Source organism: Cebidichthys violaceus, unplaced genomic scaffold, assembly GCF_023349555.1.
Source record: "Cebidichthys violaceus isolate CVI_PGR_0920_01 unplaced genomic scaffold, fCebVio1.0.p SCAF_21, whole genome shotgun sequence".
Taxonomy (NCBI): domain Eukaryota; kingdom Metazoa; phylum Chordata; class Actinopteri; order Perciformes; family Stichaeidae; genus Cebidichthys; species Cebidichthys violaceus.
Genome location: NW_027176384.1, coordinates 5781571 through 5925749, shown reverse-complemented (window position 1 = coordinate 5925749; position 144179 = coordinate 5781571). Strand labels below are relative to the sequence as shown.

General features: G+C 41.9%; 4 protein-coding genes and 1 long non-coding RNA gene across 9 annotated transcripts in view; 4 read left to right on the top strand and 1 right to left on the bottom strand.

Moving 5' to 3' along the window:
• Positions 1-12261: 12261 nt before the first annotated feature.
• On the bottom strand, positions 12262-34714 carry sult4a1 (sulfotransferase family 4A, member 1). The gene is made up of 7 exons (XM_068717058.1): positions 34375-34714; positions 28079-28209; positions 26400-26480; positions 25184-25310; positions 24952-25046; positions 22545-22683; positions 12262-16345 (listed from the first exon to the last, which is right to left on the bottom strand). Exons 1-7 carry the CDS (start codon positions 34541-34543, stop codon positions 16233-16235), a joined length of 855 nt encoding a protein of 284 aa, XP_068573159.1. The 5' UTR covers positions 34544-34714; the 3' UTR covers positions 12262-16232.
• Positions 34715-36327: 1613 nt separating this feature from the next.
• pnpla3 (patatin-like phospholipase domain containing 3) lies at positions 36328-48376 on the top strand. Its single transcript, XM_068717057.1, has 9 exons — positions 36328-36618; positions 37455-37687; positions 37761-37826; positions 40898-41107; positions 44687-44747; positions 44875-45051; positions 45150-45282; positions 45670-45777; positions 47091-48376. Exons 1-9 carry the CDS (start codon positions 36432-36434, stop codon positions 47329-47331), a joined length of 1416 nt encoding a protein of 471 aa, XP_068573158.1. The 5' UTR covers positions 36328-36431; the 3' UTR covers positions 47332-48376.
• A 2726-nt stretch (positions 48377-51102) lies between these two features.
• LOC137877264 (sorting nexin-4-like) lies at positions 51103-65012 on the top strand. 2 transcript variants are annotated; one of them, XM_068717055.1, is made up of 14 exons: positions 51103-51235; positions 51660-51784; positions 51971-52109; positions 52640-52789; positions 54414-54461; positions 54549-54604; positions 57146-57218; positions 57652-57713; positions 58256-58321; positions 58471-58560; positions 60660-60759; positions 60887-61032; positions 62213-62327; positions 62414-65012. In XM_068717055.1, the coding sequence occupies exons 1-14, from the start codon at positions 51134-51136 to the stop codon at positions 62459-62461; spliced, it is 1320 nt and encodes a 439-aa protein (XP_068573156.1). In that variant the 5' UTR covers positions 51103-51133; the 3' UTR covers positions 62462-65012. The 2 variants fall into 2 exon arrangements, with proteins under 2 accessions (XP_068573156.1, XP_068573157.1); XM_068717056.1 differs by lacking the exon at positions 51103-51235 and adding an exon at positions 51304-51397.
• An 864-nt stretch (positions 65013-65876) lies between these two features.
• On the top strand, positions 65877-126589 carry ttll12 (tubulin tyrosine ligase-like family, member 12). The gene is made up of 14 exons (XM_068717053.1): positions 65877-66362; positions 67069-67232; positions 70959-71157; positions 72094-72253; positions 94342-94475; positions 99243-99319; positions 102583-102699; positions 111825-112019; positions 112131-112242; positions 114927-115078; positions 115876-115957; positions 118335-118403; positions 125142-125280; positions 126187-126589. Exons 1-14 carry the CDS (start codon positions 66222-66224, stop codon positions 126336-126338), a joined length of 1893 nt encoding a protein of 630 aa, XP_068573154.1. The 5' UTR covers positions 65877-66221; the 3' UTR covers positions 126339-126589.
• A 6907-nt stretch (positions 126590-133496) lies between these two features.
• The window catches only part of LOC137877262 (uncharacterized), a 12015-nt gene continuing 1332 nt past the window's right edge, over positions 133497-144179 (top strand). Inside the window, exons 1-6 of one of the 4 annotated variants that reach the window (XR_011103521.1) lie at positions 133498-133738; positions 139165-139477; positions 139965-140492; positions 140880-143654; positions 143770-143832; positions 143984-144179. The exon at positions 143984-144179 is cut by the window's right edge and continues 1332 nt beyond it. This is a non-coding gene — a long non-coding RNA (uncharacterized lncRNA). Of the gene's footprint in view, positions 136293-139164; positions 140493-140879; positions 143655-143769; positions 143833-143983 lie in introns of all 4 variants that reach the window. The other 3 variants (XR_011103522.1, XR_011103519.1, XR_011103520.1) reach the window with 3 other exon arrangements.

The following is a 144179-nucleotide window of genomic DNA, read 5'->3' as shown; positions in this document are numbered from 1 at the left end:
GAGCTGTGCTACGCTAACCAAGGCAGCTACAGGACAGGACAAGCACAAGCTACGTGCTTTTGAAAACTTTTGGAGAAGCACAACTACATTTTCTATCACACACTCCCTCCAGGAAATACACAACACCTTAGTTCTTATTACTGACAGATTTATTCGTCAGTCAACACTGAGAGGGAAAATGAGTCCACTTGAAAACACATGAATTTTCAAAGTAGATCACTTAAACTTAACTTTAACTGTAACACTGCGTGGAGTATATAGACCGCGGCCGCTTCGCGCGTCTGCTTGTTGCTGTGCACCGGCTAATGTCTCCCCAGCGCAACAGGACGTAACAATAGTTCCTATCACATAAAAAAAAAAAAAATCCATATTCATAAAAACAAGTTGTACAAATAATATATAAACAACCATATTAAATGACATAAATAATATTTATGGCAGTTAATACTGCAGTTCATTTACCAAAGCTGCTGTTCACTGTTTTAATTTCCCATTTGATGTGAATTTTTCACACACCGTCGTAACCGAAACAACTGCTTTCACTCTTCAACAGGCAGCTAAATATATTGTTTGCCGCTATGGTCGGAGCTAGTTTTCTTAAGTGTATTAAGAGGGAACCATAATCATGGTTATAACACAATTAATAACCCACAACTAACTATCTTTAACAGGGCAAAAGACCACGACACAACAGTTTGTGCCACAAACAATTTGTAACACTAATAATTGTACATTTATAAAATTTCACCGGCAAACAGCATGCTGGGTACAGCTCGCTAGCTAGCCCGTTAGCTAGTCTGTTAACAGCTGGGAGAGGCTCTTTTCGCTACAGTAACATTACATTCAAGAACAGAAAAGAGCAATGCAGGGTGAACAAAGACAGACCGGAGATGCACTAATAGAGTCTGTGCCCAAGAGGAGCTGTGTCTGGTGTTTGGAAGCGTTTTGGTTTTAAAAAAATCCAACGTTTTGAGAGTTTGGAGCCACTGTTGCCGCTGGTGGTAACACAAGCAACTTACATCACCTCAGCAGAAAACGCAAGTTATTTTCATGTGTGTAATAGATGCAATCTGAAATGTACACCTTGAAAACTGCAAACCTATCTACGGCATGTTTTTATGTTTGGGTATTTTGGTTAGACACATAAGCAACGCTGATTAGACTGTAACATGTGTGGATTTGTTATAAATGTACGTTGGTACATAGAGAGTAAAAAGAAGCTGTACTTTGAGGGACATAGGACCCAGGGGAATGTAGGTGAAGGAAGCAGGAAGAGACGGAAGACGCGCCACACAAACAGCTGTTCACCGCAGCTAGCAGTGAACAGCTGTTTGTGTGGTGTGTCTTCTGCTGTTTGTGTCTGCTGGTTCTTGTGTTAAAGATGTCCGCTTAATAATTAAACGCACGATAAAATAATTTTCGCAGTTAATTAGTTAATGCGTTAACATGGAAATAAATACCGTGATATACCGTGAAACTGGTAGAATCTTAAAAAAATACTGCACTACTATCGTCCCCATTTACTTAAACTGCAGAGGGATTCTGTCACGGGAGTTCAGGATCTGGACCCAATAGCAACCACAGGACACAGAATACGGTACCAATATATTTATTTTCTACCGGCGAAGACAGGAATGCCTGTGTGGAGCGACGATGTGGTACCCGTGGTCCGACACCAGATAGCAGGCAAATCGACGGTGTGATTCCCGTGGATCGACACTGGAGGGCTGGCAAATCGACGGTGTGATATCCCATGGCTCGACACCGGAGGCAGGCAGATTGTCCGTTACTCTATACCAGTAGCAGAGAAGAGAGTGATTAGAATCCTCACTAGTCAATGGGAACTTACATAACTGCAGTAGACGGTACAGACTGACAACCCAGGCCTGCAAGACCAGGGTAGATATACCGCCAGGCGGTGATTAATGGGATCATGATCAAGTGTATCCAACTGCAGGTGGTAATGAGCCAGATTGTCCGCAGCTGTGCACCGATCAGGGGGGTGTGGCCATGGGAGGTGTCTGGAGGCAGGCCCGAGAAAACAAACACAGAGCACATGGCACACAATAACAAACGAGGGAATGACAGACACATGAGGAGAGGAGATCGGGAGGAAACAGAGATTAACACACAAAGGGTCAGACAGGGATCCTGACAGATTCACTTGTAAATCTGAAGGCCTCCAGGCAGATTTGTTTTACTTAGAGACAACATAGAGGTGAAATCTGATTGGATTAGAGCTCCGCTTAAAACAAGCTGCACTGGAAACAGAGCTGCAGGCTGGAAGCAGGGCAACTGAGGAAGACAGTAGCTGTGGAATGAGAAAATAAGCTAATGGAAAAAATAATTAGAATACATGTAGTGTATTTGTGAAAAATGATTAAATTATAAAATAGCTATAACTTAAGAGAAGGCTTTGCTGGCCCTGACGGCCCACCACTGATTACTACCTACCAGTGGTGGGCCGTCAGGGCCAGCAAAGCCTTCTCTGCTGGTCTAGACAGAATCACAAAGTTATAGCTATTTTATAATTTAATTATTTTTCATGAATACACTACATGTATTCTAAATATTTTTTCCCATTTGCTTATTATCTTATTGCACAGCTATTGTCTTCCTCAGTTGCCCTACTTCCAGCACTGCAGTGCTGCTTCGAGCACAACTTGTTTTAAGTAGAGCTTTTATCCAATCAGATTTCACCCCTATAGGTAAAAAAAAAATCTGCCTGGAGGCCTGCAGAATTGTACAGAATATGTCAGAGCCTTCTAACTGGCCTAGCCATACGTGATTGGTCAGTGGGCTAGCGTGACATGTTGGGCAGTGTTAATCCCAATATCTACTGCCTCTGTCAGCGAACATTTTTAGCCCTCAAACGCATTCAAACTTATTCAGGAAATAAAACTGGGGAGGCTCAACTGTCATCACTGGCATCCATGAATCAAGAAGGACTTCTTTCTGGAACTGAAACGCACGGATGTATTGTACAACCGTGTCATTGTAATCAAAGAAAGGAGGATGGTCTTTGTCTTTAAATAGTGAACAGCAGCTTTGGTAAGTGAACTGCTTTTGTTTTTACATCTGCAGTAGCTTTAACTGCCATAAATATTAATTATGTCATAATTTAACATACTTGTTTGTATATGTTGTGCTGGGACACATTTAGTCGTGGCACAGCAACAAGAAGACTTATATACTCCGCGCAAAGTGTGAACGTTAAGTTTAAGTTAGTGTTCAAGATCATCTTTGAAGATTTGTGTGTTTTCAAGTGGACTCATTTTCCCTCTCGGTGTTGAAAGACGAATAAATCCATCAGTAACAAGAACTAAGGTGTTGTATACTTCTTGGAGGGAGTGATAGGAGCGTTACTACTGTGTCAATTTGTTTTTATGATATGGTTAATATTGTTCCCTCTGATGTGAATAATATTTGAATGACCCGTGCTCTTGAGTGTGTGGCAGAATGCGTGTTTTAGCGCCGCAGTTTTGCTGAATTGAATTTGACTCTATTCATTGTCCGTTATTGACGCAGCATCCCGTCATGCGCATATTCATGTTCTGCACTCAGCAGTTAGTGTCACGGAGGGAACTCTGGATGAGGACTCGGACGCAGATGTTAAGGTTCAACTGACGATCTTTTAATTACAACAAAAAGACTCAGGAAAATCCCTGGAAACAAAGCCTCTTTTAGCGAGGCAGGAAAACAAACTCACAAAGCAGAACTAAAAAAACTCCGATTTAACTCAAAGGGCAGTAACGTAAAAACGGCAAAAGCCAAACCAAAAATCACTTCGCAAGGAAGGTAAAATGCTACAAATAAAAAAGCTCTGATTCTACTCAAAGAGCTGAATGATCAAAATGGCAAAAGGCAAAACAAGGTCGCTCTTACAGAAGAAACTAGAAACAAGAAACGAGAAACAAGAACGGGATAGACAATACTCAGGCTTGGACTTGCTGATATCATGAGGCGGGTGTGCAAGGCAAAAGGACATGACACACTGGCACAGGACAAGGGGAGACGCAGACTATAAGTACACATGAGGGAAGTGGGGGAGCAGGTGGAGACAATCAGGAATCAGGGAAGACAATCAGACTGGTGACACATGAGGAAGGGCAAGGAACCTGAAACGAGAGGAGAGTTAATTTCCAAAATAAAACAGGAAGTCACAAAACAAACGTGGAGACAGGACAAAAACCCAACTTGACATACAGGTGTGACAGTTAGTGTATTTGTAGGTGTTGAGATTCATTTTTACACAAAACAAATAATAACCTGTTGCTGTGGCGTCATAATGAGGTTATTAGGAGGTGGTTCAACTGTAGTAGGACAGCACTTAAGGCCCACACTGTAACAAATTGCTGTAAATTTACGGTGAATTTTCAACGGTATCTTACAGTATTTCATAATAACTGTAACATGCAGTTAAATGTTCATCCCTCGCATGTAAATTAACAGTTAATTCCGCAAATTAACAGTTAATGCCATCAATTAACAATAACAGCAGACTACCGTAATTTAACAGCATGATACAGTATTTTTTGTGAAAAGGAGGATATACACTTCTCTATGCAAGTTCAGTGAATCACAATCCATCTACATTGTACTGTCTATTGTAGGTTAATGTGTCTGTAATGACGATAGAATATTTTTATTATTCAAACTGGTTATTGCCTACAAGTCATTTTTGAGTGACAAGACGTGACTGACTGCTGCTCCTGAACATGACTTTGAACACAACAGCTTCTGTTCATCATTCTGAGCAGCAGCCATGTGGAGATCAACCGAGGAGCCGAGGTAACTTATGCTTATCATCTGAAATTCAGTCTCTAGTATTGTTTTGTCTTTATGATTATTGAACTGTTAACATCTCAGATAATGTTTCACTTGGTCTGTTTCATTACATCAGGTTGCTGATATTGGCGGAGCTAGATCTGTAACGTTAGCTAGCTATTGAACCGACTATAGGACAATTATCAAAAGGGAGAGGGGACCAGAAATCACCGACGTGTGCTCAAGGCGATGAACAGTTGAGGTAACGCTAACAGTAACGTTACGTGTGTGTTATCCCAGGAGCAACATTAAAACCAGATCAAACTCATTTTAATGTTGAACGTTAGTCAATTGTAGTCCATTGTCTGAGCTTCATTTCTTCACCTAACATAATCAGCTCATCACATAGGCTAGTCTGTTGTTTTAAACTGTATGGTATTGTTATATTAGACTTGCACTGATATGTTAACACATGTGAGGCACATGCAAACCCACAGTCGCACACCTAAAGCGTCTTTTAAGTGTTTATCCTGGATGTCATAGAACTTTCCAGAAGTTCAGAACATTGTGTTTCTTAATTTTTTATTTTCATCAGAGATTGAGAATACCAGCCAGACGCTGCAGTCAAGTCCTCTTTCAAGGTGTTCTCTCTCTTTATTGTTTTCATTCATGTGTGAGTTCATGCAGTTTAAATTAACTATAAATGTGTATAAGACTTGTTAACAAGCTAGACTGTGATGCAGTTCTATTACACTGTTCATGATACTATTTTAATTCAGCGTTTCACTCTTAATGCCATCTTAATTCAATGTTACACTGTTGATGCTAATGAGTATAGTTAAGCTGGTCATTAACGATTTTATTAGTTTTCTTCTAAACATGCAGTACATTGTGAGTTTTGTGATGTAATACAAATGCCCCTTTATTGTTTGTCTTGACAACATGTATTCACTAACAAGGACCACGCCATACAACGAAAATAGGTTTCGAGAGGTTTATTGCGAGAGGGGTGAAGGGGTCGAGGTAGAGGGATGAAAGGGTCGAGGTAGAGGGGTGAAGGGATGTGGGGTAGGGGTCGAGGTAGAGGGGTGAAGGGATGTGGGGTAGGGGTCGAGGTAGAGGGATGAAGGGGTCGAGGTAGAGGGATGTGGGGTAGGGGTCAAGGTAGAGGGATGAGGGGTAGGGGTTGAGGTAGAGGGATGAAGGGATGTGAGGTAGGGGTCAAGGGATGAAAAGGATGTAGGGTAGGGATGAAAGGGTGTAGGGAAGAAGAAGGGAGGAGGGTAGAGAGGGTTGTAGAAAGAAGGCTGGGGGAAGCTATGGTGGACCGTTGGTGTCTGCTGCCTGGCGGGAACGGAGGAATGGAGACTGTAGAGTGGGGGCCGTCTCTTGATGAGCTCTGGTGGTGCAGAGTCCCCAAAGATATCCCCAAAAAGATCACAGAATCAGGTGCCAGTGGGCATTTCTAATGTTGTTCGGATTGGAGCGGATGTAGGAGAGGTATGCGGGGGAAGACCAACGACCGAGAATCTTAATGATGTGGTTGGGAATTCCTTGGCTCGAGGCGGTGGATGCGGCGCTGATGCGAAAAGAATGGCCCGAGGTATTCCTGATCTGGCTAGTATGTGGCGGAAGTGGTGGTGAAACCATGACCACGTGGCCCCTTTGCCCGTCTCTGTGATAAACAGGGGATCTTGCGGAGAGGTTTGGCTGGCTGATCTCAAGGTTATGTAGTCACGGATTGGTTCATACGGATTTAGGAACGAGTCTAGTCGGGAGAGGTAGATGGGTTGAGGCGGACCGTGTTGGTTGGTCTTGCTGCATTTTAGGTGATAGATGACGGTGTCGGGAGGATGAATTGAGATGTCGGAAATGGTGGCATGTTGTAGCGGGTGGTGGTCGGAGATTGAGGCGGTGAACTCAGAGCAGCGAAAGAAGCCGAAGAAGGCCAGCAAGAACATGGACTCGAAAACTTTGTCCATGGAGGGAGACAAGTAGCCTGAGCGGAGTGTATGGATGCAGCGGGTGAGAAGGTCCAAGGCGAGAGGCAGACATTGAGGCATTGGGCGTGGTTCGGCTTTACGGAGACCTTTGAGTAGCATGCCTATGTGTGAGTGGGTAGCGGCTGGGCTCGGTGTTCCTAAGGACAGTTTAGTGAAAAAGTTAATTCCGCTTAAGTAAACCCGTATGGTGGAGGATTTTATTTTGAGGAGGGAATGAGTGAATGTGATGAAGTTTGTGAGGGTAAGGATGTCGAGTGACGGGAATGGAAGGCTGAAAGAGGCGTGGAAAGCTTTGAAGCGGTTCCATCCGGTGAGGTACTAAGAGAGTGTTTGGGGGGCGACGCTGTTGAGGATAGCGTCTTGGGAGGCGGAGATTAGGCGTTCCAGTTGGATCTTGCGGGAAAGTTTGAGCTTGGGCTTGAGTAGTCGCGAATGGGTTCGTACAGACTTGGGTATGAGTCTTTTCGGAGAGGTCGGTCGGCTGGAATGGACCATGTTGGTTGGTCTTGCAGCATTTGAGGCGATAGACGACTGTCGGGAGGATGGTCAGAGAGCGTTTGCTCTTATGTCGTGTGGAGTCAAAGAGGAAGTGAACGGGTTCGTTGTGCTTAAGTACTTGTGCCGGGGAAATGGGTTGTATCCGAGGCGTGGTCCCCGTTCCTGAACCAAGTTTATGAAACTAAATTTAAACTGCAACAATTATTTATTGAATGTCTATTGTTATTCTTTTATTTATTGGGAATTAAATGCAAAAGTATTGTGTTGTATTACTACCCTTTGTAAATAAACGTTAACATTCTGGCATATACCGTAATATCACGGTAAAACGGAGTTATCCTACTATCACATACCATAATCCAGTATACGGTAAGATACCGTAAAATGAATTACGGTAGTGTACCGTAATTCATTTAATTACAAGTAAATAACTGGCGTCCCTGCTGCCAGTAACTTACCGTTAATTTACGGTGAAATTGTTTAGAGTGCAGGTATAAAACACACGGCCCGCCACAAACACAAAGACATGTTAACAAGTGGTGCCATATACAGTACACAAAACAACATGGATGTGATGATGGTGATGAAATGCAAGAGGATGAAGATGATGGTGCATGGGGAGGGGGGGACATCACTCCTGCACTCATGCCCACTCCAAACTTTTCCAAACATTCCAGCACCAGCATCTGTGACGACGGAACATATAACGGCCTCTCCGTGGAGACGGAAAGAGTGGCTCGACGATGTGGCTGGCTGGCGTCAGGTGAGTTGAGCAGTAATTTTCAGGATGAGGTTGTTTGGGGAATACGCTAGGTGCAGTTCTCTGGAACGGGGCACACCTGGGAAATGCAGCTTTTTGTTCTGACCTTGTGCTGTTTTACTGTACACACACTCACACGCTTTCACACACACATACACGCACTCAACAGAAAATTGGTAAGGAGTTGGCACACACCCAAACACACAAAACTAGTTTCTGCAAAAACACCCACACATTCATTCAATCGAGCAGACAAACACTTGGCACACGTCACATACCTATTTTGGTGGCTCATAATCAAAGTACAGTCCCTGTTGCCCTGCCCTACATCCTTCCATGGTGTAATCCAGTGCAGCCGTCCCCGGTGGAGCTCCTGGCTTTGATTCTTATTATAGACACCACACTGTCCAATTATCACTGCTATCAGTGTAACACAAGGCACCCCCCCCCCCCCCCCCCCCCCCCGTGCTCTATATACCTGTGACGGTGGACAACCTGCAGTTGAGCGTGAGGCTGGAGGTGAGACGGAGGTCAGTGGCTGACGCCATGGAGGACGGGGGCCACAAGACATGTTGAGATGAAATCATCTGTCAATATCATCTTAGTATAAGATAATCATCTTAGGTTAAGGAAATAGATGGTAGCTCATGCTCTGCAGCGACGTCATAGGTGTGTGTGTGTGTGTGTGTGTGTGTGTGTGTGTGTGTGTGTGTGTGTGTGTGTGTGTGTGTGTGTGTGTGTGTGTTTCTGTGATGTCCTGGCTGTGAAAACAAATCTATAATAAATATAAATCTATCTAAACTTATTAACTCTGGTAAAAAAAAATACTTGAACAAATAAAGTTGTCGGGATGCAGTGTCAAACTACTGGAGTGTAATTGGAGTGTATGGATACATGCAGTGTGCTAAATACGGGAGGCCTCAGGGGGTCCGAGACCCATTGATTGACACTCCAGACCCCCTAAAAGCCTCAATAGTACAATTTTGGGGGGGGGGTCTCTAAAATCATAAGACAATGATTTGTCATGTGCAATTGTCACTAAAATGTCTGTTACAAGCTAACTAATGAAAACTAGAGGAGGACCCCCCAAATTTCCACTGGATACGTGGTATTTCGTCATGTATTTATTTCAGGATTTATTTCATAGGCATTTTTATTTATTTGTTAGTTTATTTAGTATTGAATGAAATGGTATTCCACATATTCTGACCATGGTTCAAGCTGCAATATTGCATTCAGAATTGTCCAAATTTCACAGGTGTGAGGGCTGTAGAGAAGGGGAGAAGTTCAAATAATTAAACCAAACACACTGCAAGATAACTTAACAGTGTATCTACAGTCTCCATCGCCACTGCTTTTCACCATTTTGAAAACTCAGTGGACACGGACAAATGTGGGTTCAGGTTATAGGCTTTAAATTGCAAAGTGTGTTGAGAGAGGTAGGATGCTGCAACGTCTAAGAGGATTCAACGTCAGTTCTAATCACTCTGAATAAACACAGGGAGAAAAGAAAGGCATTTAGTGAGGGAGGAGACAGGAGCTTGAGCTTCCATGATGCGGTGGATTTTCTGTCTTGTTCTCTGCATGAGTTCGGCTTTCTGTCGCACCGCCATCTTCTTCTTTAACATTGCATTCATCAGCTGTGATGATTAAACTCCAATTACTCAAGCAACTTTTTTCTTTTACAGGCCCAGCTATCGCACATTAATAAGTGATCAATATTCAATGCAAAAGGATCATGATGGATGAGACCAGATAGATAAATAAAGAACAGAAGAAGAGTGTGTTGGCACAAAGCGACTTCCATATCAAAATGTCACCAGAACAGCAGCTGCTACTCCTGGCGACAGTTCTTTTAAAGTAAACTTTCGACAACTCTCCACAAAGCACACTCACCCACACAGTGCTTTTAATGAATAGAACGGTGAGTGGGAGTGGTGGGAGATGGATGGAGGGGAGTGGGAGTGGGGTTGTGTATTTGGGGGGTGGGGGGGGTGGAAGACACAAAGTGCTGATATTATGGGAGGAAATCTGTGTGGGAAAGACAGGCAGTCAAACTGTCAGGCGTGAGCACTGAGACGGAACAAAGAGGAACAGTGGAGACGATTACAGTGCCGTAGCAGAGTGACAAGAGGCATCGTGCACACAGATGAAGACGAAGGGAGAGGGGGGAATTACGCCGGCCGTGCGTGGACCCCGAACACACCACACATGCACGCTAGACTGATCAATGCCAGAGAGGACGCACATCGCAATACAAGGCCTCAACACTCATTAGACCCCATGACGTCCACCATCACCCAGCTTTCTTCGCCCAGAGGAGTTTTTGTCTTAAAATGTATTCCTTTATTTTTGGCAAACATCTGCTGAGGAATGTACGGACTAAAACACAGAAAAGAATTAGTCAGCGGGCCGGATCAGGGGGAAACCGATGCCAGCCAACGCAACGGAGGTGCAAACAAATAACGTCTGCTTTAACAGCTGCCAGATTCAATTCTCCCTCTGACCAGTCTCCACAGCCACCGTGCATCATTTGTCAATGTCAGCTGTCTGGAAGAGATTATTTTTATATCTTCTACCGCCACCTTCTGGATGATGCCTCTCTTAGCAAATCAAACATTTGGAGGGAAAAAAATTGTGTTGCCCAGGTACAATCAGCTCAAACTGAAAGTGTTTCCCTTTAAGCCGCTGCACCACCCTGTCAAGCAGGGGAGGAACAAACGGCATGGAGATATTTACTTAAATGCAAAGATCTTTTAATATGTTAAAGGAACACTGTGTAGGATTCGGAGGCATCTAGCAGTGAGGTCGCAAATTGCTGCGACCTCAGCAAAGCAAATTGACTAAAGACAAAATGTGCCGACTCCTTAGAGCAATGCTGTGGTAGTGACACTTTGGTAGTGACACTGTGTTATCAACACTGCTGTAGCTTTCAATCCCAAGGTAGCCCCGCCCTAAAGCATATCCTGCTTTATGGTCTATTTCACTCCATAATTTACTGAATGAACATCATGCTGTGTTGAAGAAGACTTGAAACTAGTGATTGAAACCATAAACTGATGTTTCCAATGTTTACTGAGGGAATTAATCAAGTGAGAAGTATAGTCATTTTCTCATAGACTACTACAGTATATAGTTTTATTAATTAAACTATATGATTGGACTTCTTTTTGCAAAAAGAGAAGTTGCCCCCTGCTGGCTATTAGAAGGAATGCAGGTGTAAGTCACTTTCACATTGGCTTTACTTTTCAGAATCAGAGGTTTCCCCTTGGTACACCCACAATGAATTTGCGTCATTGCTTAGGGAGTGTGTTGTGGTAGTGCTGGTTAGCGTTTGAACCAGAGACTGAACCAGCAATCTCTCATCTTACTATGTGGACCCTGTCACCGACTCATCAAGCAGAATACCGTATGAAGCCAAATCCCATGTGGACTGGGAGGAAAGTTATTGTCCCTCTCACCTGGTTGAGGACAATGTTGAGCTGCTTCTGGCTGACAGACAACAGGCTCTTCAGGACTGCTCTGAACTACTCTCTGCTCACCAATCCTGAACAATCAGGGTCCCCTGCCATGAGAGCTGACTTGATGGTCACCGTGGATCAGAAGCTTCACCTGCTCCAGGGTCAGCTGCTGGCCTGGATGGACTGAGGGGGTCAGATGAGGATGAACTATCTAATATCACTTTGAAGCGAGGGAAACTAAAGATAGAGAGTTCCACAGGAGGGGGAAATATATATATAATTTTTGATTTGATTAGTTTAAAATGTATTACTAGTTAATACATTGTTTTACACTTGTACTCCCCATTTAAATATAATAAAAATATTTAATTTAACATTAAAAGACCCTTTAGTGTCAAAGTGAGAACATATCTCTATAAAGTGATCTAAATTGAAAACTGAATTTTTAGAAAGTGGCAACAAACTTTTCACTGTTCTACATTTACACACCATAACAATTCATGCAGACCCAACTGATAAAAATAAGTAGAAACAATTTGATTAATTAAAGATTATTAACCATATAATCTAATATTGAAAATGAAAAAGATGCAAAAACACAGAATGTATATTTCTCTTTTAAATGTTCCATGGCAAGACAGATATTTAATGACAATAACTCAAAAAACAGTGGTGGAAAGTAACTAAGTACATTTACTAAAGCACTATACTTAAAAGAACAAAACTTTAGCCACCGAAGAGTTGAAAGAAAGAGAACTCAGTCGTCAAGCAATGCCTGAAGACACAACTTTATTAATAAACCAGCAAGCAAAGCATGTAAAATACAACGTGAGGACACCCAGGAAACAGACAGGCATGTATTAAAAAAAGAATGGAAAAAAATATAAAAGTGGAGATGGGCAGATGAAGCCTTGCCAACAGTTGTAAACAGAGCGACAGAGAGAAGAAAGAACAATAAAAAAGAAAAGGAACGGTCAGCCGTAAAAGGGCGTGACGATTGTGTGCCGAGGTTGTTGTTTACGTCCACACAATGAAGACATTCACAAGTGTCTGGTAGAGCTGGGCCGGAAACTACTGTGGCAACAGGGTGCTGGACTGGTTTGTAAGGTTAAAAGTCTGACTCCAGTTGCTGCTGCTGTTTGTGACACTACAGCGAGCAGTAGAATACAAAACATAGTTAATGCTGGTTACAGGTTAATACTCCGCTCTCTCTCCTCTCCTGCAGCCACAACCTGACAACTCTGAGAAAACTGAGAGAAAGAGAGAGAGAAGGGACACCGTTCTTCCATCAGTGATAATACGTAGCATTGTTTGCGCAAGAAAAGTGTGTGTGGATTAACAAGCAGGCAAAGCGACCTACAGAAAGCAAAGTATGCATGCTACAAGATTAGATGCGTAATCAATTTGTATTCTTCCTGTCACTTTGCATGTGACAGGAAGAATGAAAAGTGTAGGGGAGACTGGGGTTAGTTGGCACACAACTTTTTTTTGGTCCTTTTTTTCTGGTCCATTTGAGGGCTTCAGGCTTAACAGGTTAAAGGTCACAGAAACAAACATGGAACATCAAAATGTTCGCCTTAATAAAAGTCACTAACTTTTTTGGTGAGGGTAACATTTCAGTTTTATAGTATTGAAAGTATAAAAGTGGCATGTGGTCTATACGTATTATTGTTATGGGTTGTATAGAGACATTGTTACTTCTAGTTAATAGACTCAGGAGTCAGCTACTACTATTTTGATATGAGATTTAACAGTCTGTGATGAGTGGTTGTAGCTGGCTAACATCATTTCATCACAAAGTTGGGTCATTCATTCATTCATTCAACATTCATCACACTGAATGTTGGTTGGTTTTAAAAAATGGGCAGCTGTTCTATTATGTTCATATTTTCTGAGAGCGAAAAATGTGCCAACTAACCCCGGACTCCCCCTAAATGGCGCCTCTTCATTCTAAAAGCTCACGTTGTGAGTGGTTTGTTTGCAATTTGATTGACCAAAAATACAAAATTAACTGAGGTGGATCCTGCATTGTAGACTAATCTTCTAGTTTAAGACTTAATTTTAGTGTATACTGAGCCAGAAAACATTGGGTCAGGGAGGTCAATAGGGGCCCAACAACAGAATTCCGCCCAGGTGCTCCCTAACGGCTGTATCTAGCCATAATGTTGACTTGACCTTTAGTCCACATTTTAGTACACAAAACATAGCACTCAAATTCATCACTAAACTTTAGCTGTCTTAATGGAGCTCTGTGTTGAAACACAGGAATTAATATTCTATGTCATTTTTTTATTGAATGATATAGCATGGCTATTTTGTTTATTTTGCCAGGAGTTATAGGAGAAGTGTTCACAAAGTACTTTTCTTTACTATTCATTTCTGTTTATGTGATGATACGTAGCTGTCTTTATATATGTACGCTAATGTCTTTGTATATATCTTTTAGGGCTGTTGTATTTTTTTGCTGCAAAAAAATACAAAAGTCATGCCCACCCCTAACTTTAAATTCATCCACACAGACGTTAAACATTAAAGAGGGTCTAAAATCTGCCTTCACATCTTGGGGACACTATTTATGATCTACTGTGTTTGGCATCTGGTCAATTTAACCACCAGAGGGCATAAAAAAAGAAAATTGCAACAGCTGACAATGTAACCATCATGTTTGTATACAAAATGCTTCTAGTGCCTTCTTTCTTGTTTTCAGCCCGTTAATCTCAGTGTCGTTTTAGATACTACCACTGTGTTGTTTTTGATACTACCACTGTGTTGTTTTTGATACTACCACTGTGTTGTTTTTGATACTACCACTATGTTGTTTTTGATACTACCACTGAGGGGCGCTAAAGTTGCACATTTCTTAATCCTACACATAGTGGTTTTAAAGATCATTGATTAATCGTTAAATCTAAGTCAGTCTGGAAACCCTGATGCATTTTTGTAGTATAACTAAGCACTGACGAACGGCACTCTCTCTCTCTCTCTCTCTCTCAAACACACACACACAAATAAAGCTCAAACAGAAGTGAAGATCAGTGAAGGAGGCAGAAGACCCTGCAGCACTTTGAGCAGCAACACAATGATCATCTAACACAACAACATCCCAGCTGACGCTGGGCTATAGGCGTGATAGACTTTCTCTCTTCAGGTTTGGCTTCACCTCTTTACACTTACTGTACCTTCCATGTGTCTACCAGGCTCGGAGCCACTGCTGCATCAAGACAAGAGCTAATGCACTCAGTTGCAGGGTTGGACCGATATATGGGTTTGACATCGCTTAGAGGGCAGATACTGCTGTTGTCTGTAAAACCTGTAATTCTCTTTGGGCAGTTTGATCAGTTATAATGTAATCACCACAATGGTCCTGTTCAGCCGCTGTGCTTCAGCTGTCTATATTCCTCATTTAGAGTCAGTAATGTATTCCAGTTTTTACCAAACAATGTGTGTGTGTGTGTGTGTGTGTGTGTGTGTGTGTGTGTGTGTGTGTGTGTGTGTGTGTGTGTGTGTGTGTGTGTGTGGTCTGACTCTTAGAGCTACCAACCTCTATTTAAACTGTTTCATTAGCCTGGGCCTCTCTGCAGAGGTTTAGTGTGTCATGATGATGTAAATGTTTCAGAGGGTTTACCCATCTGACAACCAGAAACGTCAGAGAGAATCACTGAGGCTGCGTATAGATATTTGTGACTGATCAACACTGGGAATAACAAGTCAAGAGTGATGTGTCTTTGTTCTCAAGCGGGAAACTTCAAGTCTTTGTTGTTCTCTAGAGAGTGGACTTCAACAGAATTAAGGTCGGTTTATACTTCTGTGTTGAATCTATGGCGTAGGTACAGTGGACTGGGCCAGGAGCAGAGCTTCTCCTCGCTGCTCCTCTGGGGAGCCCACACCGACTCCATGCTGCTGGAGACCTAGGCCATATTGCTGGAGAGAAAGGAGGCACGGGAGAACCAGAACCAGGAATGAGCGGGGTAGACTGTCAGACCCTGCTGCTTTAAAATCAGTGGTTTTCTAAAGGGACTCTGGTGCTCGGAAAAACGACAGCTTTTGTCCACAAGGACCGCCAAAATCCACACTAAATGAAACTTCCTTGTAGCATCTTTAATGACTATGTTTTATGTCTATTCTTAAGCATATTTAATATAAAAATAACTAACTTTGTAAATGAACAAAAAACACAATTTTTTTAACTTGATCCAACCTTTCGACACTAACGTCCGCAAAAGACTTACAGAGCACCTTTGCCATCTTGTGACTTCAAGTGTTTTTCAGTCACAAATATCTGCACGTAGCTTGAATCCCTGTTACGAACAACCGTAGGAGTTGTAGGAGTTATGGAATATAAACGTTGACCAATACTTTAGCTCAGTATTGGTATCGGCCTTTAAAAACCGATATCGGTCGAACCCTGGTTAGTATATACACATATACACACGTAGCTGAGGGAACGTACTGTGGAGGTAGGGGCTGAGGGAGGTTTGGTTCAACTACTGATTGAAACATTTCAACAAATTCCTAATGAATCTGAAATCATTTTCATCACTCCACGAGGGCGGGACTTTTGATGACGCATTGACTTGAGACAGGTTGCATTCAGGGGAAAAAGTCTCGCTGTGTAATCCCGCTATCAGACTGTAACCATTGAACTTCAGACTGATCGACTGGATGGAGACGTATGAGCGTGTGTTTTTTTTTGTACTGGAGTGGATCAGTGGGGGGGAGGGGAGGAGGAGGGTCGGGCGCTCCTCACAGGCAGAAGTCAAAGGTCAGGTCGGACTTGCCCATCTTCTGTCTGTACACGGCATCAAACTTCTCGTTCATGGACACCGTGAAGACGTCCTTCCACAGACCCGCGCGACCTGAAGAGAGGACACACAGGGAGAGGGACACATTTTGAATAACATGTAGCTGAAACTGATCCAACAGCCAAGACATGCTGATTCATTTCTTCATCTTAGACAAAGCTGGATTATTCACAGGACAACTGCCTCAAGGCCCCAGAGTTAAATCACAGGGGCCTTAAAAGCTGTGGACTTCCTATGTGAGTGCTTTATTGTGCTAATTCAGTAGAGAGATTGTATGTGAATATGACCCACTGAAGCACAATATCAGCTGACATGATGAAGGCCTTAAGGTGGGACTTGCTTTGTTACTGGCTCCTTAAAAGAAAATTATATTTTAATTAAAGCTGCAAGCAACACTGATCGGGCCCTCGCATGTTCACGCACGTCGAGGGTACTGGCAGGAGTCTGATTGATGCGGACATCCATTTCTGTGACCATCATACACTCCGTGCATGAGTTAAACGGTATTTCCTATATTTTATTTTTGTGTTTAATCAAACCACCACACAGTAAATCAGGGGCCAGTAATATTTCACTATAGACACATTGTGCTCAGGCCACACAGAGTCTGGTCAGATGAATGAAGTAGGTACGATCTCAAGTGTCCTACTCAATTTTGACCATACCTGGTTTCGTTACACAAGTCGGAAATAATAAAATAAACCAACAAGAGAATGATCATCCATGCCATTAAATACTAAAACCAGTGTTACCAGTAACACAACAGAACAGGACAATAACACTTACATCCAAAATAAAAAGTCAAATTGGAACTTATTGGAACACTGTTTTTTCCAACAAAAAGTCGTAACAGGAATGAAGAATTTGTCAAAGGACAAGAGAAAATAATTTGAGCTTTCCGACTACTACAAAAAAATGTGTTTGTTCTTTATTTACAAGGGTAATGAATTCATCGAGACCCGTCCTCCTTCCTGTTATGACGGCGTTACTTGTCCTCATTGTCCTGCATGATGAAGGTAATGTGAAACCCAGGTAAACTCTGACGGCTCAGCTGCAGTGAGTGCAGCCTGCCATGGCTCTGACTCACCTGCTGTGGGCTACAGATGTGTGAGACAGATCAGACTGACTGCTGTCAGCTGTGTGTTAAGCCTATTAGCACACCAGACACCAGACTTCCATGCACTAAAAGAAAAAGAATCAGATGGGGACACTGAAAAGAAAAACAACAGAAACCATAAGTAAAACATCCAAATCAAAATAGGGATGGTGATATAAACCAAAAGGGAATGAATAATCAGGGGATAAACATAAATGAGTCAAAGAGGGTTGAATCAAAGCAGACTGCTGGTTTAAATAACTGATTATACAATCCATAGCTGAAACGCTATCAGTGGTGTAGAGGCAACATATAGCCACACAGTGGTGCTATATTCATGTCAAACCATCTAATCCATGAACATGCAATTGAAGATCCCATGACCTATTTAGATATTTATGGAGGCCTGAAGTGTTAAATATTAAATACATACAATTATTAAATAAATAATCATATAATTGGTTTTGGGATTTTATTTTATTGGATCACCTCCATTTCCATTTATTCTCAATCTTATATTTCACAATGACACTTTTAAGTGCAGTTTAATTTTCTAATTTCCCTTTTCATGACAGTGGCGTTGTCACAGTCCGCTCACTTGTCAGCCAATCACAGATTCATACTTTCTGCATGCATCTGCAAGGGTCTGCTTTAAGCGGCTTGACATAAAATAACGCCCTATGTGGACGTCAGCAATGGTCATGCTCCGGTTTCATTCAATACCACAGTCCTGCTGGTATGCGCCTGTAGCTGGTTTGCCGAGACTAAGAAGGAGAAGAAGAAGATTATATTTGTGTAGTTACATGGACTATGGCTCACTGGTGGACCAGGGTCGTCCTTTAATCAGAGGATTGGCGGTTCGATCCCCGGCTCCGCTAGTCCATGTCGATGTGTCCTTGGGCAAGACACTTAACCCCAAATTACTACCGTAGCCTACGGTGTATCATTGTTGTGTAAATGTTAGATAGATAGTCCTGATGGGCAGGTGGCACCTGGTGGCACTTTGCATGGTAGCCCCTCCCATCAGTGTATGGGTCCGAAAGGGTGAATGATGAATACATGCAAATACATCCCCCGCCAAAGGTGTTGTATAACAAGGTCATTAACGGGTTGAAGTGTGTTAGAGCCTATATCGACTAGTGTTCCAGTGTAAGGACTCCATGTGTAAACAGTGTCTCCTATAGAATTGTTCCAAAAGCCACCTGCTCAGCTCAGTCTGGCGGGTTAAAGTCCTGACTTGACATTGTCTGAGACTGATCCCAATGTGTGTGTTGTAAAATGGAAAAAAAGAATATATTCTTGTAAAACTGGTTTCCAGACTCTTCAGTCCCTGTCCGTCTAATCCTGGTGTAATTCTAATGTCATTATGCACGCTGCACGGTACATCTCAGAGTTTCCATTCATCGTCCTGATCCACTTAAACCCTCCACACTTCACTACGGGTCGACAACCTCAGATAACTCCCCATACACCATCTCACTGAACCCTGTGGCCGTGGGTTTAGTCAATGTTTAAAAGCAGTTAGTGATTTCCAGAGGAAGTCCCTTGAAAAAACAACTCAATTTAAGTCAATTTATATTCATTCTCCGTATATATTGGATCGTTTGCTTGCCTGTAAACAACATACCTGTTCATGACTAAGAGACTCTTGGTTGGCTCTGTAATGATTAGGAGTTGATTCATTTGAAGTTTACCAATTTCACATTGTCTCAGTTTAGATAGATAGATAGATAGATAGATAGATAGATAGATAGATAGATAGATAGATAGATAGATAGATAGATAGATACCGCAGTTTATGCTTTCTGTGACCCATCTCAAATTTACGGAGGAACCATTTCTGGCGACAGCTGCTACAGCAATGAGGGAAGTAGGATAAGATTGTTTATCGTGACAATATGGCTGAAATTCATAATTTGGTGCAACACCAAAGTTGCACCACACTTTGTCAGTTTTCATAGGGACTATTTCTTTGTTAGAAATGGGTCCAGTGAGCTCTCAGTGAAGTGCTGTGGATTGAACAGACAAACAGTTTTTTAAAAGAGAAGTTGCTTTTTTTGCTGTGATCACAACAGAGGAAGTTACTTTCACCTCCATTGTTTCGGGGTGGAGACAGGTGTTTCAGAGACAGTGTCCCAAAAAGAAACCAAAACTGCATGGATAGATACCACTAGAGGATTCCAAAACAAAAGAAAATATGTATTATTTGTGATTTCTTTTCTCTCTTCCTCCCTGCTACCTATTAAACATCTTCATGAGATCATCCTGATCTAAGAGAGGAACTACACTGATGCTTTCTCTCCTCTCAGTGTCCTCTTTCTCTGACTGTATGGTTAAGCCTCATACATAGGACATACATTCTGTATGTAATACTGGTTTGTTCTATGTGAGCAGCTCCTGTGAGAAAGAATCTCCTTCAAATAAGAAAAGTCCTCCAGGAATTGCATTCGTTAAATTTAGTGTGTTCATGGAAATTTGAAGCGGACTATAGCTTGTGTTTTTCTCGTAACGTTTATTGTTTGCTGCATTTGTGTCTTTTCTATTCCGCAAAATCGATTCATTGCATGCGAGTCCAGAGTAGTCGACTTGATTTGAAACGTGTAATTTGACATACATTTTCTCCACACACTCACAATGAGGGTCAGAATGGGAAAAGGATTAAGGCCGGGACACTAACGTCAGTCCAGGCCAATCTCCACCGACCACGTGCAAATAACCATATCTTTTCTGTTTACTGTTAATATCATTAACAAATCTTTGGTTTTACACACAATAACTGCTTCAGAAAACATTATAACCACGTTATTATGAAAATGTTTGTATTATACTGTTTCCATGCGTACGCATCTGCCTTCTTACAGGGCTTGATTAGGAATTTGTCATATATTACTTCTATTTTAAAACAAAGCATTAACTCAGTAAAAGTAGTTGTGGTATTATAACCATGTGCCCTGTTGATGAATTTATTGGTAATGCTGCACATTGTGCTGATGCGTATACGCAATGGGACCAATCACATGTGGTGACAGGCAGACACATAAACCTAAACCTGAAAAGCAAAACTCTAGTAAAATCCTTGACGTAAATGGTCTATTGTATTGTGTTGGAGAAATTTATCATACCGGTCTCTTAGTTTACTTGTATTGCTCAAAATCTGCAGAAATGCAGACAAGGCCAACCAGACTAATTTAAATGATCTCATGTCAAAGGTATTTTAGCATTTCTTTCTTTCTGTAGTGTTATCCTTATGTCACCACTTAAAGGTATTTTAGTATTTCTGACTTGCTGTAGTGTCATCCTGATCTCACCACCTAACCCTCTTCCCACCAGAAGGCTGAGGACATGGCCTTGGTGGGTGCATCGGCAGACAGAGGAGGACGACATCTGCCAGGTAGGGTGAAGGGGAGAGGAGAGATAATGTGTATATACACTCTGTTTTGTCTATTCATTGTTGTTAGACCTCCGAACCATCCGTGGGGAAAGAGCTCTATCCATTCAGCTGAATTATTACAAACTGTCTGTTCATTAAATATGTTTTTTATATTTAAGAGTTTTCTCATCTCAGTTATTTCTTACAGGGAGGTTAAAAATATTTTTTTCCACCACATATTGTATTCAGAGAAACACTGAAAATCTTAACACCAGAATGTCTTTTTGTCCTTAATTGTGTATATTGGGCAAAACAACCAATTATCAAGTGTGAATGAAGATGATCGATTTTACACATCAAAGTCTGTTTATAGGCCTTGGAAAGTACCACTACATGTGTAAAAAAATAAAGTAAAATGCAGTTGTACAAAGCCTTCAGTGGCTCCAGAAGTAGCTGTGAGAAGTCTGATAAAACTGATGTCACTACCAATTTGAAAATGAACCCTGCCTAAATATATTGATACCAATAGTGATACGATACCACAGCAAAATCCTAAAACACCAGGAAAAGTAATGGAATAATAGATGGCTGAACATGGAACTTCATTTTTTTATTTATTAAAAATGTATACATTAAAAAAATTTGATGTCCGCATTTTTGACTGACTGACTGACTTTCTCCTAGATCTAACTAAGTAGTTCTGTTGCCTAAACCTAACTAAGTTGTTTCCTGTGAAGACGGAAGGGTATATGTATACAGCCTGTATACATATAACGAGCGGAAATCACACGTGTTGCTGGACTTTCGTAGAAAAACGCAGGAAAAAATAAGGAGAACGTTTTTCGTAGGATAGGAAATACGTCTCTTATTAAAACACAATCTTCTGTCTTCTTATTCTGAAAGAACCAGTACTAATTAAATGAAGTATAGCACCACTACACCATTAAGATGTCGCTTACATGTATCCATTAGTGACGGTGACTCATAGAGGCTGAAAGAATATATCCTGGTTTGATTTTGATTATCTGCAGACTATCTTGCAGATATTTTTAAAAGAAATCTAAAAACGTATTCCTGCACTTTAAGGCCTGAAACTCTTTTTTACACTTGTTACGCACTTTCTCTTTAAGAATTTAAAGTGTATAATTCTCAAACTACTTTCAATAAAGTTTTTTTTAATGTTCATTCAATCAAAACACCACCAGCAATGTCTGGAGTCTGAGGGGGATTAGGCCTTATCTGAAATCAGCATCACTACCCCTCTATTATCCTACTTCAGGAGTCCAATGGCAAAAGACTGTTAACATTTTATGCATGTATAATAAATGATTGTTAAATTCTAATGAAGTCTCTCCTGATTGAAATAACATGTATTATTATTTATTCTGTGAAAGAAAACAAATCTAGATGATTCTTTTACATGTTTCTCTATAATTCAGGCTGATTTATTTGGTGTTTTGCAAATAATACTTTGGGATCTTGAAGAGAATTCAGAAACTGATTGACCTTCCCTGTCCTTACAAGATGGTTTTGTGATGAAAAACACTTCACTGCACAACAAGATTAAGAGAGATCATGGGACACCAACTGTAAAATCTTAAACTGAAGGAACTAAAGTATAAGATAACATGAGATGCAGTGAAAGTGTAATAAAAAAAGACACATTTGGTGCATCACCTCATCGTCTACAACAAAAGCTCTTTCAGACCTCTCAAGTCGGACATCAGAGAGCCAGAACGTTGGCCAAGATAGGAACTGAGCAGTAACGTGTTTCCTCTCCCACTCACCCCTGCAGATGGACAGTGCCTCCGAGTTGCTGCACTGCTCGATGAGCTGGTTGCAGCTCTCCACCAGGCCCTCCAGCTGGGCCTTGTCGCAGGAAACACCCAGGAACCGGGCTAACTGTTCCACCAACGTCCCCGGATCCTGGAATGGACAGAGCAGAAATGGGAGAGGATATTGAAAAAAAGGGAAAATCTATGAAAGCAATAATTGCACGCAAATACAGAGAAAACTGCCTCCCTCTTGAATTCTTGAATAACAACAAGGCCGTGATTCTGTTTCCCCAAACAGCATCCACCCACGGCTCTGGAGAACACAACGTTCCTTAAGATTACGCAATCTATATGTGGCACAAAGGTCAGACACACTGACTGTAAACATATGACAGCTGTGAGGACAAAATGTACAGCTCTGTGTAGGAACAGTGAAACATATAGGCTCAGTTTACAGCCCTGGGTTATGAAACTGTGATGGTAAACTCCAATCAATTCAATGTGGCTTTATTGGCATGCAAGTTTCAAGAAAACAATGTTACCAGAGAATCAAAATAAAAAAGTATACAATCATAGTAATAATGAATATTAACACAACACTAACATAACATTACAAATGTTAGATTTCATTCAGGTCTGCAGCCATGCAAGAAGCTCTGCGATGCTGTTCTAGGTACAGCGGTGCTTTGAGCTAATTGCTAAATTCAGTATGCTAATATGCTCACAATGTCGCATAGATATACAGGCAGGTTTCCAAAAATTTTAATGTTTTTTAAATTAACTCGGTTACGTCACTGTCTCTTAACTTTTAGTTTCTTTTAACTTGTCTTGTTCTGTTTTTTCTGTCTGTAACTATGTGTTTCTTATGTTGCTGCCTGTCTTGGCCAGGTCTCCCTTGAAAAAGATATTTTTAATCTCAATGGGACTCTCCTGGTTAAATAAAGGTTTAAATAAAAAAAATAAAAAGACATGAATAACACCTCATTTCTTGGTAAGACCCGCTTCCTATTTAGATATAATTTCAGCTAACTCTTGGCAAAAAAACAAATAAGTGCATTTCCCAAAGTGTCAAACTATTCCTTTAAAGGTGCTCAATACGGAATTTAGAGCATATCTATTGCCTCTACACGGCTCTCAACATGGTGACTGCTGAGCCAGCGGCTTGCAGCTAACAGTTCAAACAACGGCAATAGTGCTAGAGCTAACAGTGTTTACCTGAGGGGGAACCGGAAGGTCGGGACAATATATGGATTTGCCTACATTTTATATTTTCATGTTTTGTCTAAAGCCTCTAAAACAATTACGTACATTTCTAATACGCAGACAAATTCCATGTAGTTTAATCATTTAAAAAGTTAGTATAGATAAATAAATAATTGAAGATAAATAACCAGCATTTCTGTTGTGTTTCAAATGGCATACAATAGAGTGGATTGTTTCTTTATTCATACACTGTGCATCTGAAGTTGTGTTTTCTTTTTTTTTAAATACCAAAAGCAAACTGAATTGTGACTTATCTCTTCAGTAAGAAATCTAAGAAATCTATTCTGAGAAAAAGCCTATCTGCGAAAGAAAGGACATGTTTGAGTCTGCGCCTTGTAAACGTGATTACTCCAGATAATGTGAAAAGGAACCTTTGGCAAAGCAAAGGGCAAATATTGAATTGGTATATTCTGTTCTTTTTCTTTGACTGGAGAGTTTTACACAACAATGTTCAGGATACACGAGTCTGCCACGTTGTGCAAAAAGAGGTATAAACTGAGATAAAAAGGTCACGGCTGTAGGAAAATGATGGGGATGGGGTTTTCTTTAACTTTGTCAGCAGATCTAGATTTGGGTATGGGTGGTACATGTCACTTAGTGTAGCAGATAAGCTTGTATATGAGGTATTGTGCATTTTATGAATAAAGCATGAAACTTTTTCCAGTTCTATAAACCATGAAGTTAACTTTCAGACATTTCAGTAGTAGGAGGAGTGCAAAGGAGTGGCCGTTTGCAGCGGTTTGTATTTAACATTTATACGTTTCAAACATTGAATACAACTCAAATCTTACAGGGTTTTATAATCAAGGCCCTTCCGCTTTAAAACTCTTCTCTAAGGGTTTCAGGTTTGGAGAATTAGTTAAACTAACTTCTCATCACCAGATTTATTGCAGGGCTCTTACTAAAATTCCCTTTTCTATAAATACATGTTAAAAGGTAAATTCCCACAGAGAACTGCACTACATACACAGTCACATTCACCAGTACAGCAGCAGCTCCACTGGAGAAGTTTACTGTCTTTCTAAAGACACCAAAGAGTCAGAGGACTCTGGTCCTCATAAAGGCCATTCTGGGTGATGACCTGCAGTTACATAATGTCAAAGTAAGAGCAAGCAGACAAAGGCTTAAAAAAAGAAAGAGGCAGTGATGACCTTACCTTGTACATGTCTTCATATTTCAAGAAGAGGACATTAGAGTCCATACGATGTTCCCAAAATTCCTGAACATGTTCAAACCAGGAACCATATCCCACTTTGAGAGAGAGAGACACACACACAGAGCAGCTGGATAAACTGACAGTAGCCTGGAGACAAAACAGTAAAGGGTACCGACTTAAAACCACATGGGAGGTCACGGTGTCCCAGTCCTCCATTCGCCGGCATACTTACGCTTGTCATTCATGAAGCGCCGGCAGAACTCCTGGAAGGTTCCCCGGTAGCTCATGGTCCTGAGAGAACGGTGGAACTGGTAGTAGGACACTACCAGGTCCTTAGGGTTACGAGCCATGTAGATCACCTGGAAGAGAACCACAGCAAATACTCGCTACAGTCAGACAATTGAAGTGCTGCTGTTGGAGTGCAGTCCTGTAGAATAGTAGCTATAGTAAAGACTAGATTACTAAACTAAAGAAGACAATACAAATATATTACATGAAACAATCATCAGATTTGTTTTTTATTTAATTATTTATTGAACCTTTTGATAGATAGTATTAAAATAATTAGTTAATTAGTTGTTTGTTTGTATGATGTATCATACAGCCTGCTTTATTTATCTTAAATGAATATATATACTGCATATATAATTATCTTAATTAATATTTTTTCTACAAACAAAATAATAACTTTATATTATATATATATATATATATATATATTATAAGTATATACATAGATATAGATATAAAATTATCTTAATTATTGTTTACAAACAAAAATAATGGAATATCTATAGATACATTTAGTTATCCTAATAATAAACAAAGAAATGGACTACATATGTCATACTAAATTAAATAAAAAATGCATACAAAATATATAAATAAATATACTATAATATACTAATAAAATATTATATTAAATATTTACAAAACATTCATGACATTCCATTACAGTCATTTAGCAGGCGCTTTTATCCAAAGCGACTTATAATTGAGATTCTATCACACCGTAGGCACAGCTACGGGAGCAATTTTGGGGTTAAGTGTCTTGCTCAAGGACACATCGACATGCGACTAACTGAGCCGGGGATTGAACCGTCGCTCCTCTGATTGAAGGACAGCCCCGCTCTCCACTTAGCCACAGTCGCCCCATGAACACTAGGGTATTGCACCATGTATTGCTTTCTAATTTCAATGTCTTGTTTATTTTTTCTACTTATTCTTGATTCTTTATTCTTTATTGATCCCAATGCATTAATGTTACTTCAGCATTCTGCCTGAACTAATCTGATGCTATTAAATGTAATAAGAGTCCAAGCAAGATTTTTTTTTTAATACCTGACCCCACCTCAAATATAGCTAAGAAGTCTGAAAACGTCTTAATTAGCACATTAATGCGGCGAAAAGTCACGGCTACTGTATATGTGCTGTCCCGGCAGGCTGACCTTGGCCTCTCCGTTGTGCATGGCTGTCGGCAGGAATCGATAGGGAAGATGGCTTTTGATCAGACGAGGGGACGTCAACTCCTGTAGAAACAGAAAGGAGTTTTTTTCTTTAATCTGTAATCTGTCTTCACTTATCAGTCCTGCAGAATGCTCCGGGGCTGCCAGGTGTGTCGTATCTTACCTGCTGAAAAAAAGTTACACACTTAACACAAAACCTGTAGCTCTGCTTCTTGGAAAATTAGGTAAACTTTTTAGCTCAAGTAATATGCTCGGCCTGGCCATGTGATTCCACATTCTAAAAGTATGAGGGGGGTCAATCACAAGTTTCATCATAATATAATATTAAATTGATTCTTTGGACAGTGATACGATATTTGCTGACACCATAAAGTCTGCTATATTGTGATTTTGATTCGACAATGTCACATACCCGTCAGTTACATTGATATCGACTCACAAAAAGCAACTAAAATATTATTTGACAATGTTATTACTGGGCTCTGTAGGAAGGAGGTGCACTTGTACGGAAATCAGTAACACAGACACATCATTGGAATTTCAAAATAAAGGCGCGTCTTAAAAGCGATCATGTTTTCACTTTGCATTGGTGATATTGGTTCGTAGATCACTGAATTGATACATTGATCCAGATTGATGGATTATTAATAAAAGGGTCAATAAATCAACTCTTAAAATCCAAATGGAAATGATGATGTGTTTGAGAAGTTCTTATTCAAGTTTGACAACTTGTAAATGTTTCTCTGCATCTGACTTATAGTTACATATATCTGCATTTGTGTTCCTTGTTTTCTGTTATACAGTAGCATGTGATGTTGCAAGTTCCACTAACACTGTGTGTTGCTCTGTATGAGGCATTTATATCACTATGTTATTTGGTCAATTTATTTCCTCTACAACTGTATGAGTATTAAAGGTGCATTTGTAATAACAAAAATGGAACTTAAACCAATGTGGGGATATTGGTCATCACAGCTATTCCTTTGCTAAAAGGTACGAGACTTTAAAGTGTACTTATGACTTCTGGTGACCAGTAGTTCTCTTGAATACCTATGTTGAATACACTTATTGTATGTCGCTTTGGATAAAAGCGTCTGCTAAATGACTGTAATGTAATGTAATGCTTTTTATCCACCTATTTTTATGTGCAAAGAAAAACAGGATCCTTTATCTTGCCTACATCTTTCAAATACCACACCGTCAGGCTCTCTGCTATTAATTTGTAGCTCAAGCAGGGATTTTGTTTGTCACAGTCCCCACTTTAAGTCATTTGACCTTAAAGCGTAGAATCGCTTCTGTAAGAAGAGGTAACAGGATTAGTTGGGTGTTTACAGGTTTACAGCTTTTAAATTCCTTCAAAATATTAAGATTGTAGATAGTAAGGTTAAGAGTTTAAGATCTGAGATACGTAAAGAACTTCCAGATTAACACAAGCTATTCAGAAAACACAATTATTGTGATTGCAAGCGAGGCTGGCCTTGTTTTGATTGTGCCCAGTTTCAAATTGAGACTAGCGTCTGTTCATGTTTCACATCTAAACAAGGTGTTGTTGTAATGCTGCTACACCCAGCAATAATGACCCAGAAACTCCTGTGCAGTCCTAAGATGATTGAGTGAGCTAAAGAACTGAGTGAATGCTACCCAGGTTTCAGCTGCAGTACCTGTATGATGTCCAGGCCGGGTTGGGGGTACTCTAAGACAGGCAGCTGTTCGTCGATGTTCATAAGGCCGATCTCATCTGGGTCTGCCCCCTGACTCACCAGATACACGATCTCCTGAAGTAGACTGGTTCCTAGGAAGAGAGAGGAGAGAGCCGGAGGACAGGAAGAGAATAAGGAAAGCGGTTGTACAACAGGTGAGCTTAAAGCTGCAGTTGGTAAAAATGTACTTTTATTATATTTGCTTAAACTGTCACTTATTGTTGACAGCAGTACATGACATAGATAATAATAAAATGGCATTTGCAAGATTGATTTTTGCAAGTAGGAAAACTGTGCTGTGTAGCTAAAACCAAGCTCCGCTAAACAGCTAAACAGTAACTAAATGTTGCTCAAAACATTTGAAAGATAGGCAGTGCAGAAATAGAATCTGGATACATATTTGTTCAGTTCTGCCTAGTTTGACAGTTTGATCAGAATTCACCAGAAGGGATTGACAGCTCTGTTAGATACTCCTCGGCTCTGATTGGTTGTTTTTCGGGGTGCGGTGGAATCTTCCAAACATCATTAGGAGCTCTAAAAGGAGGCAGAGGATTCACAGAGTATTTGTCATTTGTACGACAGTTTGAGCAAATCTAATAAATCTAAAATCAACTGCAGCTTTAATAAAAATTGGACAGAATGTAAGTCAAACTAACTGTTGTAATGTTAGCTGAAAGAGTGTTCCAACAAAACTCTTGGGATCACACATGGGCCAAACATGGTCTTTGTATGTGAAAAAGAAAAGTCTGCCAGCGCAGGACACAGGCTGTTCTCATACTGCGCTGTAATTCGTAGACGTCCCACAAAATCAATTTGTATGTAATCCACGTAATCATAAAGTAAAACGTCTAGAGACCACAAAACCCCACACAAAGCTGATGGGAGGGGATGTGGATGGGTCCAACAAAAACAGGTCTTTCACCCAAGAGACGGCTGTTCGTGCCTCATGTGAAAGGAGAAGTTGATTTATTTGTCACGTAACCAGTACTTCAGTAACACCACTTCCATAGTTATCATAACATAACATAAACCACGATGTTTTCATTAATCCAACTAAGTGGTTTTGTTGCCTGAATCTAATTTAGTTGTTTCATGTGTAGACAGAAGTTTGTTTTGAAAAAAAAGACAGTATGCATGTAACGGGCGAAAATCGACACGTGTTGCTGGACTTTTGGAATAACTTTTTCTTAAGATATCATATGAATCATATGAGGAAACGTTGGGGGACACAAACCCAGCCCATTAAAATCAATGCTACAGAATCAGATAAATCATTATGTTACCCACAATGCAACTAGACGACGGAGAAAAAAGTATTTTCTAGGCGATTCCCAAACCTGCTGTTCTTACCAACAGTCATCACTCATCAACTAAATACCAATCAATGCCTGCATTAAAGCAGTCTTTGTCATCTCAACACTGTTTTTCATCCGTTGCCAGTCTGTGGTGTCCCTGTGATTAATTTTGGTTCCGCAAGTTTTGGGAAAACACAAGTTTAAAAAGGCAACAACATGAAAGCTGGAGGCTGCTATCAGAACACCGATGTGAAACCTAAAGGACACTGAGCAGAGGGGTCAAGGCTCTGGATTTTATCAGAGTGTGGTAAATTCAAACACTAGCTTTTTTTGAATAAGCTATTAACCTGAAAGCCTGCCAATGTTCTGTAGAAAAGGGGCAAGTGTTCTTAGAGGAAGATGATGTGTGTGTGTGTGTGTGTGTGTGTGTGTGTGTGTGTGTGTGTGTGTGTGTGTGTGTGTGTGAGTGTGTGTGCGGCCTCAGGCTGGCCACATGCTGGCCGTGAAACCAAATTAGCCATGCAAGAATGGTCAGTTTGAAAAGCTTCTCTTGCTCTTAAAGAAAACTTGTATTTCTCATTTGCACCGGTCATGATGTATTTTTGCATGAAAGCGTCCAGTTGTATGCGTTTGACACGGGCAAAACAGATTTACTGGAATTCTTGGTAGTGTTTAACCCAGTGTTCTTGATTTTAGACAGAGGCAGACAAAAGCAGCTTCTCATTTCTAGCTGGTTGCAAAACGCTGTCCAGCTGACTTTTTAAACATTTCCAGCTGATCCATTTTAAAACGAGAACCCAGTAAATATTATATATATTTCACAAATGTTTTATATACTATCGGTGCATATGTTTACAGGAATAAGCCCATAGTAAAACTTTGAATACCATTTCAACTATTTGCTATGCAAAATTAACTCTGAACAAAAAGGGTGGAGGCTGGGGTGGAGGAGGCAAAACTTTGCCAGCAGTACGGTCTGTAACAGCATAGGTGTAGAAAGGATCAGTGAAGAGGGAGTCATATTTAAATGGCCCTCCTTTAGGTGAGAGTGGACTGTGATTGGTGTGTGACCGATTACAAACAATGATTCAATAGGCTGGCTGTCAGATGGTTACAGTATGACTTCCGTGTCCTGCGTGAACTAACGCAATGCTTCATTTATTGTGCAGATCTATCTGTTGTGACTAATACTGTCTCTGTGAGAGGTAAACTTTGATAAGCAAACAAGTTTGCACAAATATTTGTAGGGACAATTCTGTCCTCCCAAAGAATTGGTAGGGACAATTCTGTCCTCTCAAAACATTGGTAGGGACAATTCTGTCCCCCAAAATATTGGTAGGGACATAAGTAAAGGTACAGCTTTCTCTCATCATATTGTTTAAAGGGGATATTGCAAAAAATGAATGAAGGAATGGTCCAAATTGATGCAGCAGAGACTTTCTGACTTGTAGCCTACAAGGGTCAAGAAAAAAAAGACTTCCCATAATGCAATTAGTATTAGTTTTCATCAGGGCTGGACTGGAACCAAATATTTGTATCTACAAAATGTGGGCCCTGCAGAATAGTTTTGGAAACCTCTGCATTCTCAACACTGAAGACGACCCTCCGCTCTCTACTTGGGACGACACAACCTCTCAGCTGAGCGTGCTCAGATGGCCAATCCAGCCTTGGCTTTCATTAGATTCTCCACATGATTCAAACTCCAAGTCCGAGGTTCCCGTTTGTACAAATTCTCGTAGACAAGTCCGAGCTAAGATAACCCTAATGACATCATCAGGGTTACTTTCTCAGACTGCAGAGAGCTCCTCCAGTGCCTCAGAGGACATTACACTGTTAACTATTTTCACAGGCTTGTCATACTCCCCATGACAAGAGGTGATTTTGAAACGCAAAATTGAGTGCCTCTTTAAATTCGCATCAATTTTATATTGCAAACCTCTGCTTGGCACAGCATGCAGCCAGAGCAGAAAGGACGCTCTCTCCTCTATGTCGGTGCTTCAGTTTCTAACCCTCTGTTATTCATGTGTGACTGTGCGTGCTGCCTGCAGGGAGACATGACTGAGCATATGGCTGATGTCAAAACAGTCATAAATACACTGCCATCATGAACTGTAGGGCAGCCCACACTCTCGCCCCCCCTCGGCTTAAAGAATATCGCAAATCCCATTCGCTGAGAGCGTTGCTTATGAGCCAATGGCCCTCACAGCACTGTAGCATCACAACCATGTGGCCCGCCATGTGCTTTCTTCCCCCGCTGCACCAGAGGATGATGGAAACACAAACAGAGAGCAGGGGGAAGGAAACAAGTTCTTACTTTTGACTGCTTCTCTCATGTGCAAAGGAAACCACAGAGTTCTTTGCATATAAATGAATGCATCACTGTATTACTCCACAACGTCATCTTGTTTAAATTGAAACAAACTGTCTTAGAGCGTGGTGGACATCCATTTGTTTATGTGTAGGCTATCCTTATGTCTTTTAAAAGGTTTTCCACCGCAAGACACATTTGTTTTCGCCCACAACATTCAGATCACCAAGATCTGATAACATTTATATGGCGTGAATTGTTTTTGTCTGCAAATGTGAGGGAACATTCCAAATCAATGCTGTGACAAACATATGAAAGCGAGTGTTCTTGGTGGCTGTGGACAGACTGACATGCTCAGTACTTTTAGCCTTGGTGAAACAAACTTCACTGATTGTGAGTCATTGTTTTCTGGAAACATCTGAGTTGATCTTTTAAAGGAAGAGTGTGTAGCATTTAGCAGGCGCTAGAGGCAGAAATGGAATGTCATATTAATAAGTATGTTTTCTTTAGTGTGTAATCACCTGAAAACAAGAGTTGTTGTGTTTCCGTTACCCTCAAATGAGCCATTCATATCTACATACGTCCTCTTCACGGGGCTGGCCGCTGTGTTTCTACGGTAGTCCAGAACGGACAAACCAATCACTGGCACTTGAAAGGGGCCTTTTTGTGTTGTCACGTCAGCCAACCTTCTCCTTCCTGTAGCATACCGGACACGTTTCAGTTGGTTGCAATCTGCAACCTCATCGCAAGATACTACACACTCCATCTTTGAAGGTTCTCGATACAATATTTAGTGTATTAATATAGCAGCAAACAACTATTAGTTATCGAAAGACATAATGGAGTAATGTCTACCTGAGCAGAGAATGAAGTCACTCTCCCTCTGTATGTGTTGTTATCCAATCCTACCACTTTGCGTTGACAGAGTCACGCTGGCTGTGCGTCATCTTAGTGCATGTTAGTGCACGTAAGCACGCTCCACCGGTTAGCTCACGGCCACGCTGCACTGTGCCAATAGAGAAGTTACAGCTCGCCGTGGAAGCGTAGCACCCTCCCTGTGGTTTACCCTCGGGTAATCACTGTTAGCTCTGTTACCGTTGTTTGCGCCATTAGCGCCTAGCCACCAGCTCAGCAGTCACCATGTTGAGAGCCACATGTAGGCAAGAGGCTGGAATTAAGCACAGTAATATGTGAGATTGGGTGTGACTCTTTGGTCATTTCATAACCTGGCTATGATACAGGTCCTTATATGGCTATTCTATTAAAACCAATGCACTGATCTTTTAGTGCAATACTGACAAAAGTATAATTTGTGCACCGGCTAGACGGTTACAGGTTTTTTTGATATTATTTAAAGAATTTCACTTTTCTTTTAACAGCATGAGAATTACAAAATTCCAGTAGAGTTTAAATTAGTCCATGTGTACTGTTAGCATAAGGTCTCTCTGGATGGAATGGGAGGATGCAGCACAAATCTATGCTCGCTGGGCCAAAGCTAAACAGGAAGCAGCACTGTCCATTACCCTCAGGAGAGTTTGGCTCTCATGCCCTCTTTCACAGTATCATGTAACGACATAACTTCAATTATACTCAAACCAAAGGCCTGGTCTCACCAGAAATTACAATGGAAAATTTGTGGAAAAACTCTGTGGAAAAACACTGTAATTAGTGATTTCACTCACAGGGGTGAAGTCTGCACAATTCTCCGTCTTCATTAACTTTTTATTAAACACAGGTTTTTTTTCGTGTAACAAAGGGAGAGTAAACAGAGGAAAAAATGGAGGATGGGAGGTATATTGTTGCTGACCAGCACCAGCTGGCGAGTTAGCAATCAGTTCAACAGATGCGCAGAATAATTGCACTACCACTTTCTGGAGAGACCATGGGAAGCATGCTGGATAAAAGTTAGAGAAGCGTTCTTTTTTGTAAGACTGACAACATATATATATATATATATATATATATATATATATATATATATATATATATATATGTAAGATATTCAGATATTCAGATGTATTTAAAATTATTAAAAAGTGTTTTTAAATGCCATCAATTAAGGTTCCTGTTGATTGAATTCCCTGTTGATGCATTGATGACTGTCGTCTATTCCATTCTGCAGTACAGGTGTTCCTATGACGCTAAACTAGAATACAATTCCCACGACTAACAATCAATGCACTGATCGCGTGCTCCAGCTGCCGACCAGCAGTCACATGACCCGGGACCCACCCCAGCGCACAGCTCAGCATCACCGCGCACGCACACCGGCCTGCCGCAGCGCTGCACCACGACACACCGAAGCTGGATGTAAACACCAACTTCCATCCATGTCCTATATGGCGCGTGTGGTTATGGTGGCTGATGAAGGCCAGCGTAGTACTAACTGATGCACTGAACGCAGCAGGAGCGCAATATAAACAGAGAATTTAAATGACCCTCCCGGTGCTGTTCAATGTGAAACACAGGCCTGACGTGCAACTTTAATGAACCCTATGACTGATTGTAAATGTGCTATTAGTGCTATTATTTATATTTATATGCAACTTTGATAATCACAAGGGCGGTCTGCAGTCACCGCATGCAGCACAGGGCACCCTATTAACGTGAAGGCGCACGGGGAGAGCTCCGTGGTGACGCAGAGGCTTGTTTACCTGACTTCGGGTAGGTGACGATCCATATGTCGCTACTTCTGAGGGAGAAGTTAGCGATCTCCTCCATCTTCCCCCTGCAGAAGGGCGGCAGCCGCACTCCATCGTACTCGAAGTATTTGCTCTCAAACTCGATCGGCGTGCTTGGCGTGTCTGCCTCGCTCTCAGCCATCCTCGGAAACGGGCCGCCAGTGCAGGGACGAGAAGAAGCGCACACCACCAAACGAACGCAAACCGGTCAGTCGATGGCGGCGACGAGGCGGATTTTTGAAACGCCGCTGCTGCGGATGCTGCGCGGCGGGCAGACGAGTGGACCCGGGGCCAATCGCGCTGGAGAGAAGTGATGTAATGCGCGCGCGCACGAGTCGCAGCATCAGGACCACTCTCGTGCGCGAGGATGCGCGCGCGTGACCGCAGAGGAAGGATGCTTCCAAACGCGTTATGCAGGTTTACACGCTGCAGAAAAAATAAATATGACCACATGACAGCTGTAATAATCCCATAATGTTATGTTATGAACACACATGGCTACCATATTACTACATACATCATGTAGGCCTATAATATTCTGTAGCCCTTATCATTGGGTGTGAGTGTTTTACCTGTGTTGATTGTGTGTCGTTTTTGTAATAAAAAAAATCAACAATAGAATACTATCAATATATAATCAACAAGTAGCAAGCAGTTTTCTAAGCAGTGAGGACAAGTACAAACTTGGCAACTTCACCAAACCCAAATGTATAACTTGCTTTTTCTTCTGGAAGGAACTGTTCTCATTTAAAAACACACAACCTTTTTAGAAGATGAGAAGAATATGGATATTTGTTTTGGTGACTTCACTTCACAACTGAATGAACTGAATTTAAAGCTGCGGGGCAACGACAATTAGGTTCAATTAATTTTTCTCTAATTAAGTACTTAATTTTAAGATGCACATTATTCAAAAGCTTTTTGTTTCTGTGTATTTTATTTCTATATCCAGCCCTTATTTTACTTAGAAATGAGAAAAGAACAGTTATTTATTATCAGAGCATGTATTAATTATTATGTATTCAGTTAGATATGAAAACCTACAATACATTTTGTTGAGATATTATTTAATTGAACTTTCTTCATTTCATTTGACAGTCGTTGTTGTTGACTATATTGAGATGTTGATACAACTACTAGGCTACTATTACATACATGACACTAAATCATAGGAGTTAGACATCATTGTGATGTTCCGGACCTTTGTATGAGGACATTTTCTCTAACTGGACTTCTTCGAATTGTAATTGAATAACCCTGAGAACTCAGCAAATAACTGTAACAAACAGAAGTGGGGGGAGGGGTTTGTGTGTGTTTACTTACTTTTCTGGGGGGGGGGGGGGGGGGGGGGGGTTGAGGGGGCTTTGACGTCACTGCGTTCTGCCCATCCCGCTTGCCGTCGATTGGCTCTTGTGTAGAAAACGGAATTGATAGACGTGCATTAATCCAATCATGCTCTCAGAAAAACATGTTGCTTTTGTGTACCCTCGTAAATCTTAGAGATCAAAAATAATAATAAACCATCCACGCACATTCAGAGACTTCAAGTGGCCTCACGTTCTGATTCATGCAGATCATAATTAATTAGAGAGGTCTCCAAATACACCGATAAAGTTCGTGACACTAAACCACACCTTTGTGACCTGAAAACATCAACACTGGACACAGAAAAATGCAAGACGTTAATCTTATTAGCTTAACACTACACTATAAGCACGTGTATGTCAGCAGTTAAATTTAGCTTTTCATATCATATAAAATATAATATCCCTTTTGTGAAAATAAGTATAAATATCCCAATAGAGGCACTACCGGAGCAGTCATCTCGGCATTCTGATAGTTATAATAGCACCTGAAGGCATCACCAGAAGTGCGTCCTCCCTCCTCTTTCCTCTATAAGAGCCAGTTGTTGACCTGAGGAGTTATACAATCTGCTTCTCTCCGTCGAGTTAACTTGTCGGCCGTCGCTACCCTTCTAGCCGTAGCGCTCCCGGTGATCTATACGCTCTTCAAACGGGGCATGCCCTGCCATGGTCGACCTGAACGGCGGCTGGAACCTGTCTTTCGCCGGGTGCGGCTTTCTGGGAATTTACCACATCGGAGTTGCCAGCTGCCTGCTGGAGAAAGCGCCCTACCTCATCACAGGGGCCACCAAGTTGTACGGGGCCTCCGCCGGCGCTCTGACCGCCTCGGTGCTCGCCAGCCAGACATGCATAAGTAAGACAAACCGCTGTGGCTCAGTAGCCTGGAGCTTTATGCACATTATTGTTGTTGTTATTATTATTGTTATTAGTAGTAGGCATAGTAGTATATTGTTATTGTTATTATTAGTATATTGTTATTGGCATTATTATTAATAGTATTATTATAGCTTTTAGTAATTGCTGCAGAAATGTCCAGGGTATATTAAATGTTGTATTGTTGTAGTTTTATATATTGAACTACACTAATTTCAATGCGAATTGTAATGTATTTGTTCATACATAAATCTGTTTTTGAAATATGGTTTTAACATCTTTCAGGTTTTCTTGACAAATCTGACTCAAAAGTGTATGTTTTTTTAACCTATAGAAATACCAAAATAAATGATAAATGTACTTTCAGATATTTGTCATGAAACGCAGGAGACTCTGTTTCTCAGTTTCCAAAACATACTTCCTCTAAATGTCATCAACATGTTATCTTTACAAATACATAAATACATATGGATATAGCCTATAGTGTGCTGTGCAAACTACACAGACCCACTGGATCATAGGAGAGCCCTGTTCTTGCTGTGGACGGTGTGAGTCAGAGGGGCCCTTTCGCTTTCTCTCCCATGAATAAGCAATCACAAGTGCTGATAACGGCAGACACATGTAGCCGCGTTGACCTCAGCATGGGCTCAATCTTCGGAAGAGGGCCTGCCCCGGGTCACTGTTGGTCACTGACCCCAGGAAGCTTTAGTGGATTTTAATCCAGTCGTGTGTTTTTGTTTGCACTCTATTGATTCAGAGCAGTTTGCCTTCAAAAGTCCCGTCTCCTGAGCCTTTTTTTCTTTTCTCTGTTTCCAGCCAAATGTTGTGAAGATGTGCTTGAGGTGGCGAAGGAGGCCAGGAAGAGGAACCTGGGGCCCCTTCACCCCACCTTCAACCTGGTCAAGGTGATAAGGTCAGGCCTGGACCGGGACCTGCCCTCCGACGCGCACGTCCGGGCCTCGGGGCGGCTGTGTGTTTCGCTCACTAGAGTGTCCGACGGGGAGAATGTGCTGGTATCGGAGTTTGGCTCCAAAGAGGAACTCATCCAGGTGCGGAGAGTTAGTGATATTGTCTTTTTAGATTTAGATTTCCTCTGGTTTAACACTTGCTCTCTGTACACAGGCGCTGATCTGCAGCTGCTTCATTCCGGTCTACTGCGGGCTGATCCCTCCATCCTTCAGAGGAGTGGTGGGTGTCAATCGCTACTCATAAACCTTTAGCTTTGGTTCGCACAATTATTTGTACAAAATCATATTTCACTTTATTTTATTCTTGTCCTAGAAGTCAAGTTTGCTTCATTACATGTGACCAAAATCAGTCATTTGAACCCATGTATACCCTTGTGACTGAAAGTAAGAACAACAAAAAAAAAGAGATGGAAGTTAAAAAAGAAATGAGCCAGATATCAGAGGGAAATCCTCATAAATCTAGATAGTAGATAGATAGTATCTAGATAAAAAGTAGATAGTTGATTTGAAAATCATTTGGATGTGCGCTGATGAAAAAAAAGTGTGAGGCTACCGTGAGATCATTTTGTTTTCCACTCCAAATAATCAGGATGAGTTATATGCATGTTTTGAGAGAGAACTGTGCTAAGCGTTTTGGCTGTGATTGCTAGTTTCTGATAGCAGTGTTGACCTCGCTTTGACTTATCAGCTGCATTTGGACTTTGAGAGTGATATAATCGACAGACAGAGCAGCAGTTTCTATGTGTGCCTCTTGTGAACAGACCCACTGGCTCTCCTCTGTTGCAATGTCATATATACACAAACATGACTCAGGCTGTCAGACTGGATTCAGATTACGCTATAACAAAATACGAAGGTCAAGTGCGTCACAATGACGACATATAAAGATAGTCAATCGGATGACATGGAATGTAATAAAAATGAAAAAGTTAATCATATCATACATCTTTAAAATTAAACAGTGAAAACACATAATTGACTGGTGCCAGTCAAGTTTGGAGTGGAAATGTGAGCACTGAAAGGAGTTGAGGTGTCAGTTGAATAATTAATATGCACATGCATGCTGTATTCTGTCATTATGTACAAGGTGTACTTTCTGCTGGCTCAGAGCCCAGTTCAATGTGACTCACCAACTCTATGCATGAATGTGTATTAACTGGAGGTATGACAGGCTGTGGTCAAATAGTATGTTGGAGAACAGCCCAAAGTTACAGTGAGGAGCTTTTAACTGGTTATGAAACAGTCTCAGTTTAACACTGATGCCTCGATATAATCTACATAGGTAAACGAGACCATCAGAGAGAAGCTATTTCTATATAATTATTCCTAACTTGTCACTGGGATTCCACAAAAAATCAAACAAAATCATGCATGTTCACCAGAAACTGCTTCAGCTCAGACTCAGAGCTTCTCCTCGCTGCTCCTTCGGTCCCCGCTGGGAGCCAACAACAATTCCATGCTGCTGGAGACCCAGGCCGTTTTGCTGGGAAGGCTGGAGGAGAAGGGAGGCACGTGAGAACCAGAACCAGGACTGCATGGGGCAAACTGTCAGACATCTGCTGCAGTAAAATATGATGTTTTCTAAAGGGATTCTGGTGCTCAGAAACTCAACCACTTTTGCCCACAGGGACCACCAAAATCAACAGAAAATGAAAGTTCCTCGTAGTAGTTTTAACTAGTGGTGTATTTGTTGAGAAGTGAGCATTAATTTGTAGGCGTTTATGAGAGCAAACTTCAGAAAGTTTAATAACACTTCCCCTAGTCTGCATATAATTTCCTAAAAAAGAAATTGATATGTAACTAAATTCTTAGAAAGTTCTTCGAAAAGAACACTGTCTCTATAATATAAAGACAGTGTTCGGTTGGCATGCTCTTAGTTCGTTAATTCACACACAACTATGAATAAATATTATTATTATACATAACATAACATACAATCAAATAGATAAGAAAATCAAGTTTCTGAGAAGAAATTAATATCTGCTTAGATTTATATTTCATTAGATTAAGATTTTAGCACTTGCTTTTAAAAAAATATTTAGGAAAATCTACAACCACCCATAAAATTGACTTAAAGTTACCATAAGAAACTTTCATTTTGTAATTTTGCCGGTCCCTGTGAACAAAAGCAGAAATGTTTTCGAGCACAACACTCCCTTTCGAAAACGTTTTTACTGCTGCATGGTCTTTGGGTATTCCCTGCTCAGTCCTGGGTCTGTTTCTCCCTAGCCTCTCTTCCAACAGCGTAGTGTCAGTGTTGATGAATTGTTAAGAAATTACAGGACAGAAGTTACCGACAGTTCTTCACTGCCAAGAGAAACTAAAGCCTGACTCATACTGAAATGTTTGAAATGCAACATTTTATATATGTGTGTATATATATATATATATATATATATATATATATATATATATATATATATACTTTTAGACGAATTGTGACATTGTATTACATTGTATATGTAATGAGAAAGACAAAGAGTCCATGCTAGCATTGCTTTGAACCAAATGCTAACCTCATGCATTTCTGTACTGCGATGTCCTGTTACTCAAAGTTGGGCATATGTACCGAAAGGATAAATTATTTCGTCAGGCTCTAAATATTACAGCCAGAGAGAGTAAGATAGGCCCAATACTAATGTAGTTAAACCAATATGACAGTTAGAAGTTCACTAATGTAGGTAAAAGAGTCAAAATACACATTTCTATAGTCTGTATGCACATTGAAGGATCCTGCACTTCGTCTCCTCACTGACCTACATTCAGTCAGGCTGACAGCTCCTAACACAGACGGCTGGCAGTATCTCTGCCAAGCTGAATGGGATTTTACAACCGGCTCTTCTGAAATAAGGTCAATCCCTTCTCCATGACATTTTAAGCGCTTTAAATGATAAAAAACCCTCCTTTCATTTTCCTACCGTTCCAGGGGTGAGTCTAAAATGGAACGAACGGATTTCATTAACTAAACAAATGGGCTGAGTCTCTAAAAATAAAATTATGTCACTCACACACACAAAGATGTTAGTGAGAGGGAGATGCGACTTGGGTTGTTGTTTTGGGACAAGGCTGTGGGTTTTTCATTCTGAAACATTGAAGTGCCTTTATGTTAGAGCAGTCCGGGGCCACGAGGGAATGGAAGTAGCACCCTCATTGTCACAGTTCAGCAGCCGATAACAACAGCCCATGTGTTTCAGTAAACCCTGTTCTGTAACGGACAATACCAATGGACATTACACTATTCAACTGAATGAAGGCAGGTGAATGCATTATTTCCTTCCTCTGTGTCTGTAGCGTTACGTGGACGGCGGGATCAGCAACAACCTGCCGCAGTCGGAGCTGAAGAACACCATCACCATCTCTCCCTTCTCGGGCGAGTGCGACATCTGTCCCCGTGACGACTCCACCAGCTTCCACGAGCTGCGCTTCACCAACACCAGCATCCAGATGAACCTGGGCAACATGTACCGCCTCAGCAGGGCGCTGTTTCCACCAGAACCCAAGGTAGGTCGCGTTTTTATGCCTCCGCGTCGGGGAGGGTCGTGTTTTTCCGGTTGTCCGTCCGTCCGATACCTCATGGAGGCCCTTTGGTGGTCAAAGTTCAAGGTCACAAAACACAATTTTGGCCATAACTCAATAATTCATAGGCTAATTATGACAATTTCATACAAATGTCTAACAGGATCAAATGATGAAGTGAGGACATTTTGGACTGACATGGATGGGTTCATGGCGATTTCACTGAAAAGCAGAGGTGGTAATTCTAGTTTCAGATGGCATAGAAGGTGCAGCTGATAATGTGTCGATACTGAGAAATGTATCTGTAGATTCTGGCTAGAATCCTGATGTGATGGGTTTTTTCCTATATATCCCAGCGACACAGTCAGGGGTTAAATTGGACCCGGGGCTCAGTCCCAGATAAAGAGTACGTTTCACGAAGATTACATTTCATAGACCTTTAAAAAAACACAATTTCCATGACATTCCCCCACTTTGATTTTTTTTATAGAATTTTAATTTGATATTAAAAAGTAGGGCTGGTCACACTGTGGCCTGCCACCAGTGAGGCCTCTGGCTGACAATATTCATTGGTTTCTTATCAGACTCCAACCACAGCAGCAGAGGAAAAATCCCCCGGCAGATGATGCTGATCAGATGAGAGTTCTCAGGGTTGGTGTGCTCCTACGAGGGCGACTTCCCCTCTGGCTCACTCAGGAAGCTTCACAGCAGAGTTGGTTACAAACAAGACCTGGAGGAGACCTAGACAAAGATTTAGCATAACCCAATACATAGTATGTCAAATGCATTATGCTAAAAAACATACCAGGATGTCCTACTGCATCAGGTCGCATTTTGCAGTATGCAATCCAGTATGCTTTTCTGGCTATCCTGACCCACAATCCTTTGCGCAGCAGACACATGAGCGAGAGGGTCAAAGTTCATGTTCGATGTTACGAGGAAGTAGTATGCCCCAATTGAATTCATACTGCATGTGACCTGAGAGAGGGCAGCTGCAGTGTGTACTAAAAGTCAAAAGAAAGCAATTAGAACTCACAAGTGTATTCATTATCTCTACACTGCTGTAAAGAAGCATTTAATGGGCTTTAACTAGTTCTAAAAAAGAGACAAAAGGGGTTGCCAGAGGTATGCTGCATGTCTTAAGTAAGTGCCCTCCATGTTCTTGCAGCAATGCCGATGTCATGAATCCTTTCTTTTCACACACTGTCAGGGTGAAAGGTTGAGTCTGGTTTAGTAAAACTGTCAAGTCTTCAAAAGAGTCCAGGTTAAAGGGCCATTTTGTCTCAGTCATGCACTGCAGAGACTGTGCTATTTCAGTATAAACTGGTATCATTTGTCCTTTTTCATACACTGAAAGAATTCCATCATTTGTTTCTTTGAAGTTGATTTTGAAATTTTTGAAGATGGCTTTAACTATCTGGTGGTTCGAGGAATGCCACTTCTTTCTTCACCGTGTGTGTGTGTGTGTGTGTGTGTGTGTGTGTGTGTGTGTGTGTGTGTGTGTGTTCGATCTCACCCATCTCCGGTTCCCCTCCCGTCTCCTCTGGTTGCCGTAAGCCCCGGTGACCCGGACCTCCTCCCATTCTGTGTCCTCTTTGACACGGCCACGCGTTCTTCCGAAAGCATATTGCAAGCCCCTCATCTTTCTCCTCCTCTGATCCTGGTTCTGGACAGTCTGTGACCCAATGTTCTATTGAACATTAGTATTGGTTAACGTTATCATGTGTTCACATGTGATCTCGTAAAATTTAGTGTTGGTGAGAAACTTGAATAAATCCAGTTGTTTAAAGGAGACCTTTTTACAGCAATATAAATAGATATTAGAGATGAATTATGACCTGTTAACACTCTCTCTAGACTCTAAGCAGCATATAATACATCATTAAAACTGCTAATGACAAGATTTGTTTTAATCAATGAAAATACAATCTTTTATTTCCTAATCATTTGTATTGTGTGCCTTTTTATGAAAAAACACTATAAATTACTATAACAATGTAAAAGGATAACATTTAGAATTTGTTATGGTTTACACTGACTTCAGAGTCATTGAAATGATGTTTGGGACGGCGGCAAAAAAGCCTGGATCCTTGTAGACCAGCTGCTATAATCAAACAACAAAGGGATCTGTATCTGCCAATATGGATCCTCAATGATCTGCAATTAGTATCAGCGGCAAAAAACATGATCAGGGATCTCTAAAAGTTATATTTGCTCCCTTTCTTCTTTTGTGCTCGTCCGTTTTTTGATCCGATCTGTGACTCTGATCCATGATACGATCCAAGCCGTGAGTTTTATGATCCGTTGCACCACTAATTACCACTAGTTGCCACAGTGGCAAAGTAATATTGAAGTTATAATCTTGCAATATACTTAATCACTGGACTTTGTGGACATCTCAACTTCTCTCAAGCCGAGACCACGTTCGGATATTGGTGAAGCCCTGTCCCAGCAGGTTTCTCTCCCAAGTGGATAAAGTCAGTTTAAGACACACATGAGAACTGGAATGGACGACGTGCTATGGATTATTATTGCGGTCCCACTAGCTTGAAATAAATCAGTTTGAAATGTCTTGCCTTTACTTTGTGTTGTAGTCATACAGCCCCGGCTCCTCACCTCTTCCCTCACGTGCCGTCTGAATTCCATGATTACGTAATCGGAAACACAAATCTGTGTGATGGGGGAGCTGTGTTACCACATTCCTAGAGGGAGGAATTACTTCTCTGTACCACGCCACTTGGAAAATCAAGTCTACACACAGATGCTTGAGGCAGTGACTCTGTGTCTCTGCACACACACACACACTTAGCGGGCGGTGTATCGATGTGCAAAAGAAAACAGATTGTCAAAGAGAACAGAGAGTGACTGTGGCTCAGTGGTAGAGCAGGGTCGTCCTTCAATCAGCACAACGGTGGTTTGATCCCCGGCTCCGCTAGTCCATTTCGATGTGTCCTTGGGCAAGACACTTAACCCCAAATTGCTCCCGTAGCTGTGCCTATGTATGAATGTTGTATGAATGTTAGTTAGCCCTAATGAGCAGGTGACACCTTGCATGGTATCTCCTGTCATCAGTGTATGAATGGGTGTGAATGGCTGAATGATGACATGTACTGTAGTGTTAAAGCGATTTGAGTGGTCGAAGACCAGAAAAGTGCCAAACAAGTATAGTCCATTTACCATTTAACTCTCTGGTCCTATCAATCCAGCCACTGGATTGGCTGTGAGCAGCTCTGCTGATGCTAGAGCTCTTTTTCATTGAAGATGCCAGAGTAATTTTTTTTTTTTTTTTTTTGAGTTAGATGAGAAGTTTGATACCACTCTTATCGTCTTATCTAACTGAATAAGCGTATTATCCAAAGATATCAAAGTATTCCTTTAAAATCTTAATTATTTTTAATTATATATTTAATTAGTATTGTTTTATTGTGAAACAGACTTGTTGGGCTTCTTCGCAGTCACCATATACAGCACTGTACACAATAAATTGCAAAAAAGCAAAAAGATCAAATAAATGAATGTGTGAAAAAGAGCTGTATATGAGATGTACTGTTCTCCTCTACACAGGTACTGGCTGAGATGTGTCAGAGCGGTTATAAGGATGCTCTGCGCTTCCTTGAGGACAACAGTGAGTATCCTATTGCCGTGTTACCATGGTGACTCTGGAATAAGCTGGCCTCGCTACGATTTGTCCATATCAGCCTCCAGCTTAACCTTCGGACTGTGTAAACTGATGTCACTTTCGTGTTTGCCAGACCTGCTGATGCTGGATCACCCGACCTCGGGCCCCGCCCTGCCAGAGAGCCCACCCCCTTGCTGCTCCAAGCACACGGAAACCACCAAGGAGTGGGTGCTCCGGAGGCTCCGTCTTCTGCGAAAACAGCACTGGTGGCTGGATGAGCAGATGGATCTGCCCACGCCCATCAAGAAAGGTGCGGTTTCACGACAGACTGTTGGATTTCAGCAGTGACGATGCACTCTGTGCTCTGTAAAGTGTTAACATGTTAACATGCTCCTGTGTGTCTGCCAGTGTTTTGCGAGGCCTGCCAAGACAAACCTGGCCTGTATGCCAAGGTGTCCAATATGCTGCCAGTGAGAGTGGCCTCCTACATGCTCATGCCATACACACTTCCTGTACAGTCGGCCTACTCAGTGGCCCAGAGGTGAGCGCAGATCTAATCATTGTCAATAGCTCAAATTTAAAGGGACAGTTAGTGCTACTTATCAAACTAGTTTCAGTGTGAGTTGCAGAGTTGAGATGTCTGCCATCTCTCTGGAACTAGATGGCATTTCCATTGTATTGGAGAGAAGGCAGACATCTCGACAGCCGATATCTCCAACACTTTTCACAATCACACTGGAACAATCTAGATTGATATATAGCACTAAAGGTAAGAGGAAAAATATGTCCTTTGATGATTTAGGGGTGAACTGTCCCTTTAAGCAAGAGAGTTCTGCACTTGAAACTCATTTTCCACTCATCTTGTAAAACAGGAATTGAAAACATCAGTTTATTGTTTGTTTATTGTATCATGGGTGCTGTGCCCCAGGTTTGTGGAGTGGATCCCAGAGGTGCCGGACGATATGCGCTGGCTGTTTGGGGTGGCAGGTGACATGTACCAACAAGCCTGGAAAGGAGCTCCAGCCAACTCCATCAGGTGACGGATGATTTTTCACAGTGTTCTGGTTTCAGTCATACGGTTATCCACCAGCAAATTACAAACCAGGGAGTTGAATATGAAAACTATGTAAAATTACATAACAATACATGGAGCTAATTACAGTATATATGAAAATAATGGAATGATTACAAATATAAGTAAATATAAATATATAATATAAAAAATGATAGTAAGGAGAGGTTACTCAGGCCCCATTTACACTTGAGATTTAAGACTCTTTCATTTACACATACATGTAAAAGGCAACTGAAGCTGTTTGTTTACGGACAATAACACCAGAAGAAGAAGAGCTCTTGCACTGTGGCAGCTTGGCTACCACAATAAAAGTAAAGCTAGCGTTAGCTAACAGCTAACCATGAGCTAACACAACGCATGAATGAATCATATTTGTGAACATCGAGCAACACAAATTTTTTAACGTCTTCATGGGCAATAACTCAAGGCGCTCCCATCACCACTCAGCCAGCACTCAGAATCAGCTTTCCGTACACGCACAAGGAATTTTACTTTTATTTATTTAATTTTTTTTTAAACAGGAATTTTAAAATAGTCAATAGATTGTATTTGAATGTAAGTTAAAGAGGTGTCGGTACTTAATGTCCCTAATCCGGTTAACTAAAGTTAAAAGCACTCAAACCCAAAGTTTTCTATTCAGTCATCTTTACTGGCTAATTCTTGGCCCTCACTAGAGAACTAACAGAGTCTTACAGATGTCAAATTGACCCAAAACAGGATGACACTGAACAACATAACGTTTGGGTCCGAACAAACAAAGATTACCCGGAGTTACAGCTCACATGTTGGAATCTCTCTGCCTTGTCACACGTTGTTTCCAACAGAGAGGCTAAGTCCCGCCCCTTCCAGTTGACCACCATGGGATCTTATTTTGGAAAAATGTTGTACAGGGAGTCAATGGCTGAAGAAAAATTGTTTGATCCTATTTTAATTGAGCCATGAATTACACATATGATGTCCGTCAATTTAAAAGATAATTTGCGCATTGTAAAACGGTTGAAGTATAAGACTGTGAAAACACATAATTAGAAAGACATATCTAAAAGTCTCTCGCTGTGTGTTTTTGCATCGGGCTCTACTCAACAAATCTTGCTTGTTCTTTTGCTTCCCGGCTGATAAAAAGAGTCGCTGGTTAAAACACATCAGGTAAGATAGCATGACATTTGTGCGTGAAGTATAGCTTAGCTATTGGGGGACACCGCACGGTGCGTGACTGCCTCTCTTTTGCTTCCACGCACATATGTGAAACTAATTCTGTGTTATTGACTTCGCAGTGAGCTGGGCCTGAGGAAATGCTTGAGCGCGCCGCCTCCACCTACAGAGTGTGACATACCAATGCAAAGAGACAACCTGCCTGCTCTCTCCTCCCTTGACCTCCACGGCAGCTACTGGGAGATCCCCAAATCTAATTCCTCCTCATCCCACCATCATCCTCACATTGCCCCCTTGTCTCCGCAGCAGGTCTGCTTCTTCGTCGGCTCGCAGGATGAACCTCACGGCCACACGCAGCAGTAAATTGATTCAGGGTCCGCACTTTGATGGGGTTGAATTTTACACATTGGGTGCTAAAAATTTTAACCAATGAGCTATGGTGCGTACATGTCTCAAGGAAATGCACATTTATCTCTGACTCTGAACACTCCAGGCAGCACCGACTGTATTATATTTTATCGAGTGCTCTGGAACTCACTCAGGATCACAGATGTGTTTTATGATCTGTTTTAATTAAGTGTCTAGTTTTACACTCTAACGGCAAACCTACCTACAAAGTAGCATTCATTCCTCTTTCCAACATAGTTAACTGTCTGTTGATGTTCACATCTGTGTGATATCTCCAGGCGCCATATGACCACTTTTAGGCAACAAGATGCAACGTCTTGGAGGTCTAATCTTAAATTTTCCACAAATCTGCCCAGTTTTGTTTTTGACAAGGGACGTACAGCTAGAACTCAGCCCTGCTGCCGATAGAAATGATGGCCAAAGCTACAAAAAGTTTGAATTAACTGAAGTGTCCTTGAAACTGAAATGATGTCAAAGACTGAACTCTAAATATTGAGACAAATCTACCAAATATGACAAATTCACTTTACTCACAGATCACTAACTTTCAAGGGTTTCTCTCATTTCCCGATTTTGTACCTCCTCGTCTAGGAGGCTTGCCGTAGGAGTTATAAGAGAGGCCTGTTGCCTCAACTGCTCCAGTCTCCTCCTCACCTCCTCTGCTCGCATCTACTGTGGGCGGGACTAACGAGGAAAGGGAATCGAGCATGTACAAAACTGGGAAATGGGAAAGACCTTCAGTGTAAATTCAGCAACTAGACCTCCACAATGGTGTCAGGTGGCTGCTGGGAAACGTTTTGACAACTACAAAGCCTCTGTAGAGGTTATTGTTATTGCCACAATGAAACACTGATGCTGACTGTGCTGATCAAAAGAGTGCAACCAGTGTTAACGGAATTCTTCAAGTTGTAAATCTGTTTGACATCACTTATCACTTGAATGTAAAGTTGTGTTATTGCACTGTGATATTCTCTTAGGATTAAACCATATTTGAAAACAATTGTTTTGTTTATTGGAGTGTCCTGCACCTGGTGCCACAACAATATCCAGTATGTGGTGGATATTGAGCAGTTGTTCCCAAAGATTGGGTTGGGACCCACACGTTGATCCCAGGAGATTGTATTAGGGTCGCCAAATAAATTATCGGAACTTCTTCCCTAGTCTTTTATTTAATATTTATATCTGCAGTACAACTTCGAGCCACATGAGCAAGCCTAAATGTTAGTATTGTTCTGATAATTGGAGTCTACTTATAACATTGAATCTAATGTGAAAGGTTAGCGTACATTCTGTTTATTTTACTGATGAGAGAAAATAAGAAAAAATGAGATAGCTTGTTAACTCCACCTAAATGTATTCATGGTATCTTTTATAAAGCATTTAACGTGTCCATATTTTCAATAACTTGTGCATCAAACAAAGTCGTGGTTTATCAAACATATATCTCTTCAAGATGATATGAGGTCATGCAGAAATGGCAGTAAAAATGTTAAGGAATGATCATTTACATACAAATCTCAAATTGTGTCTAGATCGCTACCCAACATGTGGGAAAATGTACCAGACCTGTCATAACCTAAACCATTCGCAGTCAATAGCTAACCTTAACCATACAAGGTGAATAGCTAACCTTAACCATACAAGGTGAATAGCTAACCTTAACCATTCAAGGTCAATAGCTAACCTTAACCATACAAGGTCAATAGCTAACCTTAACCATTCAAGGTCAATAGCTAACCTTAACCATTCAAGGTTAATAGCTAACCTTTCAACCATTTGAAATCAAAACCTAAAATTAACCATTAGAGATCAATTGCTTACAATAACCATTTAAGTTTGATGCCTAACCTTAACCATTCAACGTCAATAACTAACCTTAAACATTCAACGTCATTACCTAAACGTAGCCATTCGATGTCAGTAGCTAACCTCAACCAATTCGGGAGAGTTTTGCAAATTGAGGGTTACCATCATCTAGACACAACCTTTTGTCTGCCACTGTCTGAAACCAAGGACCCATTGCTTCTTTAAAGGGATATACTATGCAAAATGCACTTTTTCATTGCTTTTCAACATCATAGTGTCTCTGGTGTGTCTACAAACTTTTTAAAGTGTGAGAAACGATTATCCTCTGTTTTTCTCCCACTCCATCCATCAAAAAACATGCTGGATATGGGGGTTAATTTTCCATTGATCCACCTACAGCTTTGTGACCGTCCCTGCCAACAGAGTGCCAATAACCTTGTTGTCCGCCAATGGGATTTTTCACTATTATGGACCTGGCAGGAAAAGCAAACAAAACACATGTTCTTTTGTTGGCTGTAATAACCAACAGAAAAACTTTCATGTAGGCTCCTCCCATCATCTGAGGATGTGAATACCTCTTTTTTGTAAAGTGTAAAAACAACAGAATGAGAAAAATAATGTGATTTTGAACAATAAAGTATGTAAACGTGTTTTGATAGAAACCAAAATACAAGTATGAACCTGAAAATGGGCATTATGTGTCTCCTTTAAAATAATGTGTTAAAATGTACAGTAGCATTTGGTTTTCAATTATGTATTGTTTTATTTATTTATTTTATTTTTAACAGCTCACCAGTTTATTACATTTCTAGTCTTCAGAAGAAAAGTGCTTTATTTACCCATTCACACATGCATTCATACAGTAATGGTAGTATGGCCAGACAAGGTGTCCATCAGGATGTAATCTATAGGCTCATACACACATACACACACACACACACACTACTCCATCCGCTACTCCACACCCGCCACCTTACAGGCCTGCATTAAGGTGGCCATTCACACTATCAACCCCACCCCAGCATATTCATTATCCACGCACCCAGCCCATCATCTGGTTCTGCCTCTCTAGTCGGCATTTATGTTTTTCAATAATTGTTTGAGGGATTCATTGTTTCGTCCCATAGCCTCCTTTTTCTCCTCCTGATAAAGCGTACTCTCCATCTCACAGGCTTTGAGATGCAGAAGTGCTTCATCCTTTCCAATGGATCTGAAAAGCATCTCTTCCTTTTGGTCCTTTTCTATTTGGAGCATTTCCTTCGGCTCCTGAATCCAGCATTGGAAAGCTTCTTTGGCTTCTCCTAAAGCCCGGAAGTCCCTTTGGAGAACATTTTTGGATCGGCACACATATTTCGAAGTTTCTGCTAAGGCCCTTGTGCTGACAGAGAATGTTGTCAACTTTGTGGAGACAATCAGGAACTTGTGTGGGTCTGTGCCATTTTTGTTCAAATTTCCTGTCCCACTTGTTTAAAATAATTTGCTGGCGTTAATTAATTATGTAAGTCACAAATAGGCTGTATTACAGTTTTTGTGAATTAAACAAAATCACAATTTTCGCACACTTTTTTATGTAGGCAAATAGATATTCAAAGTCAACCAGGACTGAAAGCTAAAAGATCGCCACATTGAAGGATGTATACCCTAATACAGATTGTGTGAGCTTCTGGACACTTACATTTTTTTTCTATATCTTCTGACATTAATGGAGCGACGTTTCCATGCCTTAAGGACTGATGGCGTCATTCGTCTCTATGACGCACAGGTACTGTTGATGCGCGTTCCATGCCGGAAATTGTACTTTCCCACATTGATTTGTTTAGCCCCATCCAACGTGCTTATGCAATTAATTTTAGTCTAATGTGTTTTTCTTAAAATATTTCAACCATCACATCTGTTCGGTTACGGTAGGTTTTGCGCATGCTCACCACCAACATCAGCCGAAAGGAAGAGGATGGCGGAGGATGGGAGGGATGAGTCGCTGGCCACTGACGACGAGCCAGACCACACAGCTGCAGACGGGAGCAATAGCCTGAATAACAGCCTGAACAACACGGTAAAACAGTAGCTTCCCCTTCCCCTTTTAGTCAAACTGGTTTTGCCATATGACAGGAAATATACGTTGTTTTAACGTGACAGCTTTAGTTTAAAGCTAGCTTAAATGTTACATACAAGCTAACTGGATGCAAGAATGCTCGGTTAATTTGGCACAATTCAGGTAACGTTAATATGTTTAACCGTTTCATTGTCTTCGCCACAATGGACTCTGAGGTCATGTATGACTCACCCAGTCAACTGTTACTTTCACGCTAATATTAGCTTGCTTCATAAATTGTGTTTAATAGTTCATATGGACAGCTGTTAGCTAACGTCAGTAGCCTAACTCTACAAGGTGAACCACGAATGTGCAGACTAGTGGGAACAACGACTGAAGTATCTCACAGAGGTTGTAACTGATGCTGTGTGATGTGACGGTTCAGATGGTGGAAGAGGGCTCCACTCTCCTGCACACAATGGAGATCTGTGTTGCCGAGGCTGAGAGAAGGAACGGCAAAAACACCGTGAACATGCAGGAGACGTTCACTGTGTACCTCGTCGAAACAAGGTGAGAAAAACACCCCCCCCCCCCCCCCCCCCCCCCCTCCTTTATCATTTGACAGGAAGTGCTGTGGCTTGAGCCGAAATGGTTCGATATCTTAACTCCATCTTGTTATAGCTCTGTGGTGCATGAATGTTGTCACTGTGCTAAAACAACTTGAACTTTTTTCCCCCTGTGACTCAATCATTAAAGGCCAATGGATGCAGTTGCCGAAGGTCGCAACCCGGCCCCGGACTCCCTGTGGAGGAGATACAGTGAATTTGAGCTGCTGCGGAACTACCTGTTAGTTACTCATCCATACATCGTGGTGCCCCCTCTGCCTGAGAAGAGGGTGAGTTCAGTGTGCCTCTGCTTTCCCAACCCCTGTTTAGTGACACTCGGAGGATTGCGGCCGTGCTTTGTGTCTTTCAAGAAACGTCTAATATAATGTGGCAGGACAAGAATAAGCTGGATGAGAAATCACCAATGGCTTCTGGCAAACTTCTGGTAAATGAAGTCCCCCCAGAATCAACCATTATGGAGCTGGATTTCTTGTGTGTTTGCTCCTTTTATTTTGAAACGAGCTGCCACAGAGTTATTAATTGGGATAGGAAACAGCTGCCAACTAGGGTGGGAAATGAAAACATCTATGATAGACTAGTTAGTTTTAAGTTACAGGGAACTTGATTAAAAGACCTTGACTAATAAAGTTAGTGTTAATAATGAGATCAATAAGCAAGGCTAACACCAGGCCAGGTCTGTGATTTTGTAATGGTAAAATAGTGGCTTATCTCCATTCATTTACTTATAGTGCGGAAGACAAGGAGAATGGTTAAACTGTGTGCATTTAAAGAATGATCTGATATGTTCTCTTGCCTGCAGGCAGAGTTTGTGTGGCACAAGCTGTCGGCAGACAACATGGACCCAGACTTTGTGGAGCGTCGCCGGGTCGGACTGGAGAACTTCCTGCTTCGCGTGGCATCACACCCAGTCCTCTCCAATGACAAGATCCTCCACCACTTCCTCACTGAGGTACGTGCTGCTGCTCCAGCTCAGTCAAGCAGGGCTGGCAATGGTCAAAAGTTGAATACATTCGAATAGTAAAAACAAAACAGATGTTCAAATACGAAAATCAATATTCGATTGTGAAAAAGAAGCAGCACTGTCTGTCTACCTCATGTATGAAGAGAGTCACATAACGTCACTTTCGTTAGTTGAAAATTAAATGTAATGTTAGGTCAAGCTGAGCGAGGAATGATTCAACAACAACAGCAATGAGGGCAGACAACTCGGCCGCAGACGGAGTGACACGTGTCCTAATAGCAAGCGTTAAAGCAAGCGTCTGTAAACAAACCATCAGCTGTGAGCTCCAGATCAAACTGGAGACGTAACTTTTTAAAAGATGGGTGAGCTGTACTTGTTATCTTCCAACGCTTGTACTTTTTAAACAGAAAACACATGTTTTATATTGAGATATACTGTATACAGCAAAAAGGAAACTTCCGGCCGATCTCCCTGCAGCCAGCTGCCACCCTATTTAGGGTTTTATTGTGAAATGAGGAGGTGTCTTATAGATAGCAGCCGTTCCTCGACCATTGCAGCGCTTTTTAAAGGGAGTGACAGAAATGAATAGGACCAATCCCAGTGTCCTCCCTAAGGCCTCAAACCCTAAACCCTCAGAGACTTAACTGACTCACCTGGTAAATAGTTATGTGTGAGAGCCTGCAAGGCTTGAAATGCTGTAAATACGAATGGGACAGCACTTTACTGCGACATGTCACGTTACCATAACAACAACATAATATATTATGTACTATTGCAGATGTGTTAGGTGCTTAGATAACCACTGCACATGTATGTAAGGCAGTCGTTCTACAGCAGTGTAATGGCAGTAGTTGCTGTTGTTGACGTTGAGCTGAAGTTTCAGTAAAAGTCTTAAACATGTACAGTTGTCGCTGGAGTTACTGAGCTAACATGTTGTATACTTTTTACTGCCTGATTTGAACGTCTGACAGGCTCACGGGATGACAAGTAATTGTCAAATTATCTTTTTACTCATTTTCTAACGAAAAAAGTAAATGTTTGATGAATAAAGTTGTGTGATATCGTCTCTGCTTGCATTCCTCTGCTTCCATGTGTTTTTATCTACCATCATGAATCCTTAATGTTTGTGTGTAGACTTAATATGACAGGCTGAACACATCTGCCGTTCTCTTTGTTTACCTCTTCTTCTTTTTTTTCTGGTTACCCCGTGTTTAACATCCCATTGCAGTGAATTGTGGGTAATTTCCTTGGGCAAAGTCTGCAGAAATGCAGACTTACAGAAAGTCTTCATAAAGGGCTCAAAATGTCTGCGAGAAATCCCTCAAACACCTGAGGATTTGACAGTGGGACAGCTCTAAATCCTCACGGACTTTGCAGGAGCGCCCCTCAAAGGGATTGGGCCATAAGAGCAGGATGTCTGACAAAAGTTCAAAACGGCTCTACGCAGTGCTGCTTCACTAGAGGCCAGTAGGACACGGTGTCATGAACATAATATGCAAAAGCATTTTTAGAATGAATATCCGGACGTCGTTTTTTGACCGCCCTACAGTCAAGTGATCATCAATACGGGTCAGTGGCTCATTGAATAACTTGTTTTCACGCTGTGTGGCAGGAACACGGCTGGAAGGAAGTGGTGTATGAGACAGGATTTCAGGCAAAGGTAATCTGTGGAATATCTATCTACCTCTCTATACAAAGATGTTCTGTGCTGACAGAGCTTGACTACCTGCTGTTCCTCCTCTTTCAGGCAGATTCCAGACTGAGAGCTCTCAGTGCCACCTTCAGGGTGAGAAATCCAGATAAGTAAGTTAGTGTTTCTGACACACCATGGAAGAAGGGCTCAACTGGATTGGAAATGTTGTCAAAAGTTTAATGTCAAAGTAATTCATCCCTTGTTTTTGAGAGTTGGAGCTGTGTGTTTATCAAAGCTGACTTGATGTAATAATTGAGACGTAATAAGATTGGAAGAATTATGTCTTTATGGTCCATATTATCAATTCAAAATCAATTGCATGATAACAGATTTTTTTTCCAGTTCCTGAAAGGTGCTCCACCCAGTGTGGATCAATTTAGGGCAGCAACTAACAATTATTATCATTATCAATTATTATTATTATTTTCTTGATTCAATTAAACATCAATAAACATATACAGTTGTGGTCAAAAGTTTACATACACTTGTAAAGAACATAATGTCATGGCTCTCTTGAGTTTCCAGTTATTTCTACAACTCTGATTTTTCTCTGATAGAGTGATTGGAACAGATACTTCTTTGTCACAAAAAATATTCATGAAGTTTGGTTCTTTCATGACTTTATTATGGGTTAACAGAAAAGGTGCCAAAATCTGCTGGGTCAAAAATATACATACAGCAACATGAATTAGCAATTTTGGTGACTTAGAAAGTTGTGTCAATGAAATGAGCTTCATAGCATGGCCTCTTAACTTCTTGTGAGTGATTATGAGTGACTACAGCCGGTGACTTCTCTGAGGCCATTTAAATAGGGCTCATTGGATACAAACGCCCACAAACGCTACAATGGGAAAGTCAAAGGAGCTCAGCATGGATCTGAAAAAGCGAATCATTGACTTGAACAAGTCAGGAAAGTCACTTGGAGCCATTTCAAAGCAGCTGCAGGTCCCAAGAGCAACCGTGCAAACAATTGTTTGTAAGTATAAAGTGCATGGCACTGTTTTGTCACTGCCACGATCAGGAAGAAAACGCAAGCTATCACCTGCTGCTGAGAGAAAATTGGTCAGGAGGGTGAAGAGTCAACCGAGAACCACCAAAAAGCAGATCTGCCAAGAGTTAGAAGCTGCTGGAACACAGGTGTCAGTGTCCACAGTCAAGCGTGTTTTGCATCTCCATGGACTGAGAGGCTGCCGTGCAAGAAGGAAGCCCTTGCTCCAAAAGCGGCACCTTAAGGCTCGACTGAAGTTTGCTGCTGATCACATGGACAAAGATAAGACCTTCTGGAGGAAAGTTCTGTGGTCAGACGAAACAAAAATCGAGCTGTTTGGCCACAATGCCCAGCAATATGTTTGGAGGAGAAAAGGTGGGGCCTTTAACCCCAAGAACACCATGCCTACCGTCAAGCACGGTGGTGGTAGTATTATGCTGTGGGGCTGTTTTGCTGCCAATGGAACTGGTGCTTTACAGAGGGTAAATGGGATAATGAAGAAGGAGGATTACCTTTCAAATTCTTCAAGATAACCTAAAATCATCAGCCCGAAGGTTGGGTCTTGGGCGCAGTTGGGTGTTCCAACAGGACAATGACCCCAAACACACATCAAAAGTGGTAATGGAATGGCTAAATCAGGCTAGAATTAGGGTTTTAGAATGGCCTTCCCAAAGTCCTGACTTAAATCCCATTGAGAACATGTGGCCAATGCTGAAGAAACAAGTCCATGTCAGAAAGCCATCAAATGTAACTGAACTGCACCAATTCTGTCAAGAGGAGTGGTCAAAGATTCAACGAGAAGCTTGCCAGAAGCTTGTGGATGGCTACCAAAAGCGCCTAATTGAAGTGAAAATGGCCAAGGGACATGTAACCAAATATTAGCACTGCTGTATGTATATCTTTGACCCAGCAGATTTGATCACTTTTTCTGTTAACCCATAATAAAGTCATGAAAGAACCAAACTTCATGAATATTTTTTGTGACAAAGAAGTATCTGTTCCAATCACTCTATCAGAGAAAAATCAGAGTTGTAGAAATAACTGGAAACTCAAGAGAGCCATGACATTATGTTCTTTACAAGTGTATGTAAACTTTTGACCACAACTGTATATAATAATAAAAAATACCAAGTGCAAGCAAGAGCACAAGAGAACATCATTAAAAGTTCTCTTTACAGAAGTCAGAGCACATCTATTGCTTCCACATGGAATTAATGCTCTGAATTTTTTAATTGTTAACTTTTTGTCAAATACAGCCAATATCTCCTCATGGTCAGCTAGCTGTCTGTTCTCTGTGTTTGTGATGAAAAATACAGTGTTCATGAGCGCTGGCTCTGTCAATGGGAACAAACAAACAAACACTATTCATGCTGGTGCACAGGACAGGAGAAAGGTCGTGGACGTATAAATAGAAAGGCAAATCTGTAAATCACTATTTGTTTGGGTTATGAGTTTAAATATTGACCTTCATTCTCCAGAATGGTTGCCTCCACCTTTTAAATGATTAATTGATTATTAAAAGAATAATAAATACTGTTACAATCGGCTGAAAAGAAAAAGTCAACTTTAAGGATGAATAAATTCATATACATTTGAAATATCTAGGTAGAAAGAAGTTAAGGGAATTGTAATCACCGTCTTCTGTACATGTTCTCTTTCCCAGACGCTTCATGGAGATGAAACACTACAGCGATGAGCTGCAGTCTCACACATCTCAGCTGCTCCGAGCGCGAGCAGTAAGTCTCTATACCACTCTCTCTCTCGCTCTCTCTCTCTCTTTCATGCTTAAAATCGAAGAGTAGACACAGGCAAAAACTTTGTTTTTCATACACTGATCAATTTAGAGATTGTCGGTTCAGACTACTGCAAAGAAACATTCCTTATCATAAACATTTTACAACATTGTCTATTTGCGTTTGTGGATTTCTCTTAAAATCACCAAAGGTTACTATTAGATAATGCTTAATTTGCATATTTCCATGGAGATGTCTATTAGTGCAGTTATTTTTTATATGGTATATAAAAGAAAACACTCCCTACACCCGCTTGGCTCCTCAGGCTGGAAATCTGAATTCCATCAAGAAATCTTCACTATACTTTTTATTGGTTTATTGTTATTTTATTATATATTGGTTACTTGCTGTCATGTATTTTTTGTGTCTCTTCTAGAGGGTGGCAGATCGTCTCTACGGTGTTTACAAGGTCCACGGGAACTACGGAAGAGTCTTCAGGTTTTTTAAAGCACATCTTTAAAAAATGACCAACAGAGGATCTGAATTGCTGATTAATGTTTATTGTTTCCAATGTCCCATTGTCAAGTCAAATCTTAGTGTGCACCGTTAGGTCGATAGGCGTCGTTGAAGAAGAACTTATATTGTTATAGAACAAAAGGAATACAGCACACTGTCAGTCAGAGATATTTAACAAGGTTTTGGTACATCAGGTTATTTTACCAGACTAAAGGAGAGAATATCCCATGTGGACACAGTTCACACTACAAATTGACCTCACTCAATCAATCAAATCAGTTAAGTATCATATCACATCATAGCAACATAGGCCAAAAATATAAACTCTCTATTAGCTCTTCATTCAAACATTTTGGAGACAAAGTCTGTAGAGTGAAGATCCTAGGGTTCATGTTGCTTTAGCAGCAAGTTTAAGATCGCCACCTCTATATAGTAGGCTTACAGCTACCTTTTCAAGATGATATTTTCTCAAATGCAGCATTGTGTGTGTGTGACACAGCGTCTCCTCCGTGTGCTCACTGCAGCGAGTGGAGCGCCATAGAGAGAGAGATGGGAGATGGACTGCAAAGTGCCGGTCATCACATGGATGCGTGAGTATTTGACGCGTAATCCCATCTGTCTCTGTTATCATGGTTTCGTGCAATCTAACACATACATTTAACACATACTGGAGGATTGATACTGCCGCTGCCAGCTGTGTCGCTTGTTAATGCAGATGTTTTTTGTCACTGACCTGTAGATATGCAGCCTCAATAGATGATATCTTAGAAGAGGAGGAACATTACGCAGACCAACTGAAAGAATATCTTTTCTACGCCGAAGCTCTGAGGTAAGACCCAATTTTATCTTCACACAAGATTTTAAAGGCTCATGACTTGGTGTCTCCATGAACATTATAATGTCCCCAGTTGAAGCCTGAGACAGTACTTGATACATACTTTAAGGCCCTCCAACCAAACCTCTTAAGGAAAGGAAAGTTCAGATGTTTGTGTCACCACATAGTTGCTGAGAATCCTTTGAGCATTCCTGTGAGCATCTGGAGGAAAGACAGAGGCAAGGAAATTTGAAATAATTTGCCCCAAAGATCTGAAATCGACGAGCAAAAAAGCCAACATGCAAAAACAAAGGCTTCTAGTTTCATGGAAATAAACTGGTGATTCCGTGCTGGTTTATGTTCTGCCACTTGCGCTGGTCCACACTGGGTGTGGTGATCCTCATGTGGGTGGAGAGACTTTAGACAGTGTGAACACACAGTCCCTGTAATATTATACTGATACCACACAAGAAAAATGTCAGTAAGTCACATTGTGTCGCTACTATAAAACAAGTTGCTATTGTTATGGTCTGGCTCAAAACCATAACAAATGTCATGCAAACTCAGGCAAGGAGTTAACCAAACAAATACTTTTAATAAACAAAAGGCCAGGACATTTCAAATGTGCAACAAAAAATAGGCATTCTCGTAATGAATGCCAGTAGGCAAAACGTGCCGCCAGTTCAACTACTGCAATATTTCTGCCAACACTTCTGTGCAGCGTGTCAGGTAGGAAGAAGCCAGCTCTCCCTCAGGTTGGGGCAGGTCTTATAGGGCGAAGACAGTGGCCAGCTGCCTCCAATTTCCTTGATGGCCTCACTCTCGAATCCAGGGACACTGAAAGACAGACAGCACAACAGACAGCAACACACACACACACACACACGCACACGTCCCGGCAGAGGCCCTGGGGCCGTCACACTATGTAATGTGAGACATCAAAATTAGAGATGTCCCGATCAAGTCCTTTAATGTTGTAAACCGCTGATACCAGTCCAATCCGATACCTACATTAAGTTAAAGGTTCTCTATACAATATTCAGAGCTTTAATATAGCATAAAACAACTATTACTCCACTGTATCTTTATATAGAGGAGTCTCCCGTTATCAGAGCGTCTCTGTGCTGTGTTGACACAGCCGGGCCGGCTGGTTTCCCCTCAGGTAAACACTGTTAGCACTGTTAGCACTGACGGCTTGCCACATGCCATGTGGAGGCAATATATACATGCTCAGAATTTTGAATTTAGCACTTTTAACTGTTGATTTAATATTCATTCGGTGCAATGAAATACTATCTTTAGCTACTAAATATGACACATTTTTCACGAGCTACTTGATCCAAATAGTGACGGTCCTGGTTCAAAACTATACTCAGTTAATAAGATTGATATGATATAAATGAATCATGATGTGATGCGATCCGCTGTAGAGAAGACTCACTCTGTTCACCCTCCACAGTCCACCCCCGGTGGTACAGCAGTGTTACAGACTGGAGGGTCCTACCCTCACAAAACATCTTTGGCTGAGTACAGACAAACTAGTTTATTCTGGTCTGATATCAAGTTACTCACTTAGTCTACAATGGATCCGCTTCTACCTGAATGCCTTGTACATTGCTGTCTGCTAATAATCATTAGAGTGTTTTATTTAGAGAATTTTGACATTTTGCGTTTTATTTAGAGAATAGTAATAGAGCAAAGCGAATCAGTGCATTTTGCCAACCTTACTGTCTAAACTGAGAGTCACTCTCACCAGTGCGCTCATTGAATTTTTCACAACAACACACTCTTAATTCTCACCCAACATGCAGCAGAATGCTTGCACTGTAGATTCCAACTGTGGTAAAGTTCAGTAAAGTAAGGATCAGAATTTGATCGGCTTTATTTTAGCTAATACTAATATGCCTGGATCTGCTAAAATATCACAATTTTCTATCAGAATTTCATAAATATTAAGTTAAGGTGACGTTTACATTTTGTAAAACGTCTTGAATATTCCTGGAATTTTGCAATGCAAAACACATATGTGTTCCCTGGATATTGGCACTCTGTGTTCCTCTACTATGTTAAAGGCCTGTGTTGCATGACATTATGTAGTACGCTTTCTATGGCAGGGCTGTGTGCAGGAAACACGAGCTGACCCAGTTTGAGCTTGAGATGGCCTCCCAAGACCTCATCTCCAAGAAGCAGCAACACGAGGAGCTAGCTACCGGGGTACACTATACTCATGTCATATATGTAATCCTTTACTCTGAAGCAGGGATGGCTGCTTTTGTCATGTCAAACCGAGGCAAGACAACTTCCAGACTGTTGTGGTTTCCTGTGTTCACATCTTCCTTAGATTGTGCGGACATTCTCCTTCAAAGGCATGACCAACAAGCTTTTTGGTCAAGAGGCCCCTGAGCAGAGGGAGGCCAGGCTGAAGCTGCTGGAGGAGCTGATCGCAGAGGGGGAAGAGACCGTCAAGGAGAAGACGGTTGAGTGCGAGTGAGTCATGGATACTGCTTAAAGGGGTGGATCTGATGTTTAGAAGTGACTTGTAGTCAGTGTATTACCAAGCAGTGTACTGCTGTAGACGTATTTTAGACAGCTAAAAAAATCTATATTAGTTTAAGTGTACTCTATATTTAGAATATTTTCACCGCTTTACCTTGCTCGTTATAGCTCACTCTTGAAAGCAACCAGACTCCTTGACAGAAACAGTTATGTTAACTAACAGAACACAGGAGTTGCTGGACTACCTTTGCCTCAGTTGGTGAGTTTGGTTGTGTTGTTGCGCGACTTTGTTTTTTTTAACGGTTAAGGCCTTTACACAGCGGGGACGTGGCCATTAAACAAAACAAAAATGCAAAAATAATTTGCGACAATTTAGCTGAGTCAGAGGACCAACTACTTGAATCCTTTCTACCCAGAGCAGTGCCTAGCAGTCCTGTATAGCCGAAGCTACTCTAAGCTATTGTATTGAGTTTCCTTTTAGCAAAATGCTCTGAGTGAATTTGAGTTTCCTCTGGTCAACAGTTACACAGTGTATATATCTAGAGCTTTTATTGTGAAAGGTAAGAACAGAAGCCGTGGATCTGGTCTGTGCTTACTTTGTCAAGGCTCAAAGGAGTAATGAAGTGTACTGTCTTGGTTTCGGAGCACAGAGCCTCCGTGTTTTGAATATGTCCGTTCCTAGCAACATGATTGGTTGACGCATTTTATTAGCGGTGCAAAAGCTCCGAAAAATCGACCTCCATCTGGAAAAAAGTCGCTGCGCTACTCATGACAAAAACAACGACAAGATTATTGGTGCGATTACTTCGCAGGTCAATATTGTTTTTGGAGCTTTCACACATTACTTTGTCTGTCCGTTTCTCCAAACTATACACTAACTTTGAGTGGTCGGAAGACTAGAAAAGTGCTATACAAGTACAAAACCATTTACCATTTATCATTATGAGGTTTATTATTTATCATTTACCATTTATCATTACCATATCATCATTATTGTATGAAGAGAAGTACCTCATACAACCACACTTCTAAACATTCAAACTATCCCTTTAATGCAGCCTAAAGGGTTTTTCTGACAGAAAATCACATGTCCTGTCCATGTCAATGGTTATAGATGATTAGATTTTCCCATTTTGTGTGTGTGTGCTTTATTTGACGTGTTTCCCTTTAGAGAGCACGTTGAAAGGGCGTGGGTGGATATGCAGCGCTTTAAGGAGCAGAAAGACAAAGATCTGCGAGAAGCGCTCATCAACTATGCCGTCATGCAAATCAGCATGTGTAAAAAGGTACAGAACAGATCAGCTATCTGAAGGTGACAGGACAACTCTAGTGTTCATGTTCATGATCAAGTGTTTCTTCTCTCTTCCTTTAGGGAATACAAATGTGGAGCAATGCCAAAGAATGTTTCCTCAAGATGTAAAGTTGAAGCCATATTCAAAGGATTTCCACCCTCAGTGATGCTCAGTTGGGAATGCTGGGAAATTATGCTAATGTCTGCTGGTTGAGGTTTGAAAACAACCACAGTGAAGTAACAACATTGCATATAAAGATAATGTAGTTTTAAGTACCCAAAATGTAGGGATTTGCATTCACTGTTCAAGGAAAAGTTCACCCCAAAATGAATAAGACATATTTATGTTCCTCTTACCTGTAGTGCAATTTATCAATCTCGATAGTTTTGGTGTGAGTTGCCGAGAGAAGGCAGACCAATATCTCCAACACAAGTAGATTGATAAATAGAACTACAGGTGAGAGGAAAAATGTGTAATTTTGATTTTGGAGTGAACGTTTCCTTTAATCTTTTGTGGAGTGATATGGCTCAGGGAGGTGGAGGATCACGCAAAACACATGACTGGGACACTGGAGACCAGGGTTGACTTTATCAATATTTAGCCAGGACCATTTTCTCTCTCCTTTAAAGAGGGAATTCAACAATTCTACATGTTAAAGTCGAGTAACTAGTCATGGGATTAGTAAATTGACTTTGACATTTTGTGAGCTCTTTTGAGCTTGATCCAAACAAGGAACTAAAACTTTGGTTATATAACAGAAATGGCTGACGATGTTCTCACTGCTGTATATTTCCAGCAGGTTAATTTTATCTCTAAGAACTCCCGTTCTCGTTAATTGCTCCACAACATTGTTAACAATCCACAAATCACGAGGCTTGTTTTTCCTCTTTTTTGTTATTTGGTCCCACCAGTTAGCAGGTGTCACTATGCTTGTTCGAGATGAGCCAGTCCTGATCAGATTCAATCACCGGCGATCGCCGCACAATGCATGTCGGTTAGATTTGTCTCCGACTTGATCCCGACGTGCGACTTGTATATTCTTTGAAGGCAGCTGAAAACTGTCCGACTTGACCACAGTTTTTTGTCAATGCCCCCTGCTGCTGCCTGCTCTCGTCCTCTTTCCAGGCGCGAAACAGCTCATCTCAAACGAGCCTACTGATTGTTGACTTGTATCCAGTCCGTGAGTGAATGTCCAAACAATAACCTATCTTTGGGGTGATGTTCCCATTTGTTGCAGAATGATGATGTTACAGACAGAAATACATCAACGCTGAAGTGAAGAGATGAATATGAACGTGAAGTAATCCAGATTATCTGCTGTTAAACAGATAAAACACCTGACCAGTGTCACCTCATAGACTAGGACATACTACCATCTAGTGGTCAAAAGATTGTGGTTGATACAAGTACACAACAATTTACATACAGCAGAAAGAAAAAAAAGATGTGTGTGTGTGTGTGTGTGTGTGTGTGTGTGTGTGTGGTTTTTTTTCATTTTTCTTTTCTTTCTGATGATATGGTAATGATATATATATGTATATTTACATATGCATATATATAAACATGTAAAATGGCTTCTACAGACAATCATCCAGATTTCAACTCCTAAATATCAAACATGTTTCAAATGATCACGTCGGCCCCATTCAGGAGGTTTAAGACTGGACCCGGAACCCCCAACATTACCTGATAATCTGTGGACAAACGTCAAGACCAATTTAAGTCCCAGACCAGATTTCTCCTCCGATTGTTGGGATGGGTAAACCGGCCCAGAACTCCTGTAGTCTGAGCCCGGCTTTCGCTTACTACTTATGTTTAAAATCTGTCACTGTTTTATTTTGAAACGGTCTTTTGTGTATCAGACTTTTAAGAGCAAAACTAAGACTGTCCGAACAATACAGACCAGTCTGAAATATCTTTGTGAAGCAGAGGCGTGTTGCGTATTTTATCATTTCTTCATTAGCTAACACACAGTGCTGTCCACCCATAATATCAACGTACAAGATGCCTCTTTTTTGTCCCCTTTCTACTCCTTTGACAATGTTCATGATGTATGAGGTTGCGTTGCAGTCTGGACTAGTAATGCTTATAAATCCATTATTTCTTGGTGAACTCTTTGTGACACCAGTAAACATAAATAAACATCAGGTTCAGTAAAGTGCAGCATGAATTTCTCTGCAGTCCATAACAGTTCATGTTTACTTGTCTTGGTTTATTGTGATGAGTGAGTGTGGAATTTGACCAGAACTAAAAGGCAGCAATGAATTGAATGAAAGCTGAGCTACAGGTGTGAAAGTGACTTGAGATTAATCGGATTCTTTTTTTTTTTAAACATCATCTAAGTTGCGGTACATTTCCTCCACTTCCCTCTCCTGTGAGCTCCATGTGGTGCTGTCCAGTAAGCTGCACATAAGAGTCATGATACTCAGTCTAAGATTTAATTTAATTTAGTTTACTTTCATTGAATTGAACCTCCATTTATTGACCTGCCTTACATGTTTAATTAACATGTTATTTCCTGTTTTGGAGGCGTGCCAGCAATAAGCTTTGTGTGTGCATTAATGAAATTTTCATAACTCCATTTGTCCATGCCTTTTTATATTTTAAATTTGAATGCTTGATTTGGATGTATTGCTCTTGTTTGTTCTATTTATTTAAATAAAAATGTGTCACACCACACGATAGTATTTGTATGTAGTTTTTCTTGTGTACTTAGAATACACAACATTGACGAAGAAATACAAATATGTTTTTATAATCCAGAAATAGTCTGATCTTAATCTTAATTATAATATTACATATAGAAAACATCATTTGACACAAACACACATTACAGTACAACACTCACCACGTTTTGTAGAAAATATTTAAATATATTTTCTTTATAATTGTAATATTTAACGCTTGATTGTTGCCTTTGAGTCTCATGTTGTGCAACAAAGGTTTAATCTAAAAATCTTGTGTGGTTGATAATAATAAAGCTTATTTATAGAACACATATCAAAACAAGCATCAAAGTGTTTCACAGACAGACATAACGCAAGTTTCCACATAAATATATATTTACAAACATGAATAAATCTTAACGAGGTCTGTAAACTACAAGTAGCCTACAGATCGGATCTAACAGGAAGTGACTTTCTTTTACTTCCTGTTTATTTTTTGAAGGCGGCTGAAACTGTCCTATTTGACTTATTGTTTTTTGTCAACGCCCCCTGCTGCTTCCGCTTGTACTCGTCTACTTTCCATGGCGAGAAGCAGCTCATCTCAAACGAGCCTACTGGAATTGGGCTAAAAAGTACAAGCGCCATTAAACAAAACAAAAATGCAAAAATAATTTGCGACAATTTAGCTGAGTCAGAGGACCAACTACTTGAATCCTTTCAACCCAGAGCAGTGCCTAGCGTCCTGTATAGCCGAAGCTACTCTAAGCTATTGTATTGAGTTTCCTTTTAGCGAAATGCTCTGAGTGAATTTGAGTTTCCTCTGGTCAACAGTTACACAGTGTATATATCTAGAGCTTTTATTGTGAAAGGTAAGAACAGAAGCCGTGGATCTGGTCTGTGCTTACTTTGTCAAGGCTCAAAGGAGTAATGAAGTGTACTGTCTTGGTTTCGGAGCACAGAGCCTCCGTGTTTTGAATATGTTCGTTCCTAGCAACATGATTGGTTGACGCCTTTTATTAGCGGTGCAAAAGCTCCGAAAAATCGACCTCCATCTGGAAAAAAGTCGCTGCGCTACTCATGACAAAAACAACGACAAGATTATTGGTGCGATTAAAAGTACACGCGCCCTTTAAGACTCACCCACAATGCACTGCTGCCCCCAGCAGTCAAACCTCTTCCGGGTTTCCACAGTACACCACCTGCGTGATATCAGATTGAAGTAATGTCAACAAACTCTCTAATTATGAATGGAGACGAGGACGAGGAGTTCAAAGTGTTTGTGGCCCTCCACGCCGGGGCCCTTCAGTCCTCAAGGATCCCCACAATCTACTGGAGGAGCCTCCATCACAAAATCACCAACGAGGTCTGACACCCGGCAAACTGCACCTTGTCACACGTTGAGATGTGAGAAAAAGTCACGCTTACGGTTCAGTGACTGTAGTTCAGCCGTGTAACACACCGCAGTTCAACAGAAATATACGTTTTGTCATACTGTCCGTCTTTTCTACTGGACTGAACAACGGCAGTTCGAAGAAAAATAAGGCTACCATGACATATGATATCCATTTATCTAAAATATGCACCTTATTTTAAGTTATAACTCGACGCCCGGCTAATATCTGCGATGATAACTCCACTAGCTTACATCTGCTAAGCGAAGCAAACTCACCTTCAAAGTGATAGTTAGACCTTTCCTTCATTGTTTTTAAACACACGCATCGGATAAAACATGGCTAAAACTTGAACCAAATGTATATGTTCCCGGGTTCAACTCTGCATGTATTGTAGCCACTAGTCGGTTTGTTGTTTAATTAACTTTCCATCTGCAGCTTGTATTGCCACCTTGTGGTGTGTGTGTGTGTGTGTGTGTGTGTGTGTGTGTGTGTGTGTGTGTGTGCATGCGTTTTGTATCGTTACGGGTACTTCAAGAATCGGATAGGAAGAAACTTTAAAATTTGAGACAAGTGTTGCTTTGATGAGAAGAAATCTAACTTTCATATTGACAAATTCTCTAATGGTTTCTGGTGGTGACATGATGAAAACATGAATATTGTTGTTGCATGCACTAGATTTACGATGCTGGGGAAGTTTTTGGAATAATGCATTTCCAACCAGAAGACGACGAGGAAGGTGGAGAGGATGAGGAGAGGAAGAAGGACAATCCTGGAGCAGTGATCCGCTGTAAAGTGGTTGTGACCCGGGAGAGTGGGCTGCAGGTCTCCGAACCGACCAGGTGAGGGCTCTTTCGGCCAGAAAACCCTTCTTGACAGAAGGATTTAGCAGTATTTTATTTAATCAATAAAAAAAAATAAAAAAAATAATCACGAATAAATTTAGTATATAACAATAAGAGTATATCATTATTATTGTGAAATGTTATTTCATCATTCGATCAATTAAGCAATCAATCAATTGTATTTAAAATGGAGAATCACCATGCAGCATGGTCCCAATACACTTTTCAATTAAAAACTAAATACATAGAACAAAGCACACAACATATTACCACAATAAACTTTGAAAGTAAAACAACCACAATAAAAGTATCAGTGCTAAAGTGATATTCAAAGGGAAATGGACCCGTGGAGGCTGTTATATTGCCTACTCTACACGAAGGCTGTTATAAAGCGAATCATAATAACTTAATAGAAAAAAATTATATTTATTTAATTATAGACATTTTATTTTGAATTCCCTTTTTCAAAAGTCTGTTTTCATTTCAAAACGGCATTTCCCCAGATTACACGTTTCATGTTGAGTTATATCTCAATGTCACTTTTCATAAATGACATTTAATTTTATAATATCACTTTGTAATTCATAATGTCTCTTTCCATGACAGTGGTGTTATCACCGCCCTCCCTCCTTTCAGGAAATGGTAAACTGTCATACCAGAGGCTTAAAATTGTCAGATTTTGAGGAAAATCATCGCATGCAAATCATAACCATGAGAAGAGGGGTCAATGTATAATTTTATGTAACGTGTATTTAAAGTCATTTTCTCAATCTCTACCATCATTTCACATGAGTGCTAAAGTTTAGCTAACTCTGGTGTAAGCTCTCTAAGTACGACAGCCGTGCTGGTGTGTGACGTTTATCAACAGCGTAGCCTACACAGAGCCTGATTGGCTGGAAAGACCCCTCGTGAGAAGAGGTGTGTAAACACAGACGTAGAATCCATATTTTGCTATCAGGAAACAAATTTAAATAAAACTGACTAAAACCAACCACTAATTCTAACTAAGCGCCACAAAATGGTCAAATTGTCGTATATTATGGCTTTATTGATCTACATCATACAGAGGGCAAAATTATTGTACAAAAAATACAATCATTATTGTATGCCTGGCAACACTGCTCTGTAGGCGAAAAATGTATGCGTGTGCAATTATATTCCTTGCTTGCTAGATTATCATTATAATCTTGTAAACATATTCCGTGGGGTTAGTAATAGTTCATGTAGTTAAACAGTCGCACATTCATAAAGCTATGAGTGGTCAAGTGTGTCTTGTACTCTCATAAAATCATATCTGTTCACTAAAGGCCTTCAGCAGTGTCTCTATTGTTGTGTCCCAAGGGAACAAGCTGTCCTTTGTGTATATGCTGCTGGGTCAGCTTGACCGAAGGGATTCTGGTACATAGAGTCATTAAAACACAGAGGGTTGAATGGTACAAAGCCGAGGACGGAAGGAAGTTTAAGGTAAACTTAATTTAAAGTACGCCCATGCACAAAGAATTGATAAAGTAAAGATGTAAACGATATGTCTACATGACAAGCGCCCAAAGCATTGTTAATGTAAAAATGTAAGACGGGATGTCTCCATAACGAGTTTATAAAGAATTGATTAAATATAAAGATATAGACGTTAGGTCATCATAATAAAGCTTCTATAGAAGGAGAGCAGGAGACATTAGGTCCAACGCCAGGGGTACAGCCAAATAAGGCTTCATTAACGGATACATGATACATCCCATGTAACCAGATCTCCCAAAAAGCCCCAATGTACCAGGACAGAAAGTGTGTCGTCAAATCTTAACTGTATTACACAATGAACAAGATGACTGTTTAGAGGAACATTGACTTTACTTTGAAGCTCCATAATCAATAATCGTTGCACACCGTGCGCTTTTTTTGCACAATTAATTGTTGTTTTTGTCATGTGTACTTAAACACAGAACACTAATATTTTACACATGGAAAAAAGCTAGGTAATGTTTTTCTGGAGCAATTTTTCTGAGTTTTTGAACCGCGAATAAAGACATCAACCAGTCACGTTGTGCAAAACGAACATGTTCAATAAGTACACTTATGTTGTACCAAGATGTCAAACTTTATTACTCATTTTAACCTTCACAAAGGCAGCGCAGACCAGATCCACTTCTACTATTCTTAACTTTCACAATAAAAGCCCTAGACACTGTAATTGTTTACCAGAGGGAATATTTTTAATTCACTCTGAGCATTTCGCTCAAAGGAAACTCAATAAATTAGCTTTCAGTCGCCAGGGGTACAGCCAAATAAGGCTTCATTAATGGATACATGATATATCCAATGTAACCAGATCTCGCAAAAGGCCCCAATGTACCAGGATAGAAAGTATGTCGTAAAATCTTAACTGTATTACACGATGAACAAGATGACTGTTTAGAGGAACATTGAGAGCGGAAGGGTGAAAAGAGGGGGGCTGTTCATAAAAGTGTGAACAAGGGTATAAAGTAAGGAACATTTCTGTGTATTGTCAGTTGAGTCTGGACAACTCGGGTTACTTGTAATGTGTGATGCAAATCAACCTGCGTGAACTGAAGAAACTCCAATCTCGCTCTTGTGTTCTGTGGGTGTTTGTTACTGAGTTCCTTTCAGTGAGAATCTTGTGGTATCGCACCACGAGTTAGATAGCAAATAGTTATTAAGCCAGCTTTTAAGTATTAAGTTTAAGATGACGTTAAAGTCCAAGAAGTTGATCATAAGACAGAAAAAAACACAACAGCTGCAAGCTGAAGAAACAGGGGGATTGTGATTGGCCGAAAGGTGAGAGGGCGGTGACTGTCAAGAAAAGTGAGATATGAAATAAAAAACAGTGTGAAGTACAATTGTTATTGGGTAAAAATGCCAATAAAAGCTGACTTTTAAAAGAAGAATTTTGAAATACAAAATGAGTCCCGCAGTTGTAAGGAAAATAAGAAGTATGAAATAACTTTTAAAAATAATGAATCATTTTTTTTAAGTGATTATTTTGTTTTTAGATATTTATTTAAAAATGCACACTTTGGAGCTCCATAATCAATAATCGTTACACACCGTGCGCTTTTTTTTTTTTTTGCACGATAAATTGATGTTTTTGTCACTGTACTGTACTTTAATACAGAACACTAATATTACACATGGAAAAAAGCTAGGTAATGTTTTTCTGGAGCAAGTTTTCTGAGTTTTTGAACCGCGAATAAAGACATCAACCAGTCACATTGTGCAAAACGAACATGTTCAATAAGTACACTTATATTGTATAACAATACAGAGGTTCTGTAGTCTGAACCAAGATGTCAAACTTTATTACTCATTTTAACTTTCACAAAGGCAGCGCAGACCAGATCCATGTCTACTATTCTTAACTTTCACAATAAAAGCCCTAGACACTGTAATTGAGGGAATATTTCTAATTCACTTTGAGCATCAAAGGAAACTCAATAAATTAGCTTTCAGTAGGTTAGGTTATACGACGGTTTACCTCAGAGACGGCCAGACTTTGCTCTAGGTCAATAGGATCCTGGTAGTTGGTCCTCTGCCTGCGAGGATCTATTCAAACCTTTTGTAGAAAAAGTGTTACCACTGTTGCAAATTTGCATCTGATGGACATATGGATATATATTAATTTGAATTTAAAAAATGCATCTTAAATTGAGTTTTTACAATGAGCTGTTGACCTGAACTTCAGTCCATCTTCCACTACGCCGTCTGCAGTGTCTACCTGGTGGATCACGCCTGGACGTACCGCGTGGACCATGCCCGTCAGCAGCTGGAGCAGATCCCCGGCCTGCTGCCCAGAATGGCCAACCTCATGGGGGTGGACTTCCACGGCGAGGCCCCTGACCCGGACACGGTGGAGCTGGTGATGGAGCGCATGTGGAAGTACAACCAGACTTATAAACTCTCCCAGGGGGTATGTCAAAAAACCTGATCCACCCTCTCATTCTCGCTTACCACACTTCCTTATACTGTGACGGTCCATTATTTACTCTACCAGATAGATTACACAGCCACTATGTAACTGTCAGTCTACCAATACACTGCTTTTACATGCCAGGATGAGAATTGCAGTAAAAGCGCAAAAAAAAAAGAATACGCAAATTTTGACCAAACTGCTGAAACTCGGAGAGCCGGTCAAAACAACACGGCTACCTTCTAATCTTCACGTTCACCATGAAGTGAACACAGATACATTTATTATTTATGAGAAATCAAATCATATCTGAGACTAAATGATTTGCAGCTCAACAAATGAAGAGAAATCATGTGAACTTATAAAAGAGGTTGAATGATACTGCTTTTCTAAAAGAAGATTCATTCTATTACTAGAAATAGAAAAAAGATACTACACAATACCACTCACTATGAAGATTAAAGGTTGTAAAGGTCACAATTGTTTTGTCTTCAGGTGTAAAAACCACAGAACGCTTTTGTTTCCGCTGAAGGCTGGGTGTCTACAGGTGTTTGCTCGCCTGTAGTTCACCAAAGTTTGACAATGTTGCAACGATATTTAATCTACAATTAGTTAGTCAATTCATTAATTGATTAGTTGAACTCTACAGAGAACTAAAGAGAGAGGCAGGTTTTTGGTGGGGTGGGTCTCTTCCATTTTAGGTGGCTACCACGTCACTACAAAGAAGTTTGCTTGGTTATAGTCACATTTTTCATTAGAAAGCTGACGACATACTTACGGTATGTGAAACCAGCAGCCGTTAGACGTATCGGTAGTGAGACAGTGAGATTGGGCGTTAGTTCTCAGCCGATGGCACAATTGCAGACGTAAAAACACATTAGTCTCTCTGTCCTCCTCCATCTTACTCTTGTCGTCCTGTTGTGATTTCTCGCGCAGTCTCCCGAGGATAAAGTACCGGTGTGGTACATCGTGGATGAGTTTGGCTCCCGGGTGCAGCACTCCGACCGGCCCAGCTGCAGCATGGCTCCCTTCTTCTACGTTCAGGGCGGGCTGGCATACTCTGTGCTCTGGCCCCTGCAGGACCTGCTGGGCGGAGGTGAGAAAACACACACACACACACACACACACACACACACACACACACACTGTTGCGTTTTCTCTCTTCAGCAGATATCCCCAGTGGTCTTTTTTAGGCTTCTCGTCTTTAGTAAACCATCTAGTTACACCAGGATAAATGCCGCCTCCCGCCCCCTAGGTTCCTTACTATGGTTTACCAATGTTGTGCAACGATTTCAAGGAGGATTTTTGAAAAGGGGTCTGGTTAACGTAGGTTCACTTCGCCGAGCGAATAGACGATTTAACTACTCTGAGGCAGGTAGTACCTGTGGGTGGACTTCCCCACTTTGAACAGCCTTGTTTGTTTTATTTTGTATCGTTTTAATGTCTATCACCAGTCTCAAGTTTTATAGGAAGAATACACACTCATCTTCACGTCACAGGAAGGTGCCTCGTCTTAATGCTGGGTCTGAATGGGGTTCACGCGGACCACAAAGATGTACTCAGAGACAGAGGTTGAGTTCTCTATATCCCTTGAGTGGGTATATCATAGTACTTTTATTTCCGTTACAGGTTTATCAAACAAGTAAGATTTATTTTACATGTTTATTCAACAAGCAAGCAAGTAAGCAAGCAAGCAAGTGTATTTATGTCATGTCCTGTAGGTTTTGATTCATGTCCGTAGGTTTTTGTTATCATATCACCTCCCGAAGGCATTTACTAATATGTACTAATATGTCCCGTAGGCTTATATGTGTATTATCATATCCCGATTGACATAGTCAGGGAATTGACTAATATGTACTAATATGTCCCGAAGGTTTTGCGTAGACTAAGAGTCTGCCGAGCGAAGAGAGCTAAGAGTCCGCTGATCAGAGCGGAGAAAGTTTAAGAGTCCGCTGAGGGGTGCAAAGAAAAAGACTGAATCTGAGAGTGGAGATCTTCGGTGTTTATGTGTTTCTGCTCTCTGCCTCTCACAGGATGTGACAGTTGTCTTAGGGCATTCCGCTTCTGATACCAAGCAGAGATTCTTGTGTGTACATTATGTCCTTCTGAGGAACATCCTGTCATTATGACATTAGGTAACATTATGTCCTTCTACCAGGAAGCCTGTTGGTATGTCGAGTGTACGTTTTGTCCTAGTACAGTCTCTCTGTTTCTTGATACGGAAGGCTCAGCCTTCAGGCATGAGGTGCTTTGTGTGTGTGTGTGTGTGTGTGTGTGTGTGTGTGTGTGTGTGTGTGTGTGTGTGTGCTATTGATGAGCTTTAATACATGACTGTACACAAGTAGTGAAGAAAGAATAGTTGTTTACATAAATATTATATAAATATATATAAAAAGCATGAATGACCGACAATAGACTAAAAACAAATGTGTTAGTACTGGTGTTGATCCGTAATACTGACGCAGAAATCCTGTTGTTTGAAGGAGACGTTTTCACAGCAACATAAAATAGATATTACAGAGGGACTTAACTTACAAGCTTATAATACATTAATACATCATTAATACTGCTAATTCCAAGATTTTATGAAAAAGAAGTAAAAAAACAAAAGGATAGAATTTAACACTTTTGATGGTTTACACTGGCTTCAGAGTGGTTGAAGTTATTTTTGGGACGGTGGTGAAAAAAATTGTCTGAAGCTCTGAAGACCAGCTGCTTTAACAATACGTCAAAAACAATTTGTATCTGCCAATAGGGATTGTCAACGATCCACAATTGCTATCGGCGGAAAACCGCATGACGTGGCCATCTCTAAAAGTGATACATTACATTACAGTCATTTAGCAGATGCTTTTATCCAAAGCGACTTACAATAAGTGTATTCAACATAGGTATTCAAGAGAACTACACCAGAAGTCATAAGTGCATCTCCTTTTTTAAACAAGCATCTAAGAGCATAAGCCAGAGCAAAAGTACAGTGCAGAAACAAACTACTACGAATACAATAAGTGTTAAGTGGAAGGCTGTGTCGCACGCGGTGCTGCCGCACGCTCTAAACATGTAAATAGAAAAGAGGCCTTCTGTTTGAAACGGACAGAAGTGAACGAGGATCCCTCAGAAGTGGGTGAGCAAACTGAATGGACCTCGCCAGCGACGGACGGACCCCGGGCTGCCACCGGGGTGACTATGGATCCACGAGAAGGACTGTGAGAAGGGGGAGAGAGGCAGAGGACCAGTTCTCTCTCTATATGACTCACTCACCTGGCCTGATGGAGAGTTGCTGCGGGGGAGCTTCTCCTGCACACCACCTCCAGTCCGCACCTGGAGACGGTTCACCCCCGTGCACTCACCCGACTTTGCCTCGATAGCCTCTGCTAAGAGAAACCTTTACGGGTAACCAATTGTCCCAAATAGTAATAAATCACCAAAATAAGCACAATTAGTTATTCGTTCGCTTTATTTTCTTGATCGCAAACCATTGATCTACTTTTAGTATAATCTATCGCTCGAATAACCGTCGGTTTTTATAGTCTTAAATTTTCTACCCCTGCTCAGAGCCCAACCGATATAAAGCTCTTCCAAACTCATGGTCGTTTAGGACCGGCTTGAAGCGGGGCTTCCCCGGGTCTCTCTTAACTGTAGAAAATGGATGTGAGTATATGTATGTGTGTGCAAAAGTTGCATCAGTTGTGTGCCTTGCTGGAAATCCTTCAATTTACCACAGGGGCTGGTAGACCTCCCCCCGCTGAGGAGACCCCTCTCTCGGAGTTCCGATGTCCCCGGAGAGATGGGGGAAAAAGAGTTGTCTAAAATAGTAAAATTTGTACTTGTTTATTTTGTCCAATTCAAAGTATATTTCTTTTGGTTCAAGTACAGAGAAAAATGATTAACAAAAAGTTTTTTTTTTTAAATCAAAAAGGATTAAAAACCCTAAACTCAGTGAGCAAGCTGTTTTCAAATGTCCCGAGATTTGAATAATTACATTTGAACCCCACACAGGTAAAGACCTGGTGGACTTTTCCCCAACTTCTGCCTCGATTGTCTAAAACTGAGAATATTTATACTCTAGAAACACCGTGGGAAAGTTTCAATCCCCCTCGATGCCTTCCTCGTGAGGCATGACATGGGCATGGTAACCCCCCTTAATTAGGGCCCGAGCACCGACGTAGTCGGAGCGGAGGACCTATTGTTATTCTAATGTTTTTTATTATTATTATTATTATTATTATTATTATTATTATCGTATCAGTTTCATCGCAAAAAGGAGGTGCTTGGGATACTGGGAATCTTTTGAAATTTGGCACAAAATTCAATGGTGGTGAAAATTCCAGTATTATTGGGGTGTCCAGCTGCGGCATGACATTTTGGCTCGATAGCGCCCCCTACAGAGTAGCCCCAACTTTGGGTTTCACCTAGCTGTATGAAATTTGGTAGGTATGTGGAACGTGATGGGACGTACAAAAAAGTCAAAAGGAGGTATATCCTAAACCAAACAGGAAGTCGGCCATTTTGAATTTTATGACGTTTTTGGACCGTTTCAAGGCGCCGTACTTTAACGAACTCCTCCTAGAGATTAAACCCGATTGCCTTCAGATTTGGTCAGTATGCTCTTGAGACCTTGGCAGTGAAACGATACTCAAAGATCAAAAAGTTATCGAACTATGTGTCCGTGGCGTGGCAGCAAAAAAACACCATTCGCCATGAAAAAGGAAGTTGTTGTAACTCGGCTGTACATTGCCTAATCTGCTCCAAATTTCTCATATGTCATAACATCCTGACCCTGAACACATGTATATGACAATTTTGAATCATAGTAATAGCGCCACCTAGTGGCAACAGGAAGTCATAGGTTGTGTACTTTGACACCCTACTGCTCACAGATTAATCGGATCCCTCTCAAATTTTGTCACAAAAGCCTTAAGACCTTGATAATGCTTCATTGTGAAAATTGTAGGAAGTTGTCGAAGCGTGGCGACGTGGCGGCTCTGCGAATTTCGATCCTTCGCCATGAACGAATAAACTGATGTAACTCGACTCCGCATCATCAGATCTTTACCAGATTTCACATGTTTGATTAAACTCCAGGCCTGAAGACATCTGCATGCCAATTTTGAATCATAGTCATAGCGCCACCTACTGGCAACAGTAAGTTAAAGTCTTTATACTTTGGCTTGTTTCTCTTAGTTGGAAAATCAGATCAACATCAAATTTGTTCCACACAAATGTAAGAAGTTCATAATGCCAGTTCTCTAAGCTTTTGATGTTTCGTCGAACGCCGTTGCCGTGGTAACACAGTCTTCGCCATGAAAAACGATGGTCATTTGGAGAGGTTAAAAAAGCTCGAAACACAAGCAAACTTGACACACAGATCACAAGGCCAAAATGTAGTTCTATAATATGATTTTATTCAATCAGAGTGTTAAATCGGCTCAATAGCGCCCCCTACAAAATTTTGACGAAGCAGTCCTCGCAGTACGTTTCACATAGATTAACAAAATTTGGTAGGCACATGTATCACATGTGGACTTAAATAAAAGTCTCTTGGGGCCATGCCCTAAACCCAACCGGAAGTCAGCCATTTTGAATTTAGTCTGAATTTCTAGTGTCGTTTTTTCAATTTCCAGGCGCTCTACTTTAACGAACTCCTCCCAGGGAACTAATCAGATCAACTTAGAATTTGGTCAGAACAATCTAAAGACCTTTGTGATTAAAAGTTACTCAAAGCTTGTTGTTTTGTGAAATGCCGTTGCCGTGGCGATGCATTCCTCGCCATGAAAAACAAAGGTGTTTTTGAGGGGCTAAACATACTCAAAACAAAATCAAACTTGTCACACACATTTAAAATCCTGAATGTAGTTATCTGATGTGATTTTAATGCTTCAGAGTGGCAACTCGGCTCGATAGCGCCCCCTACAATATTTCGACGATGCAGCCCTCGCTGTACGTTTCACCTAGATGTATGAAATTAAGTAAGCAGGTGTATCACATGTAGACTTAAAAAAAAGTCTTAGGGGTCCATGCTCTAAACCCAACCGGAAGTCAGCCAATTTGAATTTTGTATGAATTTCTTGTGGTTTTATTTCCTTTTCCAGGTGCTGCACTACGAACTCCTCCTGGGGAAATAATCCGATCAGTTTAGAATTTGGTCAGAACAACCTAAAGACCTTAACGATTCAAAGTTACTAAAAGCTTGATGTTTCATCGGATAACATGGACTTGGTGTTGCGGCAATTTTACATGATTCGCCATCATCCATCAAGCTTTTGTAACTCAACCTTACTTTGTCAAAACTGCCCCAAACTTGACATGCTTGATTGCTGTCGTGATTTTAGGACATCTGCATGCCAATATTAACTCATAGTCATAGCGCCACCTACTGGCAACCACGGACGTAAACAGAATTCTATCATAACAGCGGCCCAAACAGGGTTTGTGGGCACACCATGAGAAAAAGACTTCTCTGATCTAAATATGTGCAAACTAAGATGCTTGGAGAACAAAAGTTAATCAACAGTGTTTTTCAAACCATGTCAGTGGGCATTAGTATAAATGATCTGTCCAGAGCTTCTACATGAGAATCAGGTTAAATGTTACAATGAATGCTTCACACTACAATCTAAAGTTACAGAAGAGCTTAAAATGAAAATAGTGTCAAATTAAAGTGTTCAAGTAAAAACAAATGACACTGCTGTTCTGTTAAGTTTCATGTAAGTCCAAATACAATCAGTAGGACACTGCAGGGAGTTGAACTCCATCCTAGTAACCTGACAGTCTGTTATGTTACAAATACTGAAGCACATTCACACGTTCATTTTCTTAATGATCTTAACAGGCTTACATTTATAATTGTATCGGAGGTACACTCAAAACATTTGAGGCTTAAGACCTGGCAACATGGTCTTGCTATGCTGCTGGTCGACGCAGGAAATATCATCTAACTTGTGCATGCAGTGTATGATGGTCACAGAAATGCATTGCCGCATCAACCAGAGTCCTGCCAGTACCCTCGACGTGTGTGACGTTGCGAGGGCCCGATCAATGCTGCTTGCAGCTTTAATTTAGTGTGAAATGCTCCCACACCTTGGATGACTTAGGTCGTACTGATGTCTCTGCCTCCGCCATGTGTTTCAGAACAACGTTACGGGTCTCTCCGATGGTCTTTCCTCTACCTCCGCTCTGCTCTTTTCTTTTCTTTTTTTTTCTTTTTTTTTTTGCTCTGCGCTCAACTCAACTTTTTTTTTATACTCAAACATCTCCGCGACTTATTGAGTGGCGTAATAATCGCGCGACACAACGAATCGATAATGAAATTTGTTGCCAACGCTTTTAATAATCACTTTTAATCGATATTATCGATTCGTTGTTGCAGCCCTATGAGATACCACAGGATTCTCACTAAAAGGAACTCAGTAACGAACACCCACAGAACATAAGACAGAGATTGAAGTTTTCTTCAGTTCACGCAGATTTATTTGCATTGCATAAAATACAAGTAAACCGAGCTGTCCGGACTCAACTGACCAGAACAAAGAAATGTACCTTACTTTATTACTCTGTCCCCCCCATTCAGGAAAACCCCCCTTCTTATTACTCATCAGCTCTCCACTTTCCTCTAAACAGTCATTTTGTTTATCATGCATACAGTAGAGATTCATAACGGTCCTTAGATCCTGTTTCCAAGGGGGCGTGTGGGACATTGGGGCGCCTGTGATGTACTGTTGAATGTCCAGTGTCTATGCATCTACTATGCAGTTAAATGTCCAGTGTCTATGCATCTACTATGTGTGGGCCCATGTGCTGCTTGGGATTCAGCGTAAATCTATCCCCTGCTCTGTCTCCGTTCTCCCCCCCCTCCCCTTTCTGACTTCCTTAATGAATCTGCCAAACTTCTGTCTCAGACAACATGAATGACATATTGACCAGAGATACGCAGGACGGTCAGGCTGACCCAGCCGCTTATGCAAAGGGTATCCTGTTTTTCTCGGAGACTGGGTGGGCGACATGGCTGCTGGCCTCTACTCGACCCTTACCTCATATTTTTAGGAATCGAGCAATACATGAAATAAGTGACTATTCAGGGGTCTGTGAATATACAACTATGCATGAACTGAGTCTGACCTCAAAGATAAACTCAAAACCAAGGAATATAGTTGTAAAAGCATACATTTTACAGATAAATGACCACACATATGAGATAAACTTAAAGCAAATAATACAGTTATACTCCCTCATGGTATACTTTCCCTCTCTCTTTGTAGTTCTTCTCCCTCTTACTGATGGTTCTATCTTCTCCTAAGTTCTAGGGCTACCCTCACTCGAGGCTACGGTTACGTCTCTATTTCTGGGACTGTGCCTTGAAGCCGGTCTCATTGCATAGTGTTTGCAGATTTCCCTTTTCTCTGCTGCAGTTGCCAGTGGCATGTAGACTGTAGGACGCACCATTTTGTCACAGCACTGGTAGAAGGTGCATGTATCTGAGTGCTTGTGTGCAAGAACTTGTAGTCTTCGTAGTCTGACTGGGGTATGGGAGCACCAGATTGGGAGAGGTCCTACATACGCCATCCCAACAGTGGAATGGGATTGTTGAACCACTGAGTGTTTGGCCACTCATCCGTGGAGATGGAAGGGGTTGTCCATCATCAAGGCTAGGACAGGCACTTTCCAGAAATGGATCTCCTTAGTGACATGGAAAGATAACACTTTCCATTTCATGGCAGAGAAACAGGTGAAGATTTGGTGAAATGGGTGCACAATGACATGAATGGGACGGGTGGTTATTCTTTGAGTCACAACATGTGGTCGTGACATGACCATTCGGCTGGCATTGGAGGAAGAATACCTCCATTCATCAAAGTCTGAGTCTTTATCCATCAGGCCACTTCGTCGTACACTGGTTCCGGCGATAGGATGTGGGCGCTACCCTGTTGTTGAAGCTGGTCTGGATTGAGTATTGTCCTGCACCTCCTAGCATTCTGGTGATCATGATCCGAACGCAGGAGAGGACGAGTAGACTGTCAACAGGAACTGTGGAAGCAGTGCACTCACCACAAACGCAATGAGGCTTTTTCCTCCTCCTCCTACCGGTGGCCACCATTTCTCTGATCCGTAGGATGCCCCTGCATCTATGTCTGCTCCGAAGGCGTTGGATATACTCTTGAGGGCTTTAATGACTTGGGACATGTTGGCTGAGATGTCTCCAGCGATGGTGTAGCACACTCCGGTTTCATTTGGATACAGTGTTGCACACAGACCACCTTGACAGGCCATCAGAAAGTCTAGGGCGGCTGAGTGTTGGAGTACGGCTAGGCGATGACTTTTGTCGGCCTCAGACAGGTACTGGAATCCGGTTATGGTTTCATTGGCAAACTCTTGGGTGGTGATGTTGTAGATGTGGTCGGCCGGGAACGGGACTCCGTAGAAGGAGAATAGTCCGATTCCCCATTTTTCTTCTCCCAGGGAGATACGGAAATGGAACGCCTTCATGGTGTGGAACTGTGCTGTTGATCTTTTCACTCTGTCAGGGTTGATATGGTGTGTGCCATCGGGGTGCTGCTCCATCGGGACTTCAGCAGCATGGTAAGGTAGTTGTAGGGTGGCCAACCCACAGCATCCATTGAAGTCGGGGGGTAGGACTGGGTATGCCTGGTTTCCGCAAGCCCACCACATCCCCTTTACTGCCACTTGATGTAGTTCGGATGATATGTTAGTTGGGGATACGGTAATGTCTTTTGGTCCCTCTTCGCTCTCCACCTTCAAGGTGTAGTATTCACCCAGTTCTCGTCCCCTGGCATCTCCCTCGTAGGCTTTACAGGTGCTCACACCTAGTGTTTGTCCAGTCCCATTTCCACATCTGCACCATTGAAGCGGTCTCACCAAGACTGGTATGCCCACTATCTCTCCGTCCATTGTGAGGTCAGCTTCCCGGCTCAAGGCAGTTTTCAGCCAGCTGCACTCTCGTGGTGTGGGGATCCGATGACTTCTTTGTGGTCCTCCCCCTATCTTGCTCAGGTCGTATTGCTGCATCAGAAGGATCGCTGTTGCGTGACACCGTTGCACCGGACATGGGGGCAACAGCTGGTCTCCCCACCTCTTCCCATATCAGTGGAATAGGTACTCGTACCAGGTACAGTTTAGGCGTCTTCCTTCCACTCAGTCCATATGAAAGCTGTTGGTACCACTGGTTTCCTCGAGACGTTTGTTCTTTCAGGGTAGAACTGTCGAACCCAAAGGCCTGGTATTCGTCCGCCTTGCTTCCTGGAGATGGTACTTTGTGACTCTGCACCGAGACTGTTATGGGACCTGGGATTTGTGGGTCAGATCCCCTTTTCTTCCGTGAGTCGGTGGTTTGTTCGTTGCTGCTTGCATAGTGGAGGGAGGCCTGATATTTCTGCTGTTTTCCATTGCACGTCCTGTCGTAGTAAGTTCTTATTTCTTCTGGTATGGGGGCAGGGGCTTGTGCCAACATCCGGAGTAATGAGATGTAAGTCTCTAGTCCACAGTGGTTGTCATAGATTGCGGGCGGGACCATATGTGGCCTAGTCATATGAGCCGTGGAGTTGCTGGTTTCAGTGGCAGGGACAGTTGCAGCTGCTGTCGTAGGTGGGTCTTTGTTGACAGGTCAGATTGTGATTGCTGTCATAGTTGGATCTCTGTTGACAGGTCTGGTTTTGATTGCTGTCATAGTTGGGTCAGCAGTAGTCGCCGTCAGTTGTTGACCCTCTCCATCTGTGGCAATCGTCGTCGGTTGTGTTGGTCCTCTGTCGTCATGCAATGGTTCCTCACAGGCCCCTTTCCCTGGCCATGGTTGCACTCTCAGGAGGAGTATGATTGTGACTAGCATGTTTCGACAGGGGAGGTGTTGTTGCTGTTGGTTTGGTGCTTGGCTGCCGCTCTCGTCCGTGGTCGGTTCGGCTTTAGCGTAGCATCCTCTGTTGTCGGCTTTTCTCTGGTCACAGGGGCAACAACCTTGTTGCAGTGGGAGATGTGGTACCAGTGAGGCTTTCCTTCGACTTTCACTGCCTTGGGCGTGGTCAGCACAACCAGGTGAGATCCAGATTGTCTTGGCTCATCCCACTTCCGTCTGTATTTTAATGTAGACCCACTCACAATTATTTACAGTGCTGTTGAAATAATGAAAACAGACGTGATGAATCTACTGTAAAGTAAGTCGCACAAACACAGGAGGAAAGAAATAAACAGAAGAAAAAAAAATAATAATAATTAAGAAACCAGCGGGCCTCCGGGTCGATCCGAAGACGGTGGACCGTATTCTCTGGCTCCGTCACAGCTTGTCTCTCCTCCGTGGCTCCTTTCACCTGCTGAAACCGGACTGAATGTATACATGTTAGACGCTGAACATAACTGCGCAGTTCTTTTGTTAATAAGTCCAGTGGAGGTCCCTTATGGGGTCCCCTCAAATATGGCATCGGCATGGGCCGACCCGTAAGCATTTCATGCGGTGTTAGATGCGTTGTTCGGTTAGTTTGCATTCTCATGCTCATTAGTGCAAGTGGTAGTGCAGTCAACCAATCCATCTTAGTTTCCCTGCAAATCTTAGCTAATTTAGCTTTTAATGTGCCATTAGCTCTTTCCACCAATCCTTGCGATTGGGGATGATAGACACACCTTAACCTCTGTTTGACCCTCAATGACTGACTTATTTTTCTCACTACCGCATTGTCAAAATGAGTACCATTGTCAGAGCTAATTTCATCAGGAATTCCAAATCTTGGTATGACCTCTCGGGTTAGAAATTTGGCTACCTTTTATAGCATCTGTTTTTGCTGCTGGACATGCCTCCACCCACCTGCTGAATCTGTCAATTGTGAAGAATTTAAAGTTAAAAAGCAATGTGAGTGTGTTTAATAAGAACACCTAGTGGTGGATATAATGTTATAACATGTTTATTTGAAGAAGTGTTAAATCATAAAAGTATAATCATTCTATGTATTAAACTATAATATATAGTTACTGAATGTTTTGAGGGAAAGAGAGAGATCTTTGGAACAGGCTTTTCAGATCTGAAAACAACTGTATGTTAATGAGATGAGTTTGGAGAGCCGGCTTCAGGAATGTGAGGTGTGAACAGTGGGGGAAGGAGATGTATTGATCAAGCAGAGATGTTGATGAATACAGCCCTAAGGAAGCGTGGGGGTCGGGTACACGCAGTTTTACGAGGAGGAGGACAGGTCGGACCAGCGGACACTATTCAGACATTATCCGGATCACTTATACCAATGGAGAGCATTGTCAGAGTACAGGAGGAGACAATCGGATGTCAGCCAATTACACAAAGCTGATAATGGACTTTTGAAAGTAAAAACATTGTTCGGAGAGACATAATTCAGTTCTTCATGGCGATCCTCTTTTACAGCAAACTGGCGTTTGTCAGCCTGTTGGGAGGGGAGTGTTTGAACTTGGTTTCGCGAATCCTTACTACCGATAGTGTAATTCAGTTTGTAACTGTCTTTTAGCTTCTGTGAATTATTAAAAACTTTTTCATTGTAAACCGGATCCAGCTGACTTTTTGGCGTGACTTCGTCGCTCAAACAACATCAGAGCGAGAGGTCCGCAGCCTCCTGCGAGGAGAGGTTAACCACCTTTATACAATCACCACCAAGACATTCCTGTTTACTGGTTTTATCATGTCGATGAAATCAATAACAATGTGTCTGAACGGACCGTCTGGAGCTGGTATATGGCCTGGCGCGACATGTGATTTTCGGATGTTGTGCTCCGCGCAAATTTTGAATGATTATAACCATATGTTGACCATAGGCAGCATGTATGGAGACCATCAAGTATTCTGTAAATTCTTCAATAGTTCCCCTCTGGCTACATGGGAAATCCCATGAGCCACACAAACCAACTGAGGTAAAAGTGAAACAGGTGCAACCAACAAACCAGTGTGAGACCGGAACACTCCAGAAGCTGGGTCCTTAGAGGCACCCCTGTTAAGCCAAAGTTGCTGCTCTTCCACGGAGGCAGTTGACTGTACCTCCACCAGAGCTCGCAAAGAGGTGGTAGGATCTGTGTCGTCTGAATCACCGCCTGGGGTGGTTTCATGAATATCACCGGTTTGGCTCAACATGAGCTGATCATGTGTGCAAGAGGAAGAAGAAGCAGACACTTTTGCTGCGACGTCCGCCACATTATTACCTCTGGTGACAAAGTCAGTTGATATGCCATGTGCTGTACATTTGACAACAGCTAGAGACGTTGATAAAGTCATAGAATACAAAAGCTCAGCAATGAGAGGACCATGCGTAGCTGGTTTACCATCTGCGTGTAAAAACCCTCTCTGGCGCCAAATGGCACCGTTCAAGTGGCACACGCCATGAGCGTACACCGAATCGGTGTAAATGTTACAAGCCTTACACTGTCCTAATTCACATGCAGTGGATAGTGCTTTAAGTTCAGCCACCTGTGCAGATAGGGGAGAATACAAAGGTTCAGACAGTAAAGTGTCAAAAGCGCTTAACTCTGGATTTGGAGAAACAACGGCATACCCTGCCGCCAACCCGGAATCAGATTGGTAGCAAGAGCCATCAACAAACATGGAGAGCTGGGGGCGTGGCAGTGGCTCCGCCTCCAAATCTACCTGTGCTTTAAGGAATCTACTGGACACTGCAACGCAATCGTGAGGAGTACCTTCATGTGGAAGAGTAAGACGTTCGGCCGGGTTAACTGTATGGCAACGAGAAATTGTCAATTCCAGAGCGGACAGAATTACGTCATAGCCCGAGCGTCGTGCATTTGTGATAACGAAATTTGGGGCTGTCAGCAGCGCATGCAGGCCGTTACCGGTATATAACGTAAGGGCATGACCCATGGTTATGGTAGAGGCCTTCTCATAGGCGTAGGCGGTGGCTGCCAATCCCCTGTAACAGGGTGGCATGTCAGCTTGACAGTAGAGTCAAGCTGAAGTAGGCCAAAGGCTGCTTATGGCCTCCCTTCTGTTGAGTCAATACGGCATTAGCAAAACCTTGTTTCTCTGCCACATACAAGTAAAAGGTCTTGGAATAGTCAGGGTTCATTAGTGCGGGAGCACTAGAGAGATCAGATTTCAGTAGTACAAACGCTTTTTCCGCAGCATCATTCCAAAATAAGATTGTGCTTTTGTTTTGAACCGCTATTTTGATGAGATCACGTAGAGGTTGAGATTTGAGTGCATAGTCTGAGTGTGGAGTCTTGCAGCTCTCTTCCGAGGTATTTTACCTTAGTTTGACAAAATTGGAGCTTCTCTCGGCTCACCTTGTGTAAGCCGAGCATTTAGCGCCCCTTGACTAAATGCTCAAGGACTGCCATAGAGTCTGATTCACACTGCTCTTTTGATGATGAGCATATGAGTCATCAACATCAATGACAGTTGACGTAAGATCAAGAGAAGATGAGTCAGCTGACAACAGGCGGTTAAAGACGGAAGGGGACTCGCTATACCCTTGCGGAAGGCGCGTGTACTGATATTGCATTCCGTCAAAGGTAAATGCAAACAAATATTGTGATTCTGGATGAAGGGGGACACTGAAAAATGCTGAACATAAATCAATCACAGTGTAATACTTAGTGTCTGGTGGAATCCCTGACAGTAGAGTTGAAGGGTCTGGTACTTGTGGAATTTCTGCCACAACAATGTCATTTACTGCTCTCAAATCGTGCACCATACGCCAATTGTTGAATTATGTTTTTGCACAGGGTAAAAGGGAGTGTTACACAGACTTACAGTTTGTTCTAACCTCCAGCCTCGAGCAGGCCATGAATCGTTTCTCTTATCCCCGAGGTTTGTTCCTGGGACAGAGGTTACTGTCTCTTTTTTGGCAGTGTGGCGTTTGGTTTGAGATGGATGAGCACCTGCCCTGCCGAGGTCATGTACTCTGTGATCATCTGTGGAATGTTTTGTCCACAGTGGATTAGGTAATTCATTCAGCAACGGATGATCGGGCATTCTGCCATCGGATTGATCCTCATCAGCCTGTGAAATTTCCATTAACTGGTGCACCGTTGTTCTATCTAAAACAACTTCTTGTGCCATTGTCGAGACATGTCCTACCAGTGCAATTCTGGTCATAGTTCCATCCGCTGTTGTGGATGTGGGAATTGTCCGTTGGGAACCACTGTGCGTCAATTCCGCATTTTACCATACGACCTAAGTCTTTAGGAAGATGATGTGGTGACACGTGCGGTGTAGTGTCTTGTTGGTTTTGGTCGGGATAGTACCAGGCCACCAAGTTAGGGTTCAGGTGTGCTTCACATGCTACACCCTCAGGTCCACAGTAGATATCGGTTAACTTAAGTCTGTGTTCTGTGTTCATCATGACTAATTCCCATAGTGATCGATACTCCTGGTCTTTGTGCCGGGGATCATAATGTAGAGTACAATGTAGCGGGTCTTGAACCATTGCATAATCAGGTGACAGAAAGCGAATGTATGGGCTCCACCTGCGGAACTGGTCCCAGAGTGTAGAATCCGGGTGCAGTTCTAACCAATAGACGCTGTCATCAGTGGGTGGGTTGTCATGGGACAGTAGCGTCATCATTGTAGCATGAAATAGATCTTGGTCGGGGAAGGTAATAGTCACACCAGTTGGGCTGCAGTGTATTACGGCTCCCAATTTACATAACAAATCTCTTCCCAGCAGATTGCATGGAGTTGTAGGGGAGTACAACAGTGGTGCATATATGGTCTTGTGCGCTAGCGTCAGTTGTTGAGGCTCAGTGAAAAATAAAACTTGTCTTTGTCCCGAGAAGCCAGTGACACGCTTTGTTTTAGCGGATAGGGGGAGGCATTGGCCGTCTTTCCTTCCAACGCTAGTGAAGGTAGCTCCAGAGTCCACCAGAAATGGTTCAGATGATTTTCAATTGATGTCAATGGACAGAGTGGGTTCTTCCCTCGCTGTGGTTGTTTGTACACTGAGCATGTACTCCCCTTGTGGCTCCTCTGGGCACCCCTAGAACTGAGGCGGGGGCTGCATGCCTTGAGTCCGTGCCGTGTACTGAGGCTGCTGCAGCTGTCTTGGTGGTGGCGGTCCAAAGTGTTGTGGTTCATAACGTGACTGTGGATTATACGGTTTTGGGCAGTACCGTCTCATATGACTCTCATCCCCACAATTCCAGCACTGGTATTGAGTCCGTATCTGTGGTGGGTTCTGGTATTGATGTGTCCAGTTGTTCTGGAGACCTTGACCTTGGTTTGTCACCTGTCTCATGCGTAGTGGCGGTCCATGTGGGGCAGGTCTGTGATATCCAGGCGGGCCATATCGATTTCCGACTCCTCCTCTACCTCGTCCATGTCCCCCAGCTTGGAAGTTGGACCCTTGCCATTGTGGTCGATGATTCGGTGGACCACACATGGGTGGGGTCTGTTGAACCGCTCCCTAAGCTCCTCCGCTACATGTGTTCACAGGCTGTGGAGCTGGTTGTGGAGCTGGAACAGGTGCATCGGTTGGAGTAACAATTACCGCTTGCATTTTAGCTTCATTGCGCCTCAGTTTAGCTTCTTCCATGATGGCACCCAGCTGACTCTTGGTCAATTTCTCAGTCAGTGCTTGGATGTCTTCTTCACGCTTCTTTTGGGCCTTGCAGTACTTGTTGGCGTAATGCACAAAGTAAGTTTGGCGCTCTGGCCATGGTTTTTCAGAGAAGCTCACTACTTCCTGTATGTCGTCTTGTACTTGTTCGGGCATGGCAAGAGTCAGTTTGTCATTAAAGAATGTTTTAGAGATTGTAGACTCATCCCAATCATGAAACGTGTGTTCTTTCCACTTCGTATGGAAGTCTTGTATGAAGCAACCAATCGCCCCGAGGCAGCAGAGCGAAGTGGTCGGGCGGGGGTGTAAGGCATCATCAATGGTGATGGACAGGTCCCGGTGTGGGCAACCCTTCCCCGGGAGGAACAGTAGCTCAGTTTTGTCTAGGTAATGGATGGCAAATCCTGCAGTGTGTTTTTCAAATGTTGTAACCCATGCTTGGCCTCCTCTGGTCATTCTTGGGATAGCTTGTGAGATGGTGGTCATGTCAGTGTAGGACCATGGGGTATACGTAGAGTTTCCTCCTCTGTCGACACGCAGTGGCATATTGTAGTCATTGTTGTCTTTCAGATGTTTTGTAGGTGGCTTTCTTGGCTCACTGAATCCGAGACGTTCTAGTGCGAGTAGGTTGAGTCGATTTCGTAGACCGTGGAGCGTGGTCCATGTAGGCTGAGGCGTCGGAGGCCGCTCTACAGGCAGAGCTGCAAGGAGCAGGTCTTCCAAGTCTCCTTCAGTGTCCTCGCCGGAGGCGCTGTAGGCTAATGTATGCGGAAGACGGTTGGTTGTGATACTTGCTGCTTCTGTTATAGCTGATCTTGCCTCCTGTATCAGATTGGAAAAAGCATTTATCGTTTTGTCCAGTTACTGCTCAGCATGTGTCGTTGATCGGGCGAGCTGCTGTTGTTCAGCTTTAGCAGTGTTCTTCCTTGCCTTCATCCAATGGTTCCAGTATGATTTGACCTGAAATTCTGCGTGGTGTTGGTTCAGGCTGAGAGGCGGGCGTAGTTGCTTCTTGTCTTGGCCAGGGTTTTGGTGTCTGTTTTTGTCTGGCATTAGGGATCAGGCATTTTGCTTTACGGTTTTGGCATTCTTGGTAATGATCCACACCGTCTACTGAGTCAATGTTGACAATATGCCTTTCACGTTTGGGATTTGGGGATTTTGTAAAGTGGTGCTCCAACAGTTGCACTCCAAATTATTCAACCCCCATTTCAAATTAGGTTTATTGGCAACATTTACAAACTTTCAGCTGTTTTCAACTCAAACAAGGACAATTTAAATAGCTCAACACAACTAATACTACAAGTGGTTTCTCCTAATTTAACACAAAATGCCACTTTTAATGACTACTGCAGTCTCAAAATTATTCAACCCCTTCATGACAAGCATCTTTAGTACTTAGAGCACCCTTTTGGTGTTATGACCTGATGCAAACATGATGCATAGCCAAACACCAGTTCTGACAGCGTTCCTGAGGAATCTTAGCCCATTCCGTTAGATTGCATATTAGTCAAGAGAATTGTCCAAAAAGTTAAGAGAAGAGATCATTGCCTTGCACAAACAGGGAATAGGATACAAAAAAATAGCAAAGGCACTGAATGTTCCTAGAGATACCTTTGGAAGCATAGTTCGCAAGTTTAAAGTTAAAGGAACACTGGCTACACTACCTGGACGTGGCAGAAAGAGGAAGCTATCAACGGCTGCCAACAGATTTCTGAGGAGGCAGGAGGCATACTAAACACTGAAGGTCTCCATGCCAGAACTCCGAGACGTACACCACTACTCACCCAAAAGCACAAGAAAAGTTGGCTCCAAAATGTTCAAAACCATATTAATAAGCCACAGAAGTTTTGGGATTCTGTTCTGTGGAGTGATGAAACAAAACTGGAACTTTTCGGGCCCAAAACAGAGAGACGGTCGATAAGCAAATCCTCCCGTTGATGAGTTCGGTTTGTGTTTTATTTACTTTTAGCAGTGTTGAGCATATTTTTGTACTAATCCTTATCCTGTTACCCTTGCACATCATTGTGAAGCCTGGAGGAACAGCTGAACTTCTAAACTCACTTGCATTTGATAAGTATCTTGTTCTTGCTTTAAACTAAAGTGTCTTGATAGCTGTACTTAGGCCTGCTTTAAACTAACTTGCTTTAAACTGTCTCGATAGCTGTACTTAGGCCTGTCTCAGTGGCCTCAGTTGTGAAGTGCTTTCTGAGTTTCTGCTTGTTTGAAACTGCTTGTTTGAGCAAGACTTGATTGCTGATTGCAAAGGCGGAGCTTCCACTCCTGGCAGACAATGAGCAATCAGTAGATAGCTGTACTTAACCACTGCTGTAAGCGTCAGCTTTCAAGTGTCTGGCAAACGAAGGCTAGGGCAAACAAAGGCAACAGGCCGACGTTTTCAAGCCCGACTTCGTCAAGCTAAGACTTCTCAAGCGTGTACTACCATATGTTTGCATCCTATTTCTGTCCGTTCCTCTGCCCGGCGGTCACGTAGACATTGGGCAGCTTTCAGGAGCCGTGACCCCACTAACCTCATCTATCCTACTCTCTCAGCTCGGGGCGAGGAAGTGGTGGCGGGGGGGCTCTGGAACTGCCAGTCGGCAGTGCCGAAAGCTGAGTTCATCTCAGGTTACGCTTCCTTGCTCTTCCTTAACTTTCTTGCTCTAACTGAGACCTGGATCACACCAGAAAACACCACCACACCCGCAGCTCTGTCAGATGTGTACTCTTTCTCTCACACTCCCAGAGCTGCGAAGCGGGGTGGTGGTACTGGCCTGCTAATTTCCCCAAAATGGAAATACTCTCTTGTCTCTGTTCCTCAGTTCTCCCCGTCCTCTTTTGAACTTCATGCTGTTACTGTCACTTATCCAATCAAGCTCACCATTGCTGTTGTGTATCGCCCACCAGGGCCTCTTGGTGAGTTCCTGGAGGAGCTCGACACATTAGTCTTGCACTTCCATGACGATGGCTCGGCACTCATCCTGCTCGTTGACTTCAACATCCAGACCGATAAGCTTGAACCTCTTCTTTCCTTCTTCTCCTCCTTTGACCTTTACCACTCCTCCTTTGACCTTTACCACTCCTCTTCTCCTCCTACCCACAAGGCTGCAACCAGCTTTATCACTCCCCTCCAGCTCTCTGACCACTATTTCATGTCCTACTCCCTCTCCCTATCCCCTCCCCCCTTCACTTCCTCCACCTACCCACATGGTTTCTACCCGGAGTCATCTCCGCTCCCTCTCCCCTGCTGATCTTTCCTCTTCTGTCACCTCTGCTCTCCCTGACCCTGAATCCTTCTCTCTCCTATCCCCTGATACTGCCACTGATCTTCTCCTCTCCACCCTTACTTCTTCTTTGGACAAACTCTGTCCCTTCACCTCCAGGCCTGCACGCCCAACTCCACCTGCCCCGTGGCTGTCGGACTCAGTGCGTACTGATAGACGGAGCCTATGAGCGTAAATGGAGAAAAGGCAAACTCCCAGAGGACCTTCTTAACTTCCAAGCTCTTCTTTCCACTTTTTCCTCCTCTCTATCTACTGCTAAAGCTGCGTTCTTCCGCTCTAAAATCCTAACCTCTGCTTCCAATCCTAAAAAACTCTTTGAAACTTTCACTTCACTCCTCCAACCCCCACCCCCTCCTCCTACTTCCTCCCTTCTCCCTGATGATTTTGCCAACTTCTTTGACAAGAAGGTAAACAATATCAGATCCTCCTTCTTTCAGCCCCTCTCTCCCTGTCCACCCTGTCCAATCCTGCCCCCACAGCTTTCCCTCCCATCTCCACGCCCCATCTTACCCTATCTGGCTCCTCTCTCCCCTAACGAGGTCCTCAACCTTGTTATGTCTAACCGCCCCACCACGTGCTCCCTTGACCCGATCCCTTCCCCTCTTCTTCAGTCTATTGCGACTGAACTCCTTCCTTTCCTCACCCACCTCATCAACACATCTTTTGTTTCAGGATGCTTTCCCACGGCGTTCAAGACTGCCAGAGTCACCCCCCTTCTGGAGAAACCATTGCTTGACCCCTCTGATGTCAAGAACTTCAGACCGGTTTCTCTTCTACCCTTTCTATCCAAAACACTTGAACGTGCTGTCTTTAACCAACTGTCTTCCTATCTCCACCAGAACAGCCTTTAGGACCCCCACCAGTCCGGGTTCAAAGTGGGTCACTCGACAGAGACGGCCCTCCTTGCGGTGACAGAGTCGCTTCACGCCGCGAGAGCTAACTCTCTCTCCTCTGTCTGCGGCGTTTGACACTGTGAACCATCAAATCCTCCTCTCCACCCTCGAGGGGATGGGCGTCTCAGGCTCTGCACTCTCCCTGTTTGCATCCTACCTGACGGGTCGATCCTACCAGGTGACCTGGAGGGGGGGCGTGTCGGAACCACGCATGCTGACTACGGGGATTCCCCAAGGTTCAGTCCTGGGCCCCCTTCTCTTCTCACTCTACACAACATCTCTGGGTTCTGTTATTCGCTCGCATGACTTCTCCTACCATTGTTATGCCGATGACACCCAGCTGGTCTTGTCATTTCCCCCCGGTGACACCCAAGTGGAGACGCGCATCGCCGAGTGCTTGGCTGACATCTCGAGGTGGATGACGACACACCACCTCAAGCTCAACCTAGACAAAACTGAGCTACTGTTACTCCCGGGGAAGGGTTGCCCACACCGGGACCTGTCCATCACCATAGATGATACCGTGGTGACGCCAACTCGGACTGCGGGGAACCTGGGTGTGACCCTGGATGACCAACTGTCGTTCTCAGCAAATATTTCATCCGTTACACGCTCCTGCAGATTCCTCAGATCAGGAGGATTCGTCCCTTCCTCACTGACGAGACGGCGCAGGTCTGACAAGACGGCGCAGGTCTCGTCAGTGCTCTCGTCATCTCCCGCCTGGACTACTGCAACTCTCTACTCGCCGAAGCCCCGGCGTCGGCCATCAGACCTCTGGAGCTTGTCCAGAAAGTCGCAGCTCGCCTGGTGTTCAATCGCCCCAAGTTCTCCCACACAACTTCCTTTCTCCGTTCTCTACACTGGCTACCTGTAAGAGCTCGCATCCAGTTTAAGACTCTGGTGCTAGCCTATAGGGCAGTGAAAGGAACAGCTCCTTCGTATCTCCAGGCCATGGTCAAGCCCTACACCCCCGCCCGACCACTTCGCTCTGCTGCCTCGGGGCGATTGGTTGCCCCGTCGCTCAGAGGTCCTGGCGGCTGATCGACCCGGTCACGGCTGTTTTCTGTCCTGGCCCCACAGTGGTGGAACAAACTTCCCACTGAAGTCAGGACAGCGGAGTCGCTGCCCATCTTTCGGCGCAGGCTGAAAACCCACCTCTTCAGGAAGTGCTACCCTGAGCCTTCCACTTAGCACTTATTGTATTCATACTAGCTTGTTGCACTTATTGTATTCGTATTACTTATAGCACTAACTGTTTTTCTTGTTTCTGCCCTGTACTTTGGCTCTGAGTTATGCTCTGCTTCATGCTCTTAGATGCTTGTTTGGAAAAGGAAATGTACTTATGACTTCTGGTGACTAGTAGTTCTTTTGATTACCAATGTTGAATGCACTTATTGTAAGTCGCTTTGGATAAAAGTGTCTGCTAAATGACTGTAATGTAATGTAATGAAGCTGTTGACTTACAGAATGAACTATGCATTTATCTGTGTGTAAAAAGTTGCAAGGTTGAGGCGGTCAAAAGAGCACAACCACCCTGCCTCAGTGATGTGAATATATGACAATGATACAGGCCCATATCACAGTACGAATGTGAATATACATGAATACATTTCAAACATTGAATATGATTTTAGACAAATGTATTTCGAGAAACACATACATTTTTCTCCCACACCTTCCAACAGAATGCACAAAATACAAACCAGTTTTATTTGTTTTTTACAAAAAGAAGTTAACAGCTTACAAAAATGAATAATGAAAAATAAATAAAAAGGACAAAATATTGAAAATAGCAAGCTCAAAAATAACCATGCTACCCTTAGATAGATAGATGGATATCATCAGGTTAGAGTGAGTTTAAATCAAAGTTCACTTATTTCATTAGCTTTAACATTCAGTACATTTTAAGCACATATGATATTTGACATTTTGATAAACTATAGAAAAACGCACATTAAAACTAATCATCATTGAACCGTCCCTAAACAATATGAGATTACATGTATATTTATATCTGAAAATAAAACAACTCTTAGCTTGATAATAAAAAAAATAGATGGTAACTCATCAAAGACAATGGAAAGTTAAAAGAGGATAAACCATATGCATAAAAAGGTAAGTAACACCTTAAGATAGGACTCCCTGTCTGGCTAGAGGTCACAGTAGCCATGTTTCATATATGCCAGTTAGGCATGAACAAAAACTTTACCACTGATGAATGAATATGAGAGTGTTTGTCTGTATTGTTATTATCGACAGCCACACCTATGGGGGTGGTGGTGGAATGTCACTTATTTGATACCACTAAAATCGCATGTTCCCAACAAATGTCCCTCTGTTTAGTAACGTTTGTTAAAAAACAACTGACTTCGACTTTTTTAGAGAATCAAATCAATGTTTAAAGATGTACTTCTTCAGTAGGAACCAGAGAGTACTGAGAGACATTTCCACACCGCAAAAATGTCATTGTTTCCACAGATGAAGTAACCCGTGACTATACGTATGGAGAGACGGACCCCCTGGTGAGGCGATGCCGTCTGTTACCATGGATAGCTGCCGATCTAGAAGGGGTCAGCAGTGTCACGACTGAGCCCCCCGACTCGTACTACGAGGTGAGGAGGACTATCACTGAGGTTCAAGAAATACAAAAAATGTTTGTTTCCAATTCTGCTTCTTGTTTCTCAAGTCCTGGTTCAGATAGTTGTGATATTGTTTGAATGCAGAAAGGAACCCGAAAACACCTGTATTTATATTCAGAATCAGTCAGCTTTATTGGCCATATGATATAAAATATAAAAACAAGGACATTAAAGACAACAGAGTGGAACAGAATTCAAGCATAAACATTCAACATTTAACTACTATGTACAATATGGTAACACTTTATAATAACTACACACTAAGAAGCATTAGTTAAGTATGAGTAAACACTTAATTCATAATTTATAAAGCATTGTTCCTACATTAACACTCATTAGTATACAATTCATAACAACAGTTATAAATGTTTTATTCTTCATTAATAAGCTTGTCTTATGTGTTTGGTGATTGTGTTTTCATACTTTATAAATGATGGATTCCCCATTTGTAAATGAAGTATTATATATGTTACAAACCAATTATTAAGGAGTTGTAGATGATTAATAACATTCTCTATAAAGTGCTAGTAAATGATTAAGGACTTATTTAGATGTACATTATTCATGCATTTATATATATATATATATATATATATATATATATATATATATATATATATATATATATATATATATATATATATAATGATTTAGATATGCACTAATGTTAGGGACTATGTTAATATAGGCTTTATAAATGCGTATTAATAGTGCAATTCATCATTTATTCAGGTAGTTACAAGTCATTTATTAAGTATTTTGTGTGACCTCATCTAAAGTGTGGACTATGACTTACAAAGCATGACATTGAAAGGCCATCAGTGCCTTTTAACTTTAAAAAACTTTAACGGGGAGAAAAGAGGAAGAGACCTTAGGGAGAGCAACAGAGGAGGGATCCCTCTCCCAGGTTGGACAGAAGTGCAATAGATATCATGTGTACAGAATGAACAACATAACAGAGTTACAACACATTCAATGCATATGACAGAACCACGGCAGGAGTCAAGACCAGTGTCCAGGTATATCCAGGATCCATGGACACCTGCGAGGCGAGAAAGCACAGAGACTCCGGTGTAGAAGCAAAGTCAGTCATGTGCGTTAATGGTATAGGTAATATAAAATAGTAATATAAGTAATAATACAGATTATATTAGCAGTGGGAGTCAGCAGGGCCATGGCCGGAGGAAGGACCAGGGTCCATATATAACCACGATCCATGGAAACCTGTGAAGAGAGAAAGCACAAAGACTCCGGGGAATAAGCAAAATTAGTAATGAGCATTAATGGGACATCAATTCATACAGAAGGAGATGAAGAAGAGGAGAGAGGAGCTCAGTGTATCCTCGGAAGTTGTCCGGTAGTCTAGGCCTATAAGCCTAGTAGGCCTAAGCCTACTCTTAAATGTGGTGAGTGTGTCTGCCCCCCGGACTGAAACGGGAAGCTGGTTCCACAAAAGAGGAGCTTGATAGCTGAAGGCTCTGGCTCCCATTCTACTTTTTAAGACTCTAGGAACCACAAGTAACCCTGAATTTAGGGAGCGCAGCTCTCTAGTAGGATAATATGGTTCTATAAGCTCTTTGAGATATGAAGGTGCCTGACCAATTAGGGCTTTGTAGGTAAGTAAAAGGATTTTAAATTCTATTCTAGATTTTACAGGGAGCCAGCGCAGAGAAGCTAATACAGGAGTAATATGATCTCTTTTCTTGGTTTTTGTTAGTACACAAGCTGCAGCATTCTGAATCAACTGGAGAGATTTAAGAGACTTGTTAGAGCAGCCTGATAATAAGGAATTGCAGTAATCCAGTCTAGAGGTAACAAATGCATGAACTCATTTCTCTGCATCACTTTGAGACAGGATGTGCTTGATTTTTTAAATATTACGTAGTTGAAAGAAGGCAGTCCTAGAAATTTGTTTTATCTGGGAGTTAAGACATACCCTGATCAAAGGTAACTCTGAGATTCTTTACAGTGCTGCTGGATGCCAGCGCAATGCCATCTAGAGAAACTATGTCATTAGATAATTGATTTCGGAGGTATTCTGGGCCTTAGTAGAATAACTTTGTTTTATCTGAGAAGGAAATTAGGAAGTTGCAGGTCATCCAGGTTTTTATGTCCTTAAGACATGCTTGCAGCTTAGTGAGCTGGTTGGTTTCATCTGGTTTGATTGATAGATATAATTGAGTATCATCTGCATAACACTGAAAGTTTATAGAGTGTTTTCTGATAATATTGCCTAAAAGAAGCATAAGGTGAACAAAATTGGTCCAAGCACAGAACCTTGTGGAACTCCATAACTAACGTTGGTCTTCATCGAGGTTTCATCATTTACAAAAACAAACTGAGATCGATCTGATAAATAAGATTTAAACCAGTTTAGTGCGGTTCCTTTGATGCCAATATAATGTTCTAGTCTCTGCAGCAGGATGTAATGATCAATGGTGTCGAACGCTCGCTCTAAGGTCTAACAAGACAAAAACAGAGACAAGTCCTTTGTCTGATACAATTAGAAGGTCATTAGTTATTTTTACCAGAGCTGTCTCTGTGCTATGATGCTTTCTAAATCCTGACTGAAAATCCTCAAATAAACTATTGTTCCGTAGAAAGTCACACAACTGATTTGTGACTGCTTTCTCAAGGATCTTAGAGAGGAAGGGAAGGTTAGAGAGGTCTATAGTTAGCCAACATCTCTGGATCAAGATTGGGCTTCTTAAGAAGGTTTAATTACAGCTACTTTGAAGGACTGTGGTACATGGCCTGTTAGTAAAGACAGATTGATCATATGTAATAAAGACGTGCTAATTAGCGGTAACACTTCTTTAAGCAGCCTAGTCGGTATAGGATCTAAAAGACAGATAGAAGGTTTAGACATAGAAATAGTTGAAGTCAATTTGTCACGGTCGATGGGAGTAAAGCAGTCTAAATATATATCAGGGTTTACAGCTGTTTCTAAGGTTACTCTATGTAAGGAAAGATCGGTACTGGTTGAGGGCAGTAGATTATTAATGTTCTCTCTAATAGTTATCTTATCATTGAAGAAGTTCATTAAGTCATTACTACTGAGGTCTATAGGAATACACGACTCAACAGAGCTGTGACTCTCTGTCAGTCTGGCTACAGTGCTGAAGAGAAACCTGGGGTTGTTCTTATTTTTCTCTATTAATGATGAGTAATAGGCTGCTCTGGCATTACGGAGGGCCTTGTTATGTCTTAAGACTGTCTCGCCAGACTAACTGAGATTCTTCCAAATTAGTGGAACGCCATGTTCTTTCAAGTTTTCGCGATGTTTGCTTTAATTTGCAGGTTTGAGTATTATACCATGGAGCAAACCTCCTTTGTTTTACTATCTTCTTTTTTAGAGGAGCAATAGAGTCTAGTGTCATTCTCAGTGAGTTTGTAGCACTATCAACAAGATTATCAATCTAGGAAAAGACCAAAGTTATCACAGGAGTCCTCTGTTATATTGAGGCATGATATTGAGTTACAGATGGAATCGCTTATTTAAATTGCGCTACAGCACCATCAGATAGACATCGTGTAGAAACTTTTGCCTGTGTGTAGAGTGTAGAAACACTCTCCGTTAGGAACTCAAAAGTTATTAGATAATGGTCCGCTAAAAGAGGGTTCTGTGGAAAGACTATTAAATGTTCTATTTTAATGCCAAAAGCCAGAACCAGGTCGAGGTTGGGGTTAAAACAGAGAGTGGGTTTCTGTACACTCTGACAGAAGCCAATCGAAATCTAGTAATGAGATAAAGGCAGTACTAAGGCTATTATTCTCGACATCCACATGAATATTAAAGTCACCTACTATAATTACTTTATCTGTATTAAGGACTAGATTTGATAAAAACTCTGAAAATTCAGATAGGAATTCAGAATACGGACCTGGGGCCCGGTACACTATAACAAATATAACTGGCTGTATTGTTTTCCAGATTGGGTGTGAAAGACTAAGAACCAGGCTTTCAAATGAGTTATAATTTAGTTTAGGTTTAGGGTTTAATAATAGGCTTGAGTCAAAAATGGCTGCTACTCCACCTCCTCGGCCGGTGCCTCGAGGAATGTGAGTATTAATGACTTGGAGGAGTTGATTCATTTAGGCTGCAACTCTGCTTCTTGGTCTGAACTTTGGGTTGTCATGGATTAGGTCCACAAAGAAACTTGGTCAGCACAGACTTTCAGGCAGGAGGGGGGGACACCGTCTGCGCCCGGAGCCTTCTTGATCTTCTGTCTGTGGAAGAGCAGACTCACATCCACTTCGCAGATCCTCAGTGCCAGTGGGGGGTCGGTTGGGTGAGGTGAGAAGGAGGCAGGGGGTGTAGGTGCTTGTTTCATGTCAGAGCAATTTGGGGGGGGCGAAAGTGGGCTTATCAAACCTGCAGTAGAACACATTCAGGTTGTCAGCCAGTAGGTGATTCTCCTCAGTGGGGGGTGGTCTCCTGTAATTAGTGAGTACTTGCAGGCCTCTTCACACTGACGCAGGGCCGTTGGCTGAAAACTTATTTTCCAGCTTTTCAGTGTAGCTCTTCTTTGCTACCTTGATCTACCTCGTCAGTGTGTTTCTGGCCTGGTTGTACAGAATCCTGTCCCCACTTCTGTAGGCCTCCTCTACATATTGAACAGATTTGCGGTCCAGTTGGTCATAAATGAGGTTCACAAGTAGGAACTCCGAATTTCTGTGGTGTTTACTCATTACAAGAGGCTGTTAGGTCATCACTGTCCCCTGTGTCTGCTTCTCCAGTCCATTGCCTTGGAGAACAAGGAGCAGCTTCCTGTGGAAATCCAACCCTACATTGTGCCAGAGGACAAAATCCTCAAGTAAGTGTCTCACCCCAGCAGATTTTTTTTGTCCTCAGTCAGAAATAGAAGACCATTTAGGCTACATCCACACTACTACGTTTTTGATTTAAAACAGAGTTTTAAAATGAAAACGATCTCCGTCCACACAGCGTTTCAGCATTGTTTTCGAAATGATCTCCGTCCAGACTAAAATGCCTGAAAAACGAATATCACGTGACTATTCGCGTACACTGGGCATGCAAGTGGGTGCAGGTGTAAACAGGAAGTAGATTGGTTGCTTAGTTAAAAAAAATACGACGATAAATTAGTCTTTAGTAATGAAAGGTTGTGTTTGATACTTAAGATCTTCCTCTATAAACTCAAACAGACACATTTCGTGGAAAGTTTTAGAAGTTTTATTTTTCAGACTTAACGTTACAGTGCTGCGGGTCTTGCTCTATCTCTCTCTCACACATCAAATTTACTTTAAAATCAACACTTACACATAAAGGTTTATTAGATTATGGGTCCATAAATGTGGTCAACAACCGTGACTTCAGACGGCTGCTCTCTATGGCTGATAACGCCGCTGGACACGCCGCTTGCTAATCACTCCAATAACTGCTGCTTCCTCCGCAAAAATGCAGACTTTAACTGAACAACAGCTGCTAGAAAAGACAACAAGGTCAGCAATGCCTGTAATCAGTTCTCCATGTTAAATTAACCTGATAGTCGATCGGTAATCAATGTTGTTTATGCTTTTCCGGGAAACGGTCACGTGATATGGGTGTGACGAATCAGGGAGGGACACGTCGTGACTGCTAAGAACCAATCAAGTAGCGAACATGGGTGTGGGCATCATCGTTTCCAAACGTATCCATTTTCGACTGTCCACACGAAGAGGTAACCCCAGCGTTTTCAAACAGCACTCTTTTCGGTGCTCGAAAACGCCGGTGTAGTGTGGACGCTCAGTGTAAACGTAGTAAAACATATGCGTTTTCAAATGGAAATGGAGTAGTGTGGACATGGCCTTAGTCGGTCACATTCTGTTCAAACACAGTGTTTCTGCTCAGTGTAAGATAAAGATCAAGCTACATTCATATTATTAGTAGACAACATTGACAAGAAACATTCATTGAAAAAACATGGGGTTTTTTTCAAAAAGAAATACTTAACTCATTTAATACGCTAAATCCCTTTTATGGTGATGACATCACTAAATGGGGGGGGGGGCTCAGCTTTTCTTAGTTAAAAGTAGGAGGGGCTTCAAGGAAAAGGACAAGCTCTCTATGCGCCATGTTTCATGAGGAATGATTCTTCGAGGGAGTACATGTTTTTGGTCTTTTCAGGCTTTGTTTTGTAAGCAGCCTGTTATGGTGCCTTAACATCTTTTATGCCTTTTTAAAATCCATGGCCGGGGCATTTCATCTATGAACAATTAGCAAAAACTTTACGTCCCGTCCTACAGGATACAAAAAAAACTGTATTCCGTTACACACAAAAAAGATGTAATTAGATTACTGATACATTTAGTAAAAATTGGGATTATAAAAAGGATTACAATTTTAAAATGTATTTTAAAATAAAGAACTATAAACTACCAAGCACATGTTCACACACTTCGTAACACGTGTCTCACACGATGGCCTCTAACATTAGTAACAAAAATGTTGCTATTATTTAGTATGTAAAGCAGAAAAGGGGGGAGCAACATCACAATAAGTACAGAGCAAGTTCTGCCCTCCAGCTGTGGAAAATGTGCATTAAGTGTGAATAGCTAACGTTTCATTTAAATGTGCATAATTATTTTGCAGCCAGAGATAGTTTCATTACATTACATTACATGACAGTCATTTAGCAGACGCTTTTATCCAAAGCGACTTACAATAAGTGCATCAACATTGGTAATCAAAAGAACTACTAGTCACCAGAAGTCATAAGTACATTTCCTTTTCCAAACAAGCATCTAAGAGCATGAAGCAGGGCATAACTCAGAGCCAAAGTACAGGGCAGAAACAAGAAAAACAGTTAGTGCTATAAGTAATACGAATACAATAAGTGCAACAAGCTAGTATGAAAACAATAAGTGCTAAGTGGAAGGCTCAGGGTAGCACTTCCTGAAGAGGTGGGTTTTCAGCCTGCGCCGAAAGATGGGCAGCGACTCCGCTGTCCTGACGTCAGTGGGAAGTTCATTCCACCACTGTGGGGCCAGGACAGAAAACAGCCGTGACCGGGTCGATCGGCCGCCAGGACCTCTGAGCGACGGGGCAACCAATCGCCCCGAGGCAGCAGAGCGAAGTGGTCGGGCGGGGGTGTAAGGCTTGACCATGGCCTGGAGATACGAAGGAGCTGTTCCTTTCACTGCCCTGTAGGCTAGCACCAGAGTCTTAAACTGGATGCGAGCTCTTACAGGTAGCCAGTGTAGAGAACGGAGAAAGGAAGTTGTGTGGGAGAACTTGGGGCGATTGAACACCAGGCGAGCTGCGGCTTTCTGGACAAGCTCCAGAGGAGTGATGGCCGACGCCGGGGCTCCGGCGAGTAGAGAGTTGCAGTAGTCCAGGCGGGAGATGACAAGAGCCTGGATGAGAACCTGCGCCGTCTCGTCAGTGAGGAAGGGACAAATCCTCCTGATGTTGTAGAGCAGGAATCTGCAGGAGCGTGTAACGGATGAAATGTTTGCCGAGAATGACAGTTGGTCATCCAGGGTCACACCCAGGTTCCTCGCAGTCCGAGTTGGCGTCACTACGGTATCATCAATGGTGATGGACAGATCCCGGTGTGGGCAACCCTTCCCCGGGAGGAACAGTAGCTCAGTTTTGTCTAGGTTGAGCTTGAGGTGGTGTGTCGTCATCCACTTCGAGATGTCAGCCAAACACGCAGCGATGCGCGTCTCCACTTGGGCGTCACCGGGGGGAAATGACAAGACCAGCTGGGTGTCATCGGCATAACAATGGTAGGAGAAGTCATGCGAGCGAATAACAGAACCCAGAGATGTTGTGTAGAGCGAGTCTCTGCTGCCAGTTAATCTTCTTGCCACGGAACTATCTCGCTACTCACTTGGATTCCCTAACATCACTACTGCTTAAAATAAGCTTGAAATAAGACTGCAGCCTGGAAAACATCGTCTTAATGACATTTCTTTTCTCGCATTTTTTCTATTGAGGTAGTCTAAAAGTAACGGAAAGTTATCAAGTGTATTATGAAGGTATCAAAGTGTTGTGTGTTTCTTTCCTGTTGCACCCATTGTCGTCGACATTTCGGTGTTTTCCACATCTCTCCATCGTTCTGTGCTTTGCTTTCAGGGTTTACTCCAACATGTCACAAGTAACAAACAACCTGACACATCCCCGGTTCCAGCTGACAGAGGAGGAGGAGGAGGCTGATATCGTTTGGAGCTATAATCACATCAAAGACTACAGGTCAGCAACATGAATGACAAAGCAAGCTCTTACTCTCTCTTGAAGAGAATGATATTTGTTTTGACGCGTGCGGTGCTCCCGCATGTTCTAAAATAAAAAGAGGCTTCTGTTTGAAATGAACAGAAGTGAACGAGGATCTCTCAGAAATTTGTGCGCAAACTGAGGGACCTCGCCAGCGGCTAATGCCCGGCTACATTGATCCATCATAAAATGGAGAGAAAACAAATTGAAGGTATTTCTTTAAGTTATGTTTGTTTTGAAATGTACCTGTAATTGTGCATTTGTCTGTCAGAATCTGTCTCTATTAACAGATTCTGCATTTACATGTACTGTAGAATCTGATAACAGCTGCATTTACATTTATTACTTCATTCAGTGTGGCTTTGTGGCACAAGGCAGTAATACTGCCTGTGCCAAAGCACACTGACTGTAATCCTGCGGGCTTATTGTTGGAATGCTGATTCAGCATTCCAAGTATTGTTCTTCGAATCTTTATTCAACTATTTCTTCCGTACGTATTTTGGCACTTAAAAACTTCCACATTTCTTAAGCTACAGAAACCATTCAACTATATAAATGTTCAGCTTTTTCAGGAGAGGGGTGCTATTTCTCATAATTTTTCTAATCTTTCAACTTTTTGAATTATTACGCATTTTGCAACTTATTTTTTGAATGGGATGTCTATGGAGAATATTTTTAAATCCTCTTAAACTTGTTCAACTTTCAGATCCTTCTACTTCCTCATACTTTCAGCTACAGACACCATTTAAACTTTCAAATGTTGAGAAAACCCTGATCAATGATTGTATGTTATAATAATTTTGATATCTTTTACACTTTTTGAATAGTAGCATTTTTGCTTTCATGTGTTTTTCAGTCCTTTTCTGCTTTTATAATGGGTGTGTATTGCGCAGCTTAGAGTGCGTGATGTCACCGCTAGAGTGAAGAGAAGCCTGAGATTCCTGTAAAAAAAATATTTGTCTTTTGCGACTGACTCCTCAATTTTCACTCTACATGCATAATTTTTGGATGGAAAAGTAGCTAAGCTTGTCCTTGTCGTAGACATATGACTTTGGAATCCCACAGGTTTACACATTTGGCTCAAAAGCCTTTACTTGAGAGGAAAACCAACTTTCTCCTCCATAGACCCCAATGTTAAAACGTACTTCAAAAAAGTCTTGCACAGACAACCGTACCCCATTTCTAAATCGCCATTGATGCCACTTTTTTTTACACTACAGATCCAATATTCGCATGATCTATTCTTCAAGTCATCCTTGCGCGTCAGTCTGAATATCGGAGCAATAGGGGCTATGGTTATGGGAGTTTTGTGGTTTTGTTTGACAGGTGTTTTCCAGTTTTTTTCTCATGAAAAGGCGGCAGGCTCACAGGTGTTCGTGCTTGAGCTAATTACTAATGTTTATAAACACACAGACTCACAGACTCTCCAACTGCTGCGTTGTCACCATGGGAACCAATGACACACACACACACACACACATACACACACACACACACACACACACACACACACACTCTCTCTCTTTCTCTGTCTGTCTGTCTCTCTCTACACACTCAGTACATATAACTGTCTGTCTGCCTCACTCACTCACTCAGTACATATAACTGTCTGTCTGCCTGTCTCTCTCTCCAAATCACTCAGTCAATGTAACTGTCTGTCTCCCTGTCTCTCTCTCCCACACAGTCAGTCCATCTGACTGTCTGTCTGCCTGTCTCTCTCTCCCACTCACTCAGTACATATAACTGTCTGTCTGCTCTTCTCACTCAATCCAGATGACTGTCTGTCCACCTGTCTCACTCACTCACTCAGTACATATAACTGTCTGTCTGCCTGTCTCACTCACTCAGTACAAATAACTGTCTGTCTGCCTGTCTCACTCACTCACTCAGTTCATATAACTGTCTGTTTACCTTTCTCACTCACTCACTCACTCAGTTCATATCACTGTCTGTCTGCCTGCCTGTCTCTTTCTCCCAAACACTCAGTCCATCTGACTGTCTGTCTGCCTATCTCTCTCTCCAAATCACACAGTCAATGTAACTGTCTGTCTGCCTGTCTCTCTCTCCAAATCACTCAGTCAATGTAACTGTCTGTCTGCCTGTCTCTCTCTCCCACTCACTCAGTAAATATAACTGTCTGTCTGCTCTTCTCACTCAATCCAGATGACTGTCTGTCCACCTGTCTCACTCACTCAGTACATATAACTGTCTGCCTGTCTCACTCACTCAGTTCATATAACTGTCTGTTTGCCTGTCTCACTCACTCACTCACTCAGTTCATATAACTGTCTGTCTGCCTGTCTCTCTCTCCCACTCACTCAGTACATATAACTGTCTGTCTGCTCTTCTCACTCAATCCAGATGACTGTCTGTCCACCTGTCTCACTCACTCACTCACTCAGTACATATAACTGTCTGCCTGTCTCACTCACTCAGTTCATATAACTGTCTGTCTGCCTGTCTCACTCTCTCACACTCATTCATTCAGTCTCTCTATCTCTGTCTTCCTGTCATTCTGTGTTTCTCTCTCTGTCTGTCTTTCTGTCTCTCCCTCTCTCCCTCTGGCTCTCTCTCTGCTACCACTACTGCTGCTATTCATGCTACTACCAGTACCAATACTACTACAGCTATTAGTACGATTGCTACTAGTACTAATGCTACTGCTATCACTTCAAATACTGCCATTACTATTACTACTTCTTCTACTACTACTACTGTTATATTAAATACTACGACCACTACTACAGCTATTACTACGACTACTGATACTACTACTTATACTGCTTCTTCTAATTACTAATACTTCTACAACTAATAATACTTCTACTACAACTACAACTTCTACTACTACAAATATCACTACTGCTGACATTTTGTAAGCCACAGAAGCTGTTCGAATATCAAAATATTCAGCTTTTTCAGGAGAGGGGTGATATTTTTCATATTTGTAATCTTTAAACTTTTTGAATTATTAAGCTTTTTGCAATTTGTTTTGAATGGGATATCTATGGAGAAAATCTTCAAATCCTGTTAAACTTCAACTTTCAAAGCCTTCTTTCTCATACTTTCAGCTACAGACACCATAGTTAGAGGTTTCAACTAGAAGGGTTTTCAGCAGTGCAGTTTAAATGCTTTCGAGCTTCAACATTTTTCAGACCGGTAGTCTCTCATTTCTGTATTTTCAGCAATGTTTTTGCAATTATTTTCAGCTTTCAGCATTCCAACGCATTTTCAGCAGGAAATGCATTTTCTAGTTATTCAGTGTGGCTTTGTGGCACAAGGCAGTAATACTGCCTGTGCCAAAGCACACTGACTGTAATCCTGCGGGCTTATTGTTGGAATGCTGATTCAGCATTCCAAGTATTGTTATCCTAATCTTTATTCTTCAACTATTTCTTCCGTACGTATTTTGGCACTTAATAACGTCCACATTTCTTAAGCTACAGAAACCGTTCAAATATGAAAATGTTCAGCTTTTTCAGGAGAGGGGTGCTATGTCTTTTTATGTTTCTAATCTTTCAACTTTTTTAATTATTAAGCATTTTGCAATTTTTTTTTGAATGGGATGTCTATGGAGAAACTTTTCAAATCCTCTTAAACATGTTCAACTTTCAGATCATTCTACTTCCTCATACTTTCAGCTACAGACACCATTTAAACTTTCAAATGTTGAGAAAACCCTGATCAATGATTGTATGTTATAATCATTTTGATATCTTTTATATTTTTTGAGCTGTAGCAATTTTGCTTTTATGTGTTTTTCAGTCCTTTTCTGCTTTTATAATGAGTGTGTATTGCGCAGCTTAGAGTGCGTGATGTCATCGCTAGAGTGAAGAGAAGCCTGAGATTTCTGTGAAAAAAATATTTGTCTTTTGCGACTGACTCCTCAATTTTCACTCTACATGCATAATTTTTGGATGGAAACGTAGCTAACCTTGTCCTTGTCGTAGACATATGACTATGGAATCTCACAGATTTACACATTTGGCACAAAAGCCTTTACTTGAGAGGAAAACCAACTTTCTCCTCCATAGACCCCAATGTTAAAACGTACTTCAAAAAAGTCTTGCACAGACAACCGTACCCCATTTCTAAATCGCCATTGAAGCCACTTTTTTTTACACTACAGACACAATTTTCGCATGATCTGTTCTTCAAGTCATCCTCCCTCTCGAGTATTAATTTTGGAGCAATAGGGGCTATGGTTATGGTGTTTTGGGGGTTTTGTTTGACAGGTGTTTTCCAGTTTTTTTCTCATGAAAGGCGGCAGGGTCACAGGTGTTCGTGCTTGAGCTAATTACTGATGTTTATAAACACACAGACTCACAGACACAAGCCTCTCTCTCTATCTCTCTGTGTGTCTCTCTCTCTCTGCGTGTGTATCTCTCTCTCTCTGTGTGTCTCTCAATCTCTCTGTGTGTGTCTCTCTCTCTGCGTGTGTATCTCTTATACAGTCATTCAGGTGTTAGAGACTTTTAGAGGACCCCCCCACACACTCACACACACACACACACACCATTTTAAAGTACAAGCCCCACCGAATGAATTCCAACTGAAATGCTTTTGATGAAGCCTGTCATTTAATAACCTGTTTGTGTTTATCTAACATTATGATTCAGTCTCCTCTCCTCCTGTCTAACCCACCCAGCCCCACCCTTTCAAAATAAAAGCCCCATGGATTAACTGTATTTAAACATTAAGCTCAAAATGAGGCTTTTTTGTTGAAATAATTAATGTTCTTACTAATACTACGACAACTACTACTGCTGCAAATATTTCTGGTATTACTACTACTGCTACTAATACTACTTCTACTACAACTTTTGCTGTTGCAACTATTACCATTACTACTACTGCTATTATTACTACCACTACTGCTAATACGACCAGTACTACTATTACTTATACTACAACTGCTACTACTACTACTACTACTACTACTACTGCTGCTATTCATACTACTACCAGTACTAATACTACTACAGCTATTAGTATGAATGCTACTAGTATTTCTACTACTGCTATTACTGCTACTTCAAATACTGCCATTACTATTACTAATACTACTACTTCTTCTACTACTACTACTGTTATATTAAATACAACAACCACTGCTCCAGCTATTACTACAACTACTTCTACTACTTCTTTGAATTACTAATACTTCTACGACTAATAATACTTCTATTACAACTACAACTTCTACTACTACTATAAATATCTCTAATGCTACTAATACTTCTACTTCAAACAATACTTCTACTACAACTTCTACAAATATCACTACTGCTGACATTTTTTAAGCCACAGAAACCATTCGAATATCAAAATGTTCAGCTCTTTCAGGAGAGACTTTTCATATTTATAATCTTTACATTTTTGAATTATTAAGCTTTTTGCAATTTGTTTTGAATAAGATATCTATGGAGAAAATCTTCAAATCCTGTTAAACTTCTTCAATTTTCAAAGCCTTCTTCTTTCTCATACTTTCAGCTACAGACACCATAGTTAGACGTTTCAACTAGAAGGGTTTTCAGCAGTGCAGTTTAAATGCTTTCGGGCTTCAACATTTTTCAGACAGGTACTCTCTCATTTCTGTATTTTCAGCAATGTTTTTGCAATTCATTTCAGCTTTCAGCATTCCAACGCATTTTCAGCAGGAAATGCATTTTCTAGTTATTATTCTTATTCTCAATCTTCCACATCAGAGTTTGCCGCGAAACTAGTCCCACAGCGTTGCCAACACCTGCTCAAAAAGTAATTCAACACGTGCGGCTTGATCGGGAATCGTGAGCTATGACTTTTATAAGAAATTCGTCCAGCGGTTTCCCCGAAAATCGCGATCTACGATGAAAAATCGGCCCATTGACTTGAATGGGATTTCGGCGTGAAGAAAGCAAAAAAACCACTTAACTTTGGACCCATATTGACCAGCCATACTTTAACGTAGAAACATGATTCAAAGTTTAAAACGTAGACAAATTGATGGATGTTATTGAGCCAAATGGACATTTTGCTAGCTAGCATAGTTTTCATGAAGTCACCGATTTAGTTTCAGCAAAACTTTGGGTCCGTTTCAGATTTTATAATGGGTGTGTATTGCGCAGCTCGTTAAGTGCTAGAGTGATGACATCACGGTCAGAGTGAAGCAGAGCAGGAAAATGTTCTGTGATTTTTCCAAACAAATTGCTCCCATTCCCACAATTTTTACTCTTTATACACCATTTTTGGCCAAAAAGCTTGGAAATGTTGTGCTGGTCGCAACAAAGTGTCTATGGAATCCAACGGACTTACACATTTGGCTCAAACAGCCGTGGAGCGACATGAATTCCAACCAACTACTCCATTAGACCCCATGTTAAATCAGAAAAGAAATTTGTCAAAGAAAGCAGACGGTACCAGTTTTGTAACTTGCGCTGGCGCTCACATTTATAACACTATGAACATAAAAAACATACCAGGGCGTTCGGCAGAGTCTTATCTCTCTCACGGTGCACTTATTTTATTGATTGGACTCATGGTTTTGGTATAAAGTGCATTTGTTTGACAGGTGTTTTCCAGTGTTTTCTCATGAAAAGTCTGCCAAGCTCACAGGTGTTCTTAATTCAGCTAATTACTGATGTTTATAAACAAACAGACTCACAGACTCTCCAGGCCCTGCGTCGTCACCATGGCAACCAGTGACACGCACGCACGCGCTCTCTCTCTCTGTCTGTCTGTTTGTCTGTCTCTACACAGAAGGATTTACAAATAAATGTGACTCACAAATGCACGCAGAACAAATATATTTCTGCATTTGTATGTATTTGTGTGTGGATGTTTTCTATTTGTTTGTGGATTTGTGTGTATTTGTTTGTGGATCTCTTCACATTTGTTGGTGGGTTTTTTGAGACTCCCCTGCCTGGCCGGATTCACAAATACGTTTTTTTTAACATGGACCTATCTGTAGCCAATCAGATGTCAGCCTCATTTTCAAGCAATCACATGAGCGCAGCTCCCCCCTCCCCTCCCCACGAGGCTGCCAGCTGTGTTCACACCGAACGCAGGGCGAATTATTCGCGTGATGAGATTACATACAAAGTCTTTGCACAGACGCGATGAGACTGCAGTGACGCGAATTTTGCGCGGCGCGTTTTGAGCGACGCGTTTGGGGCGTTTGGAGCGTTTGGGGCGACGCGTTTGGGGCGACGCGTTTGGGGCGACGCGTTTGGAGCGACGCGTTTGGGGCTGGGCGTTTGGAGCGAGGCGTTTGGGGCGTTTGGAGCGACGCGTTTGAAGTGACGCGTTTGGGGCGTTTGGAGCGACGCGTTTGGGGCGTTTGGAGCGACGCGTTTGAAGCGACGCGTTTGAAGCGACGCGGTTGGCGCGATGTTCCTCCTGTCATCACTGACGTCCTGTTGTTGTTGAATCAGGAAGTACAAACTGTAGCCATCTGTGTTCACCCAGAGCTCTACGCAGGGACGTGCGGTCAGGGTGTGATGATGAAATGTAAAAAAATTATAATGCTAAAATAAAATAAATATTAATATTTCTCTACTGATCTGCGCTATAAATGTAATTTCTGTATTATTCCAAACATTTTTATAATCAAAATCTCTGAATTAGCGCATGTCCTGTTCAAACAGAGAGGAGACAGTGAGGTGAGGCAGTGACCAGCTGTTCCTCACCTCAGACTGTGAATCCCTCACTAACTGGGTTGAGCGCGTGCCTTTTGCTGTCTCATTCCTGCACACACTGTAATATTTGTAGACACTTTAATTATATGTCCTTTCTTTCCATATAATAGGTACTGTATTTCACGTCTGTGTCGCACATATTTAGTGTTGCTGATCTGACATTAAGGGGAGGCAAACACTACTCTGCCTCAATGAAGGGTGCGCGAGAGCCCAAGGCTCGGGTTTATCGCGTCAATTAACACAGAGCAGATCGACCCAGGCAGGAAGTCAGACACCGATAAGGGATAGAGCATCCGGTAAGTTTTCAAAATAAAAGCGTCAGCTTTAACTTGGTTTAACTTTTTCAAGAGTATGAATCTAAAATGCAGAAAAGAGAGAAGCATTATCTCAATCAAACCTCAACAATACTGCCAGTAACATCAGCGTTTATGTATATATTGCGACGTCTTCGGGCAGTAGAAGCCACACTGTCAAAATTTCTTGAGAAATTTTCTAGTTTTTTTTATAGTGTAAGAAATGAGATATATAAAATAAATACAATTTTGCTTGTTTTGTTTTTATCCAAATAATAGTTGATGAATCAAACTAATAATCAATAAATTAATCAACCTTTACATTTAGTTTTTTTTAGGAAATTCCTACCTTTAATGCCTTTAAGCTTGACAGTTACTGCCAGTTCTGGGTGTCTACCCGGACACGCCTCACACAATGCTTTGCCTCCGTAGTGAATAGAAGGACCTCAAAACCAGCAGAAAGACTCCCACATGTGGTTGGCACATACTGTACATTATATATACAGTATAGGCTGTTGAGTTCTACAACAGGATCAAGGAACAGCTTTTCCTTCTCTGTGACGGTTTGGGGGATCTGTATGATTCAGCAGTTCACCAAACTGAGAGACATACTTTAAGACATCTATTTTTGGAAGACTGGTCAAACAGGACAAATTACAGCTAGTGACAAATGGCCAATTTACGACAAGATAGGCCTCACTAATACTCCCACATTCCAGGATGTGCACACTGACCTTCCAGCTGACAAGTATTTTGAACACTGGGCTCAATCTAATCCCACAAAAGGCCAATCGCCACACAATTGCCAGTTTCATTTCTAAACGCATTTATTTCTCTTCTTGGGGGCTGTGTGAGCAGTAAAGTTAAGAAGAAAATCTTCGCCTCTAATTTTCTCTGTGATCTTCCATTTTAAATGCCAGTATAGCCGAATACACAGCAAAAGGTGCCAGAGAAGTGCTGTTTTAAAACTTAGACACTGTAATGTAGATACAGTCTGAAGTTCTGCTGCTTTGGGAGTGAATCAAGTATTTTAAGCCATGAAGCTTAAAGTCATTGGTTAAAGTCAAACTCAAATTTGTGACTGCAAACAACCACAATTTTTGGAATACAATCATCATTACATCTTCTCTGACAGGAAGCTGAGCGAGGAACGACCCCAAGTGATGCTTAACCAGTTTCCCTGCGAGAGCATCGTCACTGTAAAGGACTGCATGGCTGCCGTGGCCCGCAGAGCGAAAGGCGGCTCACAGCCCGATTGGTTACCAGAGACTTTCAACCTCCAGTCAGAGCTGCCGAAGTTCATCAAGCGTTATCAACAGAGACATCAAAGGTTGGAATGTTGTTTTTTTTAAATATGTTAACAAAACCAAGAGCATGTTGCTGATGTTGATGGTCTGATCAGCACTAAACAAGATAAAAGATGTCTTGGTGTGTGTTTCAGGGGAGAGGATAACCACTGGATCTGTAAGCCCTGGAACTTGGCCCGTGGCCTGGACACACACATCACCAACAACCTGGACTACATAATCAGACAAAGAGAGAGTACACCAAAGGTACACACACACACACACACACACACACACACACACACACACACACACACACACACAAACTCGCCTAAGACCATGTAAATATTAATCTGACTATAAAAGCATTTTGAATGCATTTTGAGTTTTTAGCATCTTAAAAAATTAGGGTTCACCATTTACATTTGAAACCATGAATCACTTGTTCAGTTGGCACCCAATAAGTCGCTTTGACACCTTGTTGTGGACGTTAACCTGTAAGCACACAGAAATAAAATATAATATGAGTTTAAAGCAATGATTAAGAAATATCATGTTCACTAAATTCTGGAAGGAGAGGCTCTACCCAGTGACCGAAGTCATTCACTATTTATGCTTCCAACAAAGCTAACACAGGAGTTTTAAGCACCGATACAGGGCTAACTAGTAAATCAGCTCTCTTTTAAAAGGTTGATAAGCTGGTGGTCGAGGAAACTTGCCTGGCTTTGCTCACTACTGTGACTCCTGACGTCTATCCTGCTTCCTCTGCTAACTGCACAAGGCCGAGACGCCCCCTGGCCGAGTGCAGCTATCAGTCGCGTCAGTTAATGGCAGCTTTCCTTTAATGGATATCTAGGCTCTTGGTAAGGTGCCAGGATAGGTTTTGATACCTACGATTAAAGCTATAAGGGGTTGTTTAGTGGACTAGGAACTAGGATAACCATTCAGAACTCTATAGTTGTTATGCACACAATAGTACCGTAACTTTTTACAACCATGAATACTCTTTACTACTTGGTGAATGAAATCTTAGAGATATTTACTTTAAATGCAGTTTAGATATTTATTGCAGGACAATTAGCAAGGGCAAAGCAACAGCTCACACAAATAATTCTACTTTACTTTAAATCATTGCGATCTGATTATAACTTTAAATTCCTACTGTGCCGAGACTGGGCGAAAGAGTGGCCGGGCCTCAACTCCACCTGCGAGGGACAACAAAGTTCGTTCAGCGGTTCTCTGAGGAAAATCTCCGTCAGTCAATTCTTGCTCACGAGCGGTGTTCTCCTTGCTGTGAACAGAGACGGAGTCCTCTGATGCTCCTTTCGAACAATTTCCAGTGGTCTCAGCTGAGTACTGGACGGTGTCAAATCCCCTCTGCCGGGAGTCAGTGGGGACTCCTGGCAGAGTCTCAGGCTACATCCATACTACTCCGTTTTCGTTTGGAAACGGAGTTTTCAAACGAAAACGATCTCCGTCCATACAGCGTTTCAGCCATCGTTTCCGAAATGATCTCCGTCCATACTACACGCCTGGAAACGAATATCACGTGACTCTTCACGTACACTGGGCATGCGCCGATGTAAACAGGAAGTAGATTGTCGTATTTTGTAACTAAGCAACCAGAGTAATAAAGTAGTCTTTAATGATCGTAAGTACGTGTTTGATACTTAAGATCTTCTCTAAAATCTTCCTCTATAAACTCAAACAGATACAGTTCGTGGAAAGTTTAATACGTTTTATTTTTCAGACTTAACGTTAGTTACAGCGCTGCGGGTCTCTCTCTCTCTCTCTCTCTCTCACGCCGCTCACTGATCGCTACAATAACAGCTGTTTCCTCCGCAGACATGCAGACTTTAACTGGACAACAGCTGCTAGTAAAGATTGTACATATATTGTTATTGATCTACTTACCTGTAGATGGTATGAGCTCAATTTGTTTGTGTAGGAAAAACTGATGGAGACTAGTAGACACTGGTGTGATGTTAGAATATCAAAATATACAAAGCTTCATCTGAAACCTCTTCTGGACTCCGGATCTGCTAATTTTCCTCCATGGCCGCTCGGTTATCCTAACAAGCACCAAGCATCATGATGTAAACACAGTGCAAACTCCCGCTGCTTTCATCCATCTTATTGTTCTGGGACCGGACATCAGACAGTCAGCGATAGGCTGTGTAGTGGCGTAGCCTCGGGTCCTAGCTTAGTTAGCTTAGCTTCAATTTGGGCTCTCTCCTGTTTTCCGTAGTAGTGTTTTCAATATGCTCTCATATAAAAGTGTGTCATTTAATCATAGCTTTATATAACTGAGTAGATTAACAGGACATTAAGCTAGACTTATTGCCAGAGCTGTGGTCAGCTTGACCTGATGTTTGTCTAAGAGCCTTCTGGTATGAACACAGCATGTCAAAACATGATAATTGATTAAATACACCCTTGAGATAATGGAGCCAAATAGTTACAGTAGGGGCCAAAAACAACCTCAGGGAGAATATTGAGGTCAGAATGGGACAGAACAATACAAAGGTGGTGTATAATGGGATGAAACGTGATGGGCTGCAGCAAGCCTGCCTCGGTTCTACAGGGGGACCCAGAATTTGCCACTTTTTAAAATGGTCCCTGCCGCCTTTTAAAAGTTTTCTGATGACTCCTCCATTGTTGGATGTATCAACATAAACAATGAGGATGAGTATGGAGGACTGATGAAGAGCTTCGTCACATGGCGCAACAACAATCTCTTGACGTTGAATATCAGAAAGACCAACTTTGGTGGTGGACTTTCAGAGATACAGGAGGCCCTCTGTCCGTTAAATGAATTATTCCTCTTTAGTTTTAGTGCTGACAGATGTTTTATTATGTTACTTGTAACTGTGTGTGTGTGTGTGTGTGTGTGTGTGTGTGTGTGTGTGTGTGTGTGTGTGTGTGTGTGTGTGTGTGTCTTTGTTCTCAAGGTGGTGTGTAAGTACCTTGAAGATCCAGTGCTGTTTAACAGAGAGGAGGTGGGACTGGTGAAGTTTGACATTCGCTACATGCTGATGGTGCGCTCTGTGCAGCCTCTGCGTCTCTATGCCTATGACATCTTCTGGTTGCGCTTTGCTAATAGGTACGACATGCATATGCATGCATATACATACATAAATTAATAGGGATGGATTGTGATGTCCGATTACAGGTTGTATGCAAAAAACTCCTTTTTCAATCTTTCTTGACAATATCTCTTAGGTCTTCTCTTTTTGACTCTTTCTACCTGTCTAGTTGGGGCTAGATTTTACAGAACAAAAAGTATAATAAGTAAGGTATTACTTCTATTACTACACTTATCTTTTTTTAATATAATATTTTCTGTAGGGCATCATACAAATGCTGCTCTGGTATACCCCGATTCATTTAGATGAATAAATTATTTGTTGGTTTTGGAATGGGTTAATGACGGTGTGAACTCGCAGTTATGGTCAAAGTCCTGCATCTGTGGTTTCAGATGGCCAACAAAAATGAAGTCTACAGCCACAATATTGGCACTCTAAGGCTGTGATGCTCAGTGTAAAGAAAACCAAACCATTAAGATATAGATTATAACAAAGTATTGTACGATCTGAAATCTTGACTTGATGGTGGTGCTAGAAGAAAATTCAGGGGATCGCCCAAATCATAAGGATAGATCCTCTGGGAGCCATGGACATCTGTACCAAATTTCATGGCACGAGAGACCAACCAACCAACCAACATGCTGTCTGTAGACCCATGTAGTTAGTGTGTCTATGAACAATGCAAAGTCTGTAAAATTCTGAAATGTAAGAATTTACACATGACTTGGAATGGAGTGATAATAAAGTATTTGTCTTTATATAGAGAGTGAACTCGTCCGCCTGCCTGGACCTGATGTTTGTTTCTTCTATCTAGACCTTTCTCCTTGGACCATTTCGATGATTACCAAAAGCACTTCACTGTCATGAACTATACAGGCGGTGTGGAGCTTAAGCAGGTACAGTAAATTTTTGCTGCTGTTCTTCTTGTTGACTCATCCTAGCACTATCTATTTTGCGAAATCAGTCCGTGGTCACAAGAACATGGTCTGGTCCCTGTGGTCCTCATTTATTGGTAGACCAAACTGATCATGAAATTGAATGTCTCAGAAAGAATGATATATCGTAAACATCTTTACTGCAGCTTTTCTAATCAAAACTGTCAGTTGTGTCTGCTTTTGCTTTATAAATTAAAATAATACAGCGTCCTGGTAGCATAGTGGTCAAAGATGTGTACTGTGCAACCGCAGCTTGCCTGGTTCAACTCTGGTTGGGTATCCTTGTTGTAGTGTTGTCAAAAATAGAAATGTTTTCAGTACATATTGATTCTTAAAATTAATTGAATACTCATTTTCCACACTATTGATACATCAGCACCGGCTGCTCTTTCTCGCTCTCTTCTCTCCGACAGCCAGTTGACACCTCACCGCAGCAGTGCCCACATAGCCCCGCCTCCTCTCACTCACTCACAGTGCTGTCTTCTCATCACTTGCCTCATTAGCTCCAGATGACAATACTAATTTGTAGGTCGTCATTGTCAAGCCCTCAGGGTTTCCTCTTAGTTACCTAGACTGTTTCAACTCAGTGGCTCAGTAATGGACACTCAGTGTGGGAGGATCCCTCTGCTTTTTTACAAGAGCACAACATTTTTCATAGATCTAGCCTCCTAAATTTGCTCTCAAAGTGCACCAGATTGATGCAGTTAACTTTAGCTTTACAATCACTTAAAGCACTGTACACTACATGTCATCGTTCTCCCATTAACACACATTCATACACTAATGGCAGAGGATTTCACATTCATTTACATTCCTCACACATACTTCGGGATCAATTTGGGGGATTCAGTGTTTTACCCAAGGACACTTTAACATGCGGACTGGATGAGCCCGGGACAGAACCACCGGTCTTCTGATTGGAAGACAACCCGCTCTTGCTCTGAGCCCCCTGTGAACAACATTTTCTATCAGGGGAGCATCTCCCGCAACCCCCTAGAGCAGGGGAGGGCAATTATTTTTGCCAAGGGGCCACATGAGAAACAGGGACTGTTGGGGAGGGCCAGACCAACAGACTGAACTGGATCCTGCTCTATATTATTCCACCTCTTTATAAAAAGTAATTTGTATGGTTTTGATAAGCCGTGAGTGGTAAGAGTAAATATTATGATCAGTGGTGGAATGTAGCTAAGTCTATTTTACTGTACTTATGTACAAATTCAAGGTACTTTACTTGAGTATTTCCATTTTATTCAACTTTGTACTCCCACTCCACTACAAACCTTTCCTAACTACCCAAACTGAGCAACACAGTATAACAGAGTTAAAATAAGCTCCACCTGAAACATCTGCAGCAGGAATAATGATCCAAACAAATATACATTTGTAATATCCATATATAATAGTAAAACACTGACAGGGATCATGTTTTGGCTAAATTAGTACTTTTATTACAATTGTTTGTCCTCATTTTCTGTTTTGTCAGTTCAGAGAACCAACATCTTTTGAGCATCTTGCTTTTGCAGCTAAGCTGGCAAAGCCTCAGTTGTCCGTGTCCGCTCTGCATCACCAACACATCCCAGGTAGACAAAATGACCCGGCCCAGCTCCGGCGTAAGCTCCGCATGCTGGAAGAAACATGGCGGGTGGAGTCCGGTTGCCGACTCGGCTGAGACTCGGGATGAATTACGCGCCAGAATCGGGCCAAATACACCAGCCTCATTCCGGCGGCCGACACTGCTATTGTTGGGATTGCAGTGATGCTGCTGCTTGCACACATCCACGAACGTACTAACGTACGGAAATTGAGATAAAAAACAGCAGCCGTCGTCTTCAAAATAAAAGCAATGCAGCTGTACTCCGTGCATGATGTACAGTTATTTACGCTTTATGTTTTCCCATTGACGTTTCGCGGGCCAGTCGGCGACAGCCAACGGGCCGGATATGGCCCGCGGGCCGTACAATGCCCAGGTCTGCCCTAGAGGGTCTGATTTCAACCCACCACAGTTTCACAAAATCTTGTGGAAAACACTGACCTTGTTTATATTTATCTTTTTTTTTTTTTTTTTAAATTTAGTTTGTCAATGTTGTGTCCATTTTTCCATGTAGTTTTGAAATATTTCTCTCCCTGTGTTTACTGTCTCTCTCAACTGATAACTGTCAAATCAAGGCAAACAAATAATCAGTTAAAAAGTTATCCTCTGCTTTAGCACAAACAACATACCGTGAGTATCGCATGAAACTCTAATGTAATATAACAAAGCTAGGCTCATGAAGGTGTAGTTGTTAACCGTTATAAGTCTCTGTGATAAGAAGTTGAATCCCTGTCTCTCTGTCTCTAGGTGCACTACGATGAGTTCATTCCCATGTTTGAGAAGCAGTTCCCACTGCATCCATGGAAGGAGGTGGAAGTAAGTGTAAACTTTTAGAACAGGACCCCATCTGTGGGAAGAATTGGACCATGTCTGGGTAGAACTGGAACACATCTGGGTTGAACTCAGTCAAACCTGACGCCACAGAGCTGGAGGTGACATCGACTTTTATAGTCTCGGGGACAGCAGGGCTGCACCACAGGAAGCCCCCTCGTCCAATGATACCCCAGAGTTGAGTTTGGATCAAAAGTCACACATAGGTGAGATTTAACTCATATCAGGCAGTTGACTAGCCTGCAGGTCCAACTCTCTTTGTTGCAACCACATGGTGAACGACATACCTATTCTCTAGAGTGCCCCACTTCCGCCATCACCCAGGCCTCTGGGCCTCTGTGCTTACCAGCCTACTCCCTAGTGAACAGCGAAACAACTGGGACAGCGCCCGATTTGCAAGAAAAACACTTTGTTGACATTTTTAGTTAACCTTTAGGGATAAGTTGTGCATGAGAACGGGCTGCGAAACGGATCCGATGGTAGCCATTTATCACAACCCTCTATATACTTAATTTCCTCTAACACCGTCACCAATGGAAGCTCCACTGATTGTTCTCCGACAGCAACCTTTCCCTTCCCACCTGGCTCGGCATCCTGTTTCTCATGCACTCTGATGCCGCTCGTTCTAAAAATAAAATAAAACGAGGCTGGTCTGTTTGAACCGAAAACAGATGTGCATGAGGATCTCTCAGAAGTATGTGCGCAAACTGATGGACCTCGCCGGCGACGGACAGACTCGGTCTGCCGCCGGAGTAATCACGGATCAAAGGGACGCGTATCCCGAGTCCGGTCACCCCTTTGTGAGTGCCTCTAGTGCTGGGAAGAAACTGCGCAAAGGGGGAGAGAGGCAGAGGAACAGCTTTCTCTCTATATGACTCACTCACCTGGCTTGATGGTGAGGTCAGGTAAAGACCTGGTGGACCTCTCCCCAACTACTGCTCGATTGTCTAAAACTGAGAATATTTATACTCTAGAAACACCGGAGGAAAGGTTCAACCCCCCTCCATGCCTGCCTCGTGAGACAGGACTTGGGCAAGGTAACCCATCTTATTTCCGGTCATGCCTGGATGGTGTGGTGGTTGATTTTCTTTGAACAGACTGGTCACAGATGAGATTGGAGTCGAAGATCAATTTTTCATAATTCTTTATTGGACATGAATCATGGGAAGAAAAGCAGTTTGCTGGACTGCCGAATTTCTTCAACTCTCTGAGGAAAACGTAAGGCCTTTATACCCTCCCGTCACATAGAAGTGGGGGGGTGGAACATACAGGGGTGTCAAGTTTATGTCCATACATGTATATTAGCCAGTTTAAACTTAGGTCCGAACCTGGAGGTCAGTTATTTATTCTTCCAGGGAAAAATGCTGAGCACAGGCATGCCAGACATAAGTCCATATATGGAGATGGTCAGAAAGTAGGCATGCAGGACATAGGTCCCATTTAGATAAGAGTTGACCCCACTGGGTCAGCCAGATACACCTGTTCAACCAGAGTGCATCTGGTCACACAGAGTTTACAACAAAGTGGAAATATATACTAATAAGTTGTGTTGCGACTGATCATAAGCTGCTACAATATTACATACAATGTTTTCAATCCTAACATGTATATACAGGAGATATAAAATATCTCCACAATGGACATGCCGTTATGCCATCTTAAATCTTACAGAACGACCTCTGCTGGTACACAGGACATAAGACACACCATGCTCACTGGTTGACAATTATACTCAGACATAGATACATCACCATATGTTTTCAACAAGTTACAGGAATACAGGATAATTATATCAAATATAAAAAATACAAAACATTATACACTTGTTGCCCAGCATAGGTTTTTTAACAGAGTAATCTCAAATATATGTACTCTTCTGCATAGATAGCGCCACTGCCCATAGGGGGAGAGATGCGGACCACTGCATTTTAAGAGGTAAAAGTAAGGCTAAATGGATAATAAAAGAGGTGTGTGTGTGTGTGTGTGTGTGTGTGTGTGTGTGTGTGTGTGTGTGTGTGTGTGTGTGTGTGTGTGTGTGTGTGTGTGTGTGTGTGAGTATGCGCTAGTATGCGCCTCCACCCTAGGTTAAGGGTTAATGGTTAATACTGATGTCTGCAGGTTCCAGGAGCTGGGCCTTGTATGAGCGGATGTGTGTCTGCAGTCTGTGCACTGTTTGCACAGTCTGTGTCTGAGTCATGTGCATCGTTCCATGACACTATGTCATGTCACAATGCCTTCCTGCTGATGTTGCAATAATTGACAAAGCGCTTCTGCCTGTCAACCTGGCCATCTGGAAAGTACCTACAATCCCTCCGATGGCCTCGTGCTGAACCCATTACCCAGGGTGTGCGTGCGTGCGTGCGCAAGAGACACAGAGCCTTATGCCTCTTCCGAGTTACATTTTTGTTTTTATTGTTCTGCTTAGTAGCAATATGGTGCCTCTTAACTTCACAATTTCGCAAAACAATTCAGCCCATCTAACAACACAGTCAAGCTCTTGTCTTTTCAGTGACCTTTTATTTACCTGAACTTTTAAAGGATACAATAATTAATAAATATCCATATATTGAGTATAGGTGATTGGATAACACATTCTAACAGTGAAAACATATATCAGATTATTGATATGACTACATGTTGATACATTTTAATGCACACATACATTTTCTTACCACACAGTAGTGTGTAATGCTGCACGATGGATGTACGATGGATGCACTGTTAGGACTGCGTAAATGGAAGAAGTAGGAGGGAACCAGTGTTCAGGGATCTCTTCATTTTCTTGGTCTTCCTCTTGGTAGTTTTTGTGATTCACCATGAAAAAATATTGATTAGCAGGCTCCTTTTGCATCAACATTCATAAAGTGCTTTGCGTTGACCATTTATGGTTGAATGTGGGCGTGTAGAGGGCGGGATGTGAGGCAGAACCAGCTGTGCCCATTTAGAGTTTGATTTGGGATTTATAAAAGGAAATTGCGCAAGGTTTTATAAATCTGAATTCTTTTTGACGTACGGGCATTTCCTCCTTTGCACGTACGCAAACATTTAGTGTGGATCCTATGCACTGATTTATAAATGAGACCCCAGATCTCGGTAGAATAGGACTAGATCTGGAAACAATAGGACTAGATCTGGGTAGAATAGGTCCAGATCTGGGAACAATAGGACTAGATCAGGGTAGAATAGGCCCAGATCTACCCAATTTAAAAAAAATAAAAAAAAAAAGGTTGGGTGTCCCAGGGTCTCCCAGCCCCTGTGGTAAGTTGAAGGATTTCCAGTACGGCACACGATTGATGCGACTTTTGCACACACATACATATACTCACATCCATTTTCTACAGTTAAGAGAGACCCGGGGAAGCCCCGCTTCAAGCCAGTCCTAACATGACCATGAATTACAGAAATACTTTATTTTATTTTTAGTATTTGAAAATATTTAAAATTCATAGTATTTAAAATGACTTAAAAACCTATAAAAACCGACGGCTATTCGAACAATAGATTACGCTAAAAAATAGATCAATGTTCTGTGATCAGGAAAATAAAGCAAAAAAACAACTAATTGTGCTTATGTTGGTGATTTATTACTATTTGAGACAATTGGGCTCCCGTAAAGGTTTCTCTTAGCGGAGGCTATCGAGGCAAATTTGGGTGAGTGCGCGGGGTAGCTTCCCCGCAGCACCTCTCCCTCAGGCCAGGTGAGTGAGTCATATAAAGAGAGAACTGGTCCTCCGCTTCTCTCCCCCTTCTCGCAGTCCTTCTCTGCACCAGGGGCGCTCACAGAGGGCGACCGGACCTTGGGACACAAGTCTCGTTGATCCGTGGTCACCCCGGCGGCAGCCCAGGGTCTGCCCGTCGCCGGCGAGGACCCTTCAGTTTTGCGCTTCCACTTCTAAGGGCCCCTCGTTCACTTCTGTTCGTTTCAAATGGAAGGCCTCTTTTACATTTTTTTAGAACGTGCGGCGGCACCGTGCGTGACAATACTCTGCATTGGATTAAATAAACCGTTTGAAAACTTTACAACTTTATTTTCTTAATTTTCTCCTTTTTGACGGAATACCCGAATCAGAATAATATTTACTGTAAATGCAGATTATATATTTATTGCAGGATAGTTTAGCAGGTGCACAGCAACAGCTCACACAAAATGATTACTTATTCAAAATAATACTAATCATTGATTCGATTCGTTAGAATTTCTTTTAAATGATAAGGTTGTTATATACCCATCATTTCGGTGCCGAGGCTCGGTGGAGCTGGATTGAAGAAGTAATAAATCCTTTTGGGGTTTTTAGGAGCTGAGGTCCGGCAGGAACCTTCAGCTCCTCCTGCGTGGGACGACAAAGTCCGTTCAGCGATCCTTCAGGCTCAGTACAAAGTCTTTAGGGCTGCATCCTTCTGTCGTCCGGTTGTTAAAGTCTAACGGGGGAGAGAAAATCTCCGTCTTTTAATCCTTGATCACGAACTGTGGTCTTCTCTCCGTGAGCAAAGACGAAGTCCTCTGTTGCTGTCGAACGAGGTCCAGTGGTCTCTGTTGAGCACTTGGAAGGCGTCCCGTGATGAATCCCGTCTTGCTTTTGCAAGTCACACTCTTTATAGCCTTTTTTGGGCTCTCTCCCCTTTTCCCCAACACTCCCGTTTCACTGGCACATGATTAACATTACTTCATTGATTCTCTGCGTACGTGCTTAGTTACACCCAAATCTGGCCTCATCTCTAAGGCCCTCTCCCCCCACTTCTTCCTCATTCTGGTACTTTCCGTTACTCTCCTTACACATGTGAAACCCATTTTGACCTCATCGGCTGAGGTCCACACCCAAGCCTACTTCTGATTTTAAGCATACTTCTCCTTTTTTCTAGCTCTTTCCACATACATTGGTGCTTCAGCACGCACAGACTATTCGTTTTACTCAATCACGTTTATATATGCATCATTATTATCAGTTTACATTTGTTAAATCACTTCATATATTGTTGTAATACTCACAATTTGCTTATGATTATTGGAATTTTACTTCCTTCTATAAGTATACGCTTTGTGTCCATTTTAGCCTGCTCTACATACCGAACATGTATTCCTTCTGTAAGGCAGTCTTCCTGGGATATCAACCCCTTTTGACACCCCCTTCTTGAGGTCACAGACTGCCTTGGGTCGCTAGTTGTATCCGAGCAGGAAGCTGTCGTCCTCCGGCGCAGTGATGACGAGCACGCCGTCTCCAGGTGAAGATGGTTCTGATTCCAACTCCCAGCTGTCGACCACCTCTAGCCCGTCCAGCGATGAGATCAACCCCGGTGGCTCCAGTCCCAGCGGTCCTTCGTCTTCCTCCAGCTCCGTCAGCTGCTGGGCCACGTCCTTCGCCAGGGCAAATACGTTCTGGTCTAGTATGGAGTTTGGAGAGAGGGACCCTGGGGATGAGATGGGGCTGTAGCGGACGTCTTCTCCGGACTGACGAAATCCCTCTAATCCTTCAGGGATTACCTCCACCAACTCCCCACCTTCTTCATCGTACCCCACATTCCCATCAAGTTTGGTATTATCCCGGTGCTCCACAGCTTTTTCCCCTCGCGGTGTTGTCAACGGCCTCGGGAGATAGCGATGGTGATCGATATAACACGGGCGGCAGGCGCGGCCCCATGATTATGAACCGGCCATCGATGAGTAGGGTTGTGGATACCCAGGTATTGTCTGGAAATTCCCATATTTTCATATATACGGGACAGTAGATGCCATTGCTGTAGACTTGGACGTTGGGTACCACTCCTCCGGTAGGTATAGCGGAACTCCATACTACTTTTGCCTTCATTTCTACTTCCATACAATCGGCTACGTTCAATGCAGGCATATATGGTTGACTTCCCCAGCAGAAGATGCCGCTAGCTGCTCCGATCGAGAAATTCCCCAGGTAGCATGAAGTGCACCATAATGCTGGGGTAACATCCCATAGGTGCAACGCCTACTCCGAGGGAACCCCACAGCAGATACAGCCGGCACCTTCCTAAAATGGATTGAACACAAAGACTTTATTAAAGTAAAAAAGTCAACATTGTGGGTGTTGATTTGCGCCTTCATGCTAGGCCACAGGTGAATGGTGAATGCATACATCAACAAGGGCTAATGGTTCAAGGCACTGTGCGTGTGATAACCGCTGACATCGGCGCGGAAAGTACCTTGAATGCCCGGCAACCTGGTTACCTGGATGGCCCCTGCAGGGGTGTGTGTGTGTGTGTGTGTGTGTGTGTGTGTGTGTGTGTGTGTGTGTGTGTGTGTGTGTGTGTGTGTGTGTGTGTGTGTGTGTGTGTGTGTGTGTGTGTGTGTGTGTGTGTGTGTGTGGTGGGGGGGGGGGGGCAAGCTGTACCATGAACAGCTGGTGCAGCTTATTTAAGAGCCACAGAGCCCTGTACCCCAAAGTATATTTAGCTTTTTTATCTTTTCGTTAATTGTTTTTTTACATGCTACATCTAACACCTCATTTTATGACCACGGCATCAACAACAAATCTGCAAAACATTACAGCCCTTCCAGTTGGTGTGAGGTTGACCCAGTTTTTGGTAAAATGCTTTGACTTCATACAGACACACAGGAATACCTCTCCAGGCTTATACCCTTACATGGATATCTGTTTCACAACAATCACTCTTTGATTATATTTCAGTACATTTCACAGCTAACATGCACATGAGCATTTGAACACAACACCTCCTTCCTTTTCCTACCCCTCACAGGCAGAGGTGTTCAATGCGTTCAGGGAGTTCTTCCAGGCAGCGTCGTCTCGACCGGCTCCATGTGGTGTATGTCCCTACCCGTCATCCCGGGCCATCTATGCCGTGGACCTCATGCTGAAGTGGAGTACGGGGCAAAAAGGTGAGCGTTGGTTCTTTACATGATTCATCAGCATTCTAAAGAAGTATCTACTAACGTTATAGTGTGAGCCTCAATGGATCGGAGCTCGAGCCCAAACTAGGAATGCACCGATCAGACTTTTTCTGTCCATACCTGGGCTTAAGGTACCGATACTGCTGTTTAATAAATAAGCTGTATGCCTCATTCTTTTGTGTAAGGCAACATCAGGCTTGACTTAAACATTGCTTTACTAACTTTGTAAAACAAAATGTAAGAAATAAATACATAGATATAAATGATCCAAATTGTTATTTAACAAAATGAAAGGCATCTGATACCACATCGGCCCATTGTCACAGATAGCTCTACTTTCTGCTTCGCTCAGATGTTGATACTGAAGAGGTTTTAACTTTCAAAATTAACATAACTCTTCAGCCCTTCCAACAGTATAAATAGCGCCTTTATCAGTGAACTATTTGTCACAGTCACATGATCGCGCATGCCAAGTTACAAAAATTCAGAGGTGCACAACCAAGCGCCGCGCACCGGCAAGTAAAAACTACCCTTTACTCCTTCCTTCGTAAAGTATGCTGTGTTCTGCCCAAGAATAGGCCAGATAGCAGTACTCAAAAGTTCGCCCTATACAGGATGTTCCAGGATACAGGCCCCCACCCTTGATCACTCTTGTATATAACTCTGTATATATATGTTTTTATGTATGATTTAAAAGACAAGCTGTGTTTCACGATATTCTTCATTTCAACTTAAAATGACTCAACAGCGGGTAAAATAATTTTCCACCACAGTGTTAACTAATACAGTATTTTCCCTTCTGTGGATGTCTTTGTTTAGGATACTAACCTTTTACAACACACGTTTCTGTTCTGTGTAATCGTCTCATTTGTGTGCGTTCTGATCCTGGGTCAGGTGAGCGAGTCATGCAGCCTCAGATCCTGGAGTTGAACTTCAGCCCAGACTGCACCAGGGCCTGCCTCTACCACCCCTCCTTCTACAACCACATGTTCCAGACACTGTTCCTGGATCAGCCCGAGCACTGTCCGGTTACACAAATAGCATGATCGGCTCCACTCTGTCTTTTTCTCTAACCGGTTTACCAACGACGTTCCAATTGATATTAAGAGCTTATGAAACACGTTTACCTCTGTAACACAATTCCTAGTGAATCTTTAAATCATTGCCTTTTTTATTTTGATAAAGTTATTACAAGGTTGTCCTCTGAACCTGATGGTGTTATGAACTTGGTGGTGGTGATTAAAACTCAAACACTGCTGTACAAAATGAGAAGCAATAAAACCATGTTTGGATTATACATGATTGTGATGAAACTTAAGTATTCATTTACTTCTCCCCTCTGCCGCCCACCTTCCTGTTCACTTCTTTCCTTCCTTGTGGCTTCACATGTCTGTCGTCTACTTTGAAATGAAGAGGAGAGAACATTCAGACAGAAATAGATTAACATCTGCTTAGTTGTAAAAAGGGAAGTTTAAGCAAGCAGCTCTAGATAAAGAATGTGCAGAAGATGAAATCTGTTAATTCGATGTGTGATTAGTTATATGACCGTGGGTTTCCACCAGAAAAGTTGTTTGGCCCTGTGGCAAGCGTCTTTTTAAAAATTCTTTAATATATTTTTCTTTTTTCTTTATGTTTCTATGTTATTATTTGGTGAAGGCTGACTTGTCAGTGATTTTCTACCAAATAATTGTTTGTTGGTGTTGTAACTTCTACCTACCTTTGTGGTGTAGCGTAGATGTATCTTTACTCAAGTAGACCAAGCCTTAAATCTATAATCTGAGTATTTATGTGTATATTTTTTATCTTTGTCCAAATTAATAAATACATGTTTAACTTTAAAAGCCCAGAACCAACACAGACAACAGCATTTGTCATGTGGATTTAATTTCAATAGGCAGCCACATGCTAACCATAATAAACTTTTGGATTACAGACATCTCTCCCACCACTTGAGACATTGAATTGCCTCATCCAACTGCCTTATTATCACCTCCCCCTCAGTGTGAAGGTCAGATTTGTGAGGCGTCTTTCTCCAAAAGAAAACACTAATGCAGCCACATCCAACCAGTCTTTGAGCCTCAGAACTCCTTTTTTTTCTTTTTTTCACTGAAATATTTTTCCTGAAAATGGCTGTTTTAATGAACCCAAGTTTGACCTTTATAACCTATCTACTTTTTTAACAATGTATTTGTGTTTATGACACGAGAGCCCCGGCCGGTCTTTTTTAGGCTTCTCGTCTTTAGTAAACCATCTAGTTACACCAGGATAAATGCCGCCTCCCGCCCCCTAGGTTCCTTACTACGGTTTACCAATGTTGTGCAACGATTTCAAGGAGGATTTTTGAAAAGGGGTCTGGTTAACGTAGGTTCACTTCGCCGAGCGAATAGATGATTTAACTACTCTGAGGCAGGTAGTACCTGTGGGTGGACTTCCCCACTTTGAACAGCCTTGTTTGTTTTATTTTGTATCGTTTTAATGTCTATCACCAGTTTCAAGTTTTATAGGAAGAATACACACTCATCTTCACGTCACAGGAAGGTGCCTCGTCTTAACGCTGGGTCTGAATGGGGTTCACGCGGAGCACAAAGATGTACTCAGAGACAGAGGTTGAGTTCTCTATATCCCTTGAGTGGGTATATCATAGTACTTTTATTTCCTTTACAGGTTTATCAAGCAAGTAAGATTTCTTTTACAGGTTTATTCAACAAGTAAGCAAGCAAGTGTATTTACGTCATGTCCCATAGGTTTTGATTCATGTCTCGTAGGTTTATGTTATATCATCTCCCGAAGGCATTGACTAATATGTACTAATATGTCCCGAAGGTTTTGCGTGTGCTAATATGTCCCGAAGGCATATGAGTTTATTATCAGTCTGCCGAGCGAAGAGAGCTAAGAGTCCGCTGAGGGGCGCGGAGAAAAAGACTGAATCTGAGAGCGGAGATCTTCGGTATTTATGCGTTTCTGCTCTCTGCCTCTCGCAGGATGTGACAGTTGCCTTAGGGCGTTCTGCTTCTGAAGAGACTCTTGTGTGTACATTATGTCCTTCTAAGGAACATCCTGTCATTATGACGTTATGACATTAGGGCACATTATGTCCTTCTACCAGGAAGCCTGTTGGTTTGTCGAGTGTACATTTTGTCCTAGTACAGTCCCTCTGTTTCTTGATACGGAAGGATCAGCCTACAGGCATGAGGTGCTTTCTGTCTAAGCGCTGTGTGTTTGTGCTATTGATAAGCTTTATATGTATATTGCAAGCGAGCACAATATGATTTTGTGTTTACAATTTTATGCATTTCTCTCAACATCACAAACACAGGTAAGACATTCGAATGACGTGACATTTCTGGCCTTAAAGTATTTGCATTCCCCCAAATCTTGAAGTGCCTTTAAGCTAAAGTCAACTGTAGCTTCAGGCTTCTTAAAGGAGTGTAGGGGAGGGGAGACTGGTAATGCTTGTAACCTTTTGAACATTTGTCTGTATCTTGGAGCTCTTTTAGGCTTACAACACCCCTGCAGCTGGATTCACACCATGAGATGAAGCTGGAATTGTGGGATCACATGTCACACAAAAATCCACCTCGTCAGGCTTCATGTAAATCGTTTGTTACAGTAGATGCTACAATAGCGTCACTCAAATCAGATCTGGTGAGCATTTCTTCGAAAGAAGAGCAAAGAACGGCACTGAAGGCTTTTCTCCATGTTTATACTCTTGTCACACAGACCAGAATATTCTTGGCAGAACATCCTCAATCCTGTTATTTTGCTCAGTTATATACACACACACATATATATATATATATATATATATATATATATATATATATATATATATATATATATATGTATATATACATATATATATATGTATATATATGTATATATACATATATATATGTATATATACATATATATACATATATATATATATATATATATATATGTATATATACATATATATATATGTATATATACATATATATATATATATATATACATATATATATGTATATATACATATATATATGTATATATACATATATATATATATATATATATATATGTATATATATATATGTATATATGTATATATATATATATATATATGTATATATATATATGTATATATGTATATATATATATATATATATATATATATGTATATATGTATATATATATATATATATATATATATATATGTATATATATATATATGTATATATGTATATATGTATATATATATATATGTATATATGTATATATGTATATATATATATATATATATATGTATATATATATATATGTATATATGTATATATATATATATATATATATATATATATATATATGTATATATATATATATATATATATGTATATATCAGATGATCTGATGAATATATCAGAGAATCAGTGATTCGATCCCGGGCTCCACTAGTCCATGTCGTTGTGTCCTTGGGCAAGACACTTAAACCCTGTCAGATCTCACAAAGAAAGCAAAAAAAATAAAAACAGGCAGAAATCAGGAAAATCAGGAACACTAACACTAGAAAAATCACTGGACCGCTTGACACGAGGAACAAAGAAGAACTGACACGGAGACAGGGAGACACACAGACTAAATACACAGGGGTAGTGAGGATGTAGCAATAAGGCTGAACTAGGCAGGGTGTTATAAGAATACTCGACCCAGATGAGGTCCTTACTCCAGAGGCAGGGTTCTGGGAGATGAGGCAAGGTAGGCAGGTTTTCAGCCCCTGGTTGAGACGCTCAGTCTGACCGTTGGATTGGGGGTGGTACCTGCTGTTAGATCCGGGGGTACACAGGCCCGATACGGGGCTAACTATTACTCAGCTCTCTATCAAAAGATTGGCGAGCTGGTGGTTCTGAGGACACTCGCCTGGCTCTGCTCATCACCGTTACTCCTGATGTCTACCCTGCTTCCTCCGGTAACGTGCACTCGGCCGAGGGGCTCTCTGGCCGGGAGCTTCTACCAGTCGCGTCAGTTATGGCAGCTTTCCTCCTCTGGATCCGGGCTCTTGGCAAATTGCCAGGTTTAGTTTTAACGGCTAGGATTTCTAAAACCATAAGGGGTTGTTAAGTGGACTGGGAACTAGGATAACCATTCAGAACTCGGTTGTTAAACATACAATAAATTTAACCTTTTACGGCCATGAGGAACATTTACTACGAGGTAAATGAATTCTCTGAGAAATTTACTTTTAATGATTAGATATTTATTGCAGGATAGTTTAGCAGGGGCACAGCAACAGCTCACACAAAATAATACTATTCTTGATTTGATTCGTTACAATTTCTTTTTAGGATATATGGTCCTTTATATATTAATTTTTTCAGTGCCAAGGCTCGGTGAAGCTGGATTGAAGAAGTAATAAATCTTTTGGGGGTTTTAGGAGTGGAGGTCCGGCCGTTGGACGACAAAGTCTGTTCAGCGATCCTTCAGGCTCAGTACAAAGTCTTTAGGGCTGTGTCCTTCTGTCGTCCGGGTGTTAAAGTCAAACAAGGGGGAGAGGAAAATCTCCGTCTTTCAATCCTTGGTCACGAACTGCGGTCTTCTTCTCCGTGAACAAAGACGAAGTCCTCCGATGTTGCTGTCCAGTGGTCTCCGTCGAGCACTTGGAAGGTGTCCCGCGTCGAATCCCGTCTTGCCTTTGCAAGTCACTCTTTTTAGAGCCCTTTTGGGCTGTTCTCCCCCCCCTCCCCAACACTCCCTTCTCTGGCACATGATTAACATTACTTCATTGATTCTCTGTATATGTGTTCGGTTACACCCAAAAGGTTACACCCATGTTCTGGTGTGTGTGTGTGTGTGTGTCTCTGTCAGGCCCACACACTCAAAACCCAATATGACCTCAACCTCTATGGCCCCAACTTTACTTCTCCTTATTCTAGCTTTTTCCACACACATTGCTCTGGTGCTTCAGCACACACACAGACTCTGATCTTTTTACTTAATCAAGTTAACAGATACATCATTATTATCAGTTTACAGTTGTTAAATCACTTCATATAATCTTGTAATACACACTCGCTTAAAATGATTATTGGATTTTATCCTTTCAACCATAAGTATAGGCTTTGTGTCCATTTAGCCTGATTTACATAAACCGAACATGTACTCCTTCTTTAAGGCAGCCCTCCTGGGATCTCAACCCTTCTTGACACTGCAGACAGGCTGACCATGGCACCAAGGAGAAAACAGAAAGCCCCGATGCCCTTATCCAAAGCATCCAACCTCCACAATGAAATGTTGAGTGTCCGAGAGAGCAAGGATGGGTGCAGAGGGCCACTCTCCCTCTGCCTCTGCCTGGAGGATCCACTGAAACTTGACATGTCGTGGGTTGAGAGCATGAAGAGGGGTACCAACAGAGCAAAGGTTTCTGATGAAACATCTGTAAAAGTTGGCAAAACCTAGGAAATGTTGAACTAGCTTTCAACTTGTAGGCGTGGGCCAATTAGCCACAGCACTGACCATAGAGGGGTCCGTCTGTATGCAGTTTGGGGAAAGGATGAAGCCAAGGAAAGCGACAGTAGGGGTGTGAAGGTTGCACGTCTCAGTAAAGGCAGGTGTCCCTGATGCCAATACCTCTAGGTTTCCAAAGTGTATTTTTTTTTAAACTTTAATTATACATTCATTATACATTCAAACAGGTTATATGTTAGATCACTTAAATCATGCTACATTAACACTAATTCTAATATGCAGATGTCATAGATGTGAAACCATTTAACATATTCGATAGTGCTCCAACTCCAACTAAGGGTTCAATGTTGGCCTGTGTTATGGAAGAATTCATGGGGTCTTGAAATGTCCATTACAGCTGACACTGAGCCAGGTGTCCCTCTCCCTCTCTCTCTCTCTCTCTCTCTCTCTCTCCCTCTCTCTCTCTCTCTCTCTCTCTCTCTCTCTCACTTGATGTGTCCACTCAGCCTGAACTGTTTCGTTAATGATTCTCATTCCTTTTGACCCTGGATGTTTTAGTACCCTTTTACCCTAACCCACACACATATTTTTCAAACTTAGTTACAAGGCTGCAGGTCCTGCTCCATCTCTCTCGCACACATCAAATGTACTTTTAATGAAAAAATTAACACTTTTACTAGATTGTGGGTCAATAAATTGGATCAACACAGGTCTATAACTTGTTTCCTCGCTTTCCTTGTTGTTTGTTCTCACACTCGTAGCTCTGCTGGGTGGCTGAAAGTCCTACTGGAGAGCATTTATGCATTTGGTCATAATTCCTCCCCAAAGCCACAAACCGTGACTTCACACGTCCGCTCCGGGCTGATAACACTCCATTAATACCTCGCCACCTCCGCATGTAGGCAGTAGTATAATTATAATATGCAGAATTTAACTCCACAACAGCTGCTAGTATAGACAACAAGGTCCGCACTAAACATCCTGTACTACGTCACTTTCTCTTTTTTGGCAAGTAACTACGGTGTTTGCATTTGTTTGGTGGTCAGTCTTTATCACCTAATCCCACAATGCCTTGGAAAGCAATTCACCTAACTTGTGTCCCATAAAAAAAAATGAGAACTTGTCGCATTTAGTGGCTCTTTATTTCTTAAAAATTAACCAAGCTTTTTTGACTTGCCTCTTCAAATATAAGACATGTTGCAATTGTATGTGCACTTCACTTTAACAAGTCAAACATTGTATATAATAATAATAACAATGGAGAGTACATCATGTGAACAATCTTTATTTGAGTTGTCTAATTTCGAATATTACAATATATTTTAGTATTTTTCATATACTATTGATTAACAGTGTGCATGCAATCACTCTTATAGTGATTTCCTGTATAGTTAGACTGTAAAGCCCTCTGACAGGACATTGAGCCTTGTTATTGCCAAAATGAGAACTCTTGAAAACATGAGTGAGAAAAGCAACCCTTGAGACAAATAATCAGAGCCAGCAGATACACACAGTACCACAGTGTGTTATCTGGATTATGGTCTGAATAAAAAAACTATGTATTACAGTGGATTTTTCACCCATATACTGACTCGGTTTTTGTAACTTGCAACATAAGTCTCTGCTTTGTGATTTCTGTCTCCTGCAACATTTTTCTTCTACAAGCTTCTTCTTTTTTTTGACACCCAATCATACCCTCCCCTTTTCAACCCACCAACCAGAGCCCACACCGTGCGTAATATATACGGTCCGGTCGGTTGGCTCTCCTCCTTTCTAAACTCGGAGACTACCAGGGAAGCTATATCAGAGTGGCGCGTTGCAGCACACGAGGACTGCGGCTTCAGTGGGACTAAACTCGAGGAAATTCATCCCCCAGCTTCTCTACTTGGGACACGTGGACGTGCATGGACAGCAGCCACTGGGGCTCCTTCAACTGAGGGCCTTTCTAGTTTTAGGTGAACGAACTTTTTCTCGGTTTTTGAGGGAGCGCGGAGAAATGCGTAAGGTAAGTCATGTTGGCCGTTAGAGGACACTTCGACGTTTTCTATTTTGAATGCAAATGTGTCCAACCGTAAACCGCGTTGTTCGTTGCCGTATTCTCCGTGATTTCGCGTGATCGGGTTCACGCGAGTGCATCGTAATCACTAACAGTGTTATGGCGCCGCTCGCCGCCGTGGGTGTTGTGGATAGCGGCCTAACGACACCACGCCCTCTCCTGGGTATGAGACAGCGTCTGGTGCAAAAAAACAAGTACAAAAAGCGTGAGGCGAGTTTACATAACTGCGTAGTACTTTACAGAACTATATATTTGATTGTTGCTGTGTTACAAAAAGCAAAAAGAAGAGGAAGCTGGTGGGGATTGACAGACAACGAGACGATGAAAGTGCAGGCAGAGAGATACTAAGTGGTGCTTAAGTGCAGGCAGGAAATGAAGGGACATTCCAAAACGTTAACATAATACTTCCTGGTGCAACAGATCATAACACTCAGAGATTGGATCAGCACAAAAGAAAAAAGGGAGCAAATATAACTTTTGGATCCCTGGTCGCGTTATTTTTGCCGCTGATACTAATTGCAGATCATTGATGATCCATATTGGCAGATACAGATCTCTTTGTTGTTTGATTATACAGCTGGTCTACAATACTTTTTGCCTTTTCTGAAGTCAGTGTAAACCATAGAAAATTCTAAATGCAATCTTTTCACTTTGTTATAGTCATTTATAGTGGGGGTTTTTCTTCCTAAAAACATAATTCAAATAAGGAAATAAAAGTTTGTATTTTTATTGATTAAAAGAATTCTTGTCAATAGTTTTAATAAGCTGTTAGAGCTAGTGTAAACGGGTCATAATTCATCTCTAATATTTATATTGTTGTGAAACATCTCCTTCAAACAACTGGATTTATTCGAATTTCTCCCCAACATTACATTTTATGAGATCACATGATAAACGTTATAATTTACCTTCGCACAATACTAATTTTCATGACTGCAGTTATGAAGCCTCAAGCCACCATTTTGTTTTTTCGCAACCAGTGAACAGAAGTGACCATGTTTGTAATGCAGAGGAGTGAAGTAGTGATGCTATATACAGCTCTGGTAGTGGCAGTGAACTGTCAATCACTATAAGCCCGCCCTAAAGCATACCCTACTTTATGGTCTATTTGACTCTAAATAGTCATAATAATGAGTCACAATCTGACTTATTTTTGCAACCGGAGGAGTCACAGATATAATGCAAGTTTTAAGAGACTTCTGTATTTGCTTCAGTCAGCAGAACCGGAGGTTGCTGCATGATCGCAAAGCATCTTGGATTCAAGAAATTTCCACACCTAATCTATACATGCTGTAAATACAATGTGTAGGATTTGCAATTATGTTTGGTGCATTCAAAACTATACAATATATTATAATTGTGGATGTTTTGGTGTAGGAGGGTTATCGACAGTGCATGGAAACTGTTCTTGTGTCTGGCCAGGTATACGGTGCTGTAGCACCTCCCAGAGGGGAGAAGTTCTAAATTGGTTGTGTCCAGGATATGAAGGGTCTGCAGTGATGTTTCCAGCCCTTTTCCTGTCTTTGGAGGAGTACAAATCCTGGATGGAGGACAGACGGGCACCAATGATTTTCTCTGAAGTGGTGCCTTGCGGCCTGACACACACGCAAGCTCACTGTATGATCTGTCATCATGTGATGTACGCTGATGTCTTTTTATCTATGTGCGTATTGATGTGCATTGTACATGGATCTGCTTTCAATGGCTTGTTTTTACATAATTTATCCACATAGCCTGTTACTGACATACTTTAGATGTTTACTTTAATCCTTGAAATATTTTGATTTGTTGTCAACCGGTGAGCGAGTGTTCCATACGTCCTGAGTACCAACAAAGGTCGTTGTGTTAAAAGGAAGGGGTCGGTGCATGTGCCAAGGCTATGGCGTACCCGCAGTGTTGCCAACTTGGCGACTTTCTCGCTAAATCCATTAGAAGTGATGGCCTATTTCAACACAAAACAAACCAAGAATCAACAGAAGAAAGTTCATTTATAGTTCTAAACATATTTAGTGTTTTTTTTTACTCACTTTTTACAATTATGCAAATTAGACAATGATGTCATTTAGCGACTTTTAGGACAGCCAATGGCTACTTTCCTTACTGAGGAGTTGGCAACACTGCATACCCAGGGGGTGCAATGCCCAGGCATGTCTCACGAGGCAGGCACGTGGGGGCTGGACTCTGGTCCGGCACTGGCTATAAAAGCCCTTGATTTTAGAACATCGAGGCAGTTGTCTGGAGAAGACTACAATGTCGTACTCTTTGTTGGATTTACAAATCTCCGGACTTTGGAAATACTTACTCACTGGATTAAGGGTTTTTTACTCTTTTCCTTCTCTTTTTAATTTTTTTGTGGATTTACTTTTTCTTTGTCTTGGAACCAAAATAAATATACTCTGAATTGGATTAAATAAATCGAGTGGGAACTGTACACTTTTCTTTTCTTCTCTTAATTTTTCCTTTTTTACGGAATACACTGGGGGAGACTCGCTCAGCCCCTGTGGTAAGTTGCAGGATAACCACGGCACGCTACGGATCATACATACATACATACATACATACATACATACATACATACATACATACATACATACATACATACATACATACATACATACATACATTTTACAGTAAGACAAACCAACAAGTAGGGGACCCCGCTCCAACCTGGCCATAAACGATGGTGAGCTTGGATGCGACTTATAGCTGTTAGATATTGGCATTGTCACCGCCCAACATGTCACGCTAGCCCACTGACCAATCGCGTATGGCTAGGCCAGCTAGAAGGCTCTGGCATGTCAAAGAATACGCCCAACATGTCAAACTAAAAATCTGATTGGTTGAAGACTATGACGAACAACACTATTGTCCCCATTTACTTGAACTGCAAAGGGATTCACTTGTCTTTTAAGGGCATGTTGCCTGAATCAGGACTGCATTGTTGCAGTAAATGACACAAAACTGCTGCTGACCACTTTTAACTTTCAACTTAAGCTACTGCTTACCCTCCTCTCTGCTTACCCTAGATTTCTCATGTCTATTGCAGAATAGAAGAAACTAGTGGTGTAAAGGACCACGGTTAATCCGTGATCGGTACGGATCACCTTTGAACATTTTCCTATTATCTTTTGGCTGACAATGAACTCTCCAATGAACTCTCCAATGGCTCTCCAAACCAGATAACATGGCTATCTGAAAGTTATGTTCAGGGTCATATTAACTAGGGATGGCGAGATGAAATTAATGAATGATGTTTGTGATGCTCGAATAGATTGCAAACAAACGCGCAATAAAGTCCCATGTCCACAAAATGTGAGGGGGGATCCATTGCGTTTCGCTGCCCCTTATATTTCGAATCCTACAAAAGCCCCTACAAAACCATCCAAATCTGATGGGTCAAAGAAATGAATTTTGTCCCATAATCTGCATCTTTTGAAAGACGTTTTGCCTGCACAACATTGTGGATAACAATGGGGTTTCCTGGTATTGGAGGTGCAGCAGAGAGGTTATTCTCCTTGCTGTGGACATAATGTTAGGAACAGCAGAGCAGTGGAGTAGGTCCTTACTCCAGAACTTGTAGACAACTTCTGTATCTTCCCCAGAACCTAGACATTTAGCCAGTGATGGCAATCAGTTAAGTTTATGTTTTCATACAGATGATTTTTAATAATTGCAGATAAATGGATTTGTACTTGTTAAGCGCCTTTCTAGTCTTCCGACCACTCAAACCTTTTTACGCTACATGTCATCATTCACCCATTCACACTCATTGATACACTGATGGCAGGGCTACCATGCAAGGTGCCACCTGCCAATCAGGACTAAACATAACTTTACTTGGTAGTTAACTTTCTCAAATGAAAAAGCTGCGTACCCCAACCTCTTTTCTGCTTTTTTGTACAGATAGCCATTTGTGTTTAATATTGCAAGAATCGAGAATCAATTCTGTATTGAATTGTAAAACCGGTTCAAAATGTAATGAGGCAATTTGTTTAATTTTTTGTCTTGTTTCTGATTGTCTGACCACTTGCTTATTGCCTGTTTTCATTGTAGTTATCCCCAAGCAACCATTAGCTCTCGTCCTGCACGGGAACTTAACCGATAACCTGGAGCTACCCATAAGTAGAGGTGTGAATCTTAACGGGCCTCATGAATTCGCTGTCAATGATTGCATGCACAACAATACTCTATGTATTCCATCTTCAATTTTCTATAGTACTGCATGTGGATACTTTTCCATTAGTTAACACAAGTATTTGGAAAGCACTCAGATTAATCTGAGAACAATTTCACAACAGCTTGATAATGGTGTTAGTCCTGCCCATGATTAGGTAATCGTTGGTCCCCCGCTGCGCCTATTCGTTGATTACTTTTTAATCGAGGAAACCGCTGTTTCATGTCACAAAGCCAGTGGAGTGGGTGGATTTAAAGGTCTGGATCCAGGCAAGGTCTTTATAGCCTTGTGTTGAAACATAGCTAATATTGGTAGCAAGAGCAATAAGACATGCAGTGGACTGCTGAGTATTTCAATGCCGAAACCCCAACCTTAGTGAACCACAGTTGTATGAGATTGTGAATGTTGTCTTTCTCTATATGTCAGCCTTGTTATTGACTGGAGACCTCTCCAGGATGTGTCCGTCCTCTTGCCAAATGTCAGCTGGGATAGGTTCCAGGCGATCCCCACGATCCTGCAAACGGGGTGACCGTGGCTAAATGGAGAGCAGGGCCGTCTTTCAATCAGAGGGTCGGTGGTTCGATCCCCAGCTCCTGCTCCACTCATGTCAATGTGTCCTTGAGCAAGACACTTAACCCCAAATATTGCTCCCGTAGCTGTACCTACGGTATATAGATAGAACTGAATTGTAAGTCGCTCTTTGGATAAAAGAGTCTGCTAAATGACTGTAATGTAATGCAAAGGATAATAAGCATATTACATGTTACAAATAATGGATGGATGGATGGATGGATTTACATGGGATGGGACTCTCACATGGGCCACACCACCAGCAGGAGGAGGTGGACAGAATGGAGTGGTGGACAGAATGGAGTAAAGGGAGTACACAAGATTAGTTCCCACATTGGTTTTCTCCTTGGGACAGGGTTGATGCTGGACTGCTCTTTCTGCACCGTGCCGTTAAAATAAACCTCTCACTGCTTGATTTGCTTGAATGCGACGCCAGTGAGAGGGACTGTGAAGAATGTGGTAGAGAACGTACTGCTGGATACATCATTCAGAGCTTTTTGTTTTTCTTCAATAGAAAAAATATTGCAGTGTAGCATTTGGTCGTGTTGTTGGGTTCCCACCGTGGAAAAGGCCTATATTGTAGTGATGTGACTCCAACCAATCACTAATTGTCCTTCTGTTTGTTTCCTAGATTTGAGAAGCAAACTGAAGTCATTACTTGAAAGATTGCTCTACATGCGATGCAATCTGGATGTCCACACAGCCTAGGAGGATTCTATTCTGCATTCCAACACAGGAGTAACGTTGGTGCTCGGTCATCACCTCAGGCTATCAATGTTACACCTGTACCAGTGGTTCACCCTGAGAATGAAATACAAAACAACATGGTAGCCTGTCAATATCCCGGGGAGTTTGGAGTGGTTTACGGCCCTGCTCGGTTGCAGAAAAGCTATGGACAATCGCAACAAAATTCACAGGGACTCCACCACCAAGAGGAGTCACTGGTAAGTACAGTAAGCCCTGGATCCCAGCCCCCCATATGGACTAATACAAAGACTACGTTGTATTCATCAGCTGACTTTTATTCATCAGCACACGTCTCTGCACGGCACGGCAGTAATTTTGGGACATCAGTTAATGGTTACTCTGTAAGACAATCTGTTGGTAAAAGTGGACAACAAAGGGAATGTTCTAAGGAACATTTCAGTAGACATTTTCTGAAAGAGTCAGATTTGAACAAGAATACTGGACTGCAGCAAATACATTTTTTTTCCACTGGTAGCAATTCTGCAGCACTCCAGGGAGACAGCCTTGAAGTAGCACGGACATTTCCTCAAAAGGTTCAGTGCTCCTCTGCACAGAAAACTTCTCCACTGCTGTTTGACTTACTGACAGAAAACCCGTCCGAATCCAAATCCTTTACCTCCATGTCTTCTTCATCAGAGGAAACTAATGCCAACATGGCGCTCAATACTGTTACTCATGTTTCAGGCAGAAGACACCATAAGGGTCTGCAAGTTAAAGGTTCACTACCTGCTCTAAACTGTGGACAGACTAGAAGACAACACCTACATCATTCAGGAGGAACTCCTTCCACTGCCCATCAGCAGCAGGTCTCCTCTCCTTCACTTAGCCGTCAGCCATCCACAGATAAAGTCTTGTCAGTTGGAGAAACGGAACTGCCTACAACAGTCGAAATACATGCCTTTATTGCAAAAAAGCTTGCATATTTTCGCGACTGTTTAACTAAAAAAAACAGAAATGATGGACATTCCAAGGAGTTGGGCAGGGACTCCACACTGCAGTCAATGCAGTCCCATCTCCTCACAACCTCTGCTTCTAAAGAAGAAGATTTGGCGAGGCAGAGTCTCAGCTGTGCTGCGATTGAGTACTCTGCTGCAGTTGGACAAGCACTTGAAGAGGACAGTTCAAAAAGCAGCAAAGCAAATGCTGAGTTAATGCCCCAGTTTACCGAGAAAGGTGATTGTGCTGCATCTGCTTCAGAGAAACATTCAACAGGTATACTAGTCACTGCTGTAGAAAACTCAAAACATTCTCTTAAAAATGTATCTGTAGAAAAGAGTGCATTGGTAGTTTTTGATTTGTCAGTAAAAAAACATTTTGATATATCTATGCCTGCTAATAGCCATTGCAAACTTGTTCATTCAGATGACTGTGAAGATACATTTATCAGTAACAATGATGAAAGTTTCCATAGTAAATGGTGCGATAAGTACTTAGAGAATGGCATGAGCACTCTTCATTATTCACCAACTGCACTGAAGGAGCTCATTGCCGTTCTAGAGACTGTAGACTGCATTGCCGAGACAGAGAACGTTTCTAAAGTCATACTGCAACAATATTGGAATGCGAATATAGATAACGTTAATCTCTTTGCATCCACAGAATATCCACAAATAATGCTGAAAGTTGCTGCCACTTGTACAAAGAATGAAGATGAGAGTCCATGCATTCTCACAGCAGTGCCTGGAATCACCTGGGATGACATGAGGGAGAAGCAACCCATTTTAATGCTCAACCATAGCTTGTTGCTAGAAGAATACAAGTCTGCTTTGTTATACAGCAACAAGAATTTGGATGACATAGACCAAGCGCCTGGTGTTTCGTGGGCTCTCAACCAAATGACAGAGAGGGAGAAAGGAGATACAGCCCTTAAAACTGTGGAGACGGTAGGATTGGACAGTGTGCAATGTATGGCTGATGTCTTAGAGGATCCTCAAACTAAGTCAAGTTCAGTGGTGTCTGGAAACGGAACATTTGGACTCATTGAAAATCGAAATGCAAAAAAAAAGAAAAGCATTGAGGATCCACAACATCGCTGGGTTACCTGTAAGGAAGCAACTGCACATTCAGAGCTAAATTCTTCTGTTGGTAAAATTCCGATCCATAATATACTATCAATTCCTACAAACCAAAGTGAACGGCAGAGCAGCCAAACAAGTTGTGAATGTGTGAGCGTGGACGCTGGTTCTGCGCATTCACAAACTAATTTAAGCGTAGCAGTACCTGCAAACAAGTTACAAAAGCATTCTCCGCTATGTGAAAGCAAGGTTGAAGAAGCACATCCACTGTATGAAGACGTTTCAGACGATGACATGTCACAGCTGGCCACAGAACTACCAAACACAGAGCATGGGGAATTTAACTGTCCTGCAAGCCCACAGTATGAAGATATAAGTGAAGCAGAAAGTCAGACTGAGTCTAAGGCTGTAGAGAGGACTATACCTACTCTAGTAGCTGCATCCAACAATAGGCAGTCGCCATATGAAAATGGAGGCTATGGACATATGCAGGGTCAAGCTCAGATGACGACTGAAACACTTGCTATAGCACAACATTGCTCTTGCTCATGTCTTGTTGAAACCGATGATGGTTTTGAAAGTCTTAAATGTGACTGTGGGAGACCAACAAATCCCTCTGTTTCATGTAGTCCTTCCTCTGTTTTGAACGATGAAGATGAGACTGATGATGAGGTGGATGATGACCATTTAGTCATACCTATAAGCATTTTCAACCTTAAATATGAACCAGAAGATGAAGACCAGGATAGCCCAGAAACGATTGTCTCAGAAGGTGGGGAAACAGGAGGCCAAGAAAGACAGTGTGGCACAAGTCCAACACACCGCCCATTTTCAAATCTTGCGCTAGCTACTGCTTTTCCCCCGGTGCTGGTGTTTGACACACAGGAGTCCTTTCTGCAAGCTGTGCAATTTGAGAATATATTTCAGGTGGAATTAGACAGTAGCCCCCTTGATCATGAAATGGACTCTGAGGGAGATGTGCAGACAAGTCAGAAGAGTAGAGTGTCTGTAGACAGCTGTGAAACTGAAGACAGTTGTGATTACTCATCTGCTTCTGAATGCAACTTTTTGACAGTGTCCAGGGAGATGTTGAGGAAAAGCTGCTCAGCACCTGTGCCCTTAGAGACAGATGATTCTACATCTGAAAAAGAGGGTGAGGGCAATGAGGTTGCAAATGGGCAAAAAGACCAAACGAGGGGCGTGGACAAGTTGCGGAGTATGCAAAAACCTGGACAGCGGTCTCAAGCCAAAGCCCGCTGCTCTAACCATGTTAGGAGTTTAAAAAGGGAGGACGTAATAATCGTAGATTCTGACACGGAGGATGAAAGTGATCAAAAAAAGGCAAAAAGAAAGAGGAAACGATTATGCTCAGAGGACAGTGGCAATGCCCCATGCAGTCAAAAAAAAGTCAAGGCAGTTACAGTACGAATATTCTCATCAGGATCAGAGGATAGTAGTGATACAAAAAGCATACCAACTGAATCTATGGACCGTCTTTGTGGAACTGCTAACGCAAAGCCTCCAAAACTCAAATTGTCATCTGGAGACTCGCCAGAGAAGCAGCCCCAGTCTGTGATGAAGAAGGTAGACTCCCATTTGAATCTCAATCCTGTGATTCCTCGCTTTGTTGCGGAGTCTTCTGGACCCAAAGGCCGCTTAAAACTTTTAAAAGAACATGTAGTCCACACACAGGGTAAAGATGGAACTCGGTTTCCAGAAACCTCCACGGCATCCAGCAAAAAGGCAAAGTCCTGTGAAAAGAACACAGCACATTTGTACAGAAATAAAAAAGTACAATTCCACACACCCGAACCTGCAATTGATAGAAACCAAGGAATACAGAATAACGTTCAGGCCAACGTACGAAAACCTGCAAAACCTGTGTCAAGACAGCTTTCCTTACCTATGCAGGAAGGCCCATCCACCTCCTTCAGTAGCTTGTCATCCACAGGTGGACAACTTTATGTAGCCAGACAAAGTGCCGTCTCCTCAACAGGTTTGTCTCCATCAGAAGCCTCCTCTCGTCTTCCATATGATCCCAGAGAACAATCGGTTCCACCCAAACTGCAGCGGTCTTACAGCAGCCCCTCAACATTAAACCATCCTCCCACAAAAAGCCCAGCATCAACCATGCAATTGAATGCAAAGGTACAAGTGAATAGCAATCATCCAATCAGGAGACACAGAATATGTAACAACTTAAGACCAGGACCTAGTCACCATGACAGGGCTGGTGGTGTCAATGAACCCAGAAAGAGGCACAACTCCCACAAGCCTGCAACAAGCCTGATGAAGAGAGCCACTAATGATGCCAGACAGTGGACGAAGGCCATAAATCGGGTTTCCCACAAAGAAAGAAGTGTGTACTTTTGAAGTCTTTTAAATGTGTTTTAATTGTCCTTAATAAATTCAGATAGTCAAGTTATTTTAATCCATCTAACTAGAATGCATGTTAACCCTTATTCCTACTATAGGTGACTATGTGGGTGAAGGTTACAAGTGGTCAGAGAAGCAAACGCTGGCAAAGCCAACAAAAGGTGATGCTTAACATTTTCTCTAACATAGTTTGCCCCATGCATGATGGAAATCATTTTACAGCCAACTAACGCACTATGCAATTTAATCTGGATTTCTCAGATACAGGTGTAATCCTGTTTTTCTGTTGTTCCCTGCCGTTTGTCATCGTAGGTTCCAGCATGGACGAGAAGAAGGGTAGATCCCCTCCAAGACCTTATCTGTGAGAAAAGGGTGCCAGTGTGAATCCGAGTAAAGTTTATTTCACTTCTTAAGGGACACCCGTTGCTTTTCTTTAGGTCTTTTGATTTTTCAAAACATGTTCTGTGTTTTAACTGTGTGTGTGTGTGTGTGTGCGTGTGTGTGTGCG

Coding starts and splice junctions, on each gene's coding strand:
- sult4a1 (XM_068717058.1), bottom strand. CDS start 34,543: ATGGCTGAGAGCGAGGCAGACACGCCAAGCACGCCGATCGAGTTTGAG. Junction 25,047..25,183: donor GCGCTTCATGAATGACAAGC/GTAAGTATGCCG, acceptor TCTCTCTCAAAG/TGGGATATGGTTCCTGGTTT. Junction 16,346..22,544: donor GGCACTGTCCATCTGCAGGG/GTGAGTGGGAGA, acceptor TCCTCTCTTCAG/GTCGCGCGGGTCTGTGGAAG.
- pnpla3 (XM_068717057.1), top strand. CDS start 36,432: ATGGTCGACCTGAACGGCGGCTGGAACCTGTCTTTCGCCGGGTGCGGC. Junction 36,619..37,454: donor CGCCAGCCAGACATGCATAA/GTAAGACAAACC, acceptor CTCTGTTTCCAG/CCAAATGTTGTGAAGATGTG. Junction 45,778..47,090: donor GCTCCAGCCAACTCCATCAG/GTGACGGATGAT, acceptor TTGACTTCGCAG/TGAGCTGGGCCTGAGGAAAT.
- LOC137877264 (XM_068717055.1), top strand. CDS start 51,134: ATGGCGGAGGATGGGAGGGATGAGTCGCTGGCCACTGACGACGAGCCA. Junction 57,219..57,651: donor AGCTGCTCCGAGCGCGAGCA/GTAAGTCTCTAT, acceptor TGTCTCTTCTAG/AGGGTGGCAGATCGTCTCTA. Junction 57,714..58,255: donor AACTACGGAAGAGTCTTCAG/GTTTTTTAAAGC, acceptor TGCTCACTGCAG/CGAGTGGAGCGCCATAGAGA.
- ttll12 (XM_068717053.1), top strand. CDS start 66,222: ATGTCAACAAACTCTCTAATTATGAATGGAGACGAGGACGAGGAGTTC. Junction 102,700..111,824: donor AATCACATCAAAGACTACAG/GTCAGCAACATG, acceptor CTTCTCTGACAG/GAAGCTGAGCGAGGAACGAC. Junction 115,958..118,334: donor GCGGTGTGGAGCTTAAGCAG/GTACAGTAAATT, acceptor CTCTGTCTCTAG/GTGCACTACGATGAGTTCAT.